Source organism: Aythya ferina, assembly GCF_964211825.1.
Source record: "Aythya ferina genome assembly, chromosome: 1".
Taxonomy (NCBI): Eukaryota; Metazoa; Chordata; class Aves; order Anseriformes; family Anatidae; genus Aythya; species Aythya ferina.
Window position 1 is genome coordinate 127,567,090 of NC_140296.1, and position 125,477 is coordinate 127,692,566.

Below are 125,477 nucleotides of genomic sequence, written 5' to 3' on the forward strand. Positions count from 1 at the left end.
CAAAATGTACAAAAAAATCTGTGTTATAGTAGCTCATTTTTTAATCTATTCTTGTATTCTAATTCAGTGTCTTCCACTCCTTCTTTTGTAAGTCCTGTTTAAAGTTCAGTAACATCATTTCATTTAGCTGTTCTCTGGATAAAGAGCTCTGCTGGACAATAGTTCAGATGAGATAAACAAATGTTCTGCCACATGCTAACCAAATGGATGAGTAGTGAGACCTTGCTTACTTTCCCTGCTCCTTGCTTTTTGTGTGCAAGCACTCATGCTTCTGCCTAGAATAAAGCTTTACCTTTACCAGACTAATTTATTGTTCAAGTTAGAATCTAGTCATAGGCCTAAATGAATAGCTAGCAACTCTATAACAAACAACTGGCTTGAGCCTTGGGAAGAAGCTAAAATGAAAATCTCACAGAAACAGTGGCCTACTTATCACAGAGCACTTCCCATGCAGTGCCAACCAAAAGCACTCTTCTCTCTACAAAACCATAGGATGATTCGTCTTTTTCTTTCTTCACCCGTCAATGAAATCAATCTTTTTCTTTCTTCACCCTTGGCAATGAAAGCATCTGTGTTACAATCATATTGATCTGCATAGTTGAACTCAGTGAGGGCTCGTACCAACTCTCCCATTGTGCATTCCCGATCCCTTTCAAGTTCTATACAAATTTTGAGCTTCTCAGCAGACTCTGACATAGTTTGAACCCTCTTTTCTGTACCATTTGTCCTGTGTTGAGAAGCCAAAGGATATCCTGTTCACTATCTCCTGTTCAGAAAAGGAGCTATAGGAACAAAAACTGAATTATTGCAATTGTGCATGAAAAATTCATTTGGCTTGTTTTAGTCTGCAAATCTGACCAGATAGAGCATAGATCACTTCCAAAATGTCCCAATTTAGCTGATGAACTTTCTGTTTGGATGAATTTCTGGTGGCTGAATTTTGGCTACCCATCTAGATAGCTGTCTAAGAATGCAGCCTTGAGCTTTACTAGACCCCTGATTAGGAGAGCAAGAAATAGTTTTAGATGCACATTTTTAAAGAGTGAATGAAAAATCTTCAGTTACTCCTATAGATCTAGTTCAAGTGCAGGCCCCTTTCAATTAGTCCCAGGAACTGATTAATTTATATTAAATAACAAAGAAATAAAAAGAAGGACAAATCCCTTGATCTCTTACCTTCATTTTCTTATTTCTTAGAGCTTCACATAAAGAACAACATGAAAGGAAAATACTAGCTCCATCTTTCAGCACAAATGACGTTTTCAAGCAATCAAATAGTTCAAGCTGACAGCTGTCTGATTTATATTCCCAGAGCTTGAAGGCGGAGCATTCTATCTACTATCTTTTGGACATTTTTGAGGACAGTGTGTCATAAGGAAAAATTATTTATCGTTGGCACAACACTGAAGGCACAGACCAAGCCCATGCTGCAGCCTTCCTCAGCTGCTGCCTTCCTTTCCTTTCTTGCTGCTGCCTAATAATGTTAAGTATTTGACTGGTCAGGCTGCTCTTGCACTGGAGTTAGTACTACTTAGAGCAGGAAGCTGAACTCGGACTCCCTAGGTCCCTTCTAATATACATGTTTCAATGACTCTGTGACTCACTCAGGGGGTCAGAGAAACAGAGAAAAGTTTAGTGAGAAAGGGCAGGAGAAAACTTGTTAAGATCTTAGTAATATCACTGGCACACCAGATTTCCTCCTTATGTGAGGTATTAAATTATTGCTCTTTTTGTACATGCAATAACATGATAGGAACACTGTGGAACAACACTGAGATCAAATAAAAGAAACACCTAAGGAAGAAACAAGGAGTTTCTTCCATGGGTGGGGTAAGGCTTAGTCTGAAAAGTCTGCCAAGGGCATAAGAGGGGCAGTTAAAGGGAACTGGCATCCCATGGCTGCTGTGATTTAATTTCAGAAGCATAAAGAATTTGGAGAATCTGTTTTTCTTGCTCTTATTCCACAACATATTCAGAGCATGAGCCAGCATTTGTGAGTTGGCTGGTGAGACTTGTGTCCTTGACCTCCTTATAGCTAGGTAGCTCTAGGAGGCCTAATCATGTGGAAAGCACATGCAGCTGACACCAGAAGCCAGGGGTTTCTGAAACCCTGCCTGAGTCACTTAGATCAGTCTGGAGTTTTGATGCCCTTAGAAAATTTCACCCAAGTGTAGATCTGGAAGAAAGAGGGATGTTAAAGGGACACTCTGTGCAGCAACTCTCCACCCACTCTTATGTAGCTGGGAATGTGCAAATACTGTAGCACAAAACAAAGTCCTGTGGTCTTTGAATATACCCAGAGCATCCTGTACACTGCAGCCTGTGGCTGAGACACACTCCTGACACAAGTATGTGTGAAGACTCTGTAGGACTTCAGATAATAGGCTTGAGATAGCTTTTCAGAGCTCAGTGAAGAAACATGTCTGTGCTGTTGGGAGAAAAGTGCAAAAGATTTCCAAGCAGACACCATCACTGCAAATGCTGCTGGATCAAACACAACATATCCTGGTTGTGACCAGCTCACACACATTTACTTGCAGTCTGTCTGCTGCTCTGTTCCTGGGCTGGTTGCTGGGCACCAGGGAGGGGATTCATCTCCACATTAAAAAACTTCCATTTAAGTGTCAATGTGTGCATGCCTCAGCTCCTGTTACATGAAGACCTTGTCAATGAAGGTAGTGGAGTCCTGAGAAGGCTTCAGCTCACCCTGGAGAAGACACCTCCTGGCTGGTGAGCTGTTTCTGTACTCCTTGACTGTGTTAACTAGACACCCCCAGAATGTACTGCAAGCTTAGACCCTTGGAGCACATGGATTCACTGTAGTGTAGGTACCTTTACACCCACATATGAACACAGAGCAGTTGCTCACCCAAAATGGCCCAGGAACTCTTGCCAGAATGGGTTTCTCTTCTGCCCTCCTCTTGCATTTCAAGGCCCTGGATTTTGACCCCTTCCAGGACTCACTCTAACTAATTCAGCCTTCCCCTGTGAATGACCAACATGACAAGGGTTACACACCTGTATTTCTTACAGGATTTTGAAATCCTCAGATGTGGTGAGTACCTTTTCTCCCCCCAACAACACTGCAATGACAATGGAAAAAAAGGGAAGAAAGCAGGAGAACTCAAAGGCAGGTTCCTTTCCTGGTGAAATTCAGCAACAAATTGTAACTATTATCAAAGTTGGGTTCCAAGCTTTAGACCTTCAGTGTTGCCCAGCTTGCAAGAAACCAGGAAAGAGTTCAGATGGCCCCACAAAGGCCCCATGATTCATATTTCTTCCCCAAAACATGAGGGATCAAGACCAAGAGATACAGAATTGACATGCAAGAGAAAGCCCTCACCTGAACTAATGGAACACAAAACAAGGAAGACACATTTACCTGGCACGTGGAAGAAATTGCCTTCAACCTTCAAAACTGGATTACTTCAAATCATCTGAATGGCTTCCACAGTCAGGAATAGCCCAAAGACTTTGTCACTTGGCCTCTTGTACAAAACATCAACACTACCACCAATAAAAAATTGTTATTTTTGCTTTCCTATTGATGATGCTACCTGAATGGTCCATTTAGTGTCCCTATCCCTGCACTGTCCTTGTTCCTGCTGTAATGATAAAACCCTGGGTGTAATAAACTAAAACCAAATTAAACATGTCCCACATCATTCTGCTCTTCTAATAAATAACACTGAAGAGATCTCTGTGGGGGCTGGTGGCTGTCACTTTTTTAAGCTCAGCATTTTGCCCTCGGACTGCCTGTACTTGCAGAGTGGGAACAGCTGAGGAGGTGATGAGAGAGGCAGTGGGTTGGTGTGCAGAGCACTGGCTTGGGAAGCAAAAGGTTCACCATAGATTCACTGGTCTGTCTTCTGAAAGACATTTCAATCTCTATAAGATATGGCGAGGCAGATTTAGCCACCTCAAAGCTGTTGGTGGGATTTTATTGTGCCCAGGAATGTAGAGAAGAACCAGGCCAGCTGCACAAAAATACATCTCTTACTGACAACTCTGCATCACAGAAGTCTTTTCCTGTGCTTCCAGAGAGCAGTCACAAATCTTCAAGTGTCCTCCAAGCTGTACCAGCAAGAGGTCTACTGGGGAGCCAGTGCAATCACCAGCTGCTTTGGCCACTCCATTTCCTACTCAACACCAACCACATCTGCAGCCTATGTGGGCTACCTTCTCCTCACAGCCCCTAGAACAGAGGAGAAGTTGAAATACAATTTCTTTTCCCAGAAGTCTTCCAGGCTCTGGGTTTCCATGCCAAGCTTTAAACTAGGATAAGCCTAGGACAGCTCTTGTGTGGAAAACTATAAAGGTAAGGTGCAAGTTACATCATGGTACATGAAGAACAACTCTGTTGCAAGAAGGAATTTGTGTTCATGTCATAAAGAGCAAGATTTGCCCATAATTCTGTCTGTGTGCAAACACAGCAAAGTTACTCTGTGTCCCTATGAACTAACTTCTGTGCTAATGCCTTGGGAGAAAAAGACTAATCGGCTTGGCATATCTATGTTTGACATGCCCTCTTTGGATTATGAATATGAATTTATCTTGAATGATCTGTAAACCAAAATTTTCCCAGTAAGTTATAATACTTATATATTCCTGACTCTTCTATGGCTTCCTTTGGGAGTGGATCTTTTCCTCTACTTTCTCGGAAAAAAATGCCAGGAAGGTGTTCTGTCATTTGTACCTGTCTGTAGGAAAGTAGCATGTAAAACCTCAATGAGAGGCCTTGTGGTGGAATGGGAAGATGATATTTATTATAAACAAATCTCTAAGTTTTCTCCTACCCACATGTTCACATGCACCAAGACATATGTGTCCAAGTGTCCTGGCCAGGATCACTGCTTGTGACATGGAAGATGAGGGAGGCTAGCTGTTACATCCTCAGTCTATGTCTTGGTTTCACTTTGACTGGTGATGATAAACTGGTTTTTGAATATGCCTTTTACATGCTTCAGAAGTCAGTAGCTGTAACAAGGTGATACTTTTGTTTCAGAAGCTTGTTTGCTTCAGCCTCTAAGTGTCTTATGCAAGGCTGCTGTCTATTTTCTTGCTTACTCACTCTGGGTATAAATGGCTACACATCTGCCTTCCCAGTGGGATAACGGGAAGAAATGCAGCGTGCTATAGCCCTCTTTGTCATTGTCTTGCCACCAGCATTCTGGTCTTCTATTGATTAGTCACATGTGCTGTAGCCCTATCCAATGTGGGCTGTCTGATCTTAATGTCAGCAACACACCCAGTGTTTACCAGTTTTATTTTTGTTAGCTGGGTCCTTGGGTATCAATAAAAGTCATTTTCATAACCCTTGCTATATTTTCTTTTGGTTTTGCTTTCATACACACATTCTGTGATTTATGTCTTTCATTCATAATAGCATTTCTGTTACAATTCTCTCCATGCTGGCCAACTCATTTCAGCAAACCCCCTGTGCCTGAAGATGGTCTGATGGGGCTCTATGTTCATACTGGGGCTAACAGTCCTGTGTGAGATATCCAGAGCCTGCAATACCCTGCCATAGCAGTCCGATCTGTGACCCAGCAATCTCCTTCCTCCTCTGTTCCACCACCAGCCTGGATCTTCAGCACAGGCAAGGTGAACAATTTTAGTCTGACTCTGCTTCCGAACGAGGGACGGCTCCTTCCGTGCCTTAAAATAGGGAGAGACTTTTAAGAGATTTGAAAATGGAACCCTGGAGCCTAGGTCATCGTGCATTTTTGAAAGACTTGCTCTGAATCTGTATCACGTTACTGCTCAGCTGCCTGGCTTTTCCTAGACTATCTGAAAGTGGATCTGTACTGCTGTGTTCCAGAGGGGCCTTATTTTAATATTGCACTGAAATACTGACAATGAAAACCTGTTACTTTAATTAGGTGGTAACCCCCATCATCCTGGGTCTTACGACTTTGAGTAAGAAGAGGTTGATTGCTGAGATAAATTTTTACCATTATGGAGTTCATGGGATTTATTTTACTGTAAATTTCTATTTTATATTTTTTTACTGCTACCTCCCTTGACACCTTGAAAATTCTGCAGGACACATGATGCCAGAACAACGTGCTATCTGAAAAATCAAAAAGATTTCAGTCAATTTTCTGGAGACAGTTAATTCACAGGCCAAGAAAAGTTTAACCCAACAAAATACATTGTAAAGGAGAAAAGGATTATTTGAATCAGAAACTCTAGAACTTACACAAAAGTTTGTCTTCAGACACCTTTCCCAATACACCAAAACTCAGCAACCTGCTGGCTATGATCAGACTGAGAGGTGGTTCAAGACTCATTTCAGCTCTGATGCAGAACTGCCAAGTACTACAAGACTATAGTATACATCTCATCTCTCAGCTGCACACCATTCACTATTTGGTCTTAGGCTGGGTACCAAAACTCTGTCTCTGAGGACTGTCAGACATCCCAGTGAAGTGTCAATTTTTAGCTATTGTTTTAGTTTCCAGATCAAGCAAAAGTGGCAGTAGCAGATATGCCAGGAAAAATTAGAGAAGCTGTTTTAGCCCATGTCTTGGCCCTGCTGTGAGAAAACTGACAAATAAGTCAAAAGTGACTGAAAGCTGGCGATGGAAAGCCAGCTCTGCATCCTTCTCCCTCAACCCGTGAAACCACCAACTGCTGTTTTGCCTGATGATTGACAGCTGTATTCTGCTTTTCCTCTTAGGACACTGATCACAAGCAAACTGCAAAATTACACTTCAAACATTTATTAGGGAGAAGAAAACTACACTTGGGAAGTGAATATTACAATGCTTATTTTAGAGACAGGGATGGTTCTGAGAGATTCAGCTTTTCTCTTGGAGTCACATGCATTGGGAATGAGCAGGACTTCAGACTGCACTACAAAACAACCTAGGAAGTCGGTGCTTCATCCCTATAACATCCCTATAACTATGAGCCTTTTTTCCTGTCAGCACTGGCCTCCCACAGAGACACTGCAGCTGTGCCGAGAGGGTGAAAAATGCAGGTAATTGCTAAAAATTATATATGCAGTTCACACTGCGGAAAATCATGAGATAAAGTAGACAGCAGCAGAGAAATTGATAAAAAAAAAATTCATCATGAACAAAAGGCAGAAGATACCCTGAATGTTGCTTTGACCAAGACATAGAGCTTCTGAAATGCCACCTGGCACAAGCTGGGGTACTAGTCCAGTGATTCCCAGTCTTTTTATAGCTGAGCTCCTCTCAAGAGAGTAATCAGTATTTCACACGTCACTGAATCTATCTGCTCACCTGCTTCAAGGCTACCATCTCCTCCCCATCGCTCACAGTGCCTCTGCTTGAGTGTTTGCTGTGTCCATGGCCTCATATTACAGCCCTGTGAATGTGAAACTGTATGTCATGTCTGATGTGCTCAGTTCCACTGCGCTTCCAGGTACTCTCCTTACTAGCGTGCAGGCATCTCAAATGACACGGACAACACAAGTTCTGTGCTGTGAAAAGCTGCCAGGCATATTGGCAAAAATATTTGCAGATATCTCAGCCATTTTCCACCACCTGGTGTATTAATAAGCTCCATGAAACTAATTAAGATAAAAAACTGATGTGCTAGACTTGAAAGAAGAAAGAAAAGAAGAAAACAACAATAGTGCAAAATGAGGGGAAATAAGTAAGGCAGTCTGAGGAAGAAGAGGAAAATGAAGATGCTTGTCATTTACAAAAGTAAATAATAAAAGTAAAGGAGCACTTGGGCTTGAGGAAAAGAGACAGTGAAAAGGTAGGGAGGAGTGGCCATTTCCCTCTCTCTTTAATGCATTGCCAAAGCCTTTGTCTTGCAAATACAATTGCACACCTGCAAATGTATTCTAGAGCAGCACAGATCCCAGGTTTGTTCACTGTATTAAGACATGTCCTTCCCATATAAATGGGATCACTTGGCAGTCACCTCAGTGAAAACCACAAACACTTAAGAACATTAGCAATGTCCCCTTGGTACCAGCAACAGCAAGCTCAATGCTTGTGCCTGCATGCCTAGCTTAGCAGAACTGCAACTGCAAACAGCAGAAGCATGTTTGAGTATAAACGGTAGGAACAAGCCCCACCTTTCACATGGCTTACCTCTGTGTTAACAGACCAGGAACACTCCTTTTAGAGGCACAGAAAAGCTGTTAGCGCATGGGCCGCTATCGTAAGAGGTGCCCTGGATTTGCTGGGCATGCACTAAAAGAGAAACAGCCACTTCAAGCCAATTCTCCCCAAATGCTGAGCTACCCTGATATACACCCAGCGATCATGCAGCTAAGGAAGTGACTGCACAGTTTTCATTGCTCTCTGATGAGGTCCATGACTGTTTTTACACCTTCTTCTCTAAATAAGGAAGCTGCCTGCGAGGCCTCTGACTGCCCAACCAATTTGATTCCTTTGCTTTGCGCAGCCAATGAAACCTCACTCCTGCCTCTGGTCTTGGATGACAGCACTCATCAAACCCCAGCCAGCCTGGGAGGACGGCAGGTTAGTGTTACAGCCATGGCAAGCTTACCTCTGGCAAGCTGTTGATGTCAGAGTGATGATGTGGGGAGGGACAGCCTCTGCACTATAAAGATGGGTCAATCAAATACAACCGAGGCTGCCCACCAGAGAGCAGGACCTCCAAAACATGGTCCCCACCAGTTTGAGTCCTGTTGGCCTGCCTCTGCTTCCAACTCAACTGCTCTCAGGCTTTAGTTTCATGTCAGCAATCTCTATTTGCTTTCCAAAAATAAGCTTCTGCCACCATGCTGAAGGGAGAAAAACAAGAAGGGCGGTATTTTTAGGGCCATTAATTCTGACCACGTGCCCAGGAGGTGAACCGGATGACCACTGCACAAAGACTTCTCATCACTATGTTCTCCAAAGCCAGCATTCATCGGACGTTGTCTGCTTTCATTCTCCTGTTTTTTTTAGCTGGGATTGCTTCAACATATCCAGTTGTAAGCAGAACTAATGGCACATTGCTGGAAAGAGGATGGCAATCTCTGTTGTCCAGGTCCATTGCTGGGATGTCAGGGGAGAAGTCAGATGTGAACTGGGAGAGTGACTATTTGCTAGGAATCAAGAGGCAGCGGAGGCTTTATTGCAACGTGGGCATCGGGTTTCACCTTCAAATCCTCCCAGACGGAAGGATAAGCGGAGTTCACAATGAAAACCAATACAGTGAGTTGCATCCAGAAATGAAATAGATGTCACTTAATTGCTGTGAACTCTAGTAATTACCCTTCATAGAATGCAAATGTTATTACTTGTTATTGTTAATCTGTGCTACATCTGTTGCCTTTTAAAAGTCTCTGGGATCAATAAACATTAGAAACCTACAGGCTGAAACATGTCACAAATGCTTAGACAAATTTAGATACAATTTATTTTTACTTTGCTTTACCGCACAGATGAGAAAAGACAAAACAGGTTGAAAACTTTCTCTCTGCTGCATTTGCTCACTCCTCACCTTCTCATTTACCTTTTGAATCTGGGAGGTTGTCACCAAGCTCACAGAGCCAAAGAATGATTTTGGAATCCTACATTTGGGACACTCAGTACTGGAAGGGGCTTGCTGTTCCTGGTGTAGTTGCTCTTATGGCTGTTGTTCTTTAACTATAAGATTAAAGGAAAAGCTTTAGTCCTTTGGACTTGATTTTTTTCATAGAAGACAGTAACAGTAATGTAAAAATAAGTTGCATATTAAAAAGTCTAAGAGAATTTGACAGATACAAGAGCAAAAGGATTCTATATGATGTGAATATGATTCTGGAAGAATTATTATAAGATCCTTTGGCATATAGAAAAAACATCATTTTCTCTGTGTACTTTTATTATGCCCAACTAGGGACATAGTTCTAATAAAAATTAAGGTATGTTCATTAAGGTTTTAAAGTAGTCATATCTGATTTGCCTTTGATTAGCTACAAATTCTGTGATAATGTTTCTATTAACTTCTTATTTTTTAGGTCTCTTTGAAATATCCACTGTAGAGAGAGGTGTTGTTAGCCTGTTTGGTGTGAAAAGTGCTCTCTTCATTGCAATGAACAACAAGGGGAAGCTGTATGGAACAGTGAGTACAAGTGCAAATAATTTTAATAATTAAAATAAATTAAATAATTCAAGATTTAAAAAAAAAACTTAAAAGGTCCTGAGTTTTGCTGTTTTGTTTTTTTGTTTGTTTTATTTTTTTGTCTTGAAAATCTCTACTTTCAAGCAGAGAAAACAGACTTTCAATTACAGGGAATGTACCCGGCCTGAAGTCATCAGCGTTATTCAGTGCAACAAGTGTTGTGTCTGTTGGTGGACTGTTATTTTAAAGCTTTCCAATAACACTGTACAGAAAGCACCCCAGGAAAATTAATGCATTTTGCAAATAGTACAGATTAATTAGATACCTTCTTCTAAGGGCTCAGCACTGCAAACGTTGTAGTAAGAGTGAATCCTACTGATGCCAACACTTCATTACACTTAAAATGAAAGGGTGTGCTTTGGAAAAACTGCTAGAACCTAAAGTGTGTGTATGTGATCATGTGCATACATAAGCATGTAAGAGAGAGAGAATTAGAGCTATATCAGTGCTAGCTGCTGTTAGTAAAATCATGACAACATGCCTCTCCCTACTAAAAACAAACACAGCATGGAGAATAAATAGGAAGTCTACCCTACAACGCCCACATATGTGACTGGGGCTATTTTAAGGATCGGTTTTGTGGGATCAATCCCAAAGAACGAAGAAACAGTAATAGCTAGTAATAATGGTATGCAAGTCATACTGAAACATCATCACAATCATCTTCCTCCAGAAAGTGCTAGCTATGCTTTTTAAATGCAATTTAATCTCTGAGACCTGAGCAAGGTGTCCTCAGTCTCAACACGGAGTAGAAAAGGCACCTGTCAGGAAGCTCATTTGAAAGAGTCTGACTCTGGGCAATAAGCAAACCAGCTCATCTCACAATAATGAATTGTACTGACAGAACTCACCTTTTTTTTTTTTTTTTTTTTTTTTTTTTTTTTTTTTTTTTTTTAAACAAAGCATTTCACTGCTTAATAAAATACCAAATGTTGTGAAGGACTGGTAGCCATTACTAATCTGGCTGTTTCCTGCTCACACAGATAATAGTAATGGGGCATCTTAAGGTTCCACTCTTGGAATATTAGTTCACTCATGTCTGATTTCAAGTACCTAGAATTGCCAGAAGCCCAAATGTTTTGCTCAGCCTGGATTTCTTTCTAAAGAAATTTCTTTCTAAAGAAATCCAGGGCTCCTTTTGATTATTTTTTACAGTGTCTATTCAATCTTGCTTATTTTCAAAGACATTTTAAAATGCTGAAATAGACGTGCATTCTCCCTTGCACAATGCAATGCTCTGAGTTAAACTCTTATAAACTTTGAATTGTTTTATTACAAAGATGCTCCAGTAGAATTGCACTGGTGGTGTCTCATATGCCAGACATTTGATGTCAGAGAATTATTCAGCTTTCTTTTTTGATTTCCGTGGTGCTCTGCATTTGTATCCTGCTTATCCTGTCACCTTCTCTCCCAGATAACTCTATTTCCTTGGACTGAAGTGACACCATATGAAGATAACCAAAACTGTTTTCCTGGCTTAGAAGCTGGAACATCATATCTCACTAACAGATAAATATAACATGAGTAATGATGTAACAAAATATAGCATCACTAATGATGTAACAAAAAAGAAGGTTTGGTGCTAATCAAAGGTTTTATTCAAATGCCTTATTCAAATAACCTGTTCTCCCTGAACACTGCTGTTTGTGAGAGAACTGAATGTTTTGACAGGCAGCATATAATTATTTCATGAATGACAGGACCTCTTGCAGAGGGGAGGTATGAAATAAAGCTACATCAATTGGGCAAAAGGGCATGATGATGACAAATTATTGCTTACAAAGAAAATGGTGACATCCATGATTTATGATGAATTAACTTGATCTGTCACAGGAAGTCCACAGTTCATTATCTGGACAGGTGGTATCTAAGTTCATCTGACACCAAATTAGCACTGCAGAGGGAGATTTATTGTTGGATGCAGACACTACGGCACCACCTGTTGCACACTATAACATGCTCTTCTTCAGTAAAAATGCTAGTAATAAAAGTGACTTGGGTCTTCCTGAAATACTTATTGCAAGTGCTTTGCTCTCTCCCCCCTCCCCCCCCCGGCCCTTCCTATTCTATAGGCTGTTTTCCAAGACGAATGCAAATTCAAAGAAACCTTGCTGCCCAATAACTACAATGCATATGAATCAAATGCTTACCACGGGGCTTACATAGCACTCAGCAAACACGGGAGAGTGAAGAGAGGAAATAAAGTTTCTCCAGCTATGACAGTGACCCACTTTTTACCAAGAATATGAACATGAACAAAGCAGAAGACTTAATCCCAGGAAAAACTCTTTCATTTTGCACATGGGAATAATCTCCCAGGTAAAGTATTTATACTGTTCATTGAAAAAAGTAATCTATATGTGTATATTTGGATAAAATTATTTGTACTAGGTTCATCATATAGCATATGCAATATTATGCTGCTTCTCTTCTACTCTGTACAAATTTTACATGGCTGTGTGCCTCCTTTGGTGCTGAACAGAGAAAAATGCAAGTTGAAGTGCAAAGATAAAAAATATTAGGAAGATGTAGAATGGCTGTGATAAATATCTAATCAACCATTTATTATTTACTAGTTAATATTAATTACCTCAGATAAAAACCCTACATGGTGAGCTGTTTACATATCATGGGCCAAATCATCAGATGACTTTGCTTCACCAGAACTTTGAGCAGTTTACTCCATCTGAATATCTGTCTGCACCTCCCCTCCTACACATGTACACTTGTGTCTTGTCTTGTGAAGTCCTCAGACTATTTTGACCATGATGGTGCCCATTCCGCAACTGTTTCCACACAAGCAAATTGCCTACCCCCAGAGTCCCTCTTTCTCTGAAGGGATTCTGCAGGTCCTCTTCACATGGGCTTTTTGGCAAAATTAAGACCTACAATCGATTTCCCTCAGGAAGGGCCATGGGGTGTATCAGAGATGGGTCCCAAATACAAAATGCATTGTGAGATTAGGATGTTGAATGCCACCCACGTGGCATTTTGTGAGCTACTTAAGTTTAGACCTACCTCTAATATAGAAATGTATATCTTTAATATAAATATATAGAGAGACATGGTATGTGTGTTTGTGCATCTAAGTAGTTACATACTTTTAATGCATCAGTCATCCCAGTCTCTAGATGCCCAGGTGCTCTGATATGCATACACACATACAATTATAAATATTTAACAGCAACGTATTCAGTTTTAGCTGAAGCATATTTACCTCTAAGAACTGAAACTGGTCTGTCGGATGCATTATTTAATTATATAATATAAGATGTATGGAATTCATGAAAGCTTCCATCTAATGGTTATTGTAGAAAATGTCTCTGTTTTGAATTCAATTCTATTTACTGCTTTAAGTATATTTGGTTCTTTTCTATGACACCTCACTGAGGTACCATGTACAGAGGAAGAAGGAATTTATGTAAGCACACCTTCCCAGGTTGGTGCAGAGGAATTTTAACTATAATTAGAATTTCTGTCAATTGCAAAGCATCACATTCAAAGACATCATGGCAAGCTATATGAAATATTCTCCAGATCTCTCCTAGAAACCATACAAATGGTGCATAACCTTGCCTTACTATTTTGACAATCTTTTTTCCATATCACAATTCTCTGTGCCTTTGAAAGAGTATTTTAAGAGGTCCAAAGTCAATAGTCACTATAAATGTCAGTTACCAGAAGCCTTGGGATTCCTGCATTGATGGCGTGCTCCTAAATTTGAAACTAGATTCAATGCAATGTCAGAGCATGAGCATTTTCAGCATAGATGGACTGTGCTGCTGCAGAAGTGAACATCTGAGTGCAAGATAATCTCCCATGTGCAGCCAAAATGTGACTATGTCCAGCCTTGACATGCCATTCTATTTGCAGGGGGTGTCTATTCATAATGAATTTGAGCCTTCTGACATGTAAGAAAAACACTGTTCAGGGCCAGATCCTCAGATGGAGTAAAGCAGCCAAACTGGACTATCAGTTTATAGCTGCAGAAGATTTGGCCCAAAGAGTGTGCCTACAAGGGTGCATCTGCAGCCATACTTTCTGACTTATTGTCAAGACAATTGTTTTCTGGACATAATACAGTTTTCCACTACTTTTGTGTAATTTATACTTGAATTTATTTTTCTTAAATGTAAGTGGTGATCACAATGTAAAGGAAGAGTAAAAAGAATGGAACATTGCTTACATTACACTAAGGGGACATTTTGGATATGGCAAAGGATAGGAGTTACTCTTAATTTTCTGGTCTTGCAGTATGTAGAAAGAAGCCAAGTTGGCACCCGTTGTTCATCTACAATGTGTGCAGCAGTTTACTTTGGGAAAAAAATGCATTTTAAGAGAAAAAGTAGGATGTTTTGAGTGGGGAGATTGCCCCAAAGCAAAGTTCGGTTGATATCAGACAGTTACATTGACATAGAGTCCCTAATAGTGCTGATAGGCAGACCACAGCTGTGTTGAAATACATTAGCTGACAATCTGTATTCTTGTGTTATATTCCTAATTGTCTTTTGAAACGAAATTTGAAGAAGGGTGGAAGAGTGCATGGACATAGAAGAAATCATAGTTTGAATGCTGACACGTTTGTTTCTGATTACAGCTTACACCAGTGTCATTAGGTTAGAATGAAGTCTGTTCCCTCTTAAACCAACATAGATTAAATTAATTTGTTGTTGGCGGTACTGATAAGTAATGGGATAACTGGTATAAAAAGATGAGAATCAGACTCACTTACTCCATTTTACGCATACTGGTCAACAACAAGAAAACCATAGACCAGGTCACAAGAAGTCTGTTTCGATGCAGCAAGCTGAGCTGAACTTGTTCTTAAGAACTGCAGACCCCCATGGATGCAGTTTTGGTCGGCATTTGGAAATTCCCACCATTCACTCTGCTGAGTTACTCTTTACACCACTGCTTTGTCCATATTACATATCAATGCCAGCCAGATCAACACTGAAGTCAACACTGAAAACATAAACATTTCTGCAGTGCCAGGAGCCATGATTAATACAAAAATGAACAATGACATTGTCAGGTGTGGTAACTGGCAGGAAGCCCCTCCAGCACAACTAGTGCAGTACCGCAGCATTGTGCAGTTTTAGGTTGGTTGAATGCAACTTTGACAGAGGTTCTTCTTCAGTGAATGCTTGTCTACTTTCACTAGAGGAGTTAAGGTGTGTGCTGACACATTGCTGTGCATGTGCAAGCAGTCTAGGGGCAGGCCACAATAGTAGAATTCACTGTGGTAGAATTCAAGAAGTTACACAGACTCGAAAAAAGCCGGACCCTGTTCTTCCTCTTGCTCGATTAGCTAAATTCCACCTCCTTCCTCTGTTGTCATTTTCATGGAAGAAGGAGGGCTTAGAAAGACCACCACTCACTTTAGACACTTCAGGATAAGTTTATTGAGCTGGTACAGAAGAAAAAAAATCATAAGCTGAATTTGCATCATATGGAAGTTATAGAGAGAATATGGGCATGATCTGGCAAACTCTCAAGCAAGGCCATCTTGAAAAGAACAGTTCCATGGATATGTGACTATGTAAAGACAAACGCATGAAATAAAACAATTTCCCAAGTCAGAGCTAAGAAACCAATTTTTGACATTTTTTTTTGGTGGTCCCTTTCAAAGCATATGTCATCTCATTCTGCATTAGCACAAAGCCATGAAATGAGCTGCAAACTTTGAAAGTATTGCTATGAATTCACCGCATGGGCCTTTGTGGCTTAGATTTTGCAAATGATATTCTCCCAATGACCTGAAACCTATTTTTGAAGTTTCTTCCTCCATAGGCAAAGTCCATGATAATTTAAGACTTAATCCACCTCTGTTAGAAAATAGCCTTTACTGCCACTGCATCATGTTCTTAAATAATCCATTTTTCCATAAACAGGCAGAAATATGGACATTCATACACAGTGGAAAAGCAGAGTAATTTATGTATACCTCACTACCTATTGCAATTCCAAAATTTTATTTGCACAGTAAAATGGTGCCAAAGTTCTCAGATTATTTTTTGTCACAAAAATATACCTCATATTCTGACTCAATATGGACTCATAATTGAGACTGTAAATTTGCAAAAGAACACAAAACTTTTTCAATCAATTGTTTGTGAAATTGCTTCTATTTTTATATGTATGTGCTGCGCACAATAGTTTAATGTATTCATAAAATAAAGTTTTATACATTTTTGGAAGTGTTTTGACTCCAAATCCCTCTTATCATTTGTGGGTTTTGTTGTTGTTGTCATTTTTATTTATTTGCTTTGTTTTGTTTTTTGTTTGTGTGTGTGTGTTTCTTTTTTTCCCCCTTGCTTCAGAGCTGCCATATTCAAACAGAGAAACAAAACACACAGTTTTAATTCACCTCTAGAACCAGAGAACATATCTGTATACTTAAAATTGTGTTAAAATTTTGTATTCCTCAGACTTCTTCCCTGGAAAGGCATAAGAAAATAATTCTTGTTGAGAAGTTTCACAGAAGAGAAGGAAAATAAAACTCTAATCTGTCTAAAGATGAGCTATCATATTCACCTGTCTAAATTCCTATGCTTTTTTTCCTAGGGAGGGTCTAGTGTTACTCTCTTGTTGTTAAAGCTCTTCAGTATATCCTTTACTTCATTAAATAAAAAAGAATTTTTATTTATTTATTTATTTATTTATTTTTACTTCTTGCTTGGAACTAACTTGGGAGGGCAACTTCCTGTAGCCACCTCTGAAGGTTTTTGCCTCAGTATCCCTCAAAACTGGGGGCATGTTTCAGTGATTTGGTAAATTTCAATTATTTGCTAAGATTACTCTCCCTCCCTACCTTCCCATGTTGTCATTTAATCAGCTTTTCAGTTGGTTAAATGACTGCATACATTTCCCAATCCGGGAACTGGCACTAAGATATTAGAAATCAATAGCTGTGAATCTGCTGCCTACTTTTTAGTTCAAATGCACTGTTTAGTCCTCAACCTGCATGGTATAGAATCATAGGACCACAGAATGGTTTGGGTTGGAAGGACCTTAAAGATCATCTAGTTCCAATCCCACTGCTATGGGCAAGGACACCTCCCACTAGACCAGGTTGCTCAAAGCCCCATCCAGCCTGGCCTTGAACACCTCCAGGGATGGGACATACACAACCTCTCTGGGCAACCTGTTTCAGTGCCTCACCACTCTCTGAGTGAAAAATTTCCTCTGAACATCAAATATAAATCTTCCCTCTTTTAGTTTAAAACCACTCTCCCTTGTCCTGTCAATGTTCAATCAAAAAATTTTGCTCTCTACCTTCTTTATAAGCCCTCTTTGAGTACCGAAATGCTGCAATGTGGTCATCCTGGAGCCTTCTCTTCTCCAGGCAGAACAGCTCCAGCTCTCTCAACCTTTCTTCACAGCAGAGGTGCCCCAGCTTTCTGACCATCTTTGTGTCCCTCCTCTGGACCCATTCTAGCAGCTCTACATCCTTCTTGTGCTGGGACCCCCTGGATGCAGCACTCCCAAGTTGGGCCTCACAAGTGCAGAGCAGAGGATGACAATCACCTCCTTTGACTTGCTGACCACTCCTCTCTTGATGCAACCCAGGATACAGTTGGCTTTCTGGGCTGCAAGTGCACACTGCTGGCTCATGTTGAGCTTTTTGTCCACCAGAACCACCAAGTCCTTCTCTGCAGGGCTGCCCACAATGAGATCTTCTCCCAGTTTGTACTCTTGTTGGGATTGCCCCAATCCATGTGCAGCACCTTGCACTTGGACTTGTTGAATGTTCACGTGGTCCCACTTCTCAAGCTTGTCCAGGTCCCTTTGGATGGCATCCCTTCCTTCTGTTGTATCAACTACACCGCTCAGCTTGGTGTTGTCTACAAACTTGCTGAGGGTGCGCTCAATCCCTTCATCTGTGTCACTGATGAAGATATTAAACAGTACTGGTCCCAGGGCAGACCCCTGACGGAATACTGCTCATCACCAAATTCCACCTGGACATAGAGCCATTGACAACCACTCTCTGGGTATAGCCTTCAACCAATTCCTTATCCACTGAATGGTCCCCCCATCAAATCCATCTCTCTTCAATTTAGAGATGAGGATGTTATGTGGGACCATGTCAAAGGCCTTACAGAAGTCCATGTAGATGACATCAGTTGGTCTTCCCTTGTTATCTGAGGCAGTCACTCCATCACAGAAGACCACTGAAGGTATCACACAGTGGCCAAGTCTTCAAGGTTCAGCACCAACACTCTCACTAAATGGTATTCCTGCATTTGTATTTTGGCTGCATAAACTCCCCTGCAATAGATCCCTTTGCATACAAATAGTCATAAATTTCTTGCATATTGTTGCTTAGTGCATGTGCTGAATTTCACCTGTGGGAGGACTACATTTCACAGGTGGATTAAGCAACACTTCTGTCTGCTACAGTAGTGCCTTGTTAACAGCTCTGAATGCCAGTTGCTGTAGGCAGAATTTGGAACAGACAAATCTACAAAGCTGACATGAAGTGACTGAAAACAAAAGGACAAACCAACCTAGCCCCAGCAAAACAAAAACTTCAATGACCTGGTAAGGAGTTCACCTGCAGAGGCTAGGAAAGAGCTACATACGGCCAGCTCATGAGACAGCACCTCATAAATAGGCTAGTTTCCACTCCTGTATCACAGTTTACCTTTTGAAATGTGAAGCTGGTTAGAAACACCTAGATGAGTGCCTTGGTGCCCTGGGAGGCAGAGATGGGTTTGGTGGTCCCATATCCTTGTGTGCTGTCAGCTCAGGTGCCAAAAAATCCACAGGGAATTTTTTGCAGAAAAAAAAGCTGCTTTTTACTCCACTTACATAATTTTCTTCCTTCTCCAGATAATTTGAAATGTCTTTGTGTATCTGTTCCTATGGGTACACCTATGACACTGAATGTTTGTCAGGGAAGAAGACGTTTTAACAGAGAAGGACAAATGTAATTTAAACAGAAAAATTAATCAAATGGCTTATAAAGGGTGCCTCTCTGAGCTTCTTGCGCTAATCCTGGCCCACCAGCCTCTTCTTCCCTCCAATTCTTTTTCTTTGACCTCTCACTGAAAATATGACTGCTTATCTGAAATGTCTTTTTCTGCAGGCAGAACAGTTTCCCAGTATGTCTTTTCTCTCTCCCTTTCTGTCAAGTCACACTGCCTTCAGTGTCCCCTGGCCTGAAGCCACTGGTAGAGGCCCATAATCTGTTCATTTATTTGGACTTTGTCTTCTCTGATGTCCCACCCTCTATATGAGGCAACAGGTGCTGTTTTCATTAGCTTCATGACCCTGTGTTGTCAGTAGTTCCTGACTGACAGAAGTTCAAACTGAGCAGCACAGGTGAGAACAGAGAGCACTGCACCTTCCTGAAGCCAGCAAAATTTGCTCAACCATGGTAGCGATATCTAAAAGTAAACAGATAGATGTAAATATATATGAAAGAGCAGGAAATATTTCCTACTCTATGAAAGTTAAGGTTTATATAGGTGTTGCCCTGGAAACATCCTGGTCATTGAATCAGAGATATTTAAACTGGAAGGAACTGCTAGAGGACTCCACTCAACCTCTAGCTCAAAGCAAGACCAACTTCAAAGCTAGAGGAGGGTTCATCAGGAAGAGTCCCCTCCATCCACCACCTCCAACAGCCTGTGTGATAGCCTCATTATTCATTAGCCTCTGGATAGCACATCTACAGGGTTCAATCATAGAGAAATGTCTCAAAGGGGTCATCAGTGCTGCTCACGCTTTGCTGGAAGCCACACTCAGGGCTAGCAGCATCTCCCTATCAGTTCTTGCCACAAGCTACATCTGGCCTGTGCATCAAGAACTGTTTCTAGTTTCCTACTGGAACTCATTCTTACCAACACACTTTGCTGCAGAAATCGTCTGAAGGCTTCAGTCCCCTGAAGATAAAAAAATTCAGGGATGCAAAGTTACCTCAGTTGTAGGTACACAAGATTTAGAGGAGGACACAGGTACATCAACTGCCTGGCTTCAGCACACCTCCAAATCACTTTCAGCGAAAATAGCAGCAGCAGTGCTGTTGTAATATATGTGTGTCATGTAACACCTATGGAGACAGGCAGAAAGTCTGACCTCCTGAGGCTGATTACTGCATTTTTTTTATTGGCGGTTATTATTATTGCCCTCTGGTGGCTATTCTGTTATTTAGCAGTGAGATGTCAAAGACTAGACATACATGTAGGTTCTGGACACAAGCCTGGACACAAGCCTGGACACAAGGAGAAAAGGAAGCTAAGACCTCCTGGACTGGCCTTCAGCGTATCAACATCAGTTGCACCCATGTACAGGAAAGTCAAAATTTTAACTGGGATGCAACTAAACACGGTATTTGGGATTCAGGTATCTTATTGATTAATGACTTTTCATAACACAAGACATGTAAATTTGTCATGAAAACTACTTTTCCTCATTTTTTTCTAACATGATGATTTACCAAGGTTTTTGCAAATGTGAAACCTGATCTTACACATCAAAAGCAATGCCAGAAGGTACAGTTTAAAAGACAAAATGACAAGGTTGATTGTACACCCCTGCTGTCCCAGAAGACACCTGTGACAGGAAATACCGTTTAGCAGCATGGAGCACCTTCAGGACAAAAGCACAATAATATATCATCGTTTCCCAAATTATATTGAAAGCAGAAATTTGAAAGCATATTAAGAAAACATTTCCTTACATTATCTCACTGAGCACATTATTTTACATAGTGCTGTGGGGCCATAAGTGTTCACAGTTGATACAATGTCCATCTGCTACCAGAGATACTCTTTGCATCACGAGGAACCCCAGGGAAGATGTTGGTGCTCTGACTGCCAGGGGGCAGTGTGCCACCTGCAGAAACGACAACTTGAGGAGAAAAAAACAAACAAACAAACAAACAAACAAAAAAAAAAAAACAAAAAAAAAAAAAAAACGGAGGGGTCACTCACACACTTAGAAACAATTATTTTGAAGTATGCTGTTAAGAAATATACCAAGCAGAGATTTAGCTTGCCAGTAAAATATCTAATATCATTGACAAGTTAGCCACTTCTCTACCAACTACTGAGCCAGCCCAGTTTTTTTTTCCTAGAATAGTGGCAGGTACTGTAGTTTCACACTATAGAGTCCAGTAGAGTTTCATACTATAGTTTCATACTGTAGAGTTTCACAAAAATGTGTAACCAGATCTTTTGCTCAAGGAATAAAAATAGACTTTTAATTTAAACTTTCCAATAAGATATTTACTTTCCTTAGAACACATGAGTGGAAAGATGATACCTGAAAACATTTTCAAAAATTTACAGGTATTTTTTTTTCAGATTAAGAAAGTTAATGGCAGAAAAAAAAAAAAAAAAGAAAAAAGAAAAAAAAAAAAAGTTCATTTAATAGTTTTATATTTTTCTCTGTTGTCCAAAAATAAAAATATCCCACCAAGTTTAAACCATAGATACGTGAGATATTTTAGTGCTTACACTTTTTGTTTTGTTTTGGCTGTTCTTGTTTTAAAAGTGAATCCAATAGGAAGTGAAAGGCTATTGCAACTTCCTCAGAGAGGTTGTGGAATTTCTCCCCTTGGAGATTTTCAAAAGCTACCAGGACATGGTCCTGTGCACCCTGCTCTAGCTGACTACTTGAGCAGGAGTTGGCCCAGCTGAACTTCAGGGGTCCCTGCCAACCTCAGCCATTGTGTGATTCTGTGAGTCTGTGACAGTCTGAGAGGAAAGGGCCAGGATGAACTCTCTTACCTGAGCTTATCTATGCTGCTATAATCAAGGTAGGAAGCAGGTTCAGGCTTGCCTGGTGTACTTAATCTAAGCCTACAGTACAGCCTCTGTGAGTTTCTGCACAGGATCCCAGCACTCATCCTAGGAGCAGGATAAGAGGTTGGAATGCAATCTTGAAATCCCATGGGACCTGCCTAGTTGCTTCCTGGTCCTCTTTTCCTTCTCACTTAATCTTGGTGCAAGTCGGGAGACTCAAATCAAGGGAGTCTCAGAGTCTCTAGCTGTTCAGAAGAGCCTGTCTTTTAGGAACCACAATGAGAAACCAAAGCAAAGGTGAGAGCTAGACCGTTTCTCACAGATCAAGAAAGTCCTGCACAGGCAGCAGGATTCCTCGAGTCTGCTGTAGGTCAGCTAAACTCAGCCTTGCAAATGTTCCTGACAACAGAACACACACAGGGTGCCAGGATGAGGGAAAAACTATTGCTGTGGTCTACTTAGACTTCAGTAAGGCTTTTGACATCATTTCCCATAGCATTCTCCTAAAGAAGCTGGCAGGTCAAGGCTTGGGTGTGTGTACGCTTTGTTGGGTTAAAAACTGGCTGGGTAGCCAGGCCCAAAGAGTCTTGGTGAATGGAGTTAAATCCAGTTGGAGGCTGGTCACTAGTGGTGTCCCCCTGGGCTCAGTACTGGGGCCAGTCCTCTTCAATATCTTTAGCAATGATCTAGAATAAATGATAGAGGCTCAGGGGAGACTTATTGCACTTTATAATTATCTTAAAGAAGAGTGTAGCAAGGTGGGGATCAGGCTCTTCTCCCAAGCAGTAAGTGATAGGACAAGACAAAATGGCCTCCCATTGTGCCAGGGGAGGTTTAGGTTGGATATTAGGAGAAATGTCTTCACTGAAAGGGTTGTGCGGCATTGGAACATGCTGCCCAGGGAAATGACTGAGTCACCACCCCTGGAGATCTTCAAAAAATATGTAGATGTAGAACTTAGTAACATGATTTAGTGGTGGACTTTTCACTACTAGATTAAAAGTTGCACTACATGACAGAGGTGCTTTCCAACCTGAATGGTTCTATGATTCTGGGCCTATCTTTTCAGAACTAGGTTAGGACTGCCCACTCAATGGTCCTGCTGCCTGGTGAGGTCAGCAGAATCAGTCTTCATCTCCTACCTAGTCACAACAGCAGAGCTCAGGATGAGAGACAAGCATCAACACACTGCATGTCTGAGCTGCCTCAGCAGAGTGCTCATGTTCGGCTCTGTCGTGGAACCCACTGATCTTTACCCCAGTCTGATTTCCCAACCTGGCTTTAACACAGCTCTGTCACCACATGGACCTGCCTGGCTTTCACTGGACCTGATTCTGATGGGAAGATCAGGTCTAGGTCCTAGACCTTTCTTGTCACCATGATGTTGTCTTGTGATCCGGGCTCTTGTCTGGGCCTGGCCACTATCTCTGGGTCTGCTCTATGCCCCAGTTTGGGTATTGTGGGACAGCTGCTGGCTGGTGAGGTGATTGATTTGCTATGCCTCTGATTATTTTATTTTATTTTATTTTATTTTATTTTATTTTATTTTATTTTATTTTATTTTATTTTATTTTATTTTATTTTATTTATTTTTTCCTCTCAGCTCTCAGATCCTCTTCCCCTAGAGAGCAGACCCAGCCCACACTGGTCCCTGACACTTGTTTACCACAGTGACTTCTAGTGAGTGATCCACCGAAAGAGATGAGCTTTGTTCTTTTAAACTGGTGGTTGTGTCCTAGCAGGATTCTATGCCAGATGCTTCAGAGAAAATAAATTTCTGTCTTAGTATCTTCTGATGATGCATTTGGCAAAGTATCCAGTGTTTCACACAACAGAAAAAGCATTTTCCAGATATTCTGTTCCACACACATGCACAGACATATGAGACACAAATGTAAAAGCTGGACTGAGATACATCACCATCATTATAAAGAACAATGTTTCTCTGTAAATTAGCAGTATTAGAGAGATTACCATGAATTTTCGCAACTCTGTACAAATTGCATTTCTGGTTCCAAAAATGGAGGAGAAAGACAACTCTGGGAAAAGGTCTGACATGGAGATGTGTAGTTGAAGAGGCAGCAGGGAAAGGTTTATAGGATTCTGGACTAGCCTTTGGGAGATCTAAATGTTGTGTGACAACTACCTCAGCCATCTATTTTTCACATAACAACAATATTATTTCTGTCTTCTGTATATTGCCACTCAAGTACTGAAACTCCAACTAGATTTTACCCTTTGCCTTCTCCAGGCCAAACTAATCCAGCTCTAACAGCCTGTCCTTGTGTATCATTCTCCAGTCCACATAAATTTTAGTGGATCTTTACTGTATGTGCTCCCATCTGTTAACATCTCTCTTGCAATGTGGAGCCCCAAATCAGACACTGTTTCAGATGTGGCCTTACAAAAGGGAAATAAACACTTCCTTCAATCTGTTGGTTATGCTTTTTCGAATGCAACCCAATATGCCATTGTTTTTTTTTAATCGTTGGGTTGATAGTCTTGCTTAAACTAAGGAGTCTCAGAGGGTATGGGCTGGTAAAGGCAGAGAGTCTATAAACTGGGGATTCCCCCTCCAGCCTCTCAAGGGAATCACCAGACCTTCATTTAATACAGTTCAGTGCAGGAGCATGACAATGGGGTGAGGTTAGTGTCTGGATTTCATAAGGCAATTTGCAAAGAGAAATTAAACTGTTGTGAAACAATCCAGTCCCCATGAGGGTTAGCAATGCTCTGCTCTGCTCCCACCGTTGCTAAGGAAAGCAGAGGATCTTTGACAGAAATTTGCAGGCCATAATCTTTCAGTGACTCAAGAATGCTGGTCAGTAATGACCATGTAACAAGCTATGCTCATAAAAGGAAAAAATAAAAAATAAAAAAACAGCCTCAAATCTCTTTTGCATTTCCTTTTTTTTATATATATATATATACATGTATATATATATATATATATATATATATATATATTCTCTACACACCCCCACCCCTACTTTTTCTTATGTCATTTGCTGAATGTTCTGCATCAGTTTAATCAAAGAAGGACAGAATTATGTCCCAGGTATTTAACTAAGAAGGACTTTGTTCTTTGGGAAAATGACCCAAGTGCGAACTCTTGTGCCTCAGGTTTAGAGTCACAAATGACTCAGCAGAAGCAAAGAGGATATTTGGTTTCCTTGCCATAATGCAAGACTGAAGGAAGAAACAAGAATCTCTTCTAGTTGTTGGGTAACTGAGGAAGAGACTGAGGATAAGACAAACAGTGTGGGAATCTATAGGTTTATTACACATAATGTAAACTGGATGTACATTTAATTGCAGTGACCAATCCTGACTGATGAAATAGCTGTCACTGGAAAAAAAAAAAAATCCTAAAAACAAACAACTAAGTATGCAGCCACAAGCAGAGAGTTCTTTTTTTCTCTGCAGCCAACCTCTGCATCCAGCTCAACCCAAAAGCATGTTTGTTTTGGAAGCCATAGTCTGCTGAAAAGAGTTTGGCCAAAATCCAAGGGGCGAATAAGTCCAGATGAGCTGAACAAGCTGTGCCCTTGGATCATGAGAAGAACATATAATTCAATCCTTTATTGCATGCATGCATATCATTAGTTATTTTTTGTTACAAGGTGTAGAGTAAAATGCCTTGATTGGGACTAAATTTCTGTCCCCTAACTCAACTGTTTACAGTCCTCAATTTTACTGTGTGTTTGTGATTTCATGGGCCCAACTCATAGCACTAGAATAGCTCCTCCAAGGACAATACAACCATACCAACTTACGTCAGATGAGAAATCATTAGGGATAATGTATAAAACAATGAAGTTGTTTGCAGTTATGTTTTTGCAGGGTTGCTGGGATAAAAGCACCTAACTTTCTCTTAAATATTTCTTAGGAGAACTGATATATTCTGAGTTATTCCAGGTGATCAGAGCCTACTTTTTTCTGGGGTTATTCCATCTGTGACCTGAACCAGAGCTTACCAGGCCAATAAAAATCCTCCGGTTTATTCAATGGACAATAGATCTGCCTCTAAAATATATAGAAGGTAGTTATGATAACGAGCATAGGTGTCATTCAGTGAGATCATCACCTTTTTCGAAAGCACTTTAAGTATCTCAGTTATCCAGTGAGGAACAAGTTAGTTTACATTTACGCCAGGGTCAAAATACAAGCAGGGCACTTGACAAATCCTTACACTACCTTGGCTCTTGGCAATGTTTCCATGCAGCCAGGCCTTCAGACCTCAGGCTGAGGTGATGGGAATAACAAGTACATTATTTGACTCTAACCTCATGATCTTGCCTGGCTTGATCCAGAGACCCTTACTGTGAAATGTTAAGTACTCCTGCACTTTAATATAACCATGTAGCTAACCCTATGCAAAAGTGTTAAATCCTAGAGCTAAATGAACAGAAATGTTAGGAAACTTAAAGCAAACCAAAGATTTTTATTTTTTTTCCCAAAACAAAACAATTTGTCAGCCTATCTTTAGCTTATATGCAGCACAGTACATTAGGGGATGAATGCCTGAACTGATTTTCTTGTTGAGACTGCATATCTGGATCTTCAGTATTCCTGAGGACATAGAAGCAAGCACACAAGAAGAATGAATATACTTCTGTAAATGAGACACACTACCTAGATAGGCAGGTCAACAATACTGGATGTGCCAGTTAAAGAAACTGTATTATAGGGCAAATTTCAGAATCAGAGAATTCAGAGAGAGAAACTGCAGCCTTTCCATGGCAACTCACCAAAAAACAACACTTTGCAAAGAAAATGACATGTATGGGACATGTATGGGTGTCACATTCTTTAAATATTGACCAAATCTATAGATGTTCTGTATTGTGGATTTTAATGAAAAACTTGCAGATTTCAAAAGAAGACAATAGTAATATTGAACAAAATTTATTTTTCACAACCCTGTAACAGTCAACATGCGGGTCTAAAAGCCCCTTGTGTTATTGTGAAATTTCTTTTGTTTGAAATTTCTTATGTATATTTGTATTCTGCACAACTTCAATTTTTTGTTGAGCTGGATATCAGCAGACATCAAAGTGCTAACTTGAGTTAACTTCCATTCTTTTTTAAATTTCCATCCTTTAAGCTCATTTTCATCACTTTCCCCAGAAGTGAAGTCAGAGAGGTGAATGAACCATGGAGCAAAGGGTCTTGAAGGGACCACTGTGTCAGATACACAATCATGTTTGGGCTAGGCAAGTGGGCTACTCACCCTCTGACATGTAAAAAGGTTCACTGGGGCAAAGGAATAGATAAAAAATAGTAATAATAATAAACAAATAAAATAAATAATAAAAAATACATATTATGTTTCTAAGTTTAAAAAACATATCAGCCAGCAATTCTTTGTTTTTGGAAAACTGAGCAGTTTGATGAGAGGCCAAAACTTCAATAAAGATGATAAAAACCAGCTTGCTTTTATTCTTTGAAACAGAATGCATTTCCCAACCAGTCCTGGCATGACACCAGACTGTGCCAGCTGTAAAAATGGCTAAAGATCAGCAGGGGGCAGGTGCAGGATCAGTGTCCCAGCAATTGATGAACCTCTGCATCCAGGACACCAAGTTCCTCCCCACCAGCAGCATGATGAGAAGGCAACATGAAGAAATATTGTGGTTGCAGAGATGTGTAAATCTACCTGTAAAGTCATTCTATGATTTAAAGCCTAAATAAGGACAGCATTCAAGACACATCTTTGACAGATTTCCATTCAACCTAATCAGTCCTTGCCTATGTGCTACTGATGTGCACTTTCCCGGTGGAAAGATGAAGTCACTATTATACATCTTTCCATGCCATTCATGAAGTTGGATCTTCATATTGCTTTAGAGGAGTTCAGAACTGTATATTAGTCTTGCAGTAGCTTGCGAAGCTTTTCTATTTTCCCTGCATTAGAAATACTGGTTACAAGAGTAATGATTTGCTCAGTCATGACCTTCATCAGTTAGTGCTCAGGTTTTCAGATTCAGAAATAACTCTTAAAACTTATATATATATATATATATATATATATATATATAAATATATAAAGTTTCTTAAACCAGCATTTAGTTTCAAAGGGACCCCACTAAAAATATGTCTCAGAGCTGAAGAACAACACATGGAACTGTGTTGAAGCAATTCTAACCAAATCAGTCGCATGCCATGTCGTCACTGTCACACAGCAGAAGGGCCCTTGGCTGATGATGAGGTTGTCTGCATATTTTGTCTTTTGACAGTTTCAGGGTCTCCCCCCTCCCTCTTTGCATTTTCCAGTCATTTCTTTGACCTAAGCCTTTCCATCTCTTCTTCCAGAATGCAGAATCAATGGAGTAAAACGTCTCAACCAAAGAGACTGAAGTAAGTTTAGAACTAGGTTAGAACACAATTTATTGTCTATTCTTGTCTTCTTACTAACAAGGGAAAATGATCCTATTATTTGAAGCTGCCAGTAAATGTCATGGCATACATTACCATACCCAATGTCACAGAATCACAAAAAGATTTAGGTGGGAAGGGGACACTGGAGCTTTCTAGTCCAGCCCAAGATCACAGTAGGGTAAGTTGCCAAGCTGAATCAGGTCACTTAGGACCTTGCCCCGTCTGCTTTTGAATATCTCCAGGGTTGTGGGCTACAGCCTCTCTGGGCATCTACTCCAGTGCTACATCACTCTTATGGGAAGAATTTTGAATTTTTCTCCAAGGGAAATTTCCATTTTTGCAATTTGTGTAGTATATTTTACCATAATAGACCGAAACTTAATGGATTTTAATGTGCAGTTTTAGTACAGAAATTGTCCATTACAAAGGACTGTTAGAGAAGATTGTTAGAGAAGACCATTTGGGAAAAAAAAAAAAAAAAAAAAAAAAAAAAAAAAAAAAAAAAAGCATTATCCATGGAGATCATTGGGATTAATTCATTAACTTTTTTTTTCTTTTTTTTTTTTTTTTCCCAGACCAAATTAAAAATTACATTGTGTGTTCTGTTCCTGGTTTATTTAGTTTTGATTCCTCCTCTTTTCAGTACCTAATGCTACTTAGTTTGGTTTGCAAACTGTTATATATGGAGTGGTAATTCGTGTCGAGAAAATGGTTGATATTAATAAAGAAGGGGGAGATTTGGTAATGTGGCCATGGGGGTTGGAAAGCCCCGTGGTTGAGATAACATTAGACTCTTAATGACGAGGCCATCAGGAATATAAAAGAGTTTAGAGGGAACAAAGAAGGGTGATTCAGGAGACTCCATGCAGTCTCCGGTTTCTTGTTCTCCAGATGGTTCTCTTGTTCTCCAGCCATTAAGGCATGGATGTTTCTGGGTGTTTGCTGTTGTTGTTACATTCAAAGTTGTTTGACCAATGAAAAGTTGTTTTGAAAAGAACTGCTGTGGAGAGAAGGGTATAAGAGGGAAGCCTGGCCTCAAAAAAAAAAAAAAAAAAAAAAAGAAAAGAAAAAAAGAAAAAAAAAGGGCAGCATGATGAAAAAGAAGTGAAGAGGAACAGGCTGGCAGAATGGAGACCAGGATGGGAACAGACATTTTGATTGCCTCATGAAGATAGGTTCGGCCAGACTCAGCAAACTGCTCAGAGAAGCTTGTACTGAAAGTCGCTGGAAACAGGCGCACTGGAGCTGGAGAGAAGCTCAAGCTGAGAGAAGCGGAGCCGCGCACACAACTGCCCCTTGCTGGTAAGCAGTTGCGCATTATGGGGAATCATACGTCCTTAGGAACAAAGACTGTCCTGGTAACCTTACAGCTTATTCTCCTTATTAACAATTGGACAGTTTATGACCCTGAAATATGGGACCAAACTGAGGTCAAGGTGTGGGACTCTGCAACTAAAAATGGCGAGGTTGCAGTGGGATTGCTCGCCACCTGGCAAGCAGTTTCTGAGGCCTTAAAGAGCCATGTGGGGCCACGTCAGAAATGTGTGGCTTGCCAGATAGTGAGGGAGCTGCGGGCTCCTTTACTGATCCGACTACTATGCCATCGGCCCCTCTGCTGCTACAGCCATCGAAGGCTTTTGCTGTTACACCCCCTGCTGACCTGGACATGCCTTTTGACCCAGGCCTATTGGCCTTGGAAAGGAGGTGGATATGTTTTTCTTTGATCTGGGAAGAACGGGATACATAAGGCCTGAAGACCAAGTTGCTTGACAACTTAAAGCGAGACATATTGTTCAGAAGGAATGGAAAATGGAGACTTGTTAAGTCATGGAACTTAAAGGATTGTTTGTTACTTTTTCTGATTTTACGTATGTATAGGCATACTTGATTTTAGTAAGTTATTGTTTGTTGCCTTTCCTGATTGTACGTATGTATAGGCATACTCGGGTTTAGTATGTAAAGCAATGTTCTGTGTATTTAGAATGTTTGATGTTTGTGTGTGCATGTTGGTGGAGCGTAGACTCCCCGCACACCCAGTGCTGTTTACTTGCCTTTTATACCTTTTAGAAATATTTGTTTTATAAATATTACAAAATTCAGATTGACTTGAGACCTCATTTATAACACAAACACTACTCAGAAATGCTTTATAGTTGCATTTCAAAAATCTTTTGTAATATCAGTTTTTCTTCAAAATTTTGAGAGGATCTTGTTTGCTTCTTGACACCCGAAACCAAGCTGATGCTAGATAGGTCCATTTAAAAAATGTTAGCTGTTCTTCAGGAAAAAAAATAAATAAATAAGAACCTTCATAATCACTAAAACTCAGGTGCAAATCTGTAGAGATGAAGTGGTGAGTTTGGGCTGCCCAGATACTACCTTCAGCTATGTCTAGATCAAATATCATTTCTGTAAAGCTGAAATCTTAAGGCTTGTGAATACTGTACCAATTTTTTTCCTCTCCAAAACAGGTTTGGAAACAAAATAAGAAATTATCATTTAAAAAAATAAAAAGCAAACTCTTTTAAACCTTTTGCTTCTGCTTATAAGGCTGCTATCTCCATCCTTCCTAGCCCCATGTGCAAGAGTATTCATTTCTCAAGTGCAAACTTGTATTACAGCTGAGAACTGAAATGCTCTTCAAAGACAGCAAAAATTTGCCATGCTAGCAAACTGCATTTTACAACATTGGACTCCATCTTAAGTGCCAACAACCCCAATAGATTTTTACAAGAGAGACGAGTTCACACCTCAAAGAAAGTATCCAGAAAACTGAGTTATCTACTTCATGTGTGCTGATATGCAGGAGGAAAAAATAGTAACAATAACAATAATAATAATCCTTGACTAGTTTAATAACAACACTATTTCAGTAGCATTTGGCTATGAGGATCTGAATTCAATTTAGCACCCATAATCAAACACTAAATGTGATAACTGCATCAAGCAACGAACATTCCCTTTAGCCCTGAGCACCCAAATGCTTTTGTATCAAGTATGGAAAATGGCACAGGAAAAGGAGGATTTTCTATGGGCGCATTTCTATTTATACTGATTTTGTTTCCAGTACTAAGAAGAATGGAAGTGAAAGCCAACAGCCTTTGGGGGCAAAACATTTCACAAAGAGCTCAGCGCCAGCCTTTAAACTATTGTGTGTCCAAAAGGAGCCCTTTAGAGGCTGCAGTGTATCTTTTTGCTCCCCAGCCCTGTAGATGAAGGGGAGGCTATTGTACTTACCTATGAGAGGCGAGGTGGGGGGCGAAGGGGGAATTATAATTAAGCTTAAAAACTGCGTATCACAAAGAGAGCTTTGTTACTCCTCCAGCCACCTCTCACACCTCAGCTCCTCGCAGCCTCCTTGCCAGCGACAGCCAGTCCAGTCTGCACCCACAGGTGAGCTCTTTTGGCCACTTGTGCAGGTCCTACAGGCCGCAGCACCCTGCTGTCTCATCTCACATGTACAAAGCTCTGCTCCGGCTTTGCTTGGGACTTCTGGACTGCTCAGGCTTTCCTGGCTGAGCATTACTGCCTGGAGTAATCAGCTACTCAAGAGCATGTATTTAGTTACGTTGGACAAGTAGAGAATACAGGAAATAACAGAGACGTATCCTGGGAAGAAATGAAAGTGAAGTGAAACAAGGGATGGACAGATGTTTCATTTTCTTACTGCTGGTCACAAGCATTTTGTTTTATAGAGGGTGGTCTGAACTGAAGATAAGTATTCAGACTAGGAAGTGAGTAAGAGCAACCATCCAAGGACACTCAGTGGAAGCATGCCGAGATCTCCACATGAGAGCTCAAATTGACTCAGCTGTCTAGTTTTGAGGAGAAAAAACACCCAAGAGCTACTACGAGTATGTGTGTCAGAACAGCATTAACTTGAAAGACTTTCACTGCTGTGGTACTTTATATGAAATTACAAGGTGCAGACTGAGGAGTCAAAATACATATCTTTAGTAAATACATATATTTTTTATATATATATATGTATTTCAAGCCACAGACTATCAGGAGAAGTTACTACCAGAAGACACTGGGAAAGGACACCTAGACCTAGTTTGGCCACCTGTGTCCTTCAAGCAGATTACCTCAGAGTTTGCTCATGGACAAAGAGCAGCAGGTCCTGCAGCCAAATATGAAAAGAGGTCTGTCTTTGTGCTCTCTGCCTTCTCCTTCTTGGTGTACCCCTCACACTTGTACTGCTCACTTTGAACACTTGCCTCCCACATACTCCCGTTCTGGGGCTCACCCTCAAATCCCTACCAACTTTTCTCATTTCTCTCACCCTAGGCGAAGTCCATCCTCTCATCTACCTACCACCAAGAATATTAGCTGGGTTGGTTGTGCCCAGGTGCTGACCTGAGGTTCAGAAGCAGGTCCCTGCATATGGAAGGGTTTTCCCACCCCCAAAGGAACAGATACCACAGCCTGAGAAACTCCATTTCAGGAACTGGAAGCATCTCTTTGGAAATGGAGAATATCAGCAGCTGTCATTTCAGACTGGGACCACTCTCTATTCCACAATACCTAAGAAAATTCAGACCCTTTAAAATGACAGAAACAGTCTCTGTTCAGAAAACACAACCTTTTAGGGACTCGTTCTGCTTTGACTGGGAGCTCTGCCAAAGATTTCAGCTGGGGGAGGAATGAGGCCCTTCATTTCAGTCAGTTAGAGTAAAACAGCACAAACAGCATCACAAATGCCCATCTGGGATGTTTACAGACCAGGAAGTCTGATTTCTTATTAACCTCCTCCTCAGAATATAGTGAAGTACTGGGGCTTTCTGCTTCTGACCATCTTTGTAGCATTGCATTTTAAAAACCCATAATCTCTAAAGCCACTGGTAAAAATCTACCTCCCTTTGGGAATTGTGAATGAGAGCTAAAAGCTTATGCCGGCCTTCTGTCTGACTGGACAGAAAAGAGCCTAGAAGAAAAGACAGGCACTCCTCATGAAGACCATATATCCTGCATCATGTGAACACAGGCATCAAAGAAGCTGCTCCAGAGCTTCAGACACATGTGATTTAGCACTTCTACAACTGGAAACAGATTTCCAAAATGTCTGTTATGTAGAGAAAAGGTTGAGGGGAAAAAATAGAAGAGCCAAGACAATATATTTGGAAGTACATGGCAGAAACTGCTAGTACACGCTGCGGTCCCAAACCCAGTGGGCTGTTCTTACTTCATTTGTTTCACGTAGGTGAGGATGGCCAGGATGTTTGCTTTAGTCGTGGGCAGTGTGACAAGAATGGGATGCCCAAATAAGGTCCCTCAGGATGTGTTTAACAATGCTGGGTAAAGTCTGTGGTGAAGGCTCATGCATAAACATACTTACAGAGCATCCACTGTACATACTGTCGACTTGGTGCGTCATTATTCCTAGAATAACTACTAGAGAGGCACTCCACCCTTGTACTTTCAATGCTGAAGATGTGATTGTCCCAGAGCCAGTTATTACAGTGATTTTAGGAAGAGGAGGGAGGGAAAAAAGACCCCAGTTTCTCTTATGTTTTTGAAGTGACACAATGCAAATAAAAGTGTTAAAAGCAGAGTTAGTTTCAAATCTGTCAACTCAAACTCCCTTGCAATCTTTGAAACAGTAGAGAGCACGAGGCTTTCTGAGGCCATCTGAGATACCTGGGAACTGCAGGGGCAATTCCTGCCCAGCCTCACACACTTACCACGTGGCTCCTAGCCAGGGGGACAGGCTGACTGAACAGGGATGGTGAACATCTCTCTGTCCCTAGATAGCCAGAGTTCCGCAAAGGGACAAGCTACACACCTGTTTAAATAAGGGTCAATATGCTTTATTAAGCAACAGTGCTACAGGTGCTCCTACGTGATCAAGGTGGTCTAACACTGTGAGGGAACATGCCTCTTTACTTATGGGAGAGTCCTGGAAGGCAACCACATTATGTTGATTTTTTTAAATAGCTTCTCTTTAATGTGATTTTTTTTGATGGTGCATAAAGCACTTCCAAGGTGTCTGTAAAAGGTAACTGAGAGCAAATAATTTGTAGTAACTTAAATTTGTAATAAAAAGCTTGCCTTTCCCCTGAAAGTCCTCTGCAGTTGACTGAAGTGATAAACAATAGAGGAAAGGAGTTACTTTGCTAGCAGCTGAAGAAGAGATGACACATAGCTGCTGAGATCAGGGTTTTATAGAGTTGAACATATAAATTTTGATTAAAAAAAAAAAGAAAAGAAAAAAAAAAAGAAAAAGAAAACTAAGGCTGAAACATGACATCATTAAGCTAGGGGGAAGTCAGAGTTTAGGATGCTCCCATGAACCTAACACACTTCCCTTTGTCTACAGTCTTGTGTATAATTTACTTAAATTACAGAACTTTCCACCATACATTTACTTTACTCAGGACAGAAAGTTATCTTGTTAATTTACAGATATCCAGTGTTTTCTGTCCACTGTTTGCTGCATGTGCTGTTGTCACACTTAGAGCACACTTTGTACTCTAAGTGTGACATGTACTGGTGAGGTACTCAGGCATTACAGCTGAGGCACCTAGCACAGTCAAACCTGTGCTGCCTCAGCAGGAAGGAGGCAGCAGGAGTAGGCCTGGGAGCAAGGCATGGCAGAGGGGAAGAGGAGAATGGGATCCAGTAAGGTGCTGAGCATCAAAAATTTTCTCAAGCACCTGCAAGCCAAGCCCAGCACTGACAAAAGCTGTCTTGGTTGGTCAAACGTCTTAGAACAATACAGAGAGCTAAAAAAGCAATATCAATATATGTGGTAGAAGTTGCAAAAATATTGTTACTACTGATATAACAGCATAATGATAAAAGAGAAATAAGGGTGGTTACTACTTCTAACTGATGCAGCTGAAAAATCAAGCAAAGAGTTGAATGGGTAGGAAAGTGGCATACCAAAAGAGAAAATAAATGGATCAACCAGGAATAAAAAAGAAATGTATTGTTAAGAAAAAAAAAAAACACACACAAAACAAACCACCGACAGTGTACATTGATAGGTTTAAAACAGAAATGTAAATGAAAAGGCAAAACCTACATTATCACCCTCAAAAGTAGAGAGTTTAGCCCAGTTGCTAATACACAACTCAGCAAAGTCAGGGGTTTTGCTGACTCTCTGAGAAGCTTCTGAAAAGCCTAACAATTTAAGCGTATGAAAGAACTCTTTGCTTCTTTGAGACATTAAAAAAAAAATAAATAAAAATCAGGTTCTCACAACTGCTGTGTGCTACCACAGGGCTTGAATGCATTTTTTAAACACCTGAGAACCATTTCTCTGTAGTTAAGACACCAAAGAGAGATCAAATGAGTGCATAATGGTAAGCATAGGAAGACTTCATGATGAATATGAAATATCAAACCAGAAAAAGTGCGTTAACAAAAAAATCACAAAAATTTCCAAGAGGACTCAGTACCCTATACGTGCCTCTTGTGGAAAATTTTGCAACTACTTCTGAAGTATCCATATCCACATTTCCATGGTAGTCTAATGAAAGGGAGCAAAAGGCGAATGAACAAACAAAAAATACTTTTGTTTGAATGCTGAACCAAAAAGCTTCAGTAGATAGTTTCAACAGTAAATAGATGCATCACTTAAAACAAAACAAAACAAGAACTCCTTTATTTATAAGCTATTTTTTCAATTAAGATGGCAAAGCATTTCAGATGTTATAACCAGTGAAAGATTTGTACCCTAGAATGTCTCTCAGTGAAGACAGTTTTGTCAATCTACTCAGCTTAAGATATGACCCTTATACACTTTGGCTAAAAAATGCTGTCATTTACACAGGTGTATATACAATGACGCAAGCCTCTAGATTTACACAGGTGTGACAGAAGTATTTGGCAGAAATATTTTGCTGATTTAAAAAAAAAAAAGAATCACATCAACTTTTACAGTTGTGTCAAGCTATAACATATTCTGTGATGATGGCACTGCTCCACAGGTTCTTCATAGAACTAAAAATTTTGCACACTGTGTCTAACTAAAGACTAACTCACTGATATCTGTGCTTGGAATTGGTGAACTTAAGACTGCTACACTTAATATCCTCGTGTTTCCTTTTAAAAAGTGACCAATTTATTGTTTAGTATTCTTTTCAGTTCTATATTCATTTTAAAAAGAAATCTAAACACTGCCTAGTTTGTGACCTGTTATTCCTATCATCAGTGTTTTACCTGTATACCCAATTTCCCATTAGTACAGCATTTTCTTACAATAAACAGAACCATATTTTTTTTAATCTCTTTTTTTTTTTTTTTTTTTTTTTTTTTTTTTTTTTTTTTTTTGTAAAACCACAGGACACTGGCAGGACAACTGAAAAGCAAGTTTCATTTCTTGGAGTGTTTTTTTAACATTGCTTTACATTTATTACTTTTTCAGTTTGGTCATGTCTCTAAGTAGTTCTTCCAAGCTTTCTTGCTGTACCTGAAGTAATAAAAATGTGACAATATGAATGTTTTAGTCTTGATTCAGATCTGAGATCTTCTGGCCATGCTAACCAATATGACTCTATAAAAGACTGTCAGCTAGATCTGCAGTGCAGGTTCTTGAAGATTCTAAGTATTTTGCCTCTAATTTTAATTAGTTTTGCAGTTAATGTTTGGCCAACTTCAAATTAATTAGTGACTCAAAGAGGAGAAAGAAAAGGGAGAGTTTATTTGAAATGGGCTGCACTTGCTTCAAGTTTCACTTGCTTAAACGGGGTAGCACAAGTATCAGTCCAACAAGGTCACTGTTAAACTTATACTATAATGAAGAGGGAATCAGGCCCAGACCAACCTAATGTCAGCTTTTGATACAGCTGTGGAAATTTTTAGTAGCATTTGGTATTTTCACCAAATCAGAATGTCATTTGGAAACTGAGAGGGAGGTGGGAATCTAAATAAACATCTATGAGGAAAAAAAAAAAAAAAGATAACTGAAGTTTAAAGGGTCATTCCCTTCTCTTCACAGAAAGGACGGTGGAGTGCTCTTCCTGGATTTAACAGTAGGGGCGTGGGAAGCTCTCAGATGTGACAGGGTTGTAGATAACATTTGAACATATGATTAGCTTTTGTGAGCTGTCTTTAGAAACCTTACATTTTTCCCCCCCGCACCTTACCCAGAGATCCTACGTGCTTTCCTTCCCTTGAGGTTTTGGGACACTTAAAATGTTGCTTTGACAAAAATCAAGGATGTGGAGAAGTTTTTCCTGTGTGATGTCATTTTGCTGCCCTTTATAAGCCTCTGCAAAGAAGAAGGGAACCTATCCGAGAATTCTCACTCCAGGCACATGCAAACAAGGGAAAGCAAGAAGCACAGAGGAGTATCAAGTTTCAGATACCAACCAGCCACGACGAACAGAGAGCCATGCAACAGACTAGTCCCTACTGCTGCCTGGAGCACATGCTGCTTGTACTCTGTAGCCTGAAGGCTACAGTCGCCTTTCCCAACTCCTCTCCACTGCTGAATCCCAGCTGGGGGAATGGAGATCGCCTGATGCACCTGTATACATCTTCAGAGAGGAACAGCTTCCATCTCCAAATCAATGCTGATGGCTACATTGATGGTGTTCCTCATCAAACCATATACAGTAAGTAGCTTACTACGGACCCTCAGTCTTTATGGGAACAGGGGAGGGAGGACAAGACTTTTGTTTTCTTGCTACCTGTAGAAAATTCCATCCTCTTGTTAGGCATTGGGACAGAGGAGTATAGCTATGGGTTGGAAAACATACACAATTATAATGCTTCTTTTGATTAACAAATAAAATTGCTTCAAAGAAATATAGCAGGTGGGAAATTTCTTTCATTGTCTCAGAGCACTACATTTCTATGGTTGTTGTAATCCTCTTCAAGCAAAAACTACCTGAATTATCCTTCACTGCATGATTTTACCTACAGTTTCTTGTGGAAGTTCCTATTAGAATTTGGTGATATGTCCCAAAGAGCTACTTCATGTTGCAGTGACAGCATTGTACTGAAGAAAGTCATCGCAGTACCGGTTGGGGAACTGATTGTGTCCACAGAATCTTTATTCTGGGGTAGAGAGCTGCTAAATACTAAAACTAGGTTATGTCCTTTCAAATATAACTGTAGCTCTCTTTATTTAAAATTGGTTTGTAAGGCAACCTTCGAATTCTTATGTCTGAAGAAGGTGCGTGGCACTAATTCAGCAATGTATAGAACATGGGTAAATAAGCATGACATGTTTGATTAAATGGGGGGAAACTGCAGAAGGCCAGACTGTCATAAATGAAGAGCTACGCCTTTGGAGTTCATAAGAAGTAAACATCCCCTTTTGTAACGAAAATCTTCTATCATAGTTTATTTTCATGGAAAATTCAGGTATCCTTGGCTGAATGCCTGCCCAAACAGCATAACTAGTTAAAAAAATGTTGTTGCTCTTGTTGTTTATTTGTTTGTTACATTTTATTTTTTTAAGACATGGGGTTATTTCATAGGATTCCAAAATTACTTCTCTTCTAGCATCACTCAAATCACAAGTAGCTATGCACTATAAAGTCATTTATTTCATTACCACATAGCATGTTCTTCACCCACACAATGCAAAATGTAAACACATCTTGTGATATTTGTGTAGAAGTATATAAGGGAAAAAAAAAAAAAAAAAAAGATATTTTGAAAAGTTGTAATTTGTTAAGGAGAAAAAGGGATCAAGTTTCACTATTTTTTCTTTTAAGGAATTGCTGATGAAACACTTTTAGGAATGCCTGTGCTGTCTTGCTGCTATTCTTCCTGCATATTTATAGGTTTTATAAAATTCACTTTTAAGTATGTTGGTCAAGAACCAGGGAGAAATTGTCGACAATAACAGCCAGCAAAATATCACGTTTTGCCAATGTCTGCCTTGAAACAAAACCACCTATATTTGGAATGTTAGAATAGTGGAAATCAGACAAAGGGGTCATGAAAGGGAAGGTGACTGAATCTCTGCCAGGTCGCCACAGTGCCACTCAGACACCAGGTAAATAAGAAGTCCAAAGTGCTGCACAGACTGGGCAGAGGCTGGGTGTATACACCTCTCCTGGGTAGGACCTAAGCGTTACAGAGGACACCAAATCAAATACAGCACACTCAGTTTGAGAAGATGACAAGCCATCTACTGTGATCAGTGGATCAGGGGAAGTTAGTTTTCCCCCTTTAGTTGTCATGAGGGAAACTGCACTTGGAGTACTATAGCAACCCCAGTTCAAGACGCATGTGGAGAAACTGGAAATGGTCTAGCAGAGGGTTTGCAGATTGCCCAGGCACCTTGAGCACAAACTTTTGAAAAAGATTTAAGGAGGTGATCTTTTTAACACAACAAAAAGGAGGTTAAAGATAATCTAATACCACGTAGCAGTTGCTATAGGGCAGTCATAAAGATGAGGGATCCAAACTCCTCGTTGTCATGGCTAGTGACAGAAGAAAGGGTAATAGCCCCAAATTGGGGTTTGGGACTTCAATTAGGATGTTAGAATAAAATTGTCTTTGAGATTCTACTACCGTACTGGAACAGGGCACCCAGAGAGTTGGTAGCATTTCCACCCTGGGAGCTGTCCAAAGCTCAGACAAAGCCACAGCTAGATCTAGGGTGCACAATAGTCTCAATTCACATGGTAAGTGGGTTCAGACTCCTCAGAGGACACTTCCAGTCACCATTTCTGTGGACCAGTAAGGCAAAGGTGCAATGTCGAACTGGGTCCTGGATTTGACATCTTTGTTTTCTTAAACAGGTGCCTTAATGATCAAGTCTGAGGGTGCTGGCTGTGTAATAATCACAGGTGTGAAGAGTGGACGCTACCTATGCATGGACATGAAAGGAAACATCTTTGGATCGGTGAGCCACCTTTACTAAGACTCATTTAGGGCAAATCTGTATAGCTACAGCAGGAGGATTCAGGCTTAAGCAAGCTGACAACCTGCCATTTAAATTAAACTTTCCTCTCTTTTTTGTTTGTGTTAAATTGTAGAGCTGAATTCCTGCTGGGATAAATGAGAGCAGAATGAGATCCAATGAGATCTTACAGTCTTGCTGTAGTGTAGATCCACAGGTTGGGAGTAGCTCAAACAATGCAGACCTCTGAAAGAAAACAGTGCTATCTGAATAATACCTAAGTTGAAAATGTAGGCACCCATAATAGATTTGCGTTTAACTGAGCTTGAAAACACCCTGCTGAAAGAGCTCATTCCTCTTTCCATCTTTAATTGGTACTTGTCTTTTACCAATTGCCTTTGATCACAGTTGTCACAGTTGTCTTTTTTTTTTTTTTTTAAGCATTACTTCAATCAAGAGGACTGTGTGTTCAACCATAGGACACTGGAAAATGGATATGATGTGTACCAATCTCCCAAGCACAACTTTCTGGTTAGTTTAGGCAGAGTTAAACAAGCTTTCTTCCCTGGTATGAATCCACCACCATACTCCCAGTTTTTGTCCAGAAGAAATGAAATCCCTTTGTTTCGATTCAACACACCTGAGCCCCACAGAAATACTAGAAGTGCAGATATTGATCCAATGGATCCTCACCAGATCCTGGTCCCACAGAGAAAGGTCTCTGCATTAGGATCTCAGCTGCAGCTACAAACAGACTTTTCCCACATGCCCAGGGAACCCATGAGAATCAATCAGAATGATGTGGTGAACCCAGATGACCCACATGCCATGATGGATGCCAGGAGGTATGCGAGTCCTCGCTTTTATATTACAAGATAACTGGGGCCACCTGCAAATTGATGACATGCGTGAGTGAATATAATAGACAAAAGGAGGTGCCTAGCACACTCAATTTCTGACTCTTAAGATGGCTATTAGAAAACTGAAAGATACTGGGAAAAAATACTGTATTTCAAATTCTGTCCTTACAGATGACAGCTTACTGAAAAAAAGAAAAGAAAAAAAAATAGAGTTGCACTCTGCTTTACTGGAAAGAAGAAATTTTCAAAAAGAATAATACAAACCAAATATTCTAGGGTCTGAATTACCCTTGGTATGCATCAGTGAGAAACAAAATTCACTGGAATGAATGGGAAACTGATGTAGCTTGGAAGATACTTGGGCCCTGGAGCAATTGATATTCCAGCAGAGGCAGAGAATCCTCTTACCAGCTCACTTGCAAGCACAGCAGACTAACTAACCAATGGTGTGTTATATTATTATATAAAATTTATGATATATGTTTTTAGCTGTTAAGATTGGAACTTTGTCTCTTTTCATGCCTATAAGAGTTGAAAAGTGACCACTCTGCTGTTAAAAACAAACAAACAAAACAAACAAACAAACAAACAAACAAACAAAAAAACAGCACACATGGAAAATGTAACAACTGACAGGAGAACAAGGATCAAATAATTTTGTTTAGGAAGAGTCATTTCTGACACATCTTGATTCCAAGCTGAGGTTTAGAAACAGAGGAGCTGATTTCACCATTTTCTTAAGTCCTTTTCTGTCACACCTCTCTATTCACTTAGTTGTAATGATGTGAAACATAATGTAGAAACATTCATTAATTTTGCATATTTCCAACAGAGACATAAGTAACAGAAATATTAATAACCAATAATGTGTCAAATAGGTTGTTTTGTTTGTTTGTTTGTTTTGTACAGTGTTTAACTCTGCACAGTGCTTGGGGAAAAAAGTCCCCGCAAATTACGCCTCATAGACATTAAAATATTAACAGTTAATGCAGACTCTCATCTAATAAGTGAAAATGAGTTGTGTATTTAGAAAAGGAGAATCTAAGTTTGGCATCAATGTTTTTATCTAATTCTGAGCAGGTATCAGATAATTTATGTCTGTAAGAATGAAATGACCTTAATGTGATCAAATCTCTAAATGTTGACAAAATTTAGACATCTAGATTGGAATATGCTATGGTAAGTTTATTTGTCAAAATATAACCTAAATATATACATTTGACATTTACAAATCTTTAGTTAAGATGAGATATGTGCAGAGCAGAACTTTTCATTGTAATTTAGGTGTCAAACTGTTAACTGGTAGAATTCAGTATAGCTTCACTGGTTTTAATGAAGCTATATTCAGGACTCAAAATTGTACACATATTTAGTTATTTTTCTCCTTTATTTCTTTTACTTTTAATCCTATCTTCCTGGGAGTAAATTTGAGTAATTCTGAAAAAGCTATTCTTGATGTACTCCAGCAGAAATCAATAGCATCAGAAATCAACAGCTGGAGAAAAATCCAGTGTGGTGGATATATGAGAAGGGTTTTACATCTTGGTGTGCATGTGCTTTCTGTCAAGATGCAGACCCTTCTGTTTTGTTTACTTAGTATATTTAACAGTCTGACACCATTCTGAAAATAGTACATTTGGCCAGTTTTATTGGCAATAACACAAAATATGTCAGGCTAGATTCTGGTTCTGTTCTTCCTACTGTCTGGTGAAGTAATTCACTGAAGTGACTGGAACTGCATCACTGTAACAAGATCAAAGTAAGACCCACTAAGTTCTTTTTTTTCATGGAAATTCTGGATTTAGCACAGGGTCTGTCCTGCTGACAGCATTTAAAACATATTTATATATGCATATATAGTGATACACATACAAAATATTTATTTATTTACAACCTCCAGGTAGTTATGTTAGGATAATCATAAGGCCTGATTCTGCTGCTACAATAGTTTTGCCACTTGGCATGATTCTCAATTCATACAAGTACCCAGGAGCACAGGACAATCCAAATGATTAGGATTAGATCAAGAATTGGGTCTCACAATTTATTATTTTTCATCCTCTAAATTCATCATGTTTATAATTATCTTCTAAGGAAAATAAGTGATTATAATGGACTGGGAGAATTGAAGAGCAGGGGTTGTGTATTTTCTTGCTTATTCAAAATACCACAAGACTCTTTACCTCGTTGTTTATGTGGTGAACAGGTATCATTTTATTTGTGTTTCAGTTTAATATTTTTACTTATTTCTTTACCATTCTTCTTGGCTTTTTCTCCTTGACACCTCTGGACTGCAATCACACAAGCAAAAGTTTAATTTTGCATAAATTGTTCTAAGCTTCAGAGAGCGCTCCAGGTCTATGAGTCAATATATTTATAACAGTTTTAATCGTGACAAATTCTGTCTCAATCCATATCAAGCTTTGATGACAAAATCCTGTGGGGTTATATCTCTATGCCATCTCTATATTTATGCATCATAACAAAGTAAGAAGGGTTGCTCACTCCATGAGTAGCCAGGAGATTTAGTCCCTATGCTAAGAGTGAATGCACAGTAATTTTTGCATCAAAAACATATTTGTAATTACAAAGAAATGTAGTGAATGTGTCAAAAGAATTAGTTGTTCAAAGGAGATGCTGGCCATCACCAGCTAGTAAGAAAGCATTACTTTATATTTTAATATTGCAATATTTATTTATTTATTGGAGTGGGTCTGAAGTCCCATATAATATTTATAAATATTTATATCAATGTATTATAGTGACCATTTCCTTTTATAAAATACCAATAAACTTTTCTTTCTCTCAGAGTGGTGGATTTTGCATTGTTTGTTCAAGCCCCCCATTTCAGAAAAAACTTGAATGGACAAATGGTACTACCTGTGTCTGATAAGTGAGTCCTACTGTCCTCTGTGATTCTCAGCTTCATAGATTGCAGGTTCCTGGGTTTTTCATGTACCAAACCTGCGAAAGTTGTGCGAAAGATGATGAGAAAAACAAAGCCTTAGTGGGTCTAAACTGACTGTGAAGAGATTGTTACCTTTACTGGGAAACTGCTTGTGCAACACAGAAGTAATGGAAAACTGATGGTCTAACAGTTCGGTCCTACTGGGAAATGCTTGTGATCCTGACTCAATCTTATAATAAAAGGCATTAGGTAAATTACTGTTACTTCTATCTTATTGCTGCTCATACAAAGTATTCTTTCTCCATTCCTAAGGCCATGATCAGGCTGTTTTGCAGCAAACAGGTCACAGATTGAAAAAAATTGCAGATACTCCCTTTCTGCAATGGTATCCAGGCCCACAAAGACCTAACAGACACCCTCAAAATGGCAAAGGGCCCATGGGTCTGATAAATTATCTCTTTGTAGTGCTCCCTCACCACAGACACTCTGTGGATCTCTGTACTGTACACTCACTCTTAGTTATATATATTATATTACATATAAAATATATATATTATATATATATATATAATATTATAATATATATATTATATTGTACCACAGTACTGTTGCACTTTGTGACCAGGAAGAGAGTGGTCTTCAGTGGGAGAGAGATATCAGGTAGGTGGGGGTCTCTCCTCTCTCCTCCAAGACCCCTTTCTCCTCCCATTGCTGTAAATTTAAACCTGTGTACTTGAAGGAGGAAGAAACACAGCAGAAATATTCAATAAACATTGAAGCACATGAAAAACTTTATAGAAACTTCATTAAAAAATCAGCTTGTATCATTTAGTTTTACACACATTTGAAATCTCCATACTGCCTTGGGACCTTTTGAGCTCATTCACAGTAAGGTGTGCACAGAGAAATAAAAAGAAGCATGCTGCAGAGCAACCATACCATGAAGAAGAAATGGACTAGGAGATTTCTGGAATGTATGGAGGATAACTTCTTCACACAGGTGATGAGGGAGCCAACCAGGGAAGGTTGACTTGTTTGTTAACAGGGAAGGTCTTGTGGGGCTTGTTGACTGGAAGTGATCTTGGGCACAGTGATCTTGAGATGAAAAAAATTCACAATCCTTGGGAAACCAAGGAGGGTGATCAGCAGAGTTCTGCATTTTTGGAGGACTGCTTTTGGCCTATTTAGGGACCTTGTTGACAGAGTCACTTTTGGAGGCAGTTCTAAAGGGCAAAGGAATCCAGGAAGGCTGAACATTCTTCAAGAATGAAATCTTGAAGGCACAGGAGCAGGCTGTCCCTGTGTGCCAAAAGACAAGCTGGTGAGGAAGAAGAGCATCCTTGCAGTTCTTTTGGAACTCAGAAAGAAAAAGAAAGTTGGAAGAAGGTTGAAGAAAACATGGGAGGACTACAAAGATCCTTTATTGTTTGTGGGAAGCAATATAGTGATGAGAGATGAGGAAAAGGCTGTAGTGCTTAATGCCTTCTATGCCTCAGTCTTTATTAGTAGGACTAATTGTTCTTGGGGTACACAGCCCACTCAGCTGGAAGACAGAGACAGGGAGAAGAATGAAGCCCTTATAATCCAAGAGGAAATCTGAGGAACCTGATCTTCTTCTATAAGATGACATGCTTACAGGACAGGGGAAAAGGTGTGGTTGGTGTTTACTCAGACTTTAGCAAAGCATGTGATACTATTTCCCATAGCATTCTCATGGAGGAACTGGCTGCTCACGGCATGGAGGGATGTACTGTTTGCTAGGTAAAAAAATTGGCAGGATGGCTGGGCCCAAAGGGTCATTGTGAATGGAGTTATATCCAGTTGGAGGATGAGTGGTGTTCCCCAGGGCTCAGTCTTGGGGACAAGTGAGGTGGGACTGACAGTCCTCTTGAGGGTAGGAAGACTTTGCAGAGGGCTCTGGATAGGCTAGATCAATAAGCTGTGTCCAACTGTATGGCATTCAACAAGGCTAAGTGCCAGATCCTGCACTTGGGTCATAACAACCCAATACAGTGGTATAGGCTTGGGACAGAGTGGCAGGAAAGTTGCCCTGGTCGATAGCCAGCTGAACATGAGCCAGCAGTGTGCTCAGGTGGCCACAAAGGCCAATGGCATCTTGGTGTGTATCAGAAATAGCATGGCAGAGGACTAGGGATTCTGTGATTCTATGCCCACAGGCACCCACCAGTGACTGTTTCAGCTCTCAAAGGATTCTCTTTCACACCATCTCCCGCATCATGGGGAGAGGTTCCTTCCTTCCTTTTGCAGCACCATGCATACTTTCTTTCTAAAACCAGACACAGAGAAGGAAACCCATCCCACCTCAGGCTTACCATCTCACTGGTCTATTGTGTAGTTTATGGCATCTGTCACTTCCCAGTCTTTTGTTCCCCCTGGGTTATTTCTGCATCTGAGCAGAATTCAGCCTTGATGTGTCAGAGAAGGATAATGTGGCACAATAATCACCTAATTAGTCTTACAGCATTTTTCTCACTGTTCATTATTGCTTACTCACAAGCCCACATAGAACAACAGCTCCCACATAAATTCAGCTGTGGATTTATCTTCTTCTATACAACTGTGAATTGAATGGAGCATCTATTTACTTCTGTAAGGATGAAAGGAAATCTAACCCAATGTGGCTTTAATCTAAATTATATTTCTTCTGACTCTCCCGTCTGTCACACAGATGTGCATAGAGAACATGCCTCATGTTGGGTCATATGAGTCAATGTGCCACATGCTTGCTATGGATTATCATGTTGTCCCAAGTAGCTTCAAATCAAATATAATACACAGTGTTCACAGAACAGGACCCCTAGGCTCTGGGGTGATGCAAAGAGATGATAAAGGCAGTGAGAACATGGGGAAGGACGGAGCCCTGCTGCTTACCCTCCCTGCCTCTCATTATGGGGTTGTCCTACAGCAAGGCACAAACCCCCTGTGAACACCATTGCTGCTGATACAGAGCCCCCAGGATCTAGGCTGGATCCCAGCAGCCCACTCTGGGGAGCACTAAAATGTTCTAGACAGGAGTGTGCCAGTGTATAAGAAACATAGTTTTTCAGATCTTCATATCCTAGGCAGAACCTGACTAGTTTGGTGGCCTTCTATGATGAAGTGACTGCATAAGATAACAAGGGAAGAGCAATTTATATCACCTACATGGACTTCTGTAAGGCCTTTGACACAGTCCCACATGACATCCTGATCTCCAGATTGGAGGGATATGTATTTGATGGTTGGACCATTCAGTGGATAAGGATAGGCTCGAAGGCTGCACCCAGAGAGTGGTGGTCAATGATTCTATGTCCAGGAGGGGGCCAGTGATAAGTAGTGTCCCTCTGGGGCCTGTCTTGGGACTGGTACACTTGAAATCTTTATCAACGACATAGACAATGGGATTGAGTGCACCCTCAGCAAGTTTGCAGATGACACCAAGCTGAGTGGTACAGTCAATGCAACAGAAGGAAGGGATTCCATCAAAAGGGACCTGGACAAGCTTGAGAAGTGGGACCACGTGAACTTAATGAGGTTCAATGAGTCTAAGTGCAAGGTGCTGCAACTGGGGTAATCCCAACAGGAGTACAAACTGGGTGAAGAGCTCCTCAAGAGCAGCCCTGCAGAGAAGGACTTGGGGGCTCTGGTGGACAAAAAGCTCAATGTGAGCCGGCAGTGTATGCTTGCAGCCCAGAAAGCCAACTGCATCCTGGGCTGCATCAAGAGAGGAGTGGTCAGCAGGTCAAGGGAGGTGGTTGTTATCCTCTGCTCGGCCCTCATGAGTCCCCATTTTAAATTTGATGTCAGGAGGAAATTCTTCACTCAGAGAGTGGGGAGGCACTGGAACAGGTTGCCGAGAGAGGTGGTGGTTGCCCCATTCCTAGAGGTGTTCAAGCCCAAGCTGGATGGGGCTTTGAGCAACCTATTCTAGTGGGAGGAGGGTTGGAACTAGATGATCTTTATGGTCCTTTCCAACCCAAGCTGTTCTGTGATTCTATGGTCCGCATACTTGCTGAAGGTGCACTCAATCCCACTGTCCTAGTTGCCAACAAAGATGTTAATTAATACCAATCCCAACAGAAACCGCTGAGGGATTCCACTCATCTCTCATCTCTACCTGGACATAAAGCTGTTGACTGCAATTCCCTGTGTGCAGCTATTCAGCACATTCCTTTTCTACTGAGTGGTCCAGATAGTCCTTTGCACAAGTCCAGATAGATGACATCAGTTGCTTATACTGTTTCTTGTCAACAGCTCCTTCAGGACTATGTCCTATGGCTGTGGTTTACATCTGTTTTTATTCCTCATGTACGAATCGGTTAAAACAGTTTTGTTACAGGCTTGAAATATTTTATTGTATTTTCATAGGTTTGACAGTACTCTGTGTGCTTTCAGGGCATATTGGTAGGACAAGACCCCACGTACCACTGCTGCACAGACTATCACCTGCAGCAAAAACTGTCAGCTTAGTAGGAGATCAAGGAGCCTGACCCCATATTGACCACAGGGCGTGATCACCCTGGTGTGAAGTTACCTCTTGCTTCTTTACAGACCTGACATGATGGTGAAAGACAAGGAGAAAAAGGAGAAGGAAAGGGAGTGGCTGACAAATGGCAGGTGACTATCTGATTACATGGTATTACCCAGAGCTTGGCAGTTTGTCGCAGCATGACAATTTCAAGCTGGATTTGCCTTCAGAGCACGGAACCTTGCAGAGGAGGAGGAAGGAATGAAGTAAGTGTGTGACAGGAAAGCAGAAATTAGAGAAATAGCATGGAAATCCAAGGAAGGGAACACATAGCATCAGTACCAGCATGCTGTAGAGGTTCAAGAAGGGTACAGTAGTTAGGCACTGTGGTATAAGGAGCACATGGACAGGAATATCTATTGCAATCAAAGATCACCACAGTTGAGAACAATGCATGAAATACAAGTCATGCTGAAGTCCATACTGTTCTCTGTGGTTTGACTCCTTTTAGTATAAATGACCAATATTTAGGTGGAAATCACAGGATAGTTGTGGATGTGCTGTATGGTGCAAAATTCTTCTAAGCCATTAAAACACAGAGAAAAATTAAGTTGATACATCAGAGGGAAAAATAATTACCTGCTGGTTAAAAAAAATAAATAATGATGTTCTGAGCTGTTCCATAGAGTTTGGGATGAATCTGGACCCACTTAAAGTGAAATACAAATGCACAAATATCCATGTTGTGACCTCAGCATTGGGTTATGAAATTAATGTCTGCAGTACAGGCTCTGCTTCCAGTAGATGGATATACCAGAAAAAAGCACGCAGAATCTCACATTTGGTATTGCATTAAAGTACCCTTTTATGGAGGAAAAAATAAAGTGGCCTACTTCATTTGGCTGGGTGGGGTTTTGGAATTATAGTAGCTTGATGTAACCTTCTTCTACCTTCTCTCTAGAGGTCCTCATACTGCCTTTGGCCAGTGCTCTCTTCTCCAGAGCAGATGCAGATGCAAGGACAAGGAGCAGAAGGGATTAAGCTAGACACTTACACAGCCCCCAGCTATTCTGCCTATTGCTGTATTTCACCTCATTGCAAATTGTGCAATTTTACAAACTACTCTTCTGTAATAATCCTGTAATCCTTTCCTCTTCCCAAACTTTCAAAATGTATACAGCAACAAGCTTGTAAGACTTCCAACAAATTTTTCCTTCATTCTTTAATAATAATAACAGACAGCATAAAGCCCAGAACAAAAGTTTTTGCAAAACATTGATAAGCCCCTCGGTTTCCTTTTGGTATGGGCTAGGCTGCTGGTGGACTTGCCAGCACAAGATCAAAGGCTGTTAGTGCTTTAGGTATAATCACAGAATGTTAGGGATTGGAAGGGACCTTGAAAGATCATCTAGTCCAATCCCCCTGCCAGAGCAGGAACACTTAAATCATGTCACACAGGAACACATTCAGATGGGATTTCAAAGTGTCCAGAGAAGGAAACTCCACAACCACCCTGGGCAGCCTGTTCCAGTGTTCTGTCACCCTCAGCATTATAAAGTTTTGTCCCATAATTAAGTGGAACCTCCTATGTTTCAGCTTGCACCCATTGACCCTTGTCCTATCATTGGCTGTCACCAAGAAGAGCCTGGTTCCTTACTCCTGACACTCACCCTTTACATATTTATAAACATTAATGAGGTCACCCCTCAGTCTCCTCTTCTCCAAGCTAAAGAGACCCAGCTCCCTCTGCCTTTCCTCATAAAGGAGATGCCACATTCCCTTAATTGTGGTTGAGTTCTCTTCATCACCCACCATTTTTTTTTTGTCTTCCCTACCCTTGTCTTCACCCTTACCTTGATTTAACAGGGATTCACTCTTTTTTGATTACTTGCCTGATTCTGTGCTTTTCAGAAGATCACAGACCCTCTGAGAAAGTCCACAGTCAGGAAGGGAGGAAGAGGCTTCCGGGAGGATTTATGCTGAAGTTGGAAGACAAAAAACATTTCTGTAGCCTTATCACATAAGCACATGTGATTTTCACAGGCATGAATGAAGTTTTATTTTTACTATTCAAAAACAAGAGCAGCATAAATAAAAAAGCCTGCTAGTCACAGGCCTCATTCAATACCAATGAAGGTAATGAGGCTACTCAAACAAATACGAGAACCCTGAAGTTTTTTACTTGGAGTTGCTGTCCTTCCAGCAGAGGAAGATGAAGCATGAAAGTTCACACCTGGTTCAGACTCCTGTCCCTGATGACATTTGTTTTAGATCCTAAAGCATGATGATTCACAGCCCAACCAGAACTTTTGTGTTTCCTTTATTCTTTTAATTCTCCAAGTCTTCTCTAACCTACCAGATCCCATTCTAATTTGCATTGATAAATGCTTGATCTGGGTAATAACTTACAGAAATCTGAAAACTTTATTATTAACTTAATTGAGGAAAATGTGATTTTGCTGAAGCAAGGGAAAACTCCACACTGCAAGCAGCAGACTGAGTAAGCATGAACCTGTTCCAGAACTCTGGGCAAAACTTCATCCCCAACAGTTCTTCACTTCATTTGAACAACCTCTGGTGCATAAGCCAGGAGACTGCTTGCTGAGGCAAAGGAACAATCCTAGACACGGCACAAATGTTTTCAGAACTGATTTTAAGACCTAAGAAGTAGTAAGACCAGCAATATAACTAAAGGTAACCTCAATTTCTATGATTTTTGATGCTTTGCTGTTGGAAATTCTTCTGCAGAGTAAGCCTCTCCTCCAACCTTACGCTGAGCATGTAAACAAGATGCAAGACTTGTAATATTCATCTGCACATCAGTGAACTTCATTCTTGTCTTAGCTTTCAGGGTAAGCAACTTACCTAGGAAGGTACAGTTTAGAAAGAGGAGCTTTCTTATATGAAATCATAGAATGGCTTGGGTTGGAAGGGCCCTTAAAAATTATCTAATTCCACCCCACTGCCATAGGTAGGGATGCCACCCACTAGATCAGTTTGCCCAGGGACTCATCCTGGTCTTGAACACCTCCAGGGATGGGGTATCCAAAACATCTATGGACAACCTGTTCCAGTGCCTCACTGTCCTCCGAGTGAAGAATTTCCTCCCAACATTGCATCTAAATCTTCCCTCATTTAATTTAAAACCATTCCCCTTGTGCTGTCATTATCTGATTGAGCAAAATATTGTCTGCCTCCTCCCAAAACTAAACATGCATTAAACACCAACTCCTGGACCTATTGATAAAAGGCAAACTTTTACAAAATGCTGTTGGTGTTTATTTAAGTAATGAAGGGCTTTGATTTAACTTGTGCCATTGGCTTGCATTTTCAAGGTAGAGTTACATTTCTCAGCTCCTCCTCAAAGGTGACAAAAATTAGTATTGCAGGTGCAATCTCATCACTGCTCATACAATGGCATTAATGTCTCTGGTCAAGGTAAGGAGTCATCTTTCAGGATTAGGCTTATCTTTCTAAATACAACAACACCAACTACCCATAGTAAGTAAGAGATTTATATTACACAAATTATTCTCCTCTGTTGGTCTCAGCAATTTAACCCCATGCCTCAATTTCATCGTTTCTTTCCCTACATGATATTCTGATCCACTTACTTATTGATAATGCCTCCCCACACTTCCACATTCCTCAGTATTTTTACTCAAAGTCGTTAAAAAAAAGCCCCATGAGGAACCTACTCTCAGTGCTCAAACTCAAATGCTATTACTTAATCATATGTCTGGAAACTGCTTGGATACCTATTTCACTTTCTTTCCCTAGTAACACTTATTTTTTTCCAGTTGAGCTGAGGGTTCATGCCATTGCGTTGTATCAAGTGATCAATTAAAATTCACCTGAATCACATTCTATCACTGTTCCCTTGCCTAGACATCAGTTATTTCAAAGAACTATCAGTTTAACGTCAATTACCTATAGCAAAACCTTATTTAAGTATATCCCAGGTTTCATTTACCACTCTGCTTGTAATTACATTCACCTTCAGAATTTGTTCTAAAGCTTTGGATGTTAAGGTCAAACTAACTGTTCTGTAGGATTACTTTGTCCTCTGTTCTCTAATAAAAAATATTTTATTTCCTATTCTCTAGTCATACAGTTCCACACCCAGCTTGACAGATCTATTTAAAATTCTTGCTTTCAGACATGTAATTTTAGATGTGTTTTCAGAATTCTGGAATAAAGATTAGTCATTTCCCCTGACAGAAGCATGCTAAATTCTTTAGTTTTTGGCTTTAAATGTGGTATTTTCCCTATCCTCAATCCCATTATCCTTTTTTTTTTTTTTTTTTTTTTACCCTAGTGTTCAACACTACTGCAAGTGAAGCAATGCATTCTGGAGATACAATTCAAAACTACCTAATCTCTATTCCACACATGGCAACGGTTCTGAAACTCCTTCCCTTGTTCTATATTTAGATATATATGTATTTCAAGCTCTTTTTGCTACTTGTTGCATTATGCCAATTCTCATAATTTCATATCTAAGATGCATCTTTTTGCACAATACAGCTTTCTTCCTACACTTTATAGGGTCTCTTCCCACTACTAGTAACTCTTTCTGAAATGATTATTCATCTAATTGGGCCTGAGGACCTTCCTCATAATTGTTGCTAATTGGGACAGAAGGTCTAGGTAATTTTTACATTCAGTTTATTTAAACAGAACTTTCCCCCATTTCTTTTATATTATGTTCATTTAAGGCTCTTAAGTATTAAGCTGACCTCACTATAATTTTGTGACGTCTCCCTTTTTGAAATAAATTAAAAGATGAGGTAAGGAAGGTTCTAAGTGAATTCAGTTAGTTCTCCAAGGCTACATACATGACTTAACTGTGCTAAGTCTAACACATCACACTGCTGTTTAGTTATGGCTTGATAAAGCAACTTGGTGCCACAGTAAAAGACTACTATGTCCCATCATGCTCCCACATGGGTTCTGCTTGGACTCCAATACGCTACTTCAGTGAAAGTAATTACCTATTCCAAATGCATGCTTTTTATCCTTGGGGCTCCTGGTATCACCCTCTCTGCCTGTATTCTCAAGGCCTGTGCTATTAACCTCTGATTGTGCTCCCAGGGGTCCCACTACAAGCTTCTGGTGTTCAGGTAGGACATATTAAGACTCAAACATGGCCTTCTACATGCTAGGGAATCCCAGAGATGTTTACAAGTGACATTAGAGCTATCTCAGTGCATAAGACCTGCCTGAACAGTGCTAGATTTACCACACACATACAGATCATCCACACAGGTTTGTCATATCCACAGATGTCAGGGAATCAGTTCACATACTGCACAGTTGATTTGTGCTCATGCAGCTGTTATTTGCTTGGGATTACTATATATCCAAAAACCTCAGGCTTATGGCCAATGCGCTCACAAGAGGGACACATCTAGGGAAAACTTGACATATTTCAAGCCCAGGCATGTGGGCTGTGCATCCGAGGCAGTCTCATGAAATACCAAAAGCCTGGATGAAGAATGCATCTGATCTAAATTCTGTAATAAAAAGAGAGAGAGAGAGAGAGAGAGAGAGAACCAAACTATTGCAAGGACAGGGCTATGTCTGGAAAACAACACTAGCAGAGAACTGTGGGAATAAAGCAAGTGTCTGGAAAAAAGGCCTTTACTTTAGATGAAGGAAACCGTGATACTATCAGCACACTCTGCTAAAGTGCATGCCTGATGACTGCTAGACATTAAGCATACCTGCTAGGAGACTGTGTTGCTGGAGCCCAAACTAAGGAATAAGTGGAACTTTGAACTCATAAGGGAACTTTGAACTCACCTTTGTCTCTCCTGTCACCTTTTCCAAATCAAGCTTGGCCTCATAAAGCAATGCTTAAGCATGAACAAGGGACTCCCTACATTTTGAAGCATAACTTTCTTGGGAGTAGAGTATCATTGAACAAATAAAGAGCAAAATAAAACATTAGCTTAAGGAGGGGACTAAGTTTCTTGATCTTGGCAACTGCCATAGTCACCCTTTCCTTCTCCTGTTCAACTGGGAAAGGCTGCCATGACAGCTTTTATTTTAATCTTCACCAGTTTAAAAGATAAATTTTAAATAAGCATCAGTTCTCTCAGAGCTCACTAAAGGCCATTAAATGGGCAAGCTGAGATACTTCTGACATTTATTTCAGTTCTGTTTTCCTACAGAAGTAGGAAAAATGTGACTTTTTCTTATCACTTGAAATTCTCATCATCCTAGTAACCTCTTTAACAGCTCAATCTGTTTTCATAGCCTCTCTTACATCTTGGCAGCTACTACTGAAAATCCAACCTGCAGTTAAGACATCGTCTCCCACTGCTAATTAGAGACTGGCATTTCACAAAGACAAAACATTCATTTTCCACTACTGAGTAATCCCTCAAATAGTTCCATTAGGAATAGTAGCAGAACGTAAATATCTATAACTTCAACTCTCCTTTCCCATTATCCTAATAAACTGTACAGTAACTGTACAAATGTACAAGATAATGATTTTCTTACAAAAACAAGATTTAATCTTCGCATCAATTTCAAGACTTAAAAGACCAATACTATACACAGATGTAAAGATAAAAGGTTTAGAATTTACTTCAGAAGCTATCAAAATTACTGATTTACTTTTTAATGCATGCATTCAATGTAACAACAGTGAAAGAAAAAGTATTGTGGTATTACATACACAGATACAGACTGGACAGAGAAAGAGAAAGGACTGAAAGCTGCCCTGATGAGAAGGACCTGAGGGTGCTGGTTGATGATAAGTTCAACACAAGCCAGTAACGTGTACTTGCACCCCAGAAAGCCAACTGTATTCTTGGCTGCATCAAAAGAAGCATGCCCAGCAGGTTGAGGGAGGTGATTCTCCCCTTCTACTCTGCTCCTGTGAGAACCCACCTGGAGCACTGCATTCAGCTCTGGGGCCCCTAGCACGAGAAAGAGCTGTTGGAACTAGTCCAGAGTAGAGCCATGAAGATGATCAAAAGTCTGGAGCACCTCTCCTGGGAAGAGATTCTGAGGGAGTTGGGGTTTTCCAGCCTGGAGAAGAGAAGGCTCCTGGGAGACCTTATAGCAGCCTTACAACACCTAAGGGCGACCTACAGGAAAGCTGAGGAGGGACTCTTTGTCAGGGGGGTGTAGTGACAGGACAAGGAACAATGGCTTTAAACTAAGAGGTGGTATGTTTAGATTAGATGTTAGGAGGAAACTCTTTACTCAGAGGGTGGTGAAGCACTGAAACAGGTTGCTCAGAGAAGCTGTGGATGCTCCATCCCTGGTGGTGTTCAAAGCCCAGCTGGATGGGGCTTTGGGCAACCTGATCTAGTGGGAGGTGTCCCTGCCCACGGCAGAGGGGTTGGAACTGTATGGTCCTTAAGGTCCCTTCCAAGGCAAACCATTCTACGATTCCACGATTCCACAATTAGGACAGGCTATAGGATCACATAGGCCAGTGTCCTGTCTCCAACAACAGCATGGGACTACATTTTAAACACCTGCAAATACATTCAATATGGTAAAACATATTGTAGAGATACAGACAAAAATCTCTAAGGGAAAAGTATTTCACAAGAAGTAGTAAAAGGATTTGACCGGTAAATAGATTTTCCGATATCGACCTCATCAACAAAAGCAAAATGTAATTAAGTTTTGGGGTAGGAAGAAAATAAAAGAAGACTTTCTAGGCTAAGGAAAGCACATCTCATCAGCATATTTTAAAACATCCAACAAAACATACTGACTTTAGGAGGAAAGCGTATTGGGTCCCCAGTCACTTCCTAGATGTGGAAGGATGTGCACTTTTAACTTGGTTACTTTGGTTCAAAGAAGTATTAATGGAAACGGCTGACAAAATTCAGGACGTGGCAATTACAGAAAAGTTCAAGCTATTTAAAGTACCAATAGGATAGCCTCTCACTATGTAACTAACTTCCCTGAAATAAACATGAACTATCAGAGACCAGCAAATTAAGAATGAACTCTCCTTTTACCCTCTTCCATAAACTCTCTTAGTAGACATAATTAAAACTTGCCCATCTTCTTCAGTTGCGATGATCTAGTATTCAGGACCTATCTAGTAAGATGCATTTCACAAAAAGCTTTTGTGTAAAAGCCCACATTCCCATTTTTCCATCATATGTACATCGCATATTTTATTTAGTATGTCACGAAATCAGGAACTATTTCTTTTAAAATCTTTGGACACTTAATAAGAGTCTTGAACAGTTCCTCAAGCTACCACTGGCATGTTTTTTGTTTGTTTGTTTGCTTTTTAATTTGAAACAGGCCCTTTATAATTTCACAAATACAAATTTACCATTCAAGTGGTATTCGTGTAAAATGTCAATAATGGCTAGCTAATCAAGTGTTTTTCCAGTTGGCTGGCTTTCTGAAAAAAAAAAAAATATATATTTTTTTCTAAACATTTTACTGTGACAATCTGAATTCAAAAAATTTTACTTCTGAATAACACTGAAACCATGAAACCAAACACTTAAGAACACCTTTCTTTTGAACAAAGACTGCTTATATAAAAGTCATTTTGACTACAGCTTGTTTTTGTGTTATTGAGAAATCTTAAGTTTTCCATGATCATATATTATGAAAGCTTCATTTTTGCTGGAACAACCTTACTCATAAAACTGTGACCAGATATACTTGTACATTTATGAACTGCCTCAAATTGGAAAACAAGAGCCATAAGGAAGAGGTTTTCTTCTCTATCTATAAATAAAGGAAAGCAGTTGATCAATCAGTAACAAGGTTTACCAATGCGTAAATTCAATACGCACCTCTGATTTAAATTTGTAATCCCAACTTTAAGAGTCCAGTTCTTCTTATGTAATGCCTTACAGGACAAAAGGCTAATCCCTGCTGACACATGTTACTAGTACCCATTTTCACACATCAGGCACACTGCCTTTCCTCTCTGTGGTTTAAGCTGTCAGACACAGCAGCAGCTAGCTGGTTCCATCATCATTTACTAGATAAATGAATCCCATTGCAAGTAAAAGCCTTAGGTTTGGTTGTTTTGGAGAACTCTGCCATACAATGCTAACTGATTATCACAAGGCAGAACACTTCACATTTTATCCTCCATATTTCAGTAGTATTAGCATTGGACAAACAATACCACAGAAGCATACCCCTAATCAGTGTTTACATAGGAATCAAGACAACATACCTACTGAACCACAATCACAGGAATTTAAGAAGCAAAATACAATCATGAGAGTCAGATTAAACAATTCCGTTGTTGGTTTTCAGCAGGACACCATTTTAGTATACGTACTGACCTGTTCAACCAAACAATGGCAACCTCTCTTTGCTCCTTAAAATTCAAGTGTCTGCTTCAAGACAAAGGTGCCAAATTGGTTAAAGTACACGACAGCACATTAAAAAAAATATAAAAAATTAAAACTGCAGTCAGTTAATTTCATACACTTGGAAGTAGTTTAGGTGTATCCTTACCATTTTAACATTAGTGTTTTTTTTCTTGTGAAGAGTTAGGTTAGCACTAATCCATCAGCCCTTCATGAGTAAACAACTGCTCTATTTAATTATTAAAAAAGTAGCCTGGAGTTTTTCAGAAAAAAACAGAAGCTATATTATCTGAGCAAGGCTTCATAGAGTATTATTAACAAGAACTTTTATTTCAAAGGAAATACAAAAGAAATGGAGTTCTGTTCAGGAGCCTTTAATTCATTTTTACAGGCTTAAATATGCAAATGAAGAAAAGGTATGTTGAGATTATAAATAACATAAATCAGATAAGCTTACACAGTAACGTTACAAACACCCCAGTGGGGAAGGTATGCAGCACTAACAGCAGCTATATGCAATCAGTCATCAACAATCAAGCAATCAAACTTGCCTAATTCTAGGCAAAAATATTCATCCATTAAGTGTATGACTGCAATGGATAACAGGATTCCAGTCAGGTACAATTTACCATATTGATAAGGTTGTTTTTTGGAATAGAAGCCATTGTTTCAATTATGTGCACGTAAGGTTTCTCATTCTGCTTATAGTTAAAAAATAAGTACTTTATGTTTGTGTACAGTGCTCTGCAACAGAGGTCTCAACCACACTAACAATTTCTTACAAAACACTCCTGCGAGGTAGGTATATCATCATCCCCATTGGGAAAATGGAAAAGAGGTTTGCCCAGAGTCTCACAGTTATTTAGTATCAGAACCAGGAACACGTCATTTGACTCTGTACCAACTTTTTTGACTAGGCAATACCCCTTTTTAAGTTAATCTATTGCATTCAAAAAAATTATTTCAAAACATGTTAATACTACAGTATAGCATTTTGTAATAAATCAAGAATACAGTATAGTTCTTTTTTTATGTACCGTTACTCTCCCCTACCCCAACTGCTTTACCTGAAGATAACTAAAATATTTATGGACTAACAAAAAGCAGTTTTTAAAAATATTCATTGTAGGAGCAGGCATGCAAGTGGTTGGATGTTACTGTTCATAAAGAACACGTGTTGTTTCTCCAGCACCAACTTATACATGTACTAGGAGCATGCAAACTGAATGTTATTTTAAGATGGCAGGCAGTTGTGTGTCTTCAACCTTGCAGTTTAGTGCCAATAACTCCAGTCAGTATAAATACCTTTCCCAAGCTTAGTATAATGGTGACTGAAAACCACTCCCCACTATAAAAACTCTTAAAACACTTTCTGAGCTACACATTCAGCTCCCACATCCACCAAGTGAGAGTCTTGATTAAGACAAACACACCTGATTTCAGGTTCTAATCTACTTCCACTTTGAAGTTCTATAATGAAGTGACTAACTCCTGTATTGGGACTGACAGAAGACAACTGAGACTTTGTTAAATTTGCTGGCAAAGTACACTTGAGATCTGAAACAAAATAACCAATCCAGTTCCTCATGTAGGCTCCATGACTCACCACTAAGATATTGGCATCTAATATTTTAGAAGTTCCACTGTTATCAGATCTAAGTCCTGGTTGACTGCAGTGATTTGTCCAAGGGAAAACTGACTGTTCTTCAGATGTTCCTGAGCTTCTGCTTGCTGCACCATGCACCTCTTGCTCCTTCTGTTCCACTTCAACAGCTAGCTGACATAGAAATTCAAAAAAATCCTTTGCACGTTCTCTTACCTAAAAAGAAAATAAAGGTCAGAAGAGTACATTGTGAAGAATGCAAGAGATTTTAGCTTTCAGAAAACAGATACAACTACTTCAGATAAAATATAAACATTTATCACAGACAAGACTCTGAAAGCACTGGTTAGTGAATGCTGTGAAAACTGCTCTGCCCTTCAAAGCCAAGGTTGAGAGCAATTGCCACCATCCTTCTGCATATGAGAGCTTAATGAAGAGTCAATCTCAGAATGAATATTTTACTTCTAAAGAGACTCCCTAATGGACAACCATTAGGTCAAGTGGTGTTTTTAGCTTGGAAAAATGGTTGGAAAAAGTCCTTTGGTTGGACTAAACTTTCAGTAAGATGTTCCTAAGTAAGCAGTATCTGTATCTGCACTAGTGAAATTGCCTAGAAACCAGGGCACAAATACATAAATACCATACTTCATCTAGCGTTTCTCCTCCAGAAGGTGTGAATGCAGGACATTGTTCTCCAGCAGCCTTTGCCATAGCTTTGAGGTCAGTCAATGGCCTTCCTTCTGCAACTCCGTATTTCTATGAGAGGCAAGTTACAAAGACTAGGTTTAGCAAGATAAATCTTCACTATCATGTCCAATGCAAACATCTCCCACCAGCTTTGTTTTCTAGATTCTCAAGTGTAATGTGCAGATTTAACTACTTTTTACCTTTTCCCCCCCAACATCGGAATTAAATGTATCTGCTATTTAGGTTAGAAGTATATATACATTGGGTAGAGAAATACATTAAAAGTAGCATCTCATTTAAAGGGCTAGCATTCAAAACACTACTTTCCGCCTGATCTTTGACTAGAGATTTTTTTCTTATATTCTTGACACTCATTCTTAGTATACAAAATTCATGTCTTCATAACTGAGGTTGCATTGCAAATACCTCTGTACATACCTGTTCATAGGAGGATAAACTCCATTTACTTTTCATTTGCAGAAATACTACAAGGAATTATTTTTCACAAGCAAAAAAATATTTAATCTACAGAATTCTGTAACTGTCACAAGACAGAATTAATCCATTTAAAACAAACAAAGTTTTTGAAAAGGACAAAGAGTAAACTAAAACACCACAAGTATTACATCTATTAAAAATAACCCAAGGGCCACCCCTGTATTTTCAGGGCACACATTATTGCTGTGGACAGAGTTTTTAGAAAACAAGGAAGAAGAAAATGATCTTAACATATGACAATGGACTCAGAACATGCAATTAATGATATTCAATGACACACTTATTCCTGAGACCTCCAAAGGCAAGGCCCATATGAGAAACAGAAAAAAGAACCCATATACATGTATATATCAACTAGTCATTCTGGACCACTAGTGGTCACATTATAAATTAATATTTATCATCTATAATATATTTTAAAAGATATACATGTGGATGTCTACCACCATTTTTTACCTTGAAAATATTTCCAAAGTACATCTCTTAACAGTGGCAAAACAGATTAATACTTCTCCCACTGAAGATTAATACCTCACTACCACTAACAGATGAAAAATACATTCAAACAGAAAGGTTTGGTCCTTTCTTAGAAGGACTGAAGACAGTGAAAACAGTACAGTTATGTGTATTTTGAGAAAGGACTTGTGCTGTACTGTTAAACTCTCAGTTACCTGTGTTCCATAGATCCAGACACTGACAACTGGAAAACAGATACATGCTTATCACTGATATTTTGATTTCTATGCTGTGGACATGGAATTTGCAGCCATAATAATTTATCATAGTCTTAGGAATTTATGTGTACTGAAACAAGTCTACTGTCAGTTCCCTTCTCTAAAGGGAACCTTGCAATTTAAGAACATTGAGATATGAAGAAATAAAAGCTCTGAAACTACTAAAAAGGAAATCCTAATCTTAAAAGATTTTTCCAGACTTCTCCCATGAAAGCAAGGCACAAGATAATAAAGCTTTCTTAATAGGATCGATGACATATGTTCCTTTAAGCTTAAGTTTCTTCTCATACTATTCAAACTTAAATTTCAGTTATCCAGAGCAATGCCTTACAACTTGTGGCTTGCAGAAACCATATTGGCAGTTTTATACTGTAATACAAACACCGTGAAAAGAAAAAGTACAATTAAGATTATTCTTTGTAAAAACTGTATCACAACCCACAATATTTTTGAAAACACCAGGTGGTTAAGCAATTAAAGAAGACTGAGAGGCATGTAACTTGCTGATTTCAGGGGGTGAACCAGAGTTTCTGTCAGAGAAAGAGATCAAAATGGGAAATGCTACAGTCAAGTTCTGCTCTTTAAACACTTACTTGCCTGCAGGCAATATGCAGTCCCACTTTTGGTTTTGTAGCATTTCAGTATTTAAAATTCAGCTGACACAGTCAGTGTAGCATCTGAAGGGTGACTCATACTAGCAGAAACAGCCAGCATCTGAGCTTATTCTGATCAAGACATAGTTAAAAACAGACAGGAGGTACTATTACGCCTGTAATTAGATAAAGGGGCTAATCAGGAGAGCAGATTGTTCCATGACCAGCAGAAAGTTTTCCAATAGTCTTCATGCAAATGAGAAGGTATAAACAGGTTAAAAAACAACATCAGATTGTGCCACCAGAATACAGAAGGGAAGCAAAGGGAGCACCTTTAATGTTTTATAAATGGGGCTAGAATGCATAGCTAAGCTTTTTATTACATTTAAGATAACTCCCTCCACATGCAAGTCATTCAGTACTGAAATCACCAGAACACCAGTTACAGCCCTATCACTAGCTTTTGGCTTTGCTTCAGAATTCTGCAATCAGGCAAACTATTTATAGTACCCAATGTAAAAAAAAAAAATAAAAAATCAATTCTTAATTATTAAATATACATCGCATAGTGCTCTTCGCTGTTAAATCTATTAAATAAAGTTAAGATCAGCAGTAAGTTGCACTTTCAAATTGTTCAATATTAAAACAAACTCTTTTGGCACTTACTCTCTCTCGAAGTCTTGCATCATACTTGATTTCCAAATCTTTGCAAAACTTATTTTTTCCTATAATTGTGGCAGCAGTCTAAAAAGTGAATATACAGTCACATCAATATCTAAACGATCTTACAAAACCACAGTCTAAGTGAATTGCATTAATAGTACCCAAAAACCCAAGTACACAAGATTAAGAATTTTCCAGCTAATAGCGTCTGTCAGAATTGCATATATGGCCTGTGTCATGCCATAAAAGGCAGATTTTTTTTTTCCCCAATTCAAAGTCCATAACAACTAGATACACTTAGCACCCATGAAAGGTGGGCAGCTAGATGCACATCAGCAGCACAATTTATTGGGATAAAAAACCACATCTCCTCTTGAGTATACTGCCATTCACAAAGCGATCATGCCAACACATACTTGTAGTATGTGGGTCATGCTTGCAAGCAGTGCATTCCTAAAAACTGATCAGTTACTCCAACTGCCAACAATATAACATCTATTGAATGAAGTAACTTTCTGGCAAATAGCTACTTAATACACCTCGGAAATCAAATACTCTTGAAGCACTTAAGAGGAAGAAGGGTGTTTGCTGGCAATAAACAGAAGTGTCAGTCTTGATGCTCAGGAAGGAGACGCACACTGGATTATACACTTGGAAAAAAAACAGATGATACTCACCTGCTTTTTGACAGCATGGCCAAAAAGAGAGAGAGAGAAAACCCAAAGGGCTCAGTTTGCTTTTTAACAATGTCTTGAGTTTTATATTTTCACATTCCAGGTCTGTCTGCTCTCTTCCACACTGCTAATTTCTGGAGCTAGTCTTTGACCCCTCCCTACTAGGCTAACTGTCAAACATGCTCCTCTGCAAAGCCTCTCTCTCTCTCTCTGCCTGTCCTATACCTGTTCACTGTGCATCTCTTCTAGTGCTCAAGATTCCTGCTCAGCTAGTACAATTCTCTTTGCATACATACCCAATTTCTCCTACCCTGTTCAGGCTTGAGTGTTCCCCCACCCCCACCCCTTTTTCAAAGGAACTTGTACATTCCTCTCATACTTGAGCAGTGAAGTGACAGTGTAGTAAAGGGCACCCTTCATAGATCTGCAGCTGCCAAAAAAGGGAGTTACAAACAAATAGAAATTGAAGCTCTCTTCACGTCTTTGGAAAAGCTTCCACAAAGTCTAGATAGCTTTTCAAAAGAATGGTAAAACATGTTGCCCTTATGCAAAGGACAAATTCAGGTCTCCTTTCTACTTTAGAACTGCACAAATGCTTCCCATGGAAAAGGCTTTCTCTAATAAAAGATGCCACTATTATGCATTTTAGAAATATTTAATTATTGCATACTCCCTACCTCTCTAGTTTGCTTTCTGCTTAAGTTATGCTGCTACAAGCCTATGAGTCACTGGTCTCACAAGTTTATGTGCTGCAAAAACAGATGAGCAAGATTATCTGTGTTAAAATGAAGAAACTGTAACCTAGATTTTGTTGATCTGGTTTACAAGGCTTTAAAGATTTTTGTAGCAGTACAACTAAGAAAAAAGCAAGAAACTAGGGCTATCATAAATTTCTTAGTTTCAACCATGTGAAGTCTTATGTCTCCTGAAATCACAGAATCAGTAACAGGAAACAGAATTAAGGGTAGGACTCCCATAGGAGATGTGGCCTTCCTAGAACTGCTAGCAGCTCGACACCTCTACATACATGTGTAAAAGTTCTGTTTCCCTAACTTTTTTGAACATTTTGTAATCTTGTATACAAAGCCACATGTAAACCCACTCAGTAACTAACATTGTTTCCTCTTTAAATAATCTATTTTTTGTCTTTAAATAATCTTTTAAAACAGTACATAAGGTGAGATGTATGGTATCACATTCCTGCCAAAATCCAACAGCTCTATACATTTAATGGTTCCCGTACTGACTTGACAGCAAAACTTGACCTTGCCATTATTGGTCTGCCTTTCTCAAAAAAAGGCAAGTAGTTACAATGCATAAGACAGTGCATACAGCAATTTGCTTTGTTTCTTCAAAGAAAAAAACAACTTTGGTCTGTGTTACCTCTGAATCCCAATCGCTCTTTTAACAAGAACCTATGCACACACAAAATAATGGAAAATCCATAAGAAAAACACTACATGTCATCTTGCAAGCTGGCCTTCATCAGTGTGCTGTTTGCACTGAAATTCCCATATTCACAGAGGCCTTCTGGAATTCTACGCAACTCAAACTTCAGTTTTAAATCCATTAAAATAGCCTTTGGCCTTCCTTCACTGTATTATTTTTGTATCATCAATAACAAATAAACACCAAAATCTGAAGCTCATATTTACACTCAGCCTCAAGAAGCATTTACCTGCTTTGCTCGAAGGAGGTCACTTGAAAAGACATGAGTAAACTTTACATTGCTTAGAAATAAACCAGCAGCATCTGCTTGTTTGAAACCAGTTGCAGAGAGTGGCTCATCTACTCCTTGACCTACAAAACAAAAACCCATCAGCATTAAGACAAGTAAATTTAAAATCATTCATCAGCTTAGCAGATGAATGGCAGACAGAACCTGCTCAGTCATTATAAAATGCCTCTCCTGCAGCAAAGCCAACTATTTGTGAAAGTGACTTTTCCTCTGGTCTTTCTTAAACTTAGTCACACAGTATAAAGAAAGGGAGCACACACTAGAAAGGCAGAAGGATCATTTACTGATGATATTGAAATTAAGGTATTCACATAAGAAATTTTTTTAAAAGCTTTTAAACATAAGACAGAAGCCTACATTTTCTAAACATGAGTACTAATTTCAACTCACTTATCCTTTTTAGAGTAGGCTCTGGTAGGCTCCTTGCTAGAGGAGTCAGTCTCAAGTGAAATTAAAACTGAAAATGTTTCTTCATTTTAAATAAGAAAAAACAGACAATACAATTGAGATACAGCTGTTGATACTAAAATACACACATGGAAAAACATGCACATCAGGAGAGGCAAGTCCTAACAAATATGAAATGGTGGTTCCTGCCCATTCCCTAATATCGACAATGCCCTGAAGAAATGATGCAACAGGATGGGATTTTGTGTAATGTGGAAAGCAGCACACACTCTTTGCCAAAGACACAGTTTCACAAGAATTTTAGAGTTGATGTAAACACAATCTGTTGTGGTCTATTTCTCTCCCCTGCTCCACCTCGCATATTGACACTAACACTCATACAGCTGCACAGCAAGTGTGTGCACAGCAACAAATCTAGCTGAAAAGTAACCCTTACAAAAATGGTTTTCAGATAGAATAGTCTGTGAAGCTAACTGGCCACAGAGCACTAGGACAGTGCTGAGAGAACAAGCACTTTGGTGACCCAACATTAATGACAAAGGTGTGCTCCTTTGTGCTGACTGACTCATACACCCAAAACTGTGGCAGAGGGACCAACCTGTAAGAAATTGTTGTGTCCGTGCTTGTATTGCCTACTTTAAGTTGCAATGTCAAAATTGAGGTAGGAAAATCCAGAAGCACGATTCTTCTTCACAACACATAGCACTGAAAAAAATATATTTACTCAGAGTAAAAGCCTCCAAGGTTCTTTGTAGCTGTAAGCCTCAGTTTTCCTACAACTGGCATCTAAACAGCTCACAGTTTTCAGTTCTGGGTGCATGAGTCAGCCAGCACTAATTAAATGCTTTTTCTAAAAACTATCGTCATAGAAAGAGCTGGGATTGAACAATTCAAGCACTTTTAAGCAATCTTCACTTTTCTTTTTTCCTTGCAGGTGACAGATTGCCACCTGAAGGCAACAACATCTTTTACAACATAACCCTTATTCCTGCCTCTGTGGTTCCTTACTAACTCCAGACGTTGCATGAAGGTGTACCTAGCTGCTTCTTCATCAGAGCTGCTGCTCTCACTACGCATGCAAGTCCCATAAGCCCTTTTCTCAGTCTTGATACTAACTCCTGAGACTTAAGACAGTGGTCTGTGACATTCTGGCATCCTTAACAGGTGCTGCTATCACTTTATTCAATTACAGGTATCTTTTTTTTTTTCTTGTTTAGCAAAAGGAAATGTAACACTTCTGTCAATACCAGAAAAGTACCACTATTTGGTGGCATTCTGCAGAGACTGACTTAGAATCCTTGTAGTTTTCTACGGTTATCAAGCTAACATTCCCATCTACAAATAAAAATATTTTAATAGCCTAAGGTATTCAATATTATTCTGTAGTAGTATTTAGCAGTTGATTCTGGGATTTTTCATTTTGTAGGGAAAAGTAGTTCTCAATCTCCAAGAAGCTAGTAGAATAACTGACACTAACCTTGCAGTATCTTGTCTTTGTTGTATCTTGTTTCTCCACTGAAAGACATTAGACAAAAAAGTGACTCAATAATTTAGTCAAAGTTCAATAACATTATTATATTATAAACAAAACGGAGAAGAAGAGTCTGAATATCAAAAGCAACGTACAGCACAACTTACTTTCAAAAACAGATGTATTTGAAGATTTTACTATAGAACAAAACCATTTTCAAGTAATCAGCCTCAATCACATCATCAATATTTACTAAGACAAACCTACCTGAAACAAAGAGAAGGAAAGCAATCTCTTAAATTCATCATAAATGCAGCATAATTTATCTATTACAGTGTTGTATCGGAGAGAGAGAAGTAGGAAGACTCTGTAGTCCTCTTAAGAGAGGTATTTACTACTCATCTGGACCCCTGTGCTTTAGAGTGAAGCCAACTCAAGCAATTATCAACATTGACAGCAGAGCTGCTTGCACACCTTGAAGAAGCACAGTATAAGATGCCAGAGCTGTAGAAAAACTACTAGAATTAACATAACCTGCTTTCGAAATTAGAATATTTAATCTTGAAAATCATAACTGGGTGTATTGCAAGAAAAGAACAACTAAAACCATGAGAAGATATATTTTGGAGGAAAAACTTAGTATGAACAAATTTAAGCATGGTTTGTTGAGATGCCTCACCTGACTGAAATATCACATGTTTAACTTTTTGCAGTACTGAGGACCAAACGTGCTGCTTGCTTTTTAAATAGCTGTCAACACTGCTGGGCAAAAGTCCTTAAGATGAGCCCCAAATAGATAACCAATGACAGAAAGCACGTATTTTAAGAGAGAACACTATTTTACAGCACACTTTAAACATCCCTGCACACAGGGCAACAATTTAATCCTTCACACTCTATCCACACCCTGACAGCTGTTTTCAGCCTCCTGAGGAAAACACATCAGGGTGGATGGAGTCCATCCTGCTGGTCATCAGCTTGGGGGTGGGGAAACAGCAGCATCCCCAGATTTCCAAGTAGCACTGACTTAGTGCAGCGCACACAAGCACAGCCTAAGTTAACACCAACCCATTTCCTGATGAATGACTTGTATCTTTCCAAAGTGCCTCCTACATTCCCACCTGAAGATAGTTTAACAAACTGTTTCAGGCTTTGATGCTTTCTAAATGACGTAAAAGTAATGCTGCAACTAGAGCACCGAGTCATGGGAGATAGGTCTGGAAGGGAAGAATAACTCTGTTTAAGAGGAAAATTAGAAAAAGGAAATTGTTGTTCCAATTGCACTAATCAAGTATTAAGCCATATTATGCTGAAGATGAAATGAAAGTTTGGTTTTCATAAAGTTAAGCAGCAAACTACTGCCAGTTGGAGGGAGCTGGAGCTAGCTTGCTAACTGCTAACTTAAGTTGACTTTCATCTGGAGGGAGCTGGAGCTGCTTACTCCCATTAACCACTGGTCTCGGTCAATATCCACTACAGCCTGGAAGTGCAGCTCGCCTCAGTGCTTTTGAAGAAGCCACAAATGCCAGTTCCGTAACATTTCGCAGCAGAAAGGTTAGCCTACCCTTCTGGAGCGAACCCGTCACCCCACCAGAGAGCTTCTGGCAGGAGGACGGTCACAAGACCCAGGAGCTCATAAATAGCCCTTACTAAATTTACGTCTAACACCGGACCTCGGTCGATCACAGCCTGCCTTAAGCAGAGCGCACCCCCGACACCCCCCCCACCCCCCCACCCCCCGGCTGCGGGTGAGGGCCGTGAGGCTGACGGAGCTCCCGCCCGGAGAAGGGCTGGCGGCAGAGACGAAGGCTTTGTTTCCCTGAGGGAGGAGGAGGAGGAGGCGGCGGTACTCACTGCCGGACGACGGTCAGCCCGAAGCGAACCATGACGGACCGCCACCACCACGCCGGCTGCCGGGGCCCGCACTGCGGCGCCCGGCGGTGACGTCACGGGGCGGCAGCCGCCATTGCTCCTCCTCCTCCTCCTGGCACCGGCGGCGGTTGGCGGCCGTGAGCGCCTGGCCTCGCCCCGCTGAGGTGCGCGGAACGGGAAGGTCGCTCCTGAGGGAAGCCTTCGGCTCGTTTCACTAAATCTATCAATCAATCAATAAATATAACAATCAATCAATAAACAAAAACCTCCCCCCTGCCCCCTCCCCCCCCCCCCCAAAAAAAGACACTTTCTAAAAAATACACTTTCTATACGAACTTTTTTTTTCCTCAAAAACTTCTCTGCCTCCAAAACCTCCTCTGCCTCCATTCCAACAACCCGCCGCAAGCAGAAGCGCCACCGAGGCACAGTTTTGTGCCTCAGCCATGAGCTTTTTCCACCTGTTGGAATATGTTGGGAGCCCCAGCGCGTTCATCACCTTGCTGTTTGTCAGGGACTGTGGGGATAGACGCAGGCTCAACCTGTGTTTGGCAGGAGAAAGTGTGCTTGGGGGGAACGGCTGCTCTACAGGCAGCAGGTGCATCATCTAGCGGAGGCAGGGGCTGTGCCAACCAGGCCTTAAAATGCTACGGATGTAGAATATTTCTTCTTAACAAATCCCCTTAACAATTAAATCAAAGACATATACAGTCTGAAACATCTTTTAAGGTCTCAATGCACATATTCTTACTTTACAATTATAATCAGGTGGCTTTCATCTTAAACACTGATTTTCACGTAATCTTATGATTCTAGGACAAGAAGCTTGACTAAGTTTATTAGGTTTCAAAAGACACAATATTTGCTGATGTTCAGACTTGTTCTATCAACTAAAATAAGAACACTAATCAACAACAGGACTTTGCTCATAGTATCAGTAGTGGGTAAATTATGCTTTAGTACAAGTTTTGGTTAAAAGTCTTGGAAGCCAAATCATATTTTCTCAGTGATCTGCAGCAGAGAGAGGGCTGGTTTCAAAGCAACTGTTCCAGAGCGGCAGATCACAAGGCAAAGAAGTGGGTGATACAGGCACATTTGTAGACTTCCACAACAACTGGAGCCAAGCTGGTCTTGTGTGATACAACTCGTAGAATAGTTTGGGTTGGAAGAGACCCTAAAGATCATCCAGTTCCAACCCCCCTGCCATAGGCAGGGACATCTACAACTTCTCTGGGCAACCTCTTCCAGTGCCTCACCACCCTCTGAGTGAAGAATTTGCTCCCAAATATTTAATCTAAATCTATCCTCTTTTAGTTTAAAACTGCTACCCGTTGTCCTATCACTACACTTCCTGCTACAGAGTCCCTATCCATCTTTCATACAGGCCCCCTTTAGGTACCAGAACACCATTATAAGGTCTCTCTGGAGCTTTCTCCAGGATGAACATCTCCAGCCCTCTTGTCTTCACAGGAGAGGTGCTCCAACCCTTTGATCATCCTCACAGCCTTCCTCTGGACTCACTCCAACATGTCCATGTCCTTCTTGTGCTGGGGGTCCCAGAGCTGGACACAGTACTCCAGGTGAGGGTTCATAAGAGCAGAGAAGAGGATGAGAATCACCTTCCTCAAACTGCTGTCCATGCTTCTTTTCATGCAGTCCAAAGCCTCCCTATATTTTCTGAAAAATGAGACAGATTGTGATCTTCTTCAGGCCCTATTTACCCAAATCATTTCAGTGCCTGTGATCTAGATGGGAGATAGGTGGAATAAAATTTTGGCATCCAGAATCTTGGATGAATTTCATATTAAGACTGTTGCAGATTGATTTGTTGGATGGAAACCACTTTTGCTCCACAGCCACCATCATTCTTAAGAAATAGCAGAGAAGAGGAACTGGGAAGAGGAGCAGAGAGAAGAGCAAAACTAAACTGAACATTGCCACCCACCTACCTACCAACTTCTTACCCATGCCCTGTATTACAGTGGTGTTTGCAGACTTAAGAGTAAAACTGACATCTGATCTGGATAAAATAAATCAGCTCTGTTGCCTAGTGGTATTCTTTCTGGGCCAATTGACAACATTAGTGGGAAGATGCATCTTCATTTTGTAGTTGACATTCTTGTTGCTTATGCATTGCTCCCTGTGTGAGTAAAGGGATTCTTTCTTCTGTTGCTAGGGTTTGCCATTCTGACTTTCACTTTTCCTAGTATGGATGAGCAAAACAAAAGAAAAGAAGTTTTAGAAAAATAGAAGTTTGTTTTGCTGTTCCTTCCTTACCTCCTGTTTTTGAAAAAAAAAAAAAAAAATACACTTCCATTTTGGCAAACTGCAACAACACTACATAGAAGGTGTTTTTATTAACACAGAAATAAGATATTCTCCCCAGGAAAGGTCCTACTAGCCAGAAATAGTAAGGATTTAAAATTGCTGTCATTTGGGGAAATTAACCATAAAAATTTGGTCAAATCATGTCTCTGTTATTGATATAGGGTAGGATAACAGGTAATATGTATTTTATGGTTTCCAAAAGCACGGAAAGAAATGGAGACGTCACCTAAGGGTGAACACGAACACCCAAGAAATTATAATAACACAAAAGGACTGAGAAAACAGCATTTAACATTAATATTTTAATCTCTTTGCTGAGGATGATTTGTAACAAGCAATGAGCAATGACCTAACTGCTGGTAAAATGGACAAAGTTACAAAAGAACCAACCACAGATCATCTTTTTCACCTCAGAAAGCTGAAGTTTTATGGTTTACAGATGATCTAATTAACCAAAATATTAGTTGGTCAGAGAGCTGAGTGTATTTGCTTTAGGATTTCACAACAGAAAGAAATAAATGTTATCTAAAAATCAGTTACTGGAGAAATTTTTCTGGGTTGCCTAGACATTTGACCTAACTTTGAAACCAATTTATGTCTTAACCCCCCACCCAAATAAATAAATAAATAAATGAAGACTAAAACATAATTCTTTCATTTTCTAGCATTTTAAAACCACATGATAAATTAAATGTTTAATACAGCACTGGGTCTATTTCATTCCCCTTTTATCTTCCTTTGGTACTGTGGCATAACCTTGTTTTTCTGTAGTGCCTCAGAACTGACATTTTAAATGGGTGAAATTAGTGACATGTCTAGCCTTTACATGATCCAGTGCCAAATGACTCAGCTCCGACCTATTTCTATTGTAACACCATTACAAAACAATTGCGTTTTGCTATGATGGTAAGCCCCCAGCTGTGTTTCAAGCATGTTTTAAAAGTACAAGAAACAAATGTGAGTCAACACTGTTATCGTCTATCATCTTATAAATGCATATTTTGGTACGGGTCCCTTGGCAAAAGTGACAGCTCTTCAGGCAAAGTTTTAAGAGACTTTGTCTGAAGTTCCATAGCCTGGACTTGTGAGAAAACAGCTCAAAAAGCATGAGGCTTCTGACTTACAGACTCATGGCTTAGCTACTAGATAATGTTTCCTTTTATCATTGTTTAATACTCTTATCTTTGCTCGTCTTCTTCATCTTCTCAGCATGCACACTCATATATATTTTTTTCCTGAGCATTTTAAACTTATTTTTCTTTTCTTCCTCTTCAGTAATTTTTCTGCTGTAGCATATCATGTCAGCCTGTGATCATGACCCTGTGTTTATGTTTTAAATTGACCCACTGAAGCAAAGTGTCTATAAAGCATAACTGCTAGCACAAACAAAGAAACTCCTCAAATGAGGAACAGTATTTCGAGGAACTCTTCTTAGGAAGAATAATATTTTATGGTGCTGGAAATTGAAAATTTTCAAACAGGAAATATTCTAATAAAAAAAAATAATCGGTTTTGAAAAATGTTGACTGTGTAGTAAAGTCATTATCACATGGATTGCACATCACTAACACCAGACAATATCAACAGGCCAGGAAAACTTGTCTCCTCGGAAGAAGAGCTAGCAATTAAAATATGCAAAATTGAAGTCATCATCTGGGTGGTATTCTCTGCAGATCACTTATCATTTCAGGAGATGATCTTCCTTCCTGCTCTGGCAAATTCACCAGCCCAGGAGAAACCAAGACTGAACTTCTGCAGAATTCTTTCCTCCCCCACCCCTCTCGCTTCATAATACAATTCTCAAGGACATGCTGGCGTGAAGAAATTCATGACTTGGTCGAATCCTAGCACAGAGATTGTGCTCTCACCAGTTCTTAAATTTGTCAGGCTGGAGAATATGGTTGTGTAGTACCTTTGCTGCAACTACCTTAATTGCTTTCATGGCAAAGTAACTTCAGGAAAGTGTTTAATTATTTTTCAGATGGCTTTCAGTGATATATACCAGCTGCAAACAGGGAGCAGAGCCAGCCCATGTGGCTGTCCCGCTGAACGGAAAACATCCAGTGCTCCAGGCCAATTTGCACCAACCTCGAAGTGTGAAAGTTCAGGGCACGCTTGCACGCCTTCTGGGTGATGAGGACGTTCAGGCGAGCTGTCAGGTGAGTGCGAAGTTTCAGTGAAACATTTTGGTTCCCGGAAGGCTGCGAAGCGGCCGGCATCTCCTCCAGGAGCTCCAAGCAGCTGCAGTGGTGAGAGTTACGTTACTGCCATCTCGCGGCCCCCGCGAAATATGCACCTTTCGATTTTACTGCCCAAGCCAGGTTCCTTCCCATTCGAGTTCTGCATGTCACTCAGATTACATATTTAATCGTTTGCTCCAGTGCTGCTAGCCATCAAGGAGAATCACATCCAGATTTTACAAATTACTGTTTCAAGTTTCTATGACGAGAGGCCCAAACCTTAATACCTAAAATTGGGGAAACGCATTATGCTCTCAGGGCACTCCAGAAAGATCAATACTTTGCCATATGTAAGAAGCAAATCCAAAGAAACTTGAAGCTGGAAAAACTGAGGGAAACTACTTTTGTTTGGGAGTGTTGAGTAATAGTCCTGATTCATTCCTTATCCTCCAGCTGGTTATGTCCCTCCCGCTCACAGTTTTGTTCGAGTGCTGAAAAACCCTAATCATCAAAAAGGTCAATCTGTTGCTCTTCAGAGATGGATGTTTGTTACTTTCCAGCTAGACAAAACAGAGGTCTTGCTCTAAGAAGAATTACTGAATAATCTGAGCAACTGTAGCTCCAAACGTGGCCAGTGTGTTGATCTTTCTCTCTCTCCTTCACTGCTCTGTCCTAATGCTTCTCGTAGTTTCTGCATGTTATGTTTTGGAAAAGCTCAAATAACATCCCACTTTATTTTTAGAGAAGAATCAATATTAATATGGAGCTATCACCACATCATTTCTACAGAAGGACAGACATTTAAGCAGACAGACATTTTTCCCTTTTACTGTACTGCCCATCAACTTCTTTCTCTTTCTCTAGCAGGTTGCAGCAGAACACAGAACAGCCCCTCTTGCCAAGCATATGGCATGTAGAGCTCTTACCTCATTATAAATACCTCAGCTTTACTCATCTTCATGTTTTAAGTTAACAGGTCTAGGTTTAATGTGTCTGCTACCGAGAACTACTATTCCCCACTCAGCTCTGAACAGTCAGAAGCCACAGAGTGCACCTGAAGCCCATGCTGAACAGTGCCCTGATGTTTTCCCCTGCACGTGTCTGTAATAAGATACCCACAATTTTCCCTGTTTTCCCCTGGTTTTAGTGTAAAAATATTGTGGTACCTGTGCCCCTGCAACAACACACAGCTGAAATGCGAACCACCTTTGGGAATCCTTTTAAATATAACATGACATTAAGAAAAATGAAGTTTGCTTGTTTGTTGTTGTTGTTTTAAATATTTCAAGGAGGTACAAGGTGTGGTGTAGCCAACTTTCTCAGAAGATCTAAAGGGATCCCCAGTCTTTTTAAAATAAACTTTCCCTTAATTGGGAGAAATGATTCAGTGTGCTGTGGGGGCAAAAAACTAGAGCATAGCCTCTTTCTCTTAGTGCCAGCTGGCTGGCTGTAATTTGCAAAGCAGTGCAGAGAATGCTCTAATATAATTTCTCTAAAAACTGAATGCAACTGCTTTATGTTTATGGCTGCAAGTAATTGTAGACTGTTGCAAACCTGTATCAGCAATAGTCACCTGCATGAGCAGGGGCATACTCTTGCCTGGCCTGTTTCTTCCCTGTGAAACATAAGATTAAAATACACATTTTCTATCTTGTTATCTAGATTGTTATTAAGCAGTCCATGAGCTTGATACAGCATTTCCTGCTCTTCATCTCTCCTGCTCTTTACCCACAAAACATTTGATTTGCAGTAGGTTTGAAAATTACTGTAATTTATACAGTGTGGAGACATTCTGTGCATCCTTCTAGACAAAGTATAGTGGCTGATGGCCTCTGACCGCTGGCAGTGAGGTTCAGTGACCTAGACAGTCATGTATGTTTATTTTAATAGGATAAAGCACCATTGAAATGCCCAGGGGTTAACTCTGTATTGAAAAAGATGGACTCATGATAACTCAGAATGAACTGAGGTTAGTGGGAAAATTATTGAACTTTTTAGAAGTCAACAGTGGAGTTCTCACTGTCTTCAGCAGGGATATAATTTCATTCTGTTTGTACTGGTTGCATTAGATTTGTAGGGCTTTTTGCTTCTTTGGAGCAGCACAGAATGAAAAGTGGCTCCATAGTTCATGGACAAATTAATTTTTATTTATTTATTTATTTATTAAATATAAAAGTCAGTCCAGCATGCAGTTGCTTTAAAGCAGGATTTTGCTTTGTGGTCCCTCCTTAAAATCCTCAGGCTGTCCTTATATAACGTATAGGATCATGATGGGCAGATATTGTTTGCAGATGGTAGGAAGATGACAATACAAAATAGTTTCACAGGCCACATAATGGAACTTAACCCTATTGTATGTGGCTTCTCAGCATTCAGACCGCTTTCTTTAAAGAACGGGAACAGGCTTTTTTCCAATTATTTTCAGTTTAGCTTCTGCACACTACATCCACTAATTTTGAAAACATACATTTATTTAATCTACAACAGAAAATCTCTTCTTTGCTAAATCTAATTTTAGTAAGACCTCTAAAACACAAAGCTGCACAGCACATCCCTTAAGTTTCAGGGGGACTACTGTTGACACTACAGAGAGAAAAAAAAATTAATCTGACAAGACCTGTAATTACGACAGGCTCTTTGAGCTTCAAAACACAAATGGAAGGTGTAAGAACAACTCTCACATGTTCAAGTTCTTTGGCCCTTAGTTAGGCCCAAGAAATGCTACAGATTGTTGGTCAATTGTTGGTGGTACCAGAGGGACACAAGGACTCATTATGCGTTAAAATCTTTGGTGCAGATAACCTGTGACTCACAGGTCAATTTCCAGGGAAGATTTAAAAGACCTTGCTGTAAACCACAGCTCTCATTTGTGTGATTATGACTAGAAGGAGCTCTATCTCCTGACTCATACCTCACACTTTCCATCATATTTCCTATCCCATCCATGATTTTTTCTTCTATTTGTTTATATATATGAATATATATATCTGAAGAAACATATGACCCCCTTCCCCCCATATATATATGTCATACGTTTCTTCATTTTAGCAACATGTGTTTTCCCTCTGAGTATTCTCCTTCTCCCGGTTCAATACATCTTGCTTTCATTTTCCTCTTCACTTTTCTTTCATTTCACTTCTCTATTTTTGTCTGTAGCATTATTCATTTCATGATGGTGTTACTTTTTCTCCAGTGTCTGCCCAAATACTTCTTCATTCTTCAGTGCCTCTTTGCTCTCCTGAAGGGCACCCAAAAGCCTGAAATTCATTAGAAAGGAGCACACTACTACTTGATGGCAGTGGAGAATTTCACCTACAACAGAGACTGGGGAGTCTTGGCAGTGCCTGTTTACAGTGTTGTGGAGCAAGAGAGACTTAGGTTAGGCCAAACATGTTACGCATTAAGTTGGTCAACCTACAGTAAGGTTGACCTCACCAGCATGAGCTGTGATGAAAATGGGAGAGACAGAGAGGGTTTGTCTTGCCACCTGGTTAAAGGCTAAAGAAGACTTAGTTTATGGAGGCTTGTTTCTTCCCACTGGTTTCACCACAAAAAAAACTCTTTCCCACGTTTTTTACCCAAAGCTTATACAAAAAAAAAAAAAAAAAAAAAAAAAAAAAAAAAAACAAGAAAAAACTACAGAATGTTGCAGTAGCCTTTAAAATACATCAAATAACTGGATGTTTAAATAAGATTTAAATTAGTTGCAAAAATGTGCACTCCATGTACTTACAAACACTCTTCCACAACCTCAACTTAATTTCCACAAAATGTTTTAATCTAGCAATTTACCATCTTTAGGACTTTTTTCTCCTTAAATCCACCTGGACCTTTTCATGGAAGAAACAGCCAGAATTTGCCTTGAACAGTAGGCAATCATATAATTTGCCTTGAACAGTAGGCAATCATATAATGCTTTTTTTTTTTTAGAGGAAAACTTCTGTGACTGCAACATTAAACAGTTCCCATTTTATATGCCTGCTAACATGATCTATCCAGATAAAAAGCTCCAAAATCACATCATCTTTTGCACAATGAATGAATGAATGAATAAAAACAAGACAGGTAAATTTAGGTCAAGGTGAGTTTATTGTCCATACAGCATACCTAATCCTGCCAAAACACTTTTCTTAAAACCATCTTTAAACTAGTCAAAACAACGGGTTATTAATAAAAATGACAACACTGAACAGAGAAGACCTTTTAAAAGGTAATCAAGACTACACTGTATCAGAGTCTTATCCATCAAAAACAATCTCACATACTTTCTAAATACTTTTGTTTACATTGATCATGTCTACTACCACACTTTCTAGCATCCCCTGACCATATAAACATCCACACCTCTTAAAGAGCACATTGTGAGAGAATAGCTGACTTGATATGGCATCACACTCGTTAAAGCAAAAAAAAAAAAAAAAAAAAAAAGTTTGAGAACAGGAACTGTGCAACTGAGAGTGATTTCTGAGGTACATGAGAACATGGTAATAAACATAGTGGAAAAAATCCAGTGGCCAGGTGGTTTGCTGAGTACAGGGATGTCCAATTACTCAAGCATAAATCACTGACATCAAAATGGGACTCAGTATTTTTCTCTTCCACAAGCATGTTGTACAAATAAACCAATTACAAGGTGCTCCTACACTACAGTAATGGGTTGGAGGGGAAGATCAAGGTACCATCAATAGAAAGCTGACATAAATGGTTTTAGCAGTTGTGCCAGTCATTTAGCACTTTTAAAGTATAATCAGAATATATATATATATATATAATATATATATATATTTCTGATCCATAGGAAGTTTTTATATCTGCAATTCAGGGGAGAAATCTTACACCTCATTTGCAATAACAGTGTATTAACATCTGTTAAAAGGGGTACTATGCAGTATTTTTGTTTGGGTGGTGCTGTGAAAATGTTCATGTTCAAGTATGTCACATAATTTTTAAGAACATCACTGCAGAGGACAACACTCCCAGCACTCGTGGTGAGCTTGTGGGTCTCCCTGCCACATGAGGGGCTGCCACTTGGTGCCGCCACTTCCAACCCAACTCCCGTGCCCACTTCTTGCGCCATGGTGAGGTGAGTGGACGTTAACACTTACACTGATTTCCAGTGAAACCTATGAAACTGTGAGTGGACACGGACCCACATAAGAGGTTACACAGCAAAGAGAAGCCTTGGTGGGGAGCCCCACAGGGGACAAGGACACCGCAGGGCATGGGGTGGGCTATCACCCCCCTGCAACCACATAAACCCCAATGGGGCAAAACGCTAAACTTCAGTCCACTGACTTGCCTGTGTTTTCATCAGGCCAAGAAGCCAATGTTCTGATGGCTGTCTTAAAGATGCCACAAAACTTTCCATAATTTTCAAGGGTAGGGGCAGGAACCATAGCTACTACTCCTGCCTATACTCAGCCACGCTGACTGGCAGAACAAAGGGGAGCAAAGCACCTGAGTGCGATGCATGCAGTGCTCACACTTTCTACATGCAGCTCTGCTAACACCAAGCATGTGTATGTAGCATTTCTCTCAGGATTCACAGACTCCTCTGGTGCACTTCCCCAAGAAACAACATTGATTAGCGCAAGAACTCGTGCATGCAAACACTGTCTAGGAATTACCTGATCTGTCAGGGAACATTACCTCATATGTGCGCTGCACATAGTTCTGAAATCTTGCTTATCATGGTGCTTCCACAAAACTATCACCTAAGAGTGATGTAGTTGCTGAATTTCACATGTTCTCAGTGTGAAAAGCCACCACTGTCAGAACAAAGCCATCCACCTACCATTTTCCAGCAACACTGCTGCTTGTCCCTTTTGAAACCTGCTCTAGCGAACTGCAGGGTACCACTCTTGCCCCCAAAGCTGTTGCAGCCCCTGAAGCCACCAGTGGGAAGAGCACTTCGGCCCTCGCGCTTCGCTAAGAGCAGTTACCATCAGTTACTGTCACCTAACAAGGGGGAGACTTCTGCTCCACACAGCGTGCTGCAGTGCACCCAAGAGCTGCAGGGCAGTACAGCCAAGAGCTCTGAGGGGACAGGCAGAGGGCTGGCACCTGGCCACTGGGGCGCAGTGGTGCAGCTGGGCCTGGTCCTCCACAAGGCAATGGCCATTTTGAACAGCAGGATTCTGAGAGCATCCACCCCGGTGGCTGCCCTGCTGCCCACCTAACAACCTGCAGGGGCTGGGCAGCACCGTGCTGGACCCTGTCTTGTGCAGACACCACCAGGGGCTGGGCCACCATGCTGCAATGACAGCTTGGAGGGGCGCTGGGAGGGAGGTGCACAGCCACTACAGGCATGTCATCCATGTGTCCAGGATTAGGGCCTGGAGGCACAGGGCATGCTCCTGGACAGGCGCTTGGACCAATGCATTTTTTCCACTATGAAAAGGACACCTAAGACCAAAAGGGAGCCAATGCCCCTGCTTGCTGCAATTTCTCCCCGACGCAGCCGGCGCGACCATGCTCCGCTGGCCAAAGTGCAGGCCCCAAGAGCTGCCGCTTGCACCGACCGCTCCGCTGAGGCTCCCGGCGGGGAGAAAGTAACTGTCACGTTGTGAGGTATTGTGAAAATGGGAACCATTTTTGTCTTGTCCAGTAAACCTGAGGTAAGTATACCATCTTTGCAGAATGTGATCAGGAAGGAAAAAAAAAAGAAGGAAAGAAAGAAAATAAAAGGAAAATAAAATAAAATAAAAAAAAAAATCATGAACACGCTATTAGGAAAAAAAAAAAAAAAACCTGTACAGGGCATTTCCAGTAAATCAAAGAACTCATCATATCTCCACTTAACCATCTACTTCAGGATTTGAAATTTAAGCAGTAAAATAATATATTATAAAAATGTTTATAAAATAGCAGCACACTCAGTGAAACAATACAGCTAAGTACTGTTAATGTGAATAAGAATGAAACAAATCATAGCTTCTTAGCAGCGCAAAAAAAAAAAAAAAAAAAAAAAAAAAACAACAAAAAACCAACAAAACCTTAGAATCTTACTCCATTTTCTACCCTCATCTAGCCAAATACAGCTGAGTCCATTCATATAATATTCTTCGAAGTAGCATGTTCGTTCTGGATTTTTGTCTGAAAATGCAAACATTTAACATTTCAACCAACAGCTTCATTCTGTATATTTGCAAACTGTTAATACAATTGTGCAAAAAAAAAAAAAAATTTGCTCCAACTCCTTTGCCATCTAAATGCCTCTTCTTTATAGATGGAGCAGAAAAATAAATTCAAGTACACTGAATACACCTTTGTAATAAAACTCCAAGTCACACACCTTGATGTTTACCACTTGTGTCTTGTGCACCAGCAATTTTCTTTCATTGTCCATGGATAAGCATGCAGGTGGTATTAAGATCCTTCTGTGACACTGAACAATACAAATCGTCAGGCTTTTATCCGGAATGTCATGACAGGAATGTCATCTGAAGCAGGTGTTGGTATTTCCAGCAACACCACAACTAACAAAGTACACCAGATACTGGAAAATATTGACTATAAAAAGCTATAATGCTTTGCTTTTGTGACTTTTTCTTTTTTTTTTTTTCTTTTTTTTTTCTTCCTTTTTTTTTTTTCCTTGGCAAAATCGTCATAAACCATTTCATTTAATCCCTTAGGAACAATTTTCAAAGTGCTTTTCGAATGAAATGGTTTATAATAACGCTCACTGTGGATCAATAAAGTTATTGAAATGCTGAAAAGGTGTGATGGGGCGGTGGGGGAAGCTGTGTAGACAGAAGAGGGATCATACCAAACCTCATCTTCTTTAACACAGTGAGGATATGTTAAAAAGGAAGATGGACAGAGCATCATTTAATTGTCTTTACACCAAGCTAAGGAGCTGCCAAAAGTTAACATTGATGTGAAGCATTAGCACTGTAAAGGAATATAATGCTTTTGACAGATGATCCACTGCATCTTGCAATCCAAAGGTCGGAGGTGGTCTGATTAGCCGACTGGTCGAAATTAATCGGTTCATTTCCCCCATCTAACGTGAGCACTCGATAACTTTGGCTTGGCCCACAGTTGGGTAAAGAGGATTGCCATTATGCCAAAGATGCTGCTGTGTTTAGAATGAACCATTTCTGAAGGAAAAGTAGAAAAAGTCAGACGGGAGAGGGGAATTTAAAACAAAACAAAACAAAAAAACACCTGCTCTTCCGGCTGGCAAAATAAAGCATCTTCTTTCTTAGGTAGCAGCTACCACAGACAGCAAGAGTAAACAAAACTAACATACAGAGATCCAACAAACACTTCTGACTAATAACAGAGGTGACAGATCAGCAAATCTCTTCTGCATTCAAAATGGTTCAATTGCTTCAGGGACCTTTTCCCACTTTGCCCTAGCCCCTTCTTCTATTGCTTTGCAATCTAGTCAAGCCATAAAATCGCACACACAATTCCTTTCTTAAATCTAAAAAAGGGGTGTATGCACTAGGTCATAATACACAGACAAGTATACTCTACGTTCTTCCCACAAATGCAGGCTTACATTTATCTAGCTACTTGTATGCTTTTATAAGCATTTAATATCACTTATACATAATCAAATAGCAATTACCAAATATATTGTGGGATTCCCTTCTGTAGAACGTCATGGGCGCCAAATGTTGTGGTTTTTTTTTCATTATTCAGTTTTTGTATTTTTTTTTTTACCTAAAAGAACTTTAAATACGTTCTATACGGGAGCAGATTAAAAAAAAAAAAAAAAAAAAGATTTCACTCTAAAAATAATAACAAAAATAAAAGGGCTGGGGGAGCAAGCATGACTTTCTGTGCTGATGTCCTCACAGGTTGATATCTCTCACATCTGTGGGAGTGCTGGCCTGGTCCAGTTCATCCACCGTCTTAGAAGGATTGCTTTGCTGTTGCTGCTGCCGGACTTGCCTAAGGTTGCTTACTAGCACCGACTCAATCTGTTCTTGACAAGCTTTAAGGCAGTCCTAAAGGATAAAAAGCAAATTGATCTGTTAGTTACTTTTTTTCTTACTGAGCTAGTAAAAGTTTGAAAATCAGCAAATGGGTCTTGCTAAGGAACATCCGCTGTGACAGAAAATAACCCTGAATTCTCAAAAATGATCAGTGTTTACAAACTCTTGGGTTAAATAATAATTCCACACTTATTATAATTTCAAAATTTAAATATTTTACCTGTCCTTGCTCATTTGTGCTGTCTTGAGCAAGAACTCAAAGCACTCCTCAGCACTCTTGTGAAAAACAAAGGGCAGGGTAAATGAATTTGTGCTTTCTTCTATGCAAGGTTAAATGACTTGGCTGGGTCTTCACTGAAAAAGAAAAGTGTTTTTCTTCTGAAATAACCACATGCACTATACAAATGTAATGCAGACAGAGGCACATCACTTCTACCATCAAGCAAGTTTAACACATTAAAGTCAAGCAGGAGTTTTGAGGTCCCCCCAAAAGTGCAGTTCCTTGTCACAGTGTCTGTATCAGTCATGTATCCGAAGCCAAAAGCAAAAGAAAGGTCTGTGTATCTGTGAAAATTTAAGCATGAAGAAAAGGTCCAGAATAACAGAAACATCACAGAGTTAAATTGTACTGCTTCCAAATATATCCCAACATGGCGCAGCACAGGTCATCAACTCATGCCATTTCGCTATTTTCCTTTAAAGAGTCTTTGTTGAAGAAGCAAGAAAGAACCATCTCTGTGCTAAGTCTCTGAAAAAGGCAATTGAACATTAATCCAAGAGCAAATCACACTGCACAGTAACTGGGCACTCTGAAGGGAAATAAGGCTTTGTTCATGGTGAGGGAACTAACAATCCAGCCCCAAACATATATCCACAAATTCGCCAGCATTATTATCCTCTGAACACATTCCAGAGAAAAAAGGTGATTTCAGCATCACAGGAGGACGAGGTATAGTGTACCCTCCCATACCTTTACTCTTGGAATTGGGCTACTTTAACATCCTTAGGAATAGTCATTGGTAATCATTCACAGAAGACATTGAAGCAAAGACAGATACAATAAAAAGATGCAAGTTAGAAGTGCATAACCAAGCCTCAGGTATGACTACATTCCAAATTACAGCACACAACACTTGGGGAAAAAAGGATATAGTACAACAACACAGATCTGGGAGCCTTGTACATTATCAGTCCTGCAACATTCACCGAGATATGAATAAAGAAATGGGAAGAATTCACCACACTAATACCAGACACAATGACAAAGAACAAGACTGTTGAAGTATTACAGGATGTTCCACATTGATAGTATGTTGGAAGGCCAAATATTGGGGTTGCTGGGGGTGAAAAAAAGAGAGAGAAATTTTAGAAAAGATTGACAACCTCCTAGTTTTAGCAGAAACTAAAAAATAAAACTAAAGCCATAACTGTATGAACACAATGCTACTTATGTGTAGCATGCTGGGATTGAATATCAACACCACACTGCATATGTGGGCAGGTGGTGCTACTATAAAGGCGTTTTTTTTCAGAAAGCAGTCTTGCAGAGTCCTTCTAAAATACTCAAAAAGGTACCAATACTATGAACTCACTGAAGCCTTATGTGAATGTGATAGAGCTCTGACACGTTAAGAACTGGGTCTCTCCCGAAGACTTCATGCAGTAGAGAAATGCAGTTTTGGCTAGTATGGATTTTCTAAGTATTCTGACCAGAGACGTTGCTATTTTTAGCAAGGGATGCTGAAAAACAGATAGGCATTGACCTCCACAGGTCACACAGGCACTTGTGTCAGCCCAGGAACTGAATACAGAGCATGAGTGCATCTCTGGGGAGCAGGGCTCTGACAAGCAACAGCACTCACTTTCTCCACACAGTATCAGGTTATTCAAGGAGCGTTTGAAATATTCATGTACATAGGTTCAATTTGTCATCCTGGTCAGACTGGGAAAACATGTCAAATGCAGAGTATCTGTTCCTCTGATATTCACATTCATAGTGCACGCAATTAGCTCTGGTGTAAATGGGTGTCATAAACACCCATTTTCTTGCCTACTGGTCAGCAATTGCTAGCTGTAAAGTCATGTCCTCTCTTTGTCATGAAGCCATTCTATAATGGAGTATCACAACCTTTGTCTGAAGATGCATCTGCCAAAGACAGGCTGTGAAAGATGGCTTTTGCAAACTGAACAGGAAAAAGGGGTTGGATGGGACGCTGGCTGTATTAAAGACAGAATTATTCAATGATGCGGATCACATGAGCTAAAACCAACACTGCCCAACTAGAAAGAGATGTCATTGAAATGTAAGTATCTGAATTACCTGTGTGCAGTCAGACCCCAAAATTTGTTCCCTCAGCAAGAATTATCACAGTGAGTAACACCATGGTGAAACAGCATAATGATACTAAAAAATTCTGCTACCACAGTGTATGCGTGGGGGCAGACTGTGTCTTCCCCACCCTTGTCTTTGGGTTTGAAAGCAGGGAACTATAAGGCTGCTCAAGAAAAACTTGACTAGTAGTCAAATTCACTGGTTTGCAGCTGTACTGTATCTATGCCCCCCCCCCCCCCCCCCCCAAAAAAAAGCAAAAACAAACAAACAAACAAACAAAACTCCACAATAACTGGACTCACTCTAATAGGTCCACGTCCTTCTTGTGCTGGGGGCCCCAGAGCTGAACGCAGTTCTCCAGGTGGGGTATCATAAGAGCAGTGCAGAGGGGAGAATCACCTCCCTCAGCCTGCCAGCTACACTTCTTCTGATGCAGCCCAGGATACGATTGGCTTTCTGGGCTGCCAGCTTACCTTTCCAGCTCATGCTGAGCTTCCTGTCAACCATCACCTCAGGTCCTTCTCCTCAGAGCTGCTCTCAATCCATTCTGTATCCAGCCTGTATTTGTGCTTGGGATCTCCCCAAATCAGCTGTAGGATCTTGTACTTGGCTTTGTTGAACCTCATGAGGTTTGCACAGGCCCACCTCTCAAGCCTGTTAGGTCCCTCTGGATAGCATCCCTGCCCTCCAGTGTGTTGACTGCGCCACACAGCTTGGTGTCATCGGCAACCTTACTGAGGGTGCACTCAATACCACGTCACCAAACAAGCTGTTAAGCAGTGCTGGTCCCAGTTCTAACCCCTGTGGAATGCCACTCATCACTGACCTCCATTTGGACACTGAGACGTTGACTGCAACTCTCTGAGTGTGAGTACCCATCCAATTCCTTACCCACCACATGGTCCATCCATCAAACCCATCTCTCCAATTTAGAGACAAGGATGCCTGTGGGACAGTGTCAAATGCTTTGCACAAGTCCAGGTAGCTGATCTCAGCTGGTCTTCCACCGGTGCTGTAACCACATTGTAGGAGGCCACCAGATTTGTCAGGCACAATCTGCCCTTAGTGAAACCATGGTGGCTGTCACCAATTACCTCCTTATTTTCTATATGCCTTAGCATAGTTTCCAAGAGGTCCTGCTCCATGATCTTGCCAGGCACAGAGGTGAGACTGACTGGCCTGTAATTCATCAGGTCTTCCTTTTTTATCCTTTTTAAAAATGGGGTTTATGGTTCCCCTTTTCCAGTCAGTGGGAACTTCACTGGACTGCCATGACTTCTCAAATATGATGGACTGTGGCTCAGCAATTTCATCTGCCAGTTAATGAAAGTGCAGTTTCCCTCTGTAAGCAGATGGGAGCCCCCTTCTCACAGCACCTGCTTAATTTTAGCTCTGGACAGCACAAGAAGGAAGCTGGGAGCAAAGTCTCAAAAGTCTTGCTACTCTAATACAGATGTTGGCAAGTATGATGAACTTCATTTGGAGACCTTAAGATTGAGAAGGTCTATGCTTTGGAAGAAGGCAGAAGTTATGCCTCTCTCCTGTTCTGGAGAGAGCAGAGTTTGCTCAGGGTCATGCCCTGATTTTTGTTACTCCTGCAGTTCATCCCAACGCTCTGGGCAAGAATGATGCAGCTGGAAGAGTTATCACAGGTATCACATGGGCACAACCACTGCCTACCACAGCCAATGCATAATTAGTGTCATTGCCACCCAGTAGATAACTGTGGGACTGAGAATCATGGAGCACCTGAAATGCCAAGTAAATTCAGAGAGATGCAGGGGGTTTCAGGGTACTATGGAAATGAGAACTCAAGAGAAACAGCAGCACCCAGGCTAGAAAGCTATATTAAAAAATGCTAGTCTCTGTGTGCCTTCACTACACTGGCAGTCTCCTGATCACTGCTTCCCACTTTCTGCAGACAGGACATCAGCTTGTTCCAGTGCCAGCCCTGGGTGGACTGGATTTGGGCTTGCCGTATGGGTTCCCGCTGTACACTGTCTCTGTCCCACACCAGCGCCTGCTGCCTTTCCCAGCACTCCACGTTACAAAACTCCTCATGTGGCAACCGTTTCAGCAGGAGGTTAATCAAAAAAACACGCAGTTACCAAACACATGTTTCATGAATCTGCTTAATTACAGACTGAGTAGGACTGAGGAGGGTACGCCTAAAATCCGACCTCCCAAAGCTGTCTGGCAGGCAGGACACTAGGCAGCCTGTCTCTGCTCGCACTCACATCTGTGCTTGGCTCCCACCAGAAGGCAGGGAACTGCAGTCTGCTGGACTCCCACTCCTGGAGAGAAGGGAAGCTTTAATATCTAGCTTGCTTGGAGCTGAGCAGGAAGCCTCAGAAGTGAGAGGACAAGACAAATGTGTTTGAAGATGCAATAAAATGTGAGCACAGTGGATTTTTCTGGTGATGAATAAGATTCATAACAAACAAGCAAGATTTTAGCATGCCTCACCTCATAGGGTTCTTCCTTTCCTGTCACTTTAACAGAAGGTAAGGAGAAAGGCTTCCCTCTGTTTCCACTTTCCTGCTGCTGGCAAATCTATCTAGTTGTTTTAAGGTAAGAATGTGTACTTTTACTTAATCAGGTAAATGTTGTTTATAGCTGGGTAATGCTCTTTTATTATTGGGGACTTAGTGATTTCCTAGTACTGGAACTGATTGTTTAATGATGGGAGTTGGACAAATTCCTTGTCCTTTCTTCCGAAATACCTGACTGCCAAAAGCTATCAGAAACTCCGATAAAGAAAATCCCCCACTATTAGCTTGGGTGGGATTCAGCTCCATTGCAATCATTCACTTCTTTGTGAGATGGCAATAGCAGCAAGTCATTTCAAGGGTACAAAGCTGATGCAGTTACACTAGCAGGCAGTTATGTGTGTGTGACTGAAACTGCCGCTTGCTTGTAGAAACTGCTTCTTGCTTGTAGGAACAGGTGCTGAGATTTCCTGAACAGATTCTGAGAAAATGCAAGAGACCTAATCAATGTTTTCAGAGCGGCTCTGCTCTGATCAGCGAAGCACCCCTACCTACACTGCTTTTTTTTCTGCAACGTACTTGCCAAAGGCACCTTGCACATGATCAGACATGGTTTTGTGCAGCTCCACTTGATAGTGATTCTCACTCTGTGACCCTGGTTTGGGAGCTACCCTTCTCAGAAAGCAGAGGTTCAGCCACAGAGATAGCAAAACCCGATCCCAGCTGGTACAGACGAGTCCCCTTGGTGGGGGAGTCCTGGAGTGTTACAGCCCATGGGCTGCCACTTCCAGCTGCAGCAAGTCTCCCTGGAGGAGATCCAGAACCTGTTCCCATTTAAGTTGATGGCCAAATTGAGCAGGATCAGAGCCGTAAATGGAAAAAAGAGCAGAGCCACCAATTTGTAGACTATTGTAACAGATTATAGTCATAATGCTCTTTTTGTATAAGAATCTCTTAAAGCACAGTGGTGCAAAATTTCAAAATAACACAGCCTTTTGAAAATAAGCCAGATTTTTTACAAGCAGCTACTGACTAGAGAGCTTAATGAGGCAATTTCCTTACAGCCAGGCTTGGGGAAGGAAGGGTGGTGACACATGGAACATAAGGCCTGAGCATTTGGAGCCTGCTTTGCCTGTTTATATATACATATATATATATATATGCTCCTTACACATGATAATTTACACTGTAATTGTAAAAACTTGTAATGGTCAACATAGTGCTTCATTTAATTCATGAAGAAGCTAAAATCTCTTAGTAATTTTATACAAAAAAATGGCCATTTCTGATGTCTTCATTTTGTACATAAAACCAATAAAGCAGTCCAGACTGAAATTGCCACAGTTTACATGAATTTTACCTTACACAGGGATCCACAAGCCACTGATGTATTTATTGTCACATGTTAGCTCGGGTCTACACTCATGTTTTGAATATAAAATAATGTACCACAGGAGTCCTTAAAACAAAGAAAACTATGGAAAGATGACCAGCATGTTGCATTTAGTGTGAAATAGCTTCCAAATATATCTATATCTATATAGATATAAAGGTTGCTATTTGCATGCTAGAACTCTGTTTTTATTAATCTGAGTTAAACATTCTTTTTAGTCTCACCTATAAAGCATCCATCCATAAGCCGAAATTGGCTGGCCAGCATTAACTTAAAATGGTGTCACCTTATTTTGCAGGTTGTCAAGATCTACAATCAAAATCTAGTAAGAAGAAAAACCTCAACACCAGATTCATGAGTGAATCTCAGTCATGCAGCAAAATGAGCTGGAACATACCAGTAGATTTAGTCCAGATTCTTCAGTACTGATGACTGAGATACAACCAAATCATCCACCTGAGACTGTGGCTGTGCAACCATTAGTCCTGGATCTGCGTACTATTTCATCTGCCAATCGCGATGATTCTGTGAACATCATGCACAGGCTCCTAAGACCACTTCTGCCAAGGTATTCAGACCACATGATGTCTTTTCAACGTGCTATCTGCAGGACAATAGATGAAACCTGACACAACACGGTCAGAGCGGCGTGGACACATTTGAGCTACATGCTTTTGGTCAGATGAGTTACTAACTAAACCTGTCAATGTTTTTTGTTTTTTTTTTTTTAATAAACTGGAGTTAGCAGACAAAGTTTACACATGGCCAATGATGTGAGCAAACTGCTTGAATTCTTACACAGCAAATCCTAAAACCACATTTTGCACTTGAACCACAGCCTCAATGTGCAACTAGCTGTAACCACCATGAAGTATACCTGATGGATGGTAATGTTACAGGTGAGAGGAAAAGATGGGTTTATTATGAGTATCTTATCACCCAATTACTGGAGCGTGTTATAGAAAGTGGCTTATTTTATAGATGGGGCTACTGCTTCTGCTTGCCTCAGTGGAACTTTCTGGCAATTCAAAGATAAGTGATACAATACAAAAAAAGGAAAAAAAAAAAAAAACTATCCTGGAAAACAACTGGGCCTTCCCATGAGACAGTGTTATTAACCCCTTGAAGTTTCATGTGAATTTGCTGCACGTGTACACATTTTACTAGAGGACTTTCATTTTGCAAACTCTAGACAGTACTGATAAGAGAAAATTCAAACTTTAAAAATCTATCAAAGAAAAAAAGTATGAAATTCACTATTTTCAGCAGATCTTCCTTGAAAGACAGCATAATGACAGAAGTAATGGCCCTAGATTTTGCGACATAGGGATTGGGCCAATCCTTCAGAATACTGTAGGACTGTTTTTGTTTTTTAAGTGTGTCACATGGATCAACTTCCTCATTCTTCTTTATGGTCTAGTAGTTTTAATGATGAAAATAGTTCAGGTACTTTCCACTCCATAGTTTTATTTTTACTTCAGCATGTGCAGAACTAAAAAAGCAATTAACTTTTGTATTTGCTTTTTGTATTTGTTGTTATTGTTTTTGTAGAGTGGGGTGGAGAATTTTTGAACTCTAGCTGATTTTACAAGCACACCTGAGAAGCATTTGAAAGAACATAAATGCTTTCCTGTGTGTGATGAAGAGTAACTTCATGGCTCTGATAGAAACGCTAGTAGTGAAAATGATTGGAAGGAAGGGTCATCAGCACTATGGCAGGATCTAGTTATTCAAACGAATAACTGAAAATTTCCATTTCCATGCATGACAGTCTTGAAAGAAAGCATAAGCAGTAGGAAAGATCATGCAGAATATTATACACAATTCATTTTCTTGAACTTTTCAACACATCATTAATTTATGTGACCTAAATTGCCCCCCAGCTTCCAGTTTTAAACTAATGTTTATAATGTTATTACGAAAATGATTGCAATTAGCAAGCTGTCATTGAGGAATCCCACTCAAGTTGACCCAGCAAACAGGCTCCCTCTCACTTTACACTCATAATCAGTGGGATTCTCAGTCCTGACTGCTCCAATCTCCAGAATCATGACATCATGACCCAAGCAACCTGTTCACATGGGGTACCCATTCCATCTAACTTCACTGAGTTAAAGAGGCGCAAGGCATCTTTTCCATCTTGCAAGAGCATGACCAGACTGATATATACTTTTTTTTAATAAGGGGGGGGGGGGGGGGAAAGAACAGGGGACTTTGAAGGGCTTTGTACTTGTTCTAGTACCTTAACTTGGATTTCTGCCATAGACATTATATAGACATTTTCAAACTGTCCATGGCACCATGTCCAAACTGAAGTTGATAGATTGTACTTTTTGGATGATAGTGGTCTCTGCACCAGATCCCTCAGTGTAGCAGTCTACCACCTTCTCCACAAAGGAAAACACCGCTCTTTCAAGTGCCAATAGTGGACCATTAGCATAATAAGGTAATTTATTTTATTCATACATCTTTTCTACCTTTTCTCCATGTTGAATCAATCCAGAGCTTCTGTGACTGTAAGGCAACTGTGGTTGTCTATCACTGCACTTACTCCAATGATAACGACCACTCTAAAACATATTTAAACCACTAGACTCATTTTGCAGCCAGGCAGGGCTGAGAAATGATAATGCATCCCTGGATTCATTCTGGTCATGTAACACCCAGTTTTGCCAAGACTTGAGCTCCCTGTGTCAGCAGACACCAGAGTTTCTCTCAGACTTGCTCTTCATTGACTGCGGCAGGCAGGAAGGCATGCCTTGCAAAAGTAAGCTCTGGTGATGAACTTATCTCCTGTCTTTTCCACAGTGCTTTAAGACACAATATATTGTATATTGTGATTCTCAGATTTCCCTTTTGCACTGCAGTTTTAGCCTTACCCTGGCAAGACTCCTAATGTTGGTTTAATTGTTTTATCAATGAAATTTTGGGAAACACTTGGGTGTGCATAAACTCGTTTGAACCTTGCACTGTTTTGCTTATCCAAGATGGCATTCATATGGAAATACCAATGTACAGAGAAGATGTGTTACAACATCATTTTAAGAAGAACCCAGACTGCAAAATTATTATTCTAACAACATTCCATTTTAATTCTGCTAAATTTAAATATTACCTAACTCTTGACAAGATCTTAGCTTTACCAAGAAGTCCAAGAGTAAGGCCAGCACCAACAGAAGCCCAATTCAGTTAAATAGCTTTGATAGACGAGTGGGAAATGACTGAGGAGAAGCGATACCCTATCTCAGATTCCTACCAGGGAAGTATGGACATCTAGCTGTCAAAAGCACAGCTTGGCAGCTCCAGTGAAAACACAGTTCCAATTGACAGTGACCAACACGCCAGCCATTGCTACTACAGTCCAAGTTGTGCCGAGCTTAGGTCAATGGCAAGGGAGATTCATTAAATCCTTTGCAATGACAAGGCTGAGGGCAATCACACTAAATCATGGCGCACGTCATTTCTCAAGGACTTCAGAAAACCGAACAGCAGCCCTACTCTCTTAAAACCAACAGCAGAAGAGTAACAGTAGGGCTGTTGTTATATATAAATATATATGTAACATATGCACACAAATAATCCAAAATACTGAGCTGTAGCTGCACCGGGTACTTCTTTATCCTCTTGCATCTCCTGACAAGATTTAGAAGCCTGGATACAAACCCTGAATGCTTTGCTGTGTGCTGAAATTGCCAAAGCTGAGAACACTGCAAAATTCTTCTGGCCTTTTTTTTTTTTTTTTTTTTTTTTGTGTTAAAGCTTTCTACATATAGATTAACAACTTAACAACTTCACAAATAACTGTTAACACCCCTGATGACTGCTTTAAAGATCTCTTCCTCTTTCTTAAAACTAATTGCAAAAAGGAAACCAGAAAAGGACTGTTTTTAGGTGCAAGACTTGGTATGATAAATGGCAAGGATGCTGGAGATGTTTTAAGTGACAACACTGTTTGCTTGTCATGAAATCATTGCTTGGATAACTTAAGAAAGCAGCAGTTAGACATGCATTGAAAAGTTGGGATTTACATTAATTCCAGCATGAAACATGTCATCCGTATTCCTAGATACAAAAGAGGGCTGGATTCCTCTGCTGGTTCACATTTAGGCCTCAATTCAAACTTCTCCAAAGCACATGCTTCATTGTTGACATAAACAGGGATTCCTTCCCAAACTAGAGCCTTCGTTTGCAGAACACTGTCCTTTAGCTCTCTGACATTCTCCCAAACAAGAGCCTGAAAAGCAGCTGCAGGAATATTATGCCCATTTACTACATTTATTGTATCTCAGTGATCTCACATCTAATGGATGCAGTTTAAAAACAGACATATTTTCCCTCCTAAATGTGCCTATTTTTGCTACTGTAACAAATAGCATCAATTACAGATAAGCTTCTATGTCTCTGTTTTTCCATCTACAAAGTACAGAGAATAGTAATTTGCTGTTCCAAAGAGCATTTCATGCAGACTAATGAGGACATCTCACTTGAAAAAAAAATTCATATCCATGCCAGAATTTCTTCACTCACTATTGTTACATTATTGTAATAATGTAATATATAGCATAGCTAGCATTAAGCATCTGAAAGATGGCACACTTTTCTCTGCAATTTTTCAGTCTTTTCAGCACTTTCAACAGTATACTTTCTAGATTCAGTTCCACTGTTTGCTTAAACAGCCAGTTTGCTGGTTTCCTGTTGCTCCTGTGGTATTTCTCATAGCAACAGAAGAGAACAATGTTTTCAGAACTGGAAAAAGTGAGAGTAAAGCCAAAACACTGGCAGGGTGATCCAGGGGCAGATGCCATGCTTGAATTTATACTCCTTGCTTAATGTGACTTGCGATTTCTAGTTGATAATCTCTCTCCAACATGCAGAAGAATACTCTGCAACTGTCAGATGAGAGCTGTGAATTTAGTTTTTACACTGCTGCACTAAATGTTGTGATCACTTATTAAAAAAAATGGAATTTCTGGAGAAAGCTGTAATAACCTGCCTGCCTTACAGAAAGCCGCATCAGAGCAGAGGATATACGGAAAGGAATCTGCCGGCTGCTATCAGCTTCCCCTGTCAACTTGAGCAGGTCACACATCTGCAGCAGCGTAGGTTGGGGCAAGGCTCCAACCAGATGATCGCAGTCTATCACCAACCCTTGAGCTCTGACAGCTATGTTTGTGATGTGGAGCTCATTATTCGGGGGCCTCACTTCCTCTGCGCGCTGGCTGGCTCTCACAGCACTGCACCCTCCTCTGCATTTATGAATGGATTTGACGGAACTCCGCTATTAGCCTACAGTGTAACTGCATCACCCCATTGTTACTACACACGCACAGCACTCACTGGGGAACAAAAAGCTGAATGAACCAGAGCAGCTGCCAACTCAGGCAAAGACAACTTAGGAAACTATCTCATTCTTCCTTTCTTTGGAGGCTATTTTGTCTGTTGTTTCCTTGCATACAAAATGTGGTCTGCAACAAATAAGGCAGGATAAGATACAGCAAGTCCTGTTACTTGGTTCCAAAACCACAGGCCCTGAACACTACAAAGGAGAGAATAAATAGTGTATGTGCTTTAGGGACAATGTTCAAATGCTATCCATTCAAGATAGATTTCCATGATTTTATACTGCAGCTCAACAGAAAATGAATTCTTGAGTGAGTATGGTGGTTCTGAATGCCATTTCCGTGCAAAAATTTGCAAGGATATTTATGAAGGAACTTTTCAGACCTTGGAAAAAAAAAATCCCAGCACTAACATATGTAGCACATTTAAGTGGAGATATTTTAAATGTAATTTATTATGGATCCAGTCTTCAAAACAGCCTGACTCCACATTTTCAAGGGCTCATAGCCAGCTGTTTTGACAAGACTTTAAGAAAAGCTTGGTTCCTTTTTCTTTCTACCTCAGGCCCTTAAATATGCTTTGGATTTTCAAAACCACTCAGAACACACCAGTTCCCATCAGGGAACAGACTTTTTAAAGGGACTTGTGCCTGCATAAAAGCCTACATTTGGCTCTGCCTGAAAACCCTTCCCCTACTGCTGATGCAGGGGAGGACAACAACTTTTGTCATTTCAGGGCTGCAACCCTGAAAGCTGGGCTCTAGAAGGAAGATGTGTGCACATAAACCTCATTATCACACAGACTGAACCTGACCAATGCTTCTGGCTGCTATCATTTTACAGAGTTTCTTCCACAAGCAATTACTAACCAGCTTAATTTTAGATCTAACCTTGCCGGTTTTTATCAATGATATAATCTGAACACATTTTTAACATGAGATAATCATTTCTGTGTTTCAGTGCACTTAAGAGGTTGGAAAGGAACTGTGGAGATCATTTAAAATAACCCTTTGCTCAAAGCACATAACTATGCTCAAAGTACATAACTATGTTTTAAAGATAACCCTAATTCTCACTAATTTCTGCCTATAAAATTCTTTTCCAAGGTTACAGGAAAAAGCTCATCTACCTACCACTACTGTAGTTTCTAAAGCACCTTGGAATCCTCAGTATACTTCTCCATGAGGAGGTCTGCGGCACAACAGAAAATGCAGGCAAGGCAGTCTCTGGACAGACTCAAGGGAAATGCAAGCAATAACCAGGTTAAATCATGTCTACGTGTGCCATGCTTTATGAGAATGCTCTCAAGCAAGGTCAGAGAGGCAGTTTCCAGACATGTGGCTAGGAAGCTGACACACTGAACTGATGGCTGCTCTTCCAAGGAGGTGAAGAGAGATTTAACCAAGGCAGGTCTGTCACAAGGCGGAGTATTAACCTCAAAGTCTCAAAATGCCAGGTTTATGCCCTACCCATTCAGCTATCCTTCCTCATATCCCGTAATTGTACACAGCAGGAATGCTCGTATCCTCCTCTGAAGCAGCTGGCTCCACTGGGAACAGGATACTGTGCACACTGGAGTGCTCGTCTGGGATGCTTTGGAAATTCGTGACTTCCTGAGTTGTTTATTTTTCCATTGCAATGATCCTCCAAGAGATGCACAGGGAGCTTGTGTGCTTCCTGTGAGTAGTTCTGTTAACTCTTTGCCTACCAGCCTCTCCTCTTCAAGAAACAGCAAAGGAAATGTTCCCACCCTCTGGCAGGAAAACAGATCACACTGTGCAATCCCCATCCTGCAAAACTGCATCAAGCTGTGTTGGACTCGATCTTATCAACTCTTTGGGAAAACAGTTATCAGATAAGGCCATTCAGATATGCCATACAGAGCCTATTTTTGCTACCCGTAACACCGATGAGCATTCTCAAACTCCTCCAAGAGTTACTCCCTAATGATTATTTTGGTAGGTGAAAGGAGTAATGAAACTGAGGTTTACATGGGCTAATTGTCACTGCCTCTTCAAAACTGTGATTCAACCTTCAACAAATAGCTTGGGGCAGCTATTTATCATAAATCACTGTTATCATTAAAACGATACTGGCATGATGCCTTGTACTATCTTGTCTGAAGCCCAGAGCACTGCTTTGCATTCATACGAGGGTAATCATCATCCATGTGTTTTTGAAAGAAACACTAGCGTGTTGGTTCTTTGCTTACCCAGCAGCAGGGTTCTAAATTAAATGGTGTTTATTAGTAGCATATTTTTGGTCTAATTCTTAATGAAACACCCATTAAAAACATTACAGCACTATATGCCAAACTCCACTCTCAGTTACACCAGTGTAAATCTAAAATAACTCCATTGATTTCAGCTTCTTGGTTTATGCTGCTATTTCCTAGCAAACAGATAGCACCCTCAAATTATCTCTGTAGAACAGTAAAAGTTTAGAAAAGCTCAGTGCAGCTTAGTTACAGCAGGATTTCATTATCATTCTCAAGAGTATGTTTTCATACGCTTGCAACTTTGAAGCTGAAATTTTTCATATGCTTTACCTCAGATAGCGACATTTCTCTTTAAGTTCATGAAAATTTCCCATTATGTTTCCACGCTAAGCAATCTCTCTCTCAACACTTCCCCCACCCCCATTTGCTGATGTGGGTTTTTAAGACACCTCTTTGCTCCTGAACAACTGAGAACTAGTTTCAAATATCGGAAGCATCCAAGGTGGCTGGTTCAGGAAATGTCCCTGCATTCCTCAGAGTTCCTCGGCTGAGCAGCAGGAAAGTTCATTTTATTTACAAGCTGAGCTAGGAGGTCAACTGCAACACAGGGGACCCCATAGGAAACACCATGGCACCCCTTGTTGGGCAGCAGAACTCTGCAACACTTTGCCCTCAGGACCTGCTCGTCGGGAAGATTCTCCTCCAGCCCTGTGCAGCATTTTGTGGGCTACGAGGAGGCACAAGGGGCATAAAGGCACAGATTTTTCCCCTGCAGAGCTGTAACCTCTGCAAGTTACCTCACTTTTCCACTGCATGATGCTCCTAAAACCTCTGAGCTATAGATTCTTGCTCTTCTCTAATCTCCCCTTGAAAACAAGATCATTCATACAGTGACGATGAATTAATTGTGTTGCTGCAGAAACAGCTTTCAGGCATCAGAAATTAGGAAGTGAGAGAACTGAAGCTTTTCATTCAACTTTAATTAAGTGCCAGCATAAAATATAGTACAATAGTCTTTACTCTTCATTAACACAGCCTTGGGTGACTCTTACACAATCCAGCCAGTACATTTTTGCCAACAATACATTTTACAGATGTGGCTGATATAACTACCTATTATTAAGACTGCCTGATACTTCTTTGAGACCCTGTTTTCAGCTATTTTCAGCTGTTTATCGCTCCCTTAAGCTTTAACAGGTGGGGTGAAACTTTCCAGCTCATGGCCTGATTCCAACAAAAATGTCACGGGGAAAATATCTACCAAAATATTTCCAAATACCTGGCTAATGAAATATACACTATTTTTGCCCAAGTTAACAATTCTTGCTCACTTTGGTTGATCTGCAACTTCAAATTTTTGGAGGAGACAGACTCTGAGTTAGGGCCAGCTCTGCCACAGTGAGAATCCTCCAAGTTTAGCCACATGGAAGTATCTTGAAAAATTAGCGCACATCTAAGTTCTTTAAAGACTTGATTTTTTTCAGTGACTAAATTATCCAGAAGCTCCTTTTGTACTGAGTGTGCTTTGACTTGGAGCTTTGACTTGGAGGCTGAGTGAGAGTCTCCATAGAAGTCTGTGCTGCTGTGGGCTGAGACCAGGAGCAAAAAGAAGAAAGCTTGTCTCTACCCAGTGCCGACAGACTCTTGGAGAGGATGTGACTAGTAAAATGTTAAGAGTTCTTTGTTATTTGGGGAGAGTGATTTTTTTTTTCCCAAAGGCATATAAGCTTAGCCAAATTTGGGAAGATTTTCAGCAGGATGGCAAAAAGCACATTTCTGACAAAAAGCCATCTGCTAAATTTCAAAGAAAAAGCATGATGAATTTTTCAATGAGACAACATCTTTTTTCTTCTAAACACTTAAGAACTACTAAACTGTTCTGGCAGGTATTTTCTTTCAGAATGAAACAATCAGGATAGAAAAATTCAGCATGAGAGATAAAGTTTGCCCAATCTGCAAGATGTTGCAAAAGGGCATTACATTAAGAAGTATCGGGAAGCCTGAGAAAGCTTCATATATCTCCTATAAGAAAGAAAATGAGCTTTAAATGTATATCCATAAATATCAAATGAAGGGAATCCAGAAAAAAACTCCCAAGACAGCAAAAAAAAAAAAAAAAAGCCATATATTCCCCTTCCAACATGGTCTTGTGTAATATCCTTGCAACATTCTCTGGAAGTTAATTAACAGGGGCTCCACCAAACCAAGGAGAAAGAAAATTCCACCAGCAGGACACCCTACTGTGACTTTTCATTTGTCTTTACAAGCCTTTGCAGACATCCCCGGTACACAAACAGCGCATGGGAAGAGCCAACTTCTACAACAGCTGGGATCCTGATTCAAGGAGGGCTTCACAGCAAGACACCAGCCAGTAACCAGAAAAAAACACATGGAGAGGTGCAGTAGGAAAACCTGTGATTTGAATCCCTACCATGACAATTGACTGTGCAAGCGAGCAGCTGCATCTAGCCTCACTGGAGTTTCTAAACATTATCCAAATACACCCCATGCAGCATGAACTGCAAATTACCCAATCTAAAGGTGAGTGAGGAACAGATTATTGTGGCAAGGGCTGCATCATAAAGTGATGCTCAAACCTCTTTGCTGGCAAAAAAAGCAGTTGAGGGTGGTAATTCTCTTCCCTGTTATTGTGGAATCTAGGTACATCCAAGTACTTTGCCAGATCCCAGTGACGCAACTTTTGTGGCCCACATGCTGAGTTTGCCTGCCCTCACCTGAGTATTGTCAGCTGCCTGTTGTCTCTGCAAACCAAACCTCCTGTCCATGCTAAAAAAGAGCAAGGACAAAGATCCTTGTGGTTGCAAACAGAAGCTCTCAGAAGACACGAAGAATGACCTTGAACAGCTCCCTGCCATTTCCAGAAAGACAGAGCCTAGTTACTCAATGGTTGATCAAAACCTCACCACATGCATCTGAGAGAAACACATCAGCAGTGCTACCCTGCCATCTCCACTCCAACAAGCGGAGATAGTAGTAGAAGTTTATCTGGACCAGTATGGGGAGTTTCTCAGCTCTTACCAGTATGGGGAACGTGGTCTAGTGATGGAAAGACTGCATCTGTAAAGCTCTCCGACTCTGATAGCACAGGCTGTTCTTAGAAACTGAGCAACTCCCCCCACCAACTCCAAAACAACAAATGATCCTTCCCTCTTTATGCTCAATCAGTTCCAGGATGGATTTTGAAGTAGGGACATAAACAGTTGTGTGGGCATCCATCAGCAAAAGCAAGCAGGAAAATAAGCAGCAGCCAAGGAGCTTCAACAGAAGCTTCAGCCAAGAAACAAAATTCATATGGCTTTGCTGTGCAGCAAGCAAAATCATGGCTGTGGAGTATCAGTCCATGGACATCCCATGGCATTACAACCACTGATAATTATACAAGAAGCTCTCAATGGCTAACACCAACTATATTCCTTATTATGTGGACACTCACAAGTATGGCCAGAAGCAGCACCTGTGTTAACGAGATCTTAGTCTCTCTGTAAGTTCTGGTCTTCCTCTGCCCAGTTTCTAATGTCCTGCTTATATCTATCCACTTGATGTCTAGAGGAGTCCTGCCTGACATTTGTTGGATGCAACACCAAAACTTACTGTGTTTCATCCAATCAAAAAACATCCAAAGAGAAAATTTCAGTCAGCCAATAACTGCCAATATCAATAACTGGTAATTCTTGTTTTCCACATATATTAAGTAAATGCAATAGATTTACTCAAGCTAAAATAGAACAACTGTACAAATGAGCACTGTGCAATTACTTGCATCAAGCCATTCAGTCTTAATTGTCATATACATTTTTTCTTGTATGTTCCCGCTGCTTATTGCAATATACCAGTGCTGTTTCTGTGCCCGTATGAAACAGGCACAAAATGGCAAATCACCTGTGTGAAATTTTCACTTACAATGAAATGAGTGTTCATTAAATTTCTGTTCATTAAATTTCATTATAAGCATTCAGAATTGTAAATGTTCCTTTTTCTTTGCAGAACTCATTTCCAATCAAAAGAAATGAGCAGATCCAAAAATGCACTTTAAAATTAGGCTCAGACTGATTGAAAGGAAAAAAAAAAAAAAAAGAAATTGTGAAATTCCCTTTTTCTCAAACTGGACTATTCCTTTTTAACCAAAATTCAGAACATTTGTTGGAAAAAAAAAAACAACACACTTCTTTTGACAATTGTATCACAGATCTACTAATTGCACAGGGTATTTACTCTGCAAAGCAAAAGCAGTAAAACAATTTATGGTTAACACATGTTAAGGCTGACACATTGGAAATTGATACTTTTATGGTAAGAATGCATTATTAGTGGCCTGCATTTCATAAAGTCTCGCTCAATTTCTTTCCTTTTCTGTGTATTTCTCCATGGCAAAACTTGTCACCTTAGCAGGAGGTGAAGCTCCTGTTTATCCCGTAGTGCAGTTTACAGTCTACCTGCAGCCACCTACCAACACAGCTGTACAACTGGTGGGAAAGGTGCCCTGAAAAACCCCTAGGGGAAAGGTACCCTGAACACTCCCTTCAGTCCTCTCAGCTTTCTGCTCAGACTGCTGAGCAGAGCTGCCTGTTTGGGTTTTTCGTAGGTACCCACCAGAAGTTAAACTTAATTGTCAGGAACCACTGAACTGCCAGCAGATTCACCTCTCCTACTGATAACCTAATTTTCTGACAATACAAGAAATTCCCTTCATGGGGAGAGTTTAGCAAGGTTATATACGGAAACCCACATGGTCTGGGTTGCACCTGCCTCATATTTTGCCAGTGCTGGAGGATTAGGTAAACTCAGAATTCACTTCCTTTAAGTCAAGGATTTTTAGGAGATTTCTCAGTGAGGGACAGAACAGCAGTTTCAAGGTTGGAAACACAGGACCACTGCCCCTGTGTTTACCTTATGCCACGAGGGATGCCGTCTGCCTTCCAGTGCCATCACTTGAAGGGCACTAAGGGTGGCTTCCCCACTATAGCAAGCCTATTCACAGTAGGAAGAGTGGGTCCAAGCACTCGGACCAGCCAAGGCAGAGCAGGCTCTTCCCTCATAGCTGCTGAACAAAACATGAATGAAGAGTGATTCCCATGAGGCCAAGGAACTCCGGACATCCAGATCACTTCCACCAAGGCACTGGGCCCACACCTACAACCTGCTCTCCCCAGGAACTATTCCCTCCCTTCACTCTGGCAGGCTTTCAGGATCAGAACCCATTTGATGGATGGCCCAGTTTTCCTCAGAGCTCTCAGAAGTGAAACAAGAACAGGAATCCAGGACACTCACCACATCTGTGCTTGTGATCTTGGCCAGGAAGTCTGTTAGGCTGTCACCGGAGAGTGAACTGTCCCCATCATCAAGCTGAAGGCCACAGATGGCTGCTCCCACACTTCCAGTTGCTATCATTGATGGTGGGTACATGGCAAAGTTAAAATCTGCAAGAACAGATCTGGGAATTAGTCCAAGCCTGGACCAGAAAAGCTACAAAACATCACAGGCAATCAACATAAAAACCACACCCAAGAATAAAAAAACGGGGAAGTAGAAGAAAGGGAAAAGTGCCACTCTTTTTGGTCTGACTGAGCTCATTAGTCACACTACTCATCACAAGTAGTCAAAGGAGGTGTAACAGATCTACAAATTAAGATGGAAATGCAGCTTGGTCTTTTATTCTCACTGATGCATAAAATAAACCTGGACAATTTTTAATAGTCTTTTCTTAGTTTACAAAAAAAAAGGAAAAAGAAGAGGGAGGCTTTCTGTAATTTATGTCAGAAATTTGGGTCTTGGTCACACTAGAGCTCTATGTACAATCAGAAAACTAACTGGAATAAGGTATCACAAAGGACTGAACTGAGATTTTTTTATTCACGTCAGTTTTTAAAGACTTAATTAATTCCAGCATTTAACAAACTGTCTGGGAAAGAGATTTTAATTAACAATTCATCTTTACTGCTCTATGTTCAACACCTTTGCAATTAGTAAGTGAGAACACTTACAGCCCATAGCTATGTGATCAAAGAAAAAACAAAGATCACATTTCTCATTACTACTACTTTTTAACAATCAGGTTGAAAATGCATTTCAAAACTTCTCACACATCTGCGGAGATCAAGAGAGAAATGAAAATAAAACTGAATGCTCTTGTGACCTTTCTAAGGCCACTTTATGCTTTTCCATACTGCATAGGCGCTTGGTAACTTGTATTTCCTTTACTAAACACCATTCCCAGATTTTCTAGGTTAAAAATATCTTCCTAAATTTAAATTTGATTTGCAAGTTGTTTGTTCAACAGTAACTCATTATTAAACCCTTCTCTACCACTTTTCGATTGTAAGGACTGGAGGAGAAAGAAGAGGAAATCCAAGTATTTCCCCAGATTAAAAATAATAATCCTAGTAAAAATATAAAAGAAATGCTATCAACATATTTAGTCTATTTATACAGACACTTCACAGAAAACTGTCCTTCCATTAAGGGCACATCCCAAGTCTGAAGACAGCTAGCACAAATTCTGTAATCCTGCTGATTTTTGTGTAACCAAAGAAGTTTCAAACACACAGAGGTTTCTTTCTCAGTCTCTCAGGTACTGAGACAGCAGGCACAGGAATAGCTCTGAAGATGGCATGTTCTTCTCCAGGCTGTAATATGTACCTGGGATCCAAAAGGAATGCAGAATTCACCGAAGACAGGAACTCTGGTGATATTATTGAACCATATGGACTGGAGGGGGGCTAAAAGGGGAGCTAAAAGTGGGAGAGAAAAGAGAGGAGCTGAAATGCTCACACAGACTTATCTGTCTCATGGAGCCACTGGGAGATGACCACTTGCATGCCCACCACTGTCCTTCCTCCCAGGAAAGCTCAGCAGACATCACACACAGACAAACACTTCTGAATGATCAAATTCCCACTGACAGAAACAACTATTATGGACTGCTATTATTACAAAAATAACAATTATACACTTCTGTAGTAGTAACTCACTATATATATAAGAAAGCCAATAGCCTTGGAAATCATAATAGTGCCCAAATTAACAACTAAGTCATCAGGAAAGTCTTGACCCCCCTTCTTGTCAGTGTTGGACATTGCCTGGCGAATGCTGATCTCAGCATGCATCACAAATGACGCCACCAATGTAAAAGGAATTACACTTCCACCATCAAAATCAATCTTTCACATTTACCTCATGTGAATTTATGCAGCATAGGACAGCATCCCCCAGCCTGTAAGTGGGAGACCAGGGAGAACAAATAGTGCTACCCGATACAGAGCACATGCACTCTCAGCAGGAGCCTGTGCTCTGCTCAGTGCCTCTGCCTGCTGTTGTGGTTATTACTGGGCTAGACCTTGAGAGCAGGCCATAAACACAGTGGGATTTTAAGCAGAACTCACCATTTCTTCTTTCATCCTGCTTGAAAACGGATGTTCAAAATGGCCCTTGTTTTGTGCCATGCTGCCTCTTTTCCTACTCATGGCTACCTACTGGGAGCCCTGGGACTCAGCTCTGGGTGCCTTGCTGTAGCTCATTCCTGTCGACTGATCTGGTAGCTAGCGGCTCCACGGAAGAAGCACGGGCCACCAGTTTACAAAGTCCAACATGAAAACCAGGAACAGTTCCAGGACTAATAAAGAGGCGTTTCTGTAAAGCTCGTAAATGTTTATGTGCTTTAATTACTGTCCAGAGTCTTCTCCCAGTCCATGGAGCAAGTAACAAATGTTTATAACATTTTAAAATATTCAAACAACATTTATAGAACAGACTTAGCATCCCAAAAATCTGTTCCTACAGAGCATGAGTAACCCCACTAATTTCTGTAGAAATGGATGAATTAAAGAAGGATGCATCTCCATTGATCTGTTTCTACCCTTGTACACACTGCAACTGCTTGGGTTTAGCTCTGCTGGGAACTCTCCTCAACTGGGAACAAGGCATTCAAGCCCTTTGACTTCAGCATGTTTCACCTCCACGTACAGCACAAAGACACGGGAACTAACAGTGCTCCTGGCTGATACCACAGGGGACAAAGCAGGCTGTGGCACAACGCCTGCTGAAGTACATGTGAGCATAAAATGAAGGAGACGAGAAAAACGGCGAGTGCAAACCCCGTGTGCTTATGGGGGCATGAATGAGGCTGCAATTGACTAACATGGCCATAAGCTGGGACGCAACTCCAGCATTTGTTTTTTGGACTTACCAAACTGTGTCCTAATTATGCATGGGAACTAGAGACCTGCCAGTGGCCATGGATCTTCCATAATCTACTCCTCCTTTCCACAATTTTTGGGAAGATGCAGTTATCTTTTGGAAAAGATAACTCCAACAAAGTCTGGACAGTCCATATAGAAGCTACAATGCAGTGGGTAAGAACAACATGCCTCCACTCCCACCCATTGCATCTGCAGCTGGGAGAAACAGATCCCCTTGGAGGCCCAGGTGGACCCATGCCTCACAAGTGTCCTCACAGCGTAGCTTCCCCCAGTTGCCAGCAGCTAGCAGAGGAGATCTCATCAACAGGGAGCTCCTGTGTCTCTCTCCCAACACTCATCACAGCCCAGGCTCAATGAGATGAGCGAACAACACGCATTCAGCCTCCCCTCTGAACTTCCTCGCCTCCTAGGGGCTTACATCAGGACCTCCACATTATTCAAATGCCGGTCTTCTCGTGGTTGATTTTATACCTACAAGTTATGTACTTCCAGAAACCGTCTTCCTAGGAAGCTGAATAAAGAGCCACAGTGCCCCTGCCAACTAGCACTGCTGTAGGTCTGCTTCCACGTGGGGTCACATGAGAACGTTTCTATGCCCAATAACCTTGTTAGTTCCCTTAATGTCATTCATAATGCAAATGAGACAGCGAGCGAATGGCCAGAGGCCCAGAGTGACTAAAGCTCAGCATCCAGAAAGTCTTACATTGCCTCTAGCTCTAAACTAACTTCCCTCCATAACAAGCACCATAAACTTGGCTATCAAAGCTACACATGCCCAGTCTTTGTTGTACAACAGGCAGCGATTTGTATCACTGGCTCCTATTTTTAGCATATTAATTAACTACTGCAACTGGTGAGGCAAGTGTCTCCAACTGGAGAGTGTGGCGCCATTGTCTGAAGTCATCACCTCATCTCGCGCTATTGAAAATCATGGCAGTGACCCTCCTGCTGATATGAATTTAACCTGACATGCCCACAAAGGGATGGGGGGTGGTGCACCAATTTTGTGCACATGGTTCTCCACATCACCCTGGACCCTATTAGTGTGGAAAGAGCTCATTGAAAGAAAAGAAGCCACATTGTGCTGGGCCACCTAGAGGGTTGAATAGAAAAGGCTGAGGAAAAGAGCAGGCAGCGGAATAAAGGCCGTAATTAACATATTTCCATATTCAAGCAAAGCAATAACTACGTGAAGTGTTTGTCAAGGTGCAATGAAAGCATAAATATTAAACACCGTATCTGAGGGGATGCAGAACCCCCCTCCGAGTCTCTTACATTCCATCAAGAAATTTGAAACAAGATTTCTATATATGATTTCTTGATTATAAGCTCTTGTCCCACTTCCCACATGATAACAGCCAAAACTCGCCATTCTTACTCACAGGCAAAACTTCCCCCAGATTTAAGTCAAAAGCTTGCCTTGACATTTAAGAAAAAAAAATCAAAATAAAAGGGGGAAGAGAGAGAACTTAAAACATTTGAGACATATACTTTTACTTTAAATTCTTGCCGGAGACCATGAACCCTGAATTACAAAGGCAATCTTATAAAAAGCACTGGACACCTGAAGCAAGGCTATGGCTATGGACCTATATGCAACCCTGGTTAATGGGAACCCAGAGTATGTACTCAAGGCATGGCTCTGACTCTTAACTTTGCTGCGATTTATGCAACTCCACAGCAAAATACGAAAGAGTTTCGAAAGTCAGAGGGGTAGCACAACAACATGTAGTCTAAGAGAATAAGAACATGCAAACACTTTAAGGAAATAAATGGGTTGTTAGAAAGCAGGACTTGTTTTGCCTTCTATTCCCAGGCAATAAATGCCATGAACCATCCCATCACCATTTCCATGCCACCTTTTTTCCTAAAGGATCTTAAAAACTTGGGACCAACCCTGCACAACCCCACTGACTCCTACAGGTAACTTCAGTACTGGAGGAAAAAAAAATTAAAAAAAGCAAATACAAGAAAGTGCCATTTGAAACACAGCCACCTCTGGACCAGACAACCAGAGCAAATTCAGGGTACCAAGGACAATCAGCACTCTTCTGCACTCAAGCTAGAACTGACAGCCAGGACAGGAATGTATGCACATGCCAAGATCATTTTTCTGCACGTGCAGCAAATGTGACCGACGGTCAGGTGCTAGGACCCTGCACACCACAGCTGAGCTATTTTGCTAGCTCACTCCTGCAGGCAGATCCAGTGGACTTCACTACCTCTGAGCCAGGAAAATGAACGGTTGACAGTCAGACTAAAGCAGGAGAGAACCAGAGGCAGGAACCCAGAGAGGTCCTGCAAGGGGAAGCCCTAACTCACAGCCAATAAAGGAAAACTGCCGGAAGGAAAAGAGCACTGACAAATACCCAGGCTGGACGTGCTCTGTGTGCCAAAGCCAGGTGGGAACTCCACCTTCTCACAATGATCCCTGTTGCTGTTCTGGTTGCAGGTTGCTATTTTAACAGCCAGTTTTCATCTATAGGATTTAATAGAAGTTTGTTTGCAGAGCTGCAAATGCAGAATTGGAAAGCGCTACCTAGAGGAAAGCAATGCTTCTCAGGGGGCACATCACAGGGGGAGGAAAAAAAGAAATGTTATCTCCATCAGGAGAACACAACGATGATCCTCAACAACATCAGTTTATAAATTGCTATATAATTCTTATCAACATTTATCAGCCTGATTTCATTCAGCATCGAACTTCACATAGCCAATGATTTTACTATGAGGATAAGCATGGATCTTTATTTTAGAAGGTAAGTTTAAAATAAAGCTGTAAGAGAAACAATATAAGTCACGCATTTAATTCTTGCCTGTTTTGATCCAAATGCATTTCCTGTGTTCATGTGTTAATAATCCAGTTGGCTTTAACTGCACTGGCCATTTTATCTCTTACTCCTGTAATTCTGCGAGATACAACAATTTTTCCCAATGTTAACAATTTCTGCTTTTAAAAGCAAAACCAACTGACTCCTTAGCACTTAAAAAAAAAAAAAAAAGGTATACCAGTGCCAAGAATGACAAAAGAAAAAACTATCAAGTAAAATAGGATGCAGATGTAAGTGCTTCTATCCATTGAGTAGGTGGCAGGGAAGACACCTAATTCTGTTCCTGGGCTACAGTAAGGCTAAAAAGATTGGACTTTATACTTTGAAGTATCCTAAATGCTAATGCTATCGCACAACCTTCTGAGTGAAGTATAGACAGGAAAACTTGTTGAACACTCTACATAGAAAAGTATACAGGCACTCAATGCAGCATACTGATTAGCTGCAGATTAAATCATAAGCTCTATTTCTGAATAACTATTTGTACTGATTATTATTGCCATTTGATCTGCAATTTCAATAAGGTAGCTTAACCAAGATCAGGATTATATTAACACTTGAACCATCAAAAGGTCAAATGTGCAGCTGGTAGGAAGGACAACTTATCTTCCAGCTCAGGAAATATACTAGCTTGTATCAGCAAAGGCTCTCTTCCTCAATTTCATTCCACATCATCTTTCCAGATTTGTTGGGTCCTACAACTTAAGGAGAGAGCCTGCTCATATGAAATAGTCCCCAGGCCCTGCCTACTTGCTAATGGAGCTGTGATGGCTCTTGTGGCCTCATTCTGCTGGAGGTTTGTTATACTGATATGAGCTGCCTCTCCCAGGAACAAGCAAAAGCCTTCTTTTGTCTAGCAATAAAATCACATGGGTTATTTTTTCTTCTGACACGTGTAATGCAAGAAGCATTTGTGCAACCACCATCACTTTACAATGCGTATTTTCCTTCTATGAGATTAATGCATCTAACAAAGCCTCTCTGGACTTTTTTTCCCCTCTGTGAAGAACAGGTCCTGGCTAAGATGCATAGCACACCTTTGCCTTCTGCACAGACATAGCCAAGTAAGTCTTACATTGGCTAAAAGCATAAGGACACATAGCACATTGCCCAGCAGGACTCCTGAGGACCAAACATGCCTCTTGGTGTTACACAGCATTCTGTGTAGTCACCCTCCAGGTCGGCATGGCTATAGGCCTCACTGTGCAGTCTTTGCTCATACAACACTCCCATTGACTTCCACAGAACTTCTGTCTGAGTAAGGATCCCGGATTTGGCCCAGAAGTTAAAAAAAAAAAAAAAAAAAAAAAAAAAAAGCTTTCTCAGCTTTCAAATGTAGATGATTAATGTCCCAGAAACAGTGGGCAGAGGTTTGGCACACAGTACAAAACTGACTTAAAGCTGAAATTTTCCTCCTGTTTCTTAGGCTCATTCTAGACACAGATTTTGAAAGCCACCAGTCATGAGATGCTCCATTGTATTTGTTATGGTAACATCTCACCTGCCAGAGGACTCAGCTGAAGCACAAAAGAGAATGTGCAAACAACTGAGTCTAGGGATCTACACAGTTGCTTTCTGTCTCTGCAAGTCCACAAAGCTTTCTGCTTCCAAGTTTTGCATGCCACTTAAATAAAACACCAAGAACCTCCTGTGATTAGTCTCTCCATTACTGCTTCTGCCCAGAGAAGCACAGCTCCTCTTGCTGAGTCCTGGTCTGCACATCCTCTCCACCCTCAAAACCCATTCTTTTGTAGATCCTGAGACAAAAATATACATATATACCCTGTGCCAAAACAGTGTCACATACAGCCTCCAACGAGAGAGCATAACTTAAGGAAGCAGTCAAGCATCTGCAACTCTGAACAACCTGGAAGAAGAAATGGAGGGCAAGCTGAAGTCAAGGAAATAATGAATAGTCCTCCTTCCATCTGCAGTGTGGCATGCTCTGCATGCAGTTCTGCAGCCAGGGCATTTTCCTGCTCCTCCAGGAGTGACTCCATGGCTTGGAGAGCAACACAAACAAGCAAATGGATGACCCCCTAGAAAAATTCCCAAACTGTGGAGTGCTATGGGAAGAGACAGAGGTAAGCCCATTGCAGGGCAAATGAAGAGTGAAAAGCAACAAACAGATGGGAGGTAGGATAAGAACAGCAAATGACAGTGACTTAAGAGAGCAAAAGAAGAATGGTCTCTTTGGGGCAAGCAGATAAACAGGATCCTCTCAAGCTGAAAAAGAGGTAAACATCTGTTTTACCAAGCCATATTGTACGGGCAGGGAGTCTTGCTGCACTAACTTTTTAGTGCCTTTGAAATTCACAGGGCTCCTGAAGTAGAGTTTAGCTCACATAGGGTAGCCACCAGCAGGGTAAGAAAACAAATGACACTGTGAAAGACACAGTATGTCAGCACGTATCAGTCTATACGGTGTTATTGTGCAGTTAGCGAGGCAGCTTGAAGAGAGCTGTCCTATGCACAGGCAATTCCCAGTCAACAGATTGTGCTCTGCTCACTTGCCAGTACCCTGTGTGCACAGCCACAGCTCTGCAAGTACAGGCAGAGCTGGGCTGAGGGTGGCTCCACTTTCAGATCCTTCTGGTGGAGAACGAGGCTTCAGAAAGTGTTACAAGTGCAGGGCAGGGAAAAGAGAAAACTTCTTGTTCAAGGAATAAGCTTCTGTCTTGCTTAGAAGTAATAAGTTCAGATGGGACCAAAAGCAAGGAGGGATATGTTCCAGTTTCAGTCATGCTCATGTGAATCATTACTCACTACAATGACGGGGGAGAGGCTGTGGATTTATATTCATGCAGCTTGTTTCAGAAACCAGGCTTGAAATAAAGACAGAGCACCAAAATGATAAAACATAACTGAGAATACAAAAGTATTCTCAGTTATACAAAATACAAAAGGAGTGTCTTCTCCTTTTGTGTACTATTCACACAGAAATCAGACTAGAAATCAATATTAAAATGATCCTAAACATCCAACGCAACCCAGCAACCCATCAGTGCCCCTTCCCAGTTTGCTGACATGAAGTCTCACAGGACTGAGACCACAGCTGGCTCTGCAAAGGCAAGGAACACTTGGGAATTTCTGGTATAAAGCTTTTGCTGAAACCAAAATGGAGCAGTAGGTGAAGAACTCAAGCTAGAGGAGAAAAGATCAAAATATGTCAGACTTTACATGACACAGTAAAGAAGAACTACTTGAGAGCAGAGTAAAGCAGCATTGAGATAAATCAGGAAGCAAAAGAAGAGACATTGCGTGCTAATGTCTCTTAGACATTAAACAAGACTAAAACTATTAGCCAGCCAGCAAGGTCAAGTCTGGTAACACTAAAGAGCCAAAACTGGGCTAAACACATGCATGGAGGGAGCAAAGAAGAGGCATCCACATGTCAAAGAAGGTCATCTAGCTGAAAGAAGGCAAATGGGGAAATGAAACAACAGGCTTAACCCAAGCTGGCTAAGAGCAGAAGCTTTGAGGGAGAAAGGGAAAGAAGAAATGCAGCGGCTGATGAAGAGAACTCTGCAACAAATAAGACACGAAAAGGAAATGACAACTGGATCTGGAAGGAAGTTTGATGAGAAGGGGATTTTTTCACAGAGGAGGTTAAGAATTGCTTTGAGAAGAGTGGTAGTGAAAGGGAAATAAAGCATTAATAACACGTTATTTCCATAATGCAAATAACAGTGTTGCAGCTTGCTAGTAAACTGAGAATAAGGTAGACAACTGGGAAAAGGGGCTTGGTTAAGGTATCTGCTTTTGAAGCTGTGATGGGTTGTGGGTCCACCTCAGACGTAAATGTCACCACAGCAATTTGTGGAAAATGGGGCGTAAAGAAAAGAAAAACTGCAGCCAGTGCCATTGTGCCCTTTCTTCTGGGAAGCTCCATACCTACATCTTTAACGTGCAAAAAAAGGAAACTTTGACTCGTTGCTTCGTTAAACTCTAGAGGACTTCAGTTCATGCATTTGATACCACAAGAAGCAGATCACACAGGGGAAACAGAGGACAAGCGCATAGCTGGACCAAGGGTCAGAAAGAGAATGCTGTTCTGGAGCTCAGTAAATGGACTAGTAAAACATGGAACCAACCATCAAGGAGCTCACGGACAAAGAATGGAAAGAAGCCAAGGCCTTTGGAAAACTCCTTCATGGCCCACACTCCTACAATAGTATGGTTACTTGGAAAACTTCATGGGCAAAGGATTACAGACTAGAATTTGAAAAGGTAAATCATAGTGGAATCTACGTTACTCAAGACAATGTCCTCTTAAAACAAAATAACACACTGTTTTAGGAAATTAAAACAATGGAAGAGGGAAAACTGGGCTGGTATAGAAGACAACATACAAGTATGTTGGAAGAGTGATGGCTGATATTATGATGATCCTAATAATTGTAACCACTGAAAAGACCACCTTTTGCAGAAGGAAAGAGCAGTGTTAATGAACCCTAAGTAGGGGGAAAATGCAAAGCCAATATACACGTGATGTACCAAAATAAGTTACTAATTAGACCAGAAATATCTGATGGATTACCAAGAGTGATCCTGCAGGCACTGAGCAATATTTCTGTTGATCTCTGTGGCCTTTTGCCTTAAAAGGATCACACAGAAGTGGAAAAAGAAGGAAAAGCTTCAGCATCTTGTAACCAAATCAGTAACCAAAAAGTTAATTACCCTCTGAAAATCCATATAAGCATTCTCTAAAAGATCTACTGAGGTAGTAAAAACTGGCCTACATTGTAAGAACAGTCTCAAACATTGAGAAGCAGAAATAGCAGTAAACAGTCATACACTTGTATTACCCAAAAGCTGCATTTGATTTTCCATTTGCCTCTGCAAACACACAGGGGGAAACAGTTCTCACAATGCACAAATCCCATCACAAAGAGTTAGGTATATCAAACAATAGAGAGTCAAAATGTTAAGCCATATACTACTTCGAAATACCCCTGTAAAACATGGCATGCTGCTCATCTGCTTTAGGTCTAACTCCTATAAAGTGGTCTAACAGTTAATCCTTGGAATGAAAATTAAAGTACACTTAGCCTTTAAAAGTCACCAGAAAATAACAATAGCATTTTACATATAAATATATAGCAAAAACTTCTATTCCTTCAGAGCCATTTTTCTTATCTAAGCCTTCAGAAACTGTATTCAGTCAAAAATATGACAAAAGGGAAGCATAATGGTTCCCTACAAAAGGGAGCAGTTTCACTGCTTGCTTGGAGTCAAGAGAAAGAATCCAAATGTTTTTTTTTTTTTAATAATTACTTTTTAAAATTGTTATTCCCTATGCTCCAGTAATGTAGTAGGATCACATACATATTAAAATAAAATCTCTATCTCACTGGTTAACCAGTGTCCTGTTAACAACATTTTACAGAACACAACATTCATTTTGGGCCAACGTGCTTTTACAGCTTCTAGTATTTTGGCTATCCCATATTTGACCGTACAAATGACCTGTGGCTCTTTAAAAACATTACTGAATGAGGCAAAGTAGAAAATCACTGTGTTCAGCCTTATTGGCCTTACAGCAAAAGCACCACATGTATTAGTAGGAACAGGACTGCAAGTGCCTTACAAGATACTGTTGATACACAGTATGAGGACCTGATGCACAACACCTGTTGCAAAAGTCCCACTGGCTTGAACAGCTCTTCCCACACCATACTAAGGACGGAGGGGATGAAAAGCTTTCGTGCCACCAGTGACTAATCTTCCCATCACATCTCAAGCAGACATATCCAGGGCACCTTGGCGTACCTGTGGCACAAAGGGCAATGAAGGTTTGTGCATGCTTCCGGATCAAAAGCAACTTGTCTTTAGGTAGAGGCAGCTTCCGTAGAATGTGTTCAATGAAGTCATGCGGGGTGACTGCTGCGAGGTTCCACTTCAACTTCCCCAGCACCACGAGCTCCCATTCCTGCAAGAGTTTGTGGGGGGAAGAAGAGAAGAAAAGCCATAATCAAGTCTGAAGAAAACACTTCACTTATTTATCTGATTGTAATTATATCACTGCTAAATTGGTTCTGATCAAACAATTTTTTTTCAGTATGCCCCTACTGCTTTGAAGTTGTTGGCTTTTTTTCTTTTTATTCTTTTTTTTTTTTTTTTTTAAACCACTGGAAATGTCAAGCACTGCTGAAAATAATGAGACCTGGCAGCTCCTGCCAAGATTTTACTTTTTTTGTATCCAGTGTTGAATGCCCACCCAGAAAGTTTAGCCTGCAATTAGATATTGCCAAGGTCATTGTGGTCCTTTCCTAGTAACTTCTTTTAAATGACTGTAGTCCTTACTTTATAGCCATTTAAAGCCCTCGAGATAACCACGCACAAAAATAACCTAGATATACATTCTTTTTCAAAACAGGGGAAGTTCATTTGATGGCACTCTCTCCAAAACTGCATTCAAAAGCTCCTGCAGATAAATCTGATGGTGCTTAAACTACTCTGAGACAGGCTTTGCAGAAAGGAAATGCACATAACACAGCCAAGAAGTAGCCTGTGTAAATTATATGCCAATAAATCATGTAGGATCCAGTCCCACATTCTTTGCACGCCCAAAACTCCCAGTGAAATCAAAGGAAAACTCGGGCGCCTATGTAACTACTGGCCATTCCCTGCAATGTGACGACACACAGGAACGGTACCTCATCAACAGATCTGACTGTGGGGCTAGGTTTGCATACTTAAACATTTAAAATGAGTTTTGAATACCTTACAGTGCCCCGCAGAGCAGACAAAACTCAGGCCTTGGACTCATTTCTGTCTCATGCATCAACCATTAGCTATTAATTAAATTCCATGCACTGATTCTTGAGTCCTGATGATGCGTTAGCCTGATGGAGCCCAGCGTGGCGGGAAGCCCCAGCTAAGTTTGTAGAGCTGGCAAGTCGAAAAAAACGTCCTTTAATTTTGCAGCCCAGGAAACGTCAACCAGTGTTGCTGAGAAACCATAAACATGGACCCCACAACGCCATTTCTGCAGTTGTTTCTCTGAATAGATATCTGCTCTAACAGCAAGTTACTTTCCTACAGACATTCCTACTGGATTATGACAGAGCCCTCCATAGCTTGGAAATCTCACATTCACGTACCTACCCCCTACAGGGCCCAAAAAACAGATGCTTCTTTTCTTCCCTCCCTCCCCCCACAAAAAAAAAAGTAAAAATAAGGTGTTTTAACAAAATGGCAATTACGTTAACTAAGGTCTGATCTTCCCAACACAATAGATTCTGATCCAGAAAAGCACATAATGGTGCGATCTGGAAGACTGGGTAGAGGGAATGCAAGGTTAAATGGACGTGACAAGAAGAGGGAGGTACATTGTGCTCCCTCTTCTTGCACAGGGTCCACAGCGCTTCCTGCAACAGCCAGTGTCACCAGTGGGACACCTAATGCCTGTGACAGCCATGGCAGGGTTTGCAGCGCAGAGCTCTTTATTCTGCAGAAGCATGAGCTCCTGGCCCCTCCCCAGGGGGAATTCCCACTGGCTTCACCCAGTGATTCATAGGAGAAATTCTCGTGGGATTCAGCTAACTATGCACATCCACCAGCGTCTGTGCAAATGAAGCTACCGGGCCGAGCGTGCATCCCTCTGACAGGCTGAACAGAGTCGTTACACTTGGAAAAGACCTCCGAGATCATCTGCTCCAAACTCCCGCTCTATGCCACTCTGCACATATTAAGCATTCCCCTGAATAACCGTGATTCTTTCTGTTTCTGCTTTCCCAGTGTCTGGTTTGAATCCCCCAACGCCAAGACCCTTTCCCTCGTGGGTCAAACTCCACCCCCCCATCACCTGCCTTGCCAAGAACCCCCCGCACGAACCAACCCACCGTTCATCAGCCGCACAGCACCCGGCACCCCAACCTTGCCCACCGGCACCCCGCCACTTGCAGCCAAGCAAGCCCCGCAGCTAGGCGCAGCGCCCCGCCACTGCACCACCGGGCGAAGACGGCCACGGGGCCCCAAATCCGGCTGCCCCCCCCCTTGCTCTCCCTCCCCACTCCCTCCCTGGGGCCGCCTGGCAGCGGTTCAAGGGGTGAAGTCATGCCCGGCTCCGCGTGTCTGCCGCCAGGTGGAGCCGCAGCGCCGCGCCGAGCCGAGCTGAGCCGCGCCGGGCCGCCCGCAGCAGCGCCCCCGCCGCGGGGCAAGCACACGCGTGGGGCCGGGGCTCCCCCGGGGAAATGCGGGAGCAGCAGGAGCAGCAGCCGGGCAGCCCCAGGGAACTGCACGAGGGGTGCCAAGGGTGGGGGCAGAAGCTGCAAGGAGGGGAGCCCAGGACCCCCCACCACCGCTGCCACCGCCAGCGGCCCCCAGCCCCGGGGGTGCAGTGCGCCCGCAGGATCTGGGCGGCCCCGCTCCATCACACGGGTGGCTCTAAGCACTTTTGACAATTCAGGAGAGCGTGTGAAGGAAAAAAAAAAAAAAAAAGTGGAAAGCATGATTTTAAAAAGGGGGGAGCGTGGGGGGAGGGTGGCAAAAGTGGTGGCTGGCTGTGGAAGAGAGGGAGAGGCAAGGGGACAGCTGTCAGCGCAAGAGCTGATGCAGAGGATGGGTGTGCTGAAGGTGGAAGGGGGCTGCTTACCAGCAGCTCTTGGGGTTTGATGGAATTGTCCGTATATATGCACAGCTTCTCTGCTGTGAGGGGGATTGTCTCTTTCAGCTTGGAGGCCAGGAACATGCACACTGCCCCCAGCAGTTGCAGATGGCACTTTCGAGTGGGCACCACAGCTAAGAATCTGTCCAAGTAATTCATTGCCAGAGGGAAAACTTCTTCTTCACACTTCTGCTCTTCACAGACCTGCAAGCAAGGAGCGTGGGGAGGGGAGGATGGGAGGGTGGGGGGCAGAGAAAGAGACAAGAAATAAAAAAATGAATAAACGAGTGACCCCACAAAACACACCACTGCCTGTGCGCTGCAGCTCCTGCTATTTTTGTTTCCCGGGGAGCTAAATTTTGGGGGAGGGGGAGATCTCTGGAGAGGCTGGGAAGGCTGTCAATCGGCTTTCACATTCCTTTAGTTCATTCAGTAAGAAATGAATTCAAGACACTGTGTGGGAGAGCCGAAAAGCCCCATCCAGCAGCAATGAGCAGCCTCCGACTTTTTTTTTTGCGACCCAATTCTTTTTTTTTTTTTTGATTTCGTCATATTTTCAAAAAATCGATAAAAATATCAAAACACCTCTGGAGGTCCCGGTTTTGGTGCCAGTGGCATCCCGGGGCGGTCCCCTATCGTTTCCGACAATTGCAAAAATTCCCCCGGGGGGCATCCCCCAGCTCTGCGCCCCTGATCTGGTGCGGGGGGGAAGGACGGGAGACACAGCGAGGGCGAGGTGGGGTGGGGAGAGCCCGAGCAGCCTGAATCCTTAGAGCAGGAGCGAGCGAGAAAATTATTTCAAAAATTTACTAAAAATCAGCGCTGCGGAGAAACCGCACAAATCGCACATGAAAATCAAGCGGAGGGTCTGCTCTTTCCAACCCGGGGGGGTTTGTCTGGGAAAAGTCCCCCCCAAAAGAGATCCGAAGTGGGCAAATGATGATGGTAGGGGCTAGGGCAAGGCAGTCAAGCCTGCGGGGCTGCGGGCCCGCTGCCGCCCCACGCTAAGGATTGGGGTGCAGGAGGTGTCCGCCACCTGCTTGGGCTTCCCTGCAGCCCCTGGCTGCATTTGGGGGGGCGGGGGTGCAGCGGCGGGGGGCCCCCCCGGAGCCCCTTCTTGGAAAGAAGGGTGAAGACGGGCTCAGCGCCTCCGAGCAGCTGCACGCAGCTCAACATGGCGAAAAAAGGCACGTCCCAACCGCTGCATACGTGGGCATGAAATCCTCGCTGGGCAAAACGTGGGGGGCACTGGTCACCCCCCGCCCCTCGCCCTGCCCCAGGCGCAGCTCCCTTTCCCAGAAAAGCCTCAATCTCAGGCGCTCCAGCCGCGCTCCAGCCGCCCTGCAGCCGGAGGCGGCTTTTCTTTTCTTTTTACTTGCAAATGACTTGCCCAGCTCCCCCCCACTTCCTCCCCTCGCTGCACCCCGCTTTGCAGAAGCGGCAGCCCCCCGGCAGGGCGACTGCCAGGGCGGGCTGCGAGATGCTCCCCGCGCCCCTTCCCCCACCGCACCGAGGAAAGAAGAAAAAAAAAAAAAAAAAAGAAAAAGAAAACCCACACACACACACAAAAAAACCAACCCCAAACCCACGGTGACCGGGGGGCGAGAGGCTACAGGAGGAGAGGGGCAGCGAGGCAGGGGCGCTGCACCCCAGCCCCCCGCGGGCAGGGGGCTCAGAGGGGCCGGGGTGGCCAGCAAATACGAACCTCCAGCATCCAAGTGGCCACCATCCTCCTCATGAAGGGCTGGATGTCCTTCTGGACGCACTTGAAGTAGGAGCACTGGGGCAGATACCTCTCCTCGATGGTTAGTAAGTTGTGCAAAACGCGGTCGTCGTAGAGCAAGTTTGGGTCAGGCAGAGCTCTCCTCATGGGATCCACCTCGCAGCACAGCAGCTCCATGTTTCCAAAGAGATCTCCCTCTTTCTCTGATGGAAAAGTTTTTTTTTTTTTTTTTTTTTTTTTTTTTTGGGGGGGGGGAAGGGGGTGGGGAAAGGAGAGGGGTAAAGGAGGAGGGGTAGGTGGGTGGGAGGAAGACGGCAGGGCTTTCCAGCTCGATCCTGCCTCCCTTGAAACTCGTCTCTCCCTCTCTTGATTTCTAGCCTAAAGTTGAAGCAAAGTGACGCAACTCGCCAGGGCAGGCAGTTCTCTCTCTTGTTATTATGGAGAACAGCAGCTGGTCAGACGTAACATCAAACGCGCTTTTTTTTTTTTTTTTCCTCTCTATAAGCTAACAAGGAACCAGGAGGCCCTCGTATAGGGACACACACACACAAATGACAGCTTCTCTTTTCTCCCTTACAGCGACAGAACGAAATCCACTCCGCACTTTTCCTCCCGCGGGGAGCCTGCCTTTCGTCTATTTCCCCCCCTTTTCTGGCCGCAAGGGGCTTACGGCACCCACCTGGGCTGCGAAGGCTAAGGACGAAATGCCCCTGCTTGGTGGCGCGCCACATGCACGTCCCGTGTCCCCCCCTCTCGAGCCTTTGACCCGCTCCCCCGCCCCCCCCTCCTCCGGTACCCCCCTTTAATCTGAGCGGGGGGGGAGCGTGCAGAGCTCCCTGATAGCTCCTGCCTAAGAGCAAACCCGAAGAAAAAAAAAAAAAAAAAAAGCAAAAATATATATTAAATTAAAAAAAAAAAAAAAAAAGTAAGATATGCCGAGGGTGCTGGAGGGGTGAGCGCTCGGCAACGCTTTCAGGGTGCAATCTAGCAACAATCCCTCCGCCACTTCCTCCGGTCTGCACGCCTTGCGAGCAGGCGAAGTGCTTCAGCAGCGCACGGCGGCCGCAACTTTCTAGGAAACGGCGCGGGGGGGTCCGGGGGCCGGCTGGGGGCAGCGGGAGCCTCGCACCGAGGGCTCCCCCCCCGGCAAGGCGCTGCCCGGGCCCCGCCGTCGGCGCCCGCGGCTGCAGCCCCGCTGCCCCCGGTGGGAGCCCCCTGCCCCAGCCCGGGGCTGCTCGCTCTGCTCCCTCGCCTACCTCCGGGCAAAGCAGCCGGCTGGAAAAACGCGTCAACTTTGTGAGGTCTCTGCTGCAGCCCCCGCCGGGCTGGGGGCTCCCGAGGGGGAAGGAGCTGCTCGGGGGCGGCCCCGACGTGCATGCGGGTAGCACGCTGCCGGGGGCCGCCGGCCGCCCCCCCGGAGGTGGACTGAAGGGGAGGGGAGGGGGTGTGGGGGGGAAATACCGCCTTAAAACTGTGAGTACGGAGTTTGGGGCGCCGCTTCCCCTCCCTCTATTTGCATAGCCAATAGCTCTGGGGCTCTCGCCGCTGCGCGCTGATTGTTACCGGGCAGATTATATTTTAAGGACGCCTGCCGCCCGGCATCCAGAGCGGCCCCGGGGGGACGGGGGCGAAGAGCAGCCCCCTCACCTGGCCTCCTCGGGCGAGGGGGGGCAGCGCTGCCCCCTCCCAGCCCGGCCGTCGCCCCTCTGCAGCGCAACGGGAGGGATGGGACCGGCTCTGCCTCTCCCCCCACCACCCGCCGGGTGCATCTCCCCGCCCGTCGGGGCAAACGTGGCTTTTTAGCTACCAAAAAGCTGCCGGGATTCCCTGCCCCGCGACCCTTGGGCGGGTGACACCGCCTGGAGCCGGCTCTCCGAAGCGCTGGTACCGGCGTTGCCCTACAAGAAGGGTCGCACGCCCCTCGTCCCGTCCCATCCCGTCCTTGAAGCGCTGCGTGTGGCCCCTCGCCCCCTCCACCCCTTCGAGGCGAGGGCTCGTTGGGGCCGGGCCAGGCTCAGTGGGGATGGGGGCGCGTTTTGGGAAGGCGGAGGGGGGCTGTCTGGGGGGTACCCCCCGCCGTACGTCGGTCAGGGACCCTCAGCAGAGCGGCGTGCCCCGCAATGAAAGGCTCTTTAACTTCCACCATTCATTTCCCCTTCCTGGCTACTCCTGCGAACAGGGAGCGTGTTGTGGCAGCGCACGTTTTTCCTTCTCCAAACTTAGATTCATAAGCGCTCCCGTCCGGCTTTGTAGCCCGACAATGCGGCGATTGTGATTTATGGGGTTTCGGGGCGGTGGGGGGGGGGGGGGGGGGGGGCGACACAGGAGTCCTAATTGCCCAGCCGCGACTTTGGGAAGTTGGGTGATGTCTGGGGCACGGCGCCGGCGGGGACGCGAGGCCCCCGCACCCCGCGATGGGATCCGCCCGCCCGAGGGCTGCCGCATCCCCGCCGCTTTGCTTGGGGGTTCCCTTAAAAAGAATACCCCCCCCGCCCCCCAATCAATCCATGGAAGTACGCCAGCTTACACGCGGAGGTGCCGCTGATCTGCAGCGACGTGATAAAAAAAAAAAAAAAAAAAGTAAAGAAACCCACACCTTTCCCCGGTGCGACGGCTTTCATGGTGGGTCACGCTTCCCAAAAGGAAAACGCACTCGGTCCCCCCCGCACTGCCCCTTCGCCTTGTCCCCGTGCCCACGGGCACTGCCGCATGCGACTGGAGGCAGCAGATGTTTTAACAGCCTCCGTGGAGAGATTACCGAGTGCCATATGTTAAATATCACTCTCCCTCCGGAAAAAAAAAATAATACTTTTCGCCCTCGCTCCCCTCCTTGTGACGCGCTGTTTCTGCCATTTAAAAGCGTAAATTATTAAATCCAGCGCCGCCGGTATTTTTTTTTCTTTTTTTTTTTTTTTCTTTTTTTTTTTTTTTTCTTCCTTTTCCCGCACCGTGCGAATCTGGAGTGACGCGGGTTCCTCAGATGATGGGGTCGGTGCCACGGCTCAACATGCAGCTATCATGATATCGCTGATGTGTAATGGCATTTTATTAGCGTCAGTCCCAGAGTGATGCAAAACGCGGTGACTCTTCTTCTCCTCCTCCTTCTTCTTCTTCTTCATCTTTTCTCTCTCTCTCTTTTTTTTTTTTTTTTTTTTTTTTTTTTTTTTTGATAGATCCTCATTTCTTCATCACTGTTACTTAGCTCATTTCTTTTTCTTTGGAAAATCCCAAAGAACCATCTTGAAGATGCTTCCAGGGGCAGCGTCGGATCAAGCTCTGCATCTGAAGCACAGACCAATTGCAATAGTGTGTGCGCGCCGGGTGAGCGCAGGTTTTTTTGTTTGTTTAAATGAAATAAGTATTCCCTTGCAGTGCTTGAAACCTGAAGACTGGAGTGTGAAACACGAGAATCTGAAAGTGAAACCGACTGGAAGCCAAAAAAGAAACAGATGAATGTATTTCCACTGTCCAAGCTGAGGAAAGCCCCAAAAGCAAATAAACATCATAAATAATAAAATATGTATTAGATGCAAAGGCAAATCAGTCCAGCTGCAGTCACTGGAAACAGCCAGTCTTGGTGATTTCTCTTTCCCTACCCTCCTCTTTTTTCTTTCCTTTTTTTTTTTTTTTTTTTTTTTCATATCTGATTTTTATCTTTTCATAGGTAAAATTTATACTGTGGAGCACAATAGGAACAAAGTGATAAAAATCATTATTTTCTTTCTTCTGGTTTCTGATTGAAAGTTAGAAAGGGATTTGGATACCAAAGGAACTGCTGCACATTTTCCATGTATTTTCAAGCAGATTTCTAATTATATAGGGCAAATTTTCAACTCTAAATATCTGTGTAGTCAAAGCTTTATCATTAACTGCCCCTCTGAAACAACACAATCACTGAGCAGGTGAAATATATCCTGTAATAAAACTACACTTGCCTTTAGAGGGTCATTTTATGCAGGCACAACAGTTACAGCATTAACTAATGAGTTCTGGGTGATTGTTTAATGTATTTTTGATTATTCAGTCCTTTTGCTGTTATGCAAAGTTTCTTCATTATCCTTTCTCATTCCTTAGTTTTAACTTCTTGAGAGACATAGCTATAAACTGTGTTTGTGCAGTGTACAGACTGAGGAGTGCTCAACTCCACTTATAAATCTCTTCATTAGGTGAGTTTGGAAGGGACTCAAAAAAAAAAAAAAAGAGAGCTACAAGAATGATCGTGTACCTGGAAATCATTTTTTAGGCTTGAAGACTTTGAAAGTTCACCACAGGTAGCCCAAAGACACTCCCAGGTCTGACATTAACATAATTGGAGAAATTGAGAGAAAAGCAGAGCAAATTAAGAAAGTAGAGGTGACGGATACATTCAGGCTAAAAACAAAATGAATTTTGTAGGTTTAACTAATCCATCTATATTTCATTTAGGGCTGCGTCTTTCAGGTTAGGTGAGGTTAAAGCCTGAAAAGTATATACTACAACAAATTGCAGCCAGAATGGAAGGAGGAGTTACTATGTGATGCTGTTCTCTGACCAGTGTCACGCACACGCACAAATCTGATATGCAATCCCCATGATGTGTCCTGGCCTTAAACTTCTTGGATCTGTGAATCTATGTAGAATCTATAACCTCTAGTAGCACAGGTACATGCAGAATTAGGGCAAAATCTTGCAGTTGTTCCTGAAGCAAGGGAACTGAAACTGATGAGAAGTTTTTGCTGCAGCTGGAGGTCTAGGATTATGATTTTTCTTGCTATACAGGACACGGGGAGATTTTTGCATTACTTAACTCTCCTGGTGCCATGTACTTTCCAGTGAGTGCTGAAGACTTGATCCTTTCCTTGGTGAACTCAGTGATAAGGCTGCCATTCGTTTACAGGGAGAAGGAACATATAACAGGTGCCTCCCACACGCCAGGAAATCAATTGAAACAGAGAGCTCTTGACATTTTTAACGGATTGGGCCCCTGGTATGCAGAACCTTACATAAAATCTTTTTTTTTTTTTTTTTTTTTGTTAAGTGGAAAAGTTGGCTTTTGAAGGAGAAATGTGAAAGAGCAAGAACTGTTCTGATGAGTTACAGGTATGGACCATTGATATTTCTTTTGTCATTACCAGTAGTACGAAGGGGACTCATGGCAACAGAATCCTTTTTTTTTTTTTCTTTGCTCTGCTTTTGAATTATTTTGCAGTATTCTACTTGAAATTTACTTTGCTGTTATTAACTTCTCGCATTCCATTGTGTGATTTCTCTGCCCTCTGGGTTGTTCTCAGTTCAAAGATGATTTCAACATTAAATGCTCAATCTTATTTTCTTCCCAGACTATAATGAGAGATTAATAAAAGACTCAGCCCCCAAACCTTCAGCTGATCTTTGACATTGAAGCATCTTGCTGTCACACACCTTCCTTCAAAAGTAATGATCTGACTTCTCTCTGTGGTCTCAAAGTCTTGATCCAATATATATGGTTTTACTCTTATCAAGACAAACATGGGGTTTAAATTCCCTTTTGTTCTCTTTCTGTCTACACTGAAGCAAAGATTTTATATTTAATGTTAAGTGTATAGTATGTCCAGGTTATCACAAACTGGGAACAAGAGAGGAAGGAAAACCTTCAGAGAAAACTGTGGCTTTTATGGGGAGTTGGGAAGGATACTTCATGCCTTGGTTGTCCTCATGTTGCTGTGAGCTGGTAAATAATCATGAAAGTTATTTCCACAAGCAGCTATATTTAAAAGGCAAATATAATGTTTTTGTTAATCTCCAGTAAGAGAATCATCCTGTTACATGTTGAATATTTTTTTGAAATGAACAAGGTATGTATTTTCTGGCAAATAGTAAGATACTTTATAGCGAGCTACATCAGTATGAGATTTTGTTTTAGAAACCACGTGAATGACTGTGTTAAGGGACAACTTGTTATGGGGTAATGTTATTGGGCATCTCATTTTGTTCAGATATACAGAGAACATCTGAGTTGTCAAAAGAAGTGGATTTTTTAAATGGAAGAAAAGCTAGGTTGTGTTTTTTATTTTATTTTTTTTCCTCGGGTCATGGCTTATATCCTCTGTAAAAACATCATCAATTATCTGTAAGGAAGTACTAGTTTCACAACTATTCTGGTTTAAATAATCATTGATACAGTATTTTGGATATTCCCTTTGCATTGTTCCAGGGACAAGAAGACACTCACTAGAACTGTTGACTTTGGTCTTCTGACCATGGTCAAGTGTGAATATAATGAAGAGTTTACTTGGCTGACAGGTACATTTAAAAGAAAGGAAAAAAAAATAAAGTAAACCAAAATAAAACAGTTTAAATAAATAGTATTTACTGATGGAAACATTTTTACTTAGTCATTTCCTATCGCAAAACTCCTGAATTAAAACCTATTCTCACAGATAAATAGTTCAGATATTTTACCACTCTGATCTTTGTCAATTACTTCCACACCTAAGAAAATTAATCCATTAAAAATATGCTAGCCTAAACTATTATGTTGCATATAATATTAATGACTGTCAGAATGCAATGCTATTACTTGCTTCTTTTTCCTCACCTCCTCTTTTGGGAATGCAACATTTTATGACTGTTTCTGGAGTTTATGGAGTACCTTGGCACCAGTGTGCTACAAAAGAAAAAATGTACACTTTAACATTAGCCACGACATGAAAGTGTTTTAAAAGGCTATGCCCTTTTTTCACAGAAGCAATTACAGCTGGAGTCTTCAGTCACTTGCCAGGTGCTGCATGGCTACTGAAGACAGTTTTCTTAAGGAGTGAGAATCTCTAGGTGGTATGAAACCCTTATCACCTGTGAGTTCCTTAACATCACTTGGTACCCCTGCTCCTGAGGAGCTGTTGCCATTATTGAAGCTTTGCACGAGTTAACAGTGACAGAAGACTTCAAAGATTAGCCACTTGTCTTTGTGCAATGAAACAATGAACATCTTTCAAGCTCTACCCACAACCTTTTCAGGTGTAAGCCCCTGCCATTTTCATGCAGGTAGTTTTTGTCTGACCAGGGTGCCTTGCTAGATATGGTCAAAGTCATGCCTACTTTGTCAGATACAGCCAAAGTCTGAAGATGTTCCTGTTCAGTCTGAGCAAAACTATGGCTGATATGGGTAGGAAGGTCTCTTGGGCAGGGACTGAGACAAGAAAACACCTGAACTGGTTGCTGCCCTCCTGGTGAAGTGGAAAGCAAGGTCTCACAGGTCTCCATGAAATCCACTGCTGCTGTTCCTGGAGGGCTCCCAAAGCACCTCCAATGCTCCACGAGGACAAAATATTTTGGCAGTAGCCAGGCAATGGCGAGTGGTTATTTGTGGGCCACCTCTTCCCAACAGCCATCAGAAGGAATCTCCTCTCTTCTCTGCACTGAGTTGTTTTCCCTGATCCTGGAAGTTCATGTTCAGGGTCAGACACAACTCCATATGTATGATTTGATACTCTTCATCTGTACTTCATCTCTCTAACTGTGCATAAATATATACAACTCTGAGAGAAACAAACATTAGACACAGACTAACATGTCTTTAGTTGGAAGGGACCTATGGAAGTCATCTAGTTCAATCCACTGCTCTCAGCAGGGCCACCTTCCAAACTACATGAGGTTGCTCAGGGTCTTGTGCAGCCAAGTTTTGAAAATGTCCAGAGATGGAGATCCCACAGCCTCTTCAGGCAACCCGCGCCAATGCTGCACCACTCTCAGGGAAGAAAACCCTTTTCCCTGTTTTCCAGTCACTGTTTGCCCGGCTGAAACTTCTGTCCTTAAATTTTCATGAGTATTCAAAGAACAGCAAGAAACAATGATAAGTGCTCGCTGTCCATTGACGTAACTCCATGATACATAGGTAAGGATGTAGGGCAGAGAATGTGGGTTTTATTGGTAAATGTAACTAAACTGCCTTATTAACTAAGAAAATCACTAGCACACGTTTCAAGGAAGGAGAGCAAAGTGCAACCTCCAGGTCTCCTCCACAGTCTTCTCCCTTGACTCTATTCCTGGTTGTGTGCTATATACGCTTTCCTCACCCCTGCATTTGCAAACATATACCCCCTGCTGTGCTACTGTCTCACTTCTCTGTGTGTGGAAACCCTCACCTGGGCTTTCACTTCATGGTGACATGGCAGTAGCAGTTTGAACAGGGAGTTAGCTCCTGGGGCGGTGTTGTTGTCTTCTTTTACTGTTAGCACCTGAATGGGCTCGTTACCTTCGGAGAACAAAGGAATTGCTCTGCTCTGGAGAAAGTCAGTGCTACCCAGCTCCTCTGAAAGGCAAGGACTGAGGGAAAAGCATCCCCTTAGGAGCAGGGCTAAG

The 125,477-nt window shown here is 41.4% G+C and overlaps 4 protein-coding genes across 6 annotated transcripts; 2 read left to right on the forward strand and 2 right to left on the reverse strand.

Annotated features, from left to right (window-relative positions):
• Nucleotides 1-8,797: 8,797 nt before the first annotated feature.
• Nucleotides 8,798-12,353, forward strand: FGF6 (fibroblast growth factor 6; the record flags this gene model as incomplete). The annotated part of the gene is made up of 3 exons (XM_084500221.1): nt 8,798-9,152; nt 9,941-10,044; nt 12,177-12,353. Exons 1-3 carry the CDS (start codon nt 8,813-8,815, stop codon nt 12,351-12,353), a joined length of 621 nt encoding a protein of 206 aa, XP_084356347.1. The 5' UTR covers nt 8,798-8,812.
• Nucleotides 12,354-29,531: 17,178 nt separating this feature from the next.
• FGF23 (fibroblast growth factor 23) lies at nt 29,532-43,670 on the forward strand. 2 transcript variants are annotated; one of them, XM_084509762.1, is made up of 4 exons: nt 29,532-30,134; nt 37,186-37,804; nt 39,950-40,053; nt 40,492-43,670. In XM_084509762.1, exons 2-4 carry the CDS (start codon nt 37,582-37,584, stop codon nt 40,927-40,929), a joined length of 765 nt encoding a protein of 254 aa, XP_084365888.1. In that variant the 5' UTR covers nt 29,532-30,134; nt 37,186-37,581; the 3' UTR covers nt 40,930-43,670. The 2 variants fall into 2 exon arrangements, with proteins under 2 accessions (XP_084365888.1, XP_084365887.1); XM_084509761.1 differs by lacking the exon at nt 29,532-30,134 and having other exon boundaries at nt 36,503-37,804.
• Nucleotides 43,671-57,970: 14,300 nt separating this feature from the next.
• On the reverse strand, nt 57,971-68,771 carry TIGAR (TP53 induced glycolysis regulatory phosphatase). Its single transcript, XM_084530397.1, has 6 exons — nt 68,536-68,771; nt 66,688-66,725; nt 64,743-64,864; nt 62,394-62,471; nt 59,861-59,971; nt 57,971-59,431 (listed from the first exon to the last, which is right to left on the reverse strand). The coding sequence occupies exons 1-6, from the start codon at nt 68,565-68,567 to the stop codon at nt 58,973-58,975; spliced, it is 840 nt and encodes a 279-aa protein (XP_084386523.1). The 5' UTR covers nt 68,568-68,771; the 3' UTR covers nt 57,971-58,972.
• An 8,357-nt stretch (nt 68,772-77,128) lies between these two features.
• Nucleotides 77,129-118,634, reverse strand: CCND2 (cyclin D2). 2 transcript variants are annotated; one of them, XR_014689342.1, is made up of 7 exons: nt 118,415-118,634; nt 117,141-117,361; nt 115,424-115,639; nt 112,597-112,756; nt 101,067-101,215; nt 81,637-82,018; nt 77,129-81,160 (listed from the first exon to the last, which is right to left on the reverse strand). XR_014689342.1 is itself a non-coding variant. In XM_084508685.1 (6 exons), the coding sequence occupies exons 1-6, from the start codon at nt 118,533-118,535 to the stop codon at nt 81,863-81,865; spliced, it is 1,023 nt and encodes a 340-aa protein (XP_084364811.1). In that variant the 5' UTR covers nt 118,536-118,634; the 3' UTR covers nt 77,129-81,862. The 2 variants fall into 2 exon arrangements, 1 of the variants encoding a protein (XP_084364811.1); XM_084508685.1 differs by having other exon boundaries at nt 77,129-82,018.
• Nucleotides 118,635-125,477: the final 6,843 nt, after the last annotated feature.

Bases quoted from the DNA above. Each gene is read 5' to 3' on its own strand.
- FGF23 (XM_084509762.1), top strand. From the start codon at position 37,582: ATGCAACAGACTAGTCCCTACTGCTGCCTGGAGCACATGCTGCTTGTA. The intron at 37,805-39,949 runs GTAAGTAGCTTA...TTTCTTAAACAG, and splicing joins TCCTCATCAAACCATATACA to GTGCCTTAATGATCAAGTCT. The intron at 40,054-40,491 runs GTGAGCCACCTT...TTTTTTTTTAAG, and splicing joins AAGGAAACATCTTTGGATCG to CATTACTTCAATCAAGAGGA.
- TIGAR (XM_084530397.1), bottom strand. From the start codon at position 68,567: ATGGTTCGCTTCGGGCTGACCGTCGTCCGGCA. The intron at 66,726-68,535 runs GTGAGTACCGCC...AATGTCTTTCAG, and splicing joins GGGCTGACCGTCGTCCGGCA to TGGAGAAACAAGATACAACA. The intron at 59,432-59,860 runs GTATGGTATTTA...TTTTCTTTTTAG, and splicing joins GAGGAGAAACGCTAGATGAA to GTAAGAGAACGTGCAAAGGA.
- CCND2 (XM_084508685.1), bottom strand. From the start codon at position 118,535: ATGCACGTCGGGGCCGCCCCCGAGCAGCTCCTTCCCCCTCGGGAGCCC. The intron at 117,362-118,414 runs GTAGGCGAGGGA...CTTTTCCATCAG, and splicing joins GCCGGCTGCTTTGCCCGGAG to AGAAAGAGGGAGATCTCTTT. The intron at 115,640-117,140 runs GTTCGTATTTGC...CCTTGCTTGCAG, and splicing joins TGGCCACTTGGATGCTGGAG to GTCTGTGAAGAGCAGAAGTG.